This window comes from Dama dama, chromosome 20, assembly GCF_033118175.1.
Source record: "Dama dama isolate Ldn47 chromosome 20, ASM3311817v1, whole genome shotgun sequence".
NCBI lineage: Eukaryota > Metazoa > Chordata > Mammalia > Artiodactyla > Cervidae > Dama > Dama dama.
This window is the reverse complement of record NC_083700.1, coordinates 21,120,343-21,264,199: the sequence shown is the minus strand read 5'-3', so window position 1 is coordinate 21,264,199 and position 143,857 is coordinate 21,120,343. Positions and strand designations below refer to the sequence as shown.

General features: G+C 41.8%; 5 protein-coding genes and 1 non-coding gene across 9 annotated transcripts; 1 reads left to right on the top strand and 5 right to left on the bottom strand.

Moving 5' to 3' along the window:
• Positions 1-16,773: 16,773 nt before the first annotated feature.
• Positions 16,774-27,966, top strand: ADAMTSL4 (ADAMTS like 4). Of its 3 annotated transcripts, XM_061120895.1 has the most exons (19): positions 17,046-17,139; positions 17,396-17,466; positions 19,463-19,694; positions 19,912-19,969; positions 20,270-20,625; positions 20,807-21,488; positions 21,729-21,831; positions 22,570-22,706; positions 23,075-23,279; positions 23,534-23,706; positions 23,856-23,967; positions 24,061-24,246; positions 24,426-24,555; positions 25,088-25,292; positions 25,601-25,777; positions 26,073-26,279; positions 26,374-26,553; positions 26,816-26,960; positions 27,111-27,966. In XM_061120895.1, exons 3-19 carry the CDS (start codon positions 19,675-19,677, stop codon positions 27,245-27,247), a joined length of 3,213 nt encoding a protein of 1,070 aa, XP_060976878.1. In that variant the 5' UTR covers positions 17,046-17,139; positions 17,396-17,466; positions 19,463-19,674; the 3' UTR covers positions 27,248-27,966. The 3 variants fall into 3 exon arrangements, with proteins under 3 accessions (XP_060976880.1, XP_060976879.1, XP_060976878.1); XM_061120897.1 differs by lacking the exons at positions 17,046-17,139; positions 17,396-17,466 and adding an exon at positions 16,774-16,904; XM_061120896.1 differs by lacking the exon at positions 17,396-17,466 and having other exon boundaries at positions 17,035-17,139.
• Positions 27,967-38,557: 10,591 nt separating this feature from the next.
• MCL1 (MCL1 apoptosis regulator, BCL2 family member) lies at positions 38,558-43,260 on the bottom strand. Its single transcript, XM_061120898.1, has 3 exons — positions 42,467-43,260; positions 41,873-42,120; positions 38,558-41,340 (listed from the first exon to the last, which is right to left on the bottom strand). Exons 1-3 carry the CDS (start codon positions 43,152-43,154, stop codon positions 41,224-41,226), a joined length of 1,053 nt encoding a protein of 350 aa, XP_060976881.1. The 5' UTR covers positions 43,155-43,260; the 3' UTR covers positions 38,558-41,223.
• Positions 43,261-65,132: 21,872 nt separating this feature from the next.
• On the bottom strand, positions 65,133-72,059 carry ENSA (endosulfine alpha). Its single transcript, XM_061120899.1, has 4 exons — positions 71,863-72,059; positions 70,075-70,200; positions 68,588-68,754; positions 65,133-65,892 (listed from the first exon to the last, which is right to left on the bottom strand). Exons 1-4 carry the CDS (start codon positions 71,917-71,919, stop codon positions 65,877-65,879), a joined length of 366 nt encoding a protein of 121 aa, XP_060976882.1. The 5' UTR covers positions 71,920-72,059; the 3' UTR covers positions 65,133-65,876.
• A 10,169-nt stretch (positions 72,060-82,228) lies between these two features.
• On the bottom strand, positions 82,229-124,121 carry GOLPH3L (golgi phosphoprotein 3 like). Its single transcript, XM_061120894.1, has 5 exons — positions 123,967-124,121; positions 121,695-121,889; positions 103,903-104,034; positions 102,659-102,773; positions 82,229-84,640 (listed from the first exon to the last, which is right to left on the bottom strand). The coding sequence occupies exons 2-5, from the start codon at positions 121,875-121,877 to the stop codon at positions 84,213-84,215; spliced, it is 858 nt and encodes a 285-aa protein (XP_060976877.1). The 5' UTR covers positions 121,878-121,889; positions 123,967-124,121; the 3' UTR covers positions 82,229-84,212.
• TRNAG-UCC (transfer RNA glycine (anticodon UCC)) lies at positions 107,881-107,953 on the bottom strand. The gene has a single exon. It is a non-coding gene; the product is annotated as a tRNA-Gly (tRNA).
• Positions 124,122-125,196: 1,075 nt separating the features above from the next.
• On the bottom strand, positions 125,197-142,956 carry HORMAD1 (HORMA domain containing 1). Of its 2 annotated transcripts, XM_061119907.1 has the most exons (14): positions 142,878-142,956; positions 142,038-142,182; positions 140,212-140,275; positions 139,773-139,809; positions 137,609-137,629; positions 137,319-137,345; positions 135,965-136,032; positions 135,314-135,465; positions 133,790-134,049; positions 132,288-132,354; positions 132,129-132,202; positions 131,308-131,391; positions 127,389-127,460; positions 125,197-125,668 (listed from the first exon to the last, which is right to left on the bottom strand). In XM_061119907.1, exons 1-14 carry the CDS (start codon positions 142,908-142,910, stop codon positions 125,588-125,590), a joined length of 1,185 nt encoding a protein of 394 aa, XP_060975890.1. In that variant the 5' UTR covers positions 142,911-142,956; the 3' UTR covers positions 125,197-125,587. The 2 variants fall into 2 exon arrangements, with proteins under 2 accessions (XP_060975890.1, XP_060975891.1); XM_061119908.1 differs by lacking the exon at positions 142,038-142,182 and having other exon boundaries at positions 142,878-142,933.
• Between the last annotated feature and the right edge of the window lie 901 nt (positions 142,957-143,857).

Below are 143,857 nucleotides of genomic sequence, written 5' to 3'. Positions count from 1 at the left end.
TAAGAATCTGCCTTGCAATGCAGCAGACACGGGTTTAGTTCAGAACTAAAGTCCCATATGCTGCTGAGCACCAGTACCCTAACTGCTGAGCCCATCCCACAACTAGAGAGTCTGTTCACCACGATGAAAGATCTCGTGTGCCTCAACTACGACCCGACACAGACAAATAAATAAATATTAAAAAAAAAAAACCCCTCAGCTTTAAATGTCACTTCCTCAGGAGGCCTTTCTGAAACCTCCAACACATTCAATAATACTCTCTACTTTCCCTTCAGTGCCCCTCATATTTCTAATTCTCTGTTGAATGACAGTCTCTCTCTGAGCTGTAAGCACTTGAGAACAGAGACCTTAATGTGTATCCTAGAATCCAGCCCAGTGCCAAGCATAGTAGCCTCTTATAAATAATTAACTATCGAATAGACAAATATAGGCGTCAAGAGCATAAGTGGAAGAAGAAACCGGATAAAAACCCTGGAGGACGTGAATTTAAATTTGTGCATCTCCTAACAGATGAAAACTCTTAAAGCTCAGAGAATCATTACAGAAGGGTTGGATGATCATTGTGAGAACTGGGTGTGAGTGTTTATGTGGTACAAGTGAGAGTTGCCAAGTAGTGTTAAAGACCCAGCTGGGATTAGAGACTGTAAATGTGCATTGGCATAAGTCGGCAGAATTTTGAGATTTTCTGCAGCAGTGTTCAGCTGTCTGGGTGTGGGAAAGAAGTTGGGTAACTGGACTGATCCAAAGATGGGGCTCTTAGGACAGGCTGCTTTCTGCTCTACTCTCTGGTAAAGTAAGTAAAGGTAGATGTGAATTTTTATTTGCACTCTCTCAATAGATTAAACCTTGTAGAACTCAAAGGCTTGCCTTTTCACTCTGGGCTTGGAGACATCCCTTGACTGAAGCACGCACAACAGAGGTCTGCCCCTATCACCCACTTGCCACGGAAGGCTTGTGAAGGGTATCTGTGAATTTCCTAAAATGTGTGTGTGGGTGTGTGTACGCATGCTGCGGGCATGTGTGGGTGCTTGTGCACTTTTCTGGAGTGAGTGTCTATCACATCCACCAGATTCTCAAAAATGTCTGTGATCCAAAAGGCAAGAACCACTGAATTGGGGTTATAGCTCCTAACCAAGGACCACCACGTGGATCCACTCTGTCAGTCAGGGCTTGACTGATGGCTAATCACACCCCTGCTTATTAACCAGAGGTGGCCTGGGACGACGGTAGACTCGAAGGACAGAAGCCTGGGCTATGTTACTTAGTGTCTCAGTTTTCTATCGAATGGGAATGAGGATCACAGTTCCTTCTCTTAGAAGGCTGTTGCAAAGATTAAATGAGTTAGTATATGTAAGTGCTTAGGACCATGCCTGGCACTTAATAAGAGCTCATTTTTATTATACCTAGAAAGGCTTCCCCGGTGGCACAATGTTAAAGAATCTGTCTGCCAATACAGGAGACACAAGAGATGTGGGTTCGATCCCTGGGTTGGGAAGATCCCCTGGAGGAGAAAATGGCAACCTACTCCAGTATTCTTGCTTGGGAAATTCCAAGGACAGAGGAGCCTGGCGGGCTACAGACCATGGGGTCACCAAGAGTTGGACACAACTGTGCATAGCACACAATGCAGCACAGTGGTTAGCCTGACCCACATTCAGGACAAAGTCAGGAGGCATCATTTGTGGGAGCATATTTGCTACCAATCTTGTGCTAATCTAAGCATTCTCTTCTCTCTGATACTTGCTGTGTAATCCGGGGCAAGTTCCTTAACCACTCTGTACTTCAATTGTCTTATCTGTAGTATGGTGATAATAATAGTAACTACCTCATAAGATTGTTGTAGGCATTCTATGTGAGCTCAAAGCGTGATTCCAACTCACTAAATGCTGATATTATTATTATTACTGCCTGAAATATTCTGGGGAAGCAAATGGCAACCCACTCCTGTATTCTTGCCTGGAAAATGCCATGGACAGAGGAGTTTGGAGGGCTACTGTCCATGGGGTCACAAAAGAGTCAGACAGAACTTAGTGACTAAGCAACTACAACAAAAAGGTATATTCATGCTCCTCATTTTGCTGAGAGAGGCTCTTTGCAACTGGCTCCCACAGCCTTCCCTCCCACTGAAATCTTCACAACACACAAAGCACCTCACACATACCTTGTCAGACTCACAGTGGCTCATTGAGGTGAAGACTGGAGACCCAAAGAGAAAGGACTAACCCTAGGGCCTCTCTACCCGCTCCTTTCCTCATGGCATCCCTTCCCTCCCTGGTTTCCATCTACAACAATCCCACTTGAGAAGTCCCACACTGACCACAAAGCCTTTCTATTTTCCCTAATCAGAATCCCTGGTTGGAACCAATCGTGTGACGTGCACACTTCTGCAAGGGCCGCAAGGCTCACCTCCCCACCAGGCCGCAGACTCCCAGGGAACGGGCTGGCCCACCTACTCCTTCTACTGTATCCGTTACCATTCTCTGGACAGAGAGTGCCCGCTCTAGAGAGCTGCTGAGTGAAGGAAATGGAATACTTGATGACTATATTATTCCTAGGTGTTCACATGTTTAAGGGAAGAGAGAAAGAGGTCGATCTGCCCTGTAGACTAAGAGACTGTGCCCATAAACAGACAGTCGCCAGATCTATGGAAAAACAGAACTCACCCACAACCTTCTGCAGCCTGCCCAGGAAACCACCCCCTTATCTACAGTAAACCACCCAGGAAATCTATAAATCAGACTTGCAGGAAGTCAGACTATCTCTAGTATCCAGGAAGCTAAACAATAACTTCTATAACAATTGGCTCAAAAAACCCAGGACTTGATTAATCACTGTCAGTTTCTCTTATTTTGGTCCCCAGTTCCCACGTGGGATCAATCATGGAAAGTCAAATATGTACCCCTAACCAATCATATGTGTGCGTTCTAAGTGGCTTTAGCCGTGTCTGAACTCTGTGTGACCCTGTGGACTGTAGCCTGCCAAGCTTCTCTGTCCACGGGATTCTCTAATCTAGGCAAGAATACTGGAGTGGATTGCCATGCCCTCCTCCAGGGCATCTTCCCGAGCCAGGGATTGAACCTACGTCTCTTACACCTCCTGCATTGGCAGGTAGAAGTTCTTTACCACTAGCACCACCTGGGAAGCCCAACCAATCATATAGGATGCCCTATATCTAGTAAGCCTGGCTACAAGCTTCTTGCCAACAGCCTCAGTCAGGCACACCTGAAACCTTCCTTTTTTTTCCACTATTAAATTTTCCCATCCCTCTGCCTGCCTTTGAGTCCCTCCTAAGTGCAAATGACCTTGGCTGACTCTTGCTATAGCAAGGACGGAATAAATAGGCTGCCTGTGCTTTTCTCATTGGTTGGTTATTTCCACAAGACCCAAGAATGAAAGTGCAAAGAGCAGAGGCCCAGACCTCTGTCAGTTCCCTGCTTCCCCCTGGGGTGGAGCTCTGAACCCTCAAACAGCAGAGTTGCTGGCTGATCCACTGGAAATGCTGCGCAAACCTTTGGACTCCGCAGAGTGAGAGCTGGGGAGGCCAAATTGACTCAGATTAAATCCCCCAGGCATAAAATCACAAAAGAGTTTTTGTTAGATGCTGATTGGGAGGGAGACGCTCCAAAGATCTGATGAAAGGGTAGGACAGCTGGGAGTAAAGCAATGAGGAAAAGGCAGGCATCTTGCCTAGAACTGGAGTAGGGATTGCCTAGAGCTGCCTGGGTGGGATGGAGATTCGAATCAAGATTCTTATCTAACCTCCACCAAAATTCTTTATCTAATACACAGATATTTACTGAGTGTGTAGTGTGTGCAGGGCACTGTTGTGACCGGCAAAGCCACTGACCTCATGGAGCTCACACCCTAGTGGGGAAAGACAGACAATAAATGACTAAACTATACATATATAATCTCAGAAGTGGTAATGTTACAGGATGGGGGACCCCTTCCAGGACCCAAGAGTGGGCTCTTGTCTAACACTTGGAAGACGATTGTCTGAGGACACATGTGCTGGAAGGGGCACCTTGGTAGGGGGCCTTCCCTGGTGGCTCAGTGGTAAAGAATCCGCCTGCCAATGCAGGAGATGTGGGTTTGATCCCTGGGTCGGGAAGATCCTCTGGAGAAGAAATGGCAACCCACTCCAGGATCCTTGCCTGGGAAATCCCATGGACAGAGGAACCTGGTCGACTACAGTCCGTGGGGTCACAAAAGAGTTGGACACGACTTAGCGACTAAAACACAGCAACAACCAGAGTGGAGAGCAGAAGGTGAGGAAACCCAGGAGGACTGCTCTGCCGTACGGCTCGCCGCCTTGGGTTTTATGGTAAGAGGGATAGTTTCTGGGGTGTCTCTGGTGAATCACTTTGACTCAGGGTCCTTCCTGGTGGTGCGCAAACTCAGTCAAGATGGATTCCAGCCAGAAGGATTCTGGGAGGTTGGTAGGATATATGGACTGGTGCCTCCTCTCTCCTTTTGGTTGACCTTTCCTAAATTCTTCTGGTTGGTAGTAGCTTGTTTGTCCCACATTCCTTACCAGGTCCTTCGGCTATAAGATTAACTCACGCAAGTGGTTACTATCGTGTCTGGCCAGGGCAGGCGGTTTCAGTCAGTGGTTCCCCTAACAGTTCCGCTTGAGGAAAATAGGATGTTGGACAGCATCCAGTAGCATGCTGTGGGTGACAGCAGAGTATGTGGAAATGTGATTGGGGAAGGTCCCTCTGAGGAATGACATTTGAGCTGACACCAGAAGGAACCAGAAATGGCAGGGGAAGTTGTTTCCCCTTGGAAACAACAGGGAAAACAACTTAAGCAAAGACCCTGAGGTAGGACTGGCTTTGGAACAGAAAGAAGGTGGGTGTGCCTAGAGCAGCTTGAGGGGAAGGTAATGGAGATGAGACCAGGAATGAAGGGAGGGCTTTCGACATCACGCAAACAGTTTAGGTTTTATTTTATTTTAAATATAATATATATTTAAATTTGCTTCCCAGGTGGCTCAGGCGATAAAGAATCTGCCTGCAGTGCGGGAGGCCTGGATTCGATTCCTGGGTTGGGAAGATCCCCTGCAAGAGGGTATGGCAACCACTCCAGTATTCTTGCCTGGAGAATCTCCATGAACAAAGGAGCTTGACAGGCTACAGTCCATGGGGTCACAAAGAGTTGGACATGACTGAGCGACTAAGCACAGCACAGCACAGCACATATTTAAATTTAATATATATTTAAAATTTAAATATAATAGGAAGCATTAAATGATTTGCCTGCCTTGCCATTTTGTCAAAGCCCTAGGAGAGGTTCCTTTTTGGGATCTTGTCAAGATTCTGGCAGTTGGGGGATATAGATGGGGGGATGGCATTGAGGAGATAGGATGTGGCTCTGACCCAGTTGCTTTAAGTCACAACCAGAATCCCTTGTTCAAGAGGACAAACTGGGCCCCAGAGAGTGTGTAAACCCCTGATGTTGTACACTAATTTTGTACGTGTGTGTACTCTACTTTAGGGAAGAACTCAGGCTTTGTCAGATTCTCAGAGGCGTCTCTGTAACCAAAAGAAGATAGGAAAGGAAGCTATTGACTTGTATCTTGCACTTGCGAGCTACATCTTAGTAAGGACCCACAGACTCGGCCAAGGTTGAGGGAGGGGAATAGAGGGAGATGCTTTTTACTGTGCACCATGCGCTTTACCTATTTTTAAATTTTTTTGATTGAAGTGTAATCGACTTAAGACATTATATCAGTTTCAGGTGGACAACATAGTGATTCAATATTTTTGTACATCACAAATGATCACCACTGCTTTACCTAGTTTTAAAAATCCACTTCAGGGTAAAGGACTGAAGCTGGAGAAGAATGGACAATGTCGGGAGGAAGGTGCAGAAGTTTTGTTTGTGGGCCAGGCAGGACAGTGAGGTACCCACTGGACCTAACTTGCCACCCCACCCCTAACCTGTGCTCACAGCCCTCAACTCTGAAGAGCTTGTCCCAGACAGGTGGGTCTGGGCAGAAAGCCTTGGCTGCCCAGCGAGAACCCACCACGTTGCTCTGTGCCATAACAGATCCCCTGCAACTCAGGACCTGCTCGGGACCTGAAGCCACTCACGAACTGCCACTGTCCTACGCCTGAGCCACAGGCTCCTCAAGTCCTGCAACTTCACTTCTGAAATTTCCAGAAGCTGGGGCCTCTGGAGCTGGGTACACCGCAGACCCCAGCTGGAGCTCTGAACTCAGATCTGAATGCATCTCTCAACGGCTTTTATGAGGGGGTCCATCCCCAACATCTTGGTTGATCATTTTGCTTTGAGTAAAAGTTCTCTTGCTCTGCCTGGCATCCAGGCCCAGCCCTAGCCAGGCAGATGGAGGCTGAGATGGGAATGTTTTCTCTAATTATCTCCAGAATCTTGTGATTTGTCTCCCCACAAATAGGTCTGGTCCCACCTGTTGTCAGAGATCAGTGAGTGGGCTGGGACCTGCCTCCCTAGGGTGTTCAGATCCCCAGTAATCCTGGCCCACGAGTCGGAGAGCGGAATCAGCTACGGATGACAGGTCCCTGGAAGGGTGCAGAGCAGGCCACAGCCTCTCACCTCCACTCAGGGAAGGTATCGGGGTGGCTTTGTGCAGGCCAGTTAAACCACCAAGCTGCTCTCCTGCTGGGGGAAAATGCAGACCTTTCAATAGCTTCCTCCTGTGGCCACCTCTGTGGTATCTTCCCAGGCACTTATACTTGTGTAGCTGAAGAGAATTTTACCACTCAGTCCTCTGAAATTAAATAAATTAATTAGATAAAAATACCATACAATATAATGTATATATTATATATATAATGTATATATAATGTACAATATAATACCATACAAAATAAATTAAATAAAAATACCATACAATATTTACTAACTTACTATGTTCAGTTAAAGTTTGCATTCTATGTGCATCATCCCATCTAGACCTGCACAGAGCAGAGCCCTGAGGTAGTGACATAGTCACGTCCCCCTGTCACACTGCCAGTTGGTCAAGGGGCCGAGATGTGAACCCAGGCAGTCTGAGGACACTGTGCCTATATAGTTGCATCAATAAGAATAAAGTGAGTCGCAGAAGGGCCCCACAGTCTTGCATCAAATGGGCTGCAATCCAGACCTAGAGGACAAACACCCACATCCTGACTGTTGCACAGAGCCCAGAGCACGCAGTGGTGCCTGCCGCCGGCCTGGAGTCAGGGGTCCTGAGCTGCCGTTTCTTCTGTGAAATAAAGGGCCAGCCTGCACTTCTCTGGAGCTCCCTGCTCGGAAAGGTTGCACGTTTCTTCCCAGAAAAGTGTGAGCTCCTCCTGCAGGGATGCTGGCTCTAAAAACCACAACCTGGCCGCCAACCCTTCTCCTTGCGCCAGTGGCTCGGAAAGGTGCCAGGAAGGTGTTGGGCCAGGAATGGGGAGACCTGGATTCTGGCTCCAGTTCTGTCTCCCAAGTCAAGAGCTTGGCATCACCTCCTGCCTCAGTGTTTTCATCTGATAAATGGAAGGAATGTTCATCAGTCCACCTCCACTTTATAATGTTTGGGGAGAAGATCAAATGAGATGATGAATCCAAAAAGCTCTTGGGGGGGATTCCCTGATGGTCCAGTGGTTAGGACTCTGCGCTTCCCCTGCAGGGGGCATGGGTTCGATCCCTGGTGGGGGAAATAAGATCCTGCAAGCTGTGTGATGCTGCCAAAAAAAAACGAATAAATAAAAATTTTTAAATGAATTTTTTTATTATCCCCCTAGGAGACCAGAGGTTCTATGCATAGTGAAGAATTGGGGCCAAGGTAGTTCTCTTACCCAGTACATCCTGGTGTTCCTAGATGAGGACAAGACCTGAAGTGAGAGAATGGCAGGTGGTGGGTATAACCGCCTCTCCTCACCCTTCACCACAGTTGCCCTCTCTGCCAGGCTGCCGCTCCTGTGGCACCTGCCCGCCCTGTGGTGGGAGGGTCGGGGGACAGCTAGACAGAGGACTGAACCATCTTCCGAGGACTAAGGTGAGCAGAAGACACAAGGACTCAGAAACACGGATTTTCTTTCTGATACTGACCCTGGACTGACTGTCAGGGCTCCAAACGGAAAGCTCAGGGAGCCAAACCCTAAACTGATCACTCACACGTTAAACAATGTTACTGAACACCTACACTGGGAAACAATGAGGCCCCAACCGCCCAAGGTGGATGTTCTGCAGGTGAGTCTCAGAGTTCCCTGGGCACTAAGGGGGCCAGCGGAGCCGGGGGACTGTGTGGGCCTGTCCGGGAACAGGGACTGAATGGGGATAAAGTGGGAGCAGTGGCAGAAGCCAGACTGGGGAGGCTGGGGAGCCAGGCTGCAGTGCTGGACTGAACGTGAGGCCACAGAACAGGAACCAACATGCCTCTCGGCCCAGGAAGCCCTTAGAGCCCCGGACTTCCCCCTGGGGCAGTGGGACAGCCAGAGTCCAGGCTCGTCTGTGTATCTGGAGGAGGGTGACCCTGGCCCTGGTGCACGCAGCGAGCTGCTTACTTCCTCCTTCAACCTGTCCCTCCCTGTAGCAAGCCTCTGCCCTCCCACTTCTGATGTCAGGTTCTTGGTTTGTACACTCTTTCCTCTTGCCCTGGGAGAAGACGCCCGCTGCACTGATTTCTTTCCAGCACCCTCAGTCACTCTTGAGTTTGCTTACTCCAGACTTTTTTTTGGCTGTGCTATGCGACTTGTGGATCTTAGTTTCCCGACCAGGGATCAAACCTGGGCCCTCGGCAGTGAAAGTGTGGACTCCTAACCACTGAGCCACCAAGGAATCACCCCAGAAATGTTTCCTTCTCAGTTGGTGTTCCCAGTTCACTTGGGCCAGTGGCTCAAGTGTGGACTTAGAAGAGTGGACTCTTCTAAGTATTTTGCTAAGTTTCTCCTGTTAACATACACCACACAGCAGCAACGGAAATTTTATCATGTGGTCCTCAACGCCAGGCCCTGAAGGGGAAACCAAGAAGAGTAAGGCAAGCCCCTACTCTTGGGAATTTAACAAATTACATTTATAGCAGATTTATAAATACATATAAATTATCATTATAAAATTATAAACCTAGTGATACATGGATTAGATTATAAATTCCCTACATGATATAAACTAATATTGAGGTGCACCTGCCTCCCGCCTCATCTGCCATGAGTGGTTGGGGTGTGGTGCTGAATGTGGCTGTAGGAGGAAAGGACATGTCAGGCCAGCACCTGCTTTGGAAGAGGTGGCCTCTGAGTGACCTTGGAGGATGAGCTGGGTATGAGGGATGGGAATAAGCAGAGAAGGCATTCCATGGATGCCAGAAGCAAAGTGTCACACATTTGTAAGGGTCACTGTCACTGTGATCCATGCAGGAGGTGAGGAGAGCTTAGACAGGTGGTGGCCCCAGAATGGATGAGGACACATAACTGTGTGAAGGACAGGAATTCTTTGGGCTAGGAGGACAGACCTCATGGTCATGACACGATCTGGGAATCTAGTTCTGGACTTGCCAAAAATTGCTACAATCTCTTCACCTGGAAAATGAAGGGACTGGGCAAAATGACCCTCTAAAGTCCCATACTATTCTGGAATAAAGGAAAAGAGTAAAGATGTCTCTAGGATTTTGAAGATTAGTCCTAATCAGTTGTTTTTTTTTTTTTTTCCCATGTAGGATCTTAGTTCCCCAAACAAGGATCAAATCCACCCCTGCTGCAATGGAAGCCCTGAACCTTAAGTTCCAAAGATGTCAGTTTTAAATAAACAGAGTGGACCCATTCCTGACTCTCCCCTCCCACTGGATTCTAGTCACGACTGCCGTAGGCTCACCTGTTCTTAGTCTTGCCAGGCATCCACTGCTTCCCTCCTCTGGGAGAGTGTGACCCTGCTACATCAAAGCAAGAGCAAGGAAGAGGAACTGGCCTTTGCTCCTGGAGATTTGTCAGCTTCACCTCAGTGAATAAATATTTTGTCCATCATCACAATCCTGCTAGGAAGCACGTGACTGCCCAGTGCCTGCAGGTGAGGGTGTGAAGTCCCTAAACCGACAGATTAAGTTTCCATCACACCGGGGGAAGGGGGGCCTTAAAACAGAAATGAGGTTTTTACTAAGAAATGAAGGATGGTTCTTGCATACCTGGGTTGGAGGACTCAAGAGAGTACCTGGTTCACAGGCAAACTTCCCAAAGAGTGGTTCAGACTGACTGGCCTTGCCTGTGGGTGTTCGTAAAACCCCTGTGGAGCTTAGGAACGAGATCACCCAGATTGGGGATCAGACACCTGTACTTTAATATCCCCGCAGGCAATTATCAGACACAACTAAGTGTGAGACCCCCAGGCCTTGAGAGCTGCCAGGGCCAGGGCTTTGGACCAAGGAGAGAGAGGGACAGAGGTGATCCTGGGAGGTGAGAGGCTCACTCATAGGCTGAGCTGTGGCGTGGAAGGTTTCAAGCTCAGAGGAGATGGATGGGAGTGGGCATGTCAGACCTGGTTGGAGGCTTGGCCTGTTCGGGAGTGGTGAAGCTGGAGGGGCTTTGAATGCCACGCCAGGAGCTGGACTAGATCCTGAAGCTGCAGGATCAGGGAAGCTTTGAGCAGAGAAGGGAGACGCTTTTCAGCAGCAGGAGCCGATGTGGCCCCTGCTTGTCCACACAGGGCCCTCAAGGTCTCTGAGGTGGGCCTGGGCCTGTGGTCAGAGAGGCAAGCCTGCCCTCCCTCCTACCTCAACTGTGTTTCCTTCACGGCAAGTCCTGACCCTTCCATTTCTGACTTCAAGTCCTTGGTATGTACGAAATTCTTGCCTCTCCTTTGGCTGCCCTGCCTGTCTCTCTGGCCGCGGTTTTGAGTTTTGTACCCTGATTCCTACCCTTTTATGTCTGCCTTTCTTAGGCCTTCAGCACACTCTGTCAAAATTAATTTGACACCAATCTGGCTTTCTCTAGAAAGTCTGGGAAACTTCTAAGCACGAGAGCAAGATTCATGTGGGAAGAATTACCACGGCCCTTTCCTTAGGGCAGTCCTGAGATTGGAATCCTCTGTCTCCAGTGACAAGGCAGTAAAGAAAGAAGCCATTTATCAAGGCTCAGGTGGTAGAAATAACTTGCTCAAATTCTGGACAGCAGAGTCCAGCATGTCCCCTGATTTCCTGGCTCTGTTCTGTTACTTTGAAGGGACACCCTCTTCAAATCACAGACTCTCATCACCTCCAGAGCCTGCCTCTCTGTACACCTCTGCTCTGCTTGGAGAAGTTCTTCATTTACTTCTGGAATCAGGTGAGGGGTTGGACATTGGGTCCAATTATTACATGGACCTTTATTCTCTCTGTAGGAGCCTTTTTGGGGCGGGAAGATGGGTTTCTGCCACCTTTCTTACTTGGGACAAAATACACTGTTTCCTGCTCTTAATTCACATCTGCAGTTGATCTTGGAATTGGTCATAGTTCTATGTGTGGCCAGTACATTAAGTGCAATTCCAGACTCCAGAACAAAACAATCAGTTTCTCTGTTTTCTCAAAATGCTTAGAGGCCTCAACCCTCACCCCGCCTCCCCCAAGCACTGCCCTTCTTTCTGTGATACTGGGATGATGTCTTCCCAGTGCATCTTTGCCTTCAGCAGCTGCTGGATCTGTGCCAGCCCACCTCACCTTCTGGTCCAGGAACTGCAAGGCACAAGGAGCCTGCCAAGCTGGGAGGACATCACAGAACTCAGTCCTGGTCGCCCATCTGCTGCCAGATTTCTTAGTAAGGAAGATAGTTTGTGCCCAGACGGCAACATGATCTTTCCCCCAATCCCTGGCACAGAGTCTGGGCCACTGTTGTCAACCTGCTGTGAGAACACATTTAACACATGCTGTGTCACTGGTGAATCCTTGCTGAATCCTGCTGGGCTCTGAGAGAGCACAGAACGCCAGCATCGCAAAGGGGCAGGTCTAAGTCTTCACACAGTGCAATTTTGATTCACATCAACTAAAATAAAATTTAAAATGTATCATTAATCATAATGCTGGCTGACTTTTCTATATGACTCTGCAGGTTCATGCTCTTACTATTTATTGATTTATGGCTGCACTGGGTCTTCTTTGCTGCACGCGGGCTTTCTCTAGTTGCAGTGAGCAGGGGTTTACTCTTCATTGCCGGGCTTGGGCTTCTCATTGTGGTGGCCTCTCTAGTTGTGGAGCACAGGCTCTGGGGCGAGTGGACTTCAGTAGTTGCTGCACAGGCTTAGTTGTTCTGAGGCATGCGGAATCTTCCAGGGCCAGGGATCACACCCGCGTCCCCTGCATTGGCAGGCGGATTATTTTGGGGGGGGGAGGGAGATTCTTAACCACTGGACCACCAGGGAAGTCCCCACATGCTGTTATTTTTATTTTGGCTTTTATAACAATCTATGAAGAACATAAACTGAGTATTGCTGTTACTCCAATTGAGAAGCCAGAAATTTAGCATGCCCAAGGTCACCCAGTTACTAAGTGGCAAAACTTCGATGGAATCTGCATCAGAGCTGGTTCTTCTGCACTTAATCTCTTTACAACCCAGGGCTGAATCTTGCTGCAGCAGCAGCCTCAGTGGCAGCACAAACAGGGACTTCGAGACTGCCCACTGCCCTGGGCCCCCACAGGCCCTAGTAGTTGAGGGGAGTGTGGCTCTTGGGAATGTTCTCTGAGATCCTAAGAACAGGAGTAAGTGGAGGCTTGTGTCAGAGGAAGTCCTGGCTAATTGTTCCCCATCCCTGGTGGTGGGTATCATTTTATTAAATCTATAAATTGGTTAGGTTAAGACTATGACAGAGGAAGAATAATATCTGAAGATCTTCCCAATTTAGCAAAGAATGAATATTCTCAAACCTGCTGGAGGCCTAACCCAGAAACTCTAGCTTATGGCCACGTTTCCCAAACGCATGTGTGAGAAGATGTACATATGAGTTCAAACCGCTTAACATAGTTGTCAAAGTACTGATGATTTTGTAAACTTAATGGCTGCCAAGGTTATGTTTGATCAATTCATTCAATTCCATAAACATTTACTGAACACTTCCTGTGTTTGGAATGCCAATGGACAGACACATGGCTCAGGGCGGTACCAAGGCAACCTCTGTCAACAAGAACCCCAGAACCTGCCTAACAGGCCCTGAAAGATTGAACTATGGAAATCAAATTCAAAAGAATCCTAGCTTTGGAAGTTTCTGACCAAATTGAATGTTTCCGGAGCAGTGACTGGTGAACAGAATGTCCTATTCTCGTCTTGGACCTCATTTTACCAAGCGGGTCATATCCTGTTTCTTCATGATTCCATCAGCCTATTGCCAGCTCAGCCAAAATCAGTTGACATAGCATCCAGGAAGTGCTGGAATCTGGCCAGAGCTGAGGCAGAGATCACAACTTCTCGTTCACGGCTCATCCCACAAGCATTTATTAAATGCCTACTACGTGCAAGGCAAGGCGGTGGATGCAGAGGTAAACATGACCAGGCGGTCCCCATCTCCAGCTTCCTTGTAGTGAACAGGTCACAACAGTCCGTTCTCATAACTGTTGTGGGGAGTGAGCTAACTAGGCCGATGTCAGAAGAAGGGCATTAGTGAAAGAAAACAGTGCAGAACAATGTGACAGGACACTGGGAACCAATGGCTGGAGACCAGCCTGGTGTGTAGCGACTGGGACTAGAGAGGCTCTTCTGGAACAAAGGAGTTGAGCAAACCATGATTCCCAGAGGCAGAAAGGCCAACACACTAGGCTTTCTGAAAATGGGTGCTATGACCACAAAAGAGTTTCACACTAATTTCCGGACGCCACCTACGCATATTGGTATTGGCATCAGCATTGTCTTGGAGTAGGGACAACATCTCACAGGAAATAATGAGTTTAAAATGTTACTCGGTTCAACAAAAATAAAACTTCTTTAATCTACTACCAGAAAAAATTATGAAGCAAATTCAGCTATAGTTCTCAAAAATTTCACTTGTACACAACATAAACAGGTAATAGGTTCTCACTGAGAGATTACCAAATTTCTCTTTGTGTCTTTGTTTCTTTTTCTTTTTGGCTGTGCCCCAGTGCTTGTAGGATCTAGGCTTATGGGATCTCAGTTCTTCGACCAGGGCCAGGGCTGGAAACTGAGTCCCTGGAATTCTCTGTATGTTTGTTTCTAAATGCGTTACAATGAGGCCGGCACATGTAGTAAGTGCTATATGTTTTGTTGTTTAGTCACACAGTTGTGTCTGACTCTTTGTGACGCCATGGACTGTAGCCCACCAGGCCGCTCTGTCGATGGGATTTCCCTGGCAAGATATTGGAGTGGATTATCATTTCCTTCTCCAGGGGATCTTCCCAACCCAGGGATCAAACCCACATCTCCTGCATTGGCAGGTGGGATCTTTACCACTGAGTCACAAGAGGAGCCCTCAAGATACATGTTAACTATATTATTGTTATTAAGTCACTCTGTTATACTCAAAGTCAGACAAATACTTAGCCTGTCCCCTCTTTTGTCCATAGTCCTAGAGGTACTTTGGGGTGAACATCTACTTATTGCATAATCTTTTAAGAAATTTCTTTTTATCCTTGAGACAGTGTCCACAAATTTTATCTGGCACTTTGCACACTGCTGAGGCATAGGAAATTCCTTCCCTAATACAATATTTTCAGACCACCAAGTCCTGGGAGGTGACAGCTGTAATAAATCTGTGAGCTCTTTGGTCAGCAGCCACTTCTTAATGGAAAGGTCTATTTCTGACCCTCAGTTACAAATGTCAAAGGCAGACCTTTCCCTCCCCCCAGGCTCCCTTCCCATTCTGCTGTCTTTGGTCACACCTTCTGGTCCTGCAGCTTGCCCCCTGGTAGATAAGTGAGTGCTGCTGGGATGTGACCTGGGGGCACAAAAAGTCCTTGGACCTAAAATATCTTCTGCCCTGTGGGCTGGGCATCTCATCATCAGTATTGTTCTCTAAAGTCTGAGCAAAGGGGCTTCCCCTCCAAATCCAGGACTATAAATGTGCCTCTGAATTAGGACTTGTTAACAGCAGTCCCAAAATAAACCACCCAGATGGGGAGGGGGCATTAACCCATTACCTTCCCAAGCTCTGGGAGCAGGAGAACAAGACTGAAGATGTCTTCAGGAAAGGTACAAACCTGAGGCCTGCAGACCAATCTGAGCAATGATCCACATGTTTTAGGTTATACTTGTGTTGTCCTAAAGTTGTTTTTTAGTGACTTGCCAATATTTTAAAACCAGGATACTTTATAATGGTTCTTGAGAAATAAAAACTTAAAAATAGATGCTCTAGCAATATTGTCCTGCACCCCACAAAAGAACAGGAGTCTCAGGGGTTCCCTGCCAGTTTAACCACCACCCAGTGGGCCTGAGTTTAAAGTCAGAAAGCAAAAAAAAACATCAGAAAGCAGGCCTGGGCACCTGGGACTCATCTGTTTGTTCTGTTTCATTCCAAATATTTCTATTAACTCTACAAATACAAAAACCAAAACAGAAATACAAAAGATGAAAAAACAGAGATAACACAAAGTGGCCTAAATGGTTCTTGTCTTGAGAGAACTTAGGGATTTATTGAAAAAACAATAAATCATAATAAAATTATAATTTTATAAATTATATAATTTATAAATTATAATAAAATATAGATGTTAAACTTCAAATAAAGATATAATTCTTATACATAAAAACATTTTATATTATTTTCACTTCCTCATCTCTTGAGATAACATTTGCTTCTGTTGAGTCCAGTACTTACCTCCCAAGTCTGTCTCCAACTAGACCCAACTCCTTGAGGCCAGAGGCTGTTCTAACTGTGCCCTCCGCATCAAGTGTAGAAAGTGCTAGTATGTATTAGGTGGGAACACCAGAGACCCTGCTACTTTGTGGGGATGCAGGACAATGTTGCTAGAGCTTCTATTTTTAGGGTTTTGTTTTTCAAGAGAAGTTATGAAATTTCCTGGTTTTAAAATATGGACAAGTCACCTAAAAAAAACCCACAAAAAACAAACAAACCCTTTCAAATATTTGAGAGTAGACCCAACAATACATGACTGTAGTTTATTAACAAATGGCAAATAAAACTTTAAAAACAGTGGTGACAAGAAAAATAATGACTATCTACTCTGTCATTTTATGTGTGTTATTTCTTTCTTTAACATAACTAAAAACAGATAATGCCTGTGGTTAAACATTCAAAAACATATAAGCATATAGAGTAAAAAAGTGAAAGCTTATATTTTTATTTTCCTCTCCGAACCCCTCCCCCGCTGCTGCCCCCAATTCCGAATTTGGGATGTATTCTTCCAACAAGTAACTAAGCAGACATATCTCCAAGCCTATTCGTATATGTCAGATTAACCCCATTTTACAGATGAGGAAACTGCAGCACAGAAAAGTTGACGCATTCATTCAAGATCACAGAGCGGAGCTTCAAATCCAGATCCTCTGATTCCTAAATCAGCGCATTCCTTCCGCTACGCCCCGTATTTATGGATGAAGAAACCGAGGCTCAGAAGGTCCCTGGGCAGTCAGAACCACACGGTTCCCAGCCCAACTTAGGAGAGGCAGGGCTTGCTCGGGAGGCTGCGTGGTGGAGCCGGCCGTGACCAACGCGGAACCGAGGTCGGGCTTGACCACCTCGGCCCAGCAACGCCCCGACGTAGGGCGCGGGGCTCGCCCACGCCGCTCGGGTACCGGCACCACCCAACCTCTAGGCGCCCCTCGCGGCCGCCCCGCCTGGGCAGGCGCAGCGCTCGCACCGCCCAATCGGAGCCGGTCGGGAGACCCGGGTCCCGAAGACTCGAGCCCCAGCCGGGTCGGGGGACAGCCCTGGGGCGATGGCTCCCTCGGAACCCGGCTGGGATCCCCTCGGCCTCGCCCCCCTGGAGCGGTCGGCAGGTGCCGGCCGGGAGCGGCCAAGGCCCGCAGCCCAGGGTGGGTGGCCCTGGCGGGCTGGGGGTTCGGGGGCCGCCGCGGGGCTGCCGCTGGGCGCGTGGCGGGCGGGCTGGCGGGCGGGCGGGCCGGGGGCGGGGCGGGGGCGGAGCCGCGGCCGGAGGCGGCCGTGTCCCGAGCCCGGCTCAGGGGCCGCAGTGGCCGCCGCGGAGCGAGGCTGCTTGGAGGGAGCGCCCGGGCGCAGAGGGGTTAGCTGGCCGCCGGGGCGGCAGAGCAGGTACAGATCTTCCCTGGGACCCCTGGCCCCGGTCGCCCTCTCTCCCCCGTCCGGTTAGACCACCCGCCCCGCGTCCCCGCGCCGTCCCTGTTCCCTGAGCCCCGCGGTTGCGCCGCAGCCACGACCCCGGCCCCAGTTCTTATAGCCTCAGAAGATCTTCCAGTCCCTGGGATCCAATTCCTGGGGAGGGGGTTCTGATCCCTTGGAAAGCGGGCCCCATCACCCGGACGAAGAATCAGCCAAAATTCCTACACAGAATAAACTTGGAAAACATACCCAGGAGCTCCCGGAACGCGCCGGGCACCTCCTGCCTTCCCCTCTGGAAAGGTATTTCTGGATAATGCGTTTCTCTCCCCATCCCCCCAACCCTGTCATCCGCTTCCGTCCTGGGTTGGGGGACAGGGCCGCTGGGAGGGATACAAGTGGGTGCCCTGAATCCAGCTCAGCCTGACGATTAGAAAGGCAGGACACCTGTTGGGATGGGCCTCCAGGACCCAGGATGGCACAAGGAGGACCAAGGAGTTCTCGCCAAGATAGGGGCTCTGCAGCCAGCCCCAGGGCCTGCTGACCCAGACCCTGCCCCTCAGTGCCACTGTCCCCAGAGGTGGGCCTCCTGGGGGTGAAGGGGTTAGTTCTGCCCAGGTTACTCCTCCTTGGTCTCTACTGGCCAGTGTGGAGTTGTGGCAGGGAGGAGCCCAGGTTTGTCTAGACCAGTGTCAGCCTGGCCCAAGAATGACCAGTCTGTCTGACCTCTCTTTTCTTCACTCTGGACAGCGAGACTCACCAGATGAGAAACATGAAAAACATGAAGACTGGAAACCACAAATGTGTATCTGTTTCTGCAGTGTGTGTGTGTGTGTGTGTGTGTGTGTGTGTGTGTGTGTGTGCGCGCCGGCCCCCTGCCCAGCTATGCAGGGGGTGGGGTAGGACTTTTCCAGAGAGGGAGCCAGGCCTGGCCCTGGCCCCAGGAGCTCACGTCACCCCACCCCCCACCCCTCACTTCTCCAGGGAGCTGCCAAAGCCAAACCCAGCTCAGGACTGGATTATGTGTACTGGGTAGACCCATAGAGAGAGACAGCTAGACACAGGCCTGGGGTAGCAGAGAGAAGCAGAGGCAGAGGGAGTGGAGAGGGGACCCAGCAGCAAGAAGTGGCAGTGACCATCCTCCCATCTCCTGCCCTTCAACCACCAGGAAGGGAGTCAGGCAGAAAGCTGAAGGTTTGGGTGGAATGTTGGCCCTTCTCTGGAGCCCCTACCCGCCTCCTCATCAGGGCGGAGTTGCTGACCTCAGTGGTCAGCCCAGCCAAGGGAAGGAACAGCCATCAGTAACCCCCTTCCCAACACTGAGGAGATGAGGAGACCTTTCGGGCACAGGCTCCACCACTGTGATCCTTCCCTTAACTTCCCAAGCCCTGGGGTCTCAGGGAGGTGAGGGGGAATGGATTTGCTATCTCCAAGCACATTCCTGCCCTTCCCTCTGTCATTTTCCTGCCCCTGAGCTGGCCCACCTCGGCATTAGCTCCTTGGATTCCTCTCCCGGGTGCCTTTCAGATCCAACAGAAACATTTTTTTTTTTTTCCTGGAAAGCAGAGCTGAGAGCAGCAAGAAGAGTGGGGGTGGGAAGGGCTCATTGTGAAGGGACTGGAGGGCCAGGGGGAGCCATGGGAGAGCCAGGCTTAGACCAGGGGAGGGTTTCAAGCTCCACTTCTCCAGGGATCAAGCTGAGACTTCAGGATGGACTTCCTGGCTCTTCAGAAGATAGACCCATGAGTGACTGGGGAGCAACAGCATCTCTAGCTGCATCTCCCCTTCCCAGCTTCCCCCAGCCATCAGAGTCTTGCCTGAAGGAAGGTCTCATTGATCCACTGCTGGAGGCTGGCCCCTGGAGGGAAGTTAAATATCACTGGGGAAAATCACCTGCTTCTCTAGACATTAAACCATCAGCCCATTTAATTTATCCCTTGGCTGAAAAGTTTGAGACAAGCACAGTTGTGTCTGAGTGTACCAGAAGGAGCTTATTAGCTAAGAAGGCAAGAAAAGGCTGAGAGGCAGGTGGGAATGGAAAGCCCAGGGGGCTTCCAGTCAGCAGCTCAGAGAGGATGTCTGGAAAGTCCTCACTGAGCCTCCTTCCTCAACCCTCTTGAGAAAGATGCATGAGTCTGAGCTGGCCTAGAGACAGTCACTGGTTAGGATACAGGAGCTGAGAAGTTCCTGTAGCTGAGGGAGGGGACTGCGCCTGAGTTGGGAGGCTGAGGGCAGACCTCCACCCCTTCAGCTTGGGTGAATGGACAAAGGCACTGTTCCTTTTCCCTCTCACCCTTAGGATCATTAAAGGATGGGCCAATCGTCACCCCTCCATTCTCACTCTGAGATGTCCTTCTGAGAAGTCATCCCTCCCAATCCCCAGCTTTCCGGAGACTGGACCAGGCTTGGGTCCTTATAGAGCGCAACCCTCACCCGAAGCCCAGATGCCACAGTAGAGTGTTTACTTCCGGTCCCCTCCTCCCTGGGCCCAGGGCCATCAAGGGAGGAGCGATGGAGAAGTGGGCAGGCAGGTAAGCGGTAGGGGGCCAGGGTGGAAGGAATGACTGACTCTCAGTCTGTAGAAGTATGGGAAAGGACCTCTCTGGGAGGGGTCAGGGGAAGTGATGAGTAACTTCTGCTTTCTGAGAAGTTGGTATCAGGATGTGGGGAGCCTGCTGGGGGCGGGGCCTGGTGTAACACCTCCTCAGGCTCCTGTCTGATCCCTTCACTCCTGCTTTTGGTTTGCAGGCCCCGGTTGTGTCTGATGCTGCTTCTGTCCCTCCCTCAGCTGTGCCTGGATCAGGAGGTGAGCCAGGGACTAGAGGCTACAATCCTTTCATCTCTCTGTCTCCCCACTACCCACTGTCTCCAGACCACATTTGCATTTTCTGCGGCCTCTGATAAGCCCTGGCCGCTTTCTCTCACACTTGGCCCTCCAGCCTCTCCAACTCCCTAACTCCTTGCCATATCACTTTAAGTCCCACCTCTGCTACTGAATATGACCTTGGGTCAGTAACAACTGCCCCAAGCCTCAGCGTGGACTAGATATTCAGTACAGTTCCCTCGAAAATCATTCTAATTTTGTCTGAACTTTTTGTCTACCTAGGTGTTGTCTGGACAGTCTCTTCAGACACCCCCCGAGGAGGGCCAGGGCCCTGAAGGGGTCTGGGGTCCTTGGGACCAGTGGGCCTCTTGCTCCCAGCCCTGCGGGGTTGGGGTACAGCGCCGGAGCCGGACATGTCAGCTCCCGACAACTCAACTCCACCAGGGCCTGCCCCTTCCACCCAGGCCCCCAAGACATCCAGAAGCCCTGCTTCCCCGGGGTCAGGGCACCAGACCGCAGACTTCCCGAGAAACCCTTCCCCTGTACAGGCCAACACCTCGAGGAAGAGGTGGCCCCTTTCGAGGTCCTGCTTCTCAATTAGGGAGAGAGGAGGCTCCGGAGACTCAAGGAGCCAGGAGGTGAGGGGTGGGGCTTTGAGGTAGGGGCGGTGCCTTGAGGTAGGGGCGGGGCTTGGGATGAAGGAAAGGGTAGCAAAGGATCCAGGGCTTAGAAAGGCTTTTCTGGTGCTAGGAAGTAGGATGGGGAGGCCGGGTCAGAGATGGCCGGCGATGTGACTCCATGTCTGCAACACCTTCTCAGGTCCCGGGTTCGAGACCCCATCAAGCCAGGAATGTTTGGCTATGGGAGGGTGCCCTTTGCTTTGCCGCTCCATCGGAACCGCAGGCATCCCCGAAGACCACCCAGATCTGAACTCTCTCAAACCTCAGATCGTCCATCCCTGACTCCGAGAACAGAGCCATCTTCTGCAAACCACACCCAGAAAACAGAACTGTCTCCTACAGAACCTTCTGCCCACACCCTCCCCCCGCAAGCAGAACCCCCAAGCCCCGAAGCTGCTCAGACAGCAGTGCCCTCTAGAGCCAGGCCTGCCCCCACAGGGCCACACCTCAGAGCCCAGGCCTCTGGCACAGAGCCCTCTTTTCCTCCCACATCCCCGGGAGAAGGTAGCTCCTTTCACCTGTCCCTTCAGCCAAGAAGGCCAAGTTCCCAGGGTTGGGCCAGTCCCCGGCTGGCAGACAGACACCCTAATCCTTCCCTTTCTGTGCCTTGGGGCCGAGGCCAGCAGAGCCGGGAGCAGTGGAGACCTGGGGGCAATCTCCACGGGTCCCTCACGGAGTCTGCCCCTCCCCATGCAGATGGCTGGCTGCCTCTGCTGAGCTCTGGCCCCCACTCCAGCCCTCTCTGGAGCCTCTTTGCTCCCAGTAGCCCTGTCCCAAGATGTTCTGGGGAGAGTGAACAGCTGAGAGCCTGCAGCCAAGCGGTGAGTTTCTTCTTTGACCCCTCCCAGACTTCCAATTCTGCTTTCCTGACCCCGAGTCTGGGTCCTTAGCCCGTCAGATCTGGACCTGAAGGAGAAGGGCCTTGGCGTCTGACCTCTTCAGGGCAGGGGGCTTGGAGCTCTTCCCTAGACCTGACCTTCCTCTCTACCCCCCAAATCCAGCCCTGACCCACACCCCCATTTTCCTCCCCAGCTTTGACTCCTCTGTATCCCCCACCTCAGCCCTGCCCCCCTGAGCAGCCAGACCCCCGGGCCCTGCAGTGTGCAGCCTTTGACTCCCAGGAGTTCATGGGCCAACTGTACCAGTGGGAGCCCTTCACGGAAGGTGAGGTTTCTAGCCATCCCTGGGACAGGGGGGCTGAAGATTGGGGGGTGATGGGGAAGGAGTCTCAGCCCTCTCTGTCTCCTCTGTAGGCTCTTGTGTTTCTTCTGCATCATGTCTTCCTTATTTCCCAGGACTGGGGTGAAGAGACAGAACAGGCCCAGAAAGGGGTGGGGGTTTCAGACAGGGCCCCGGCTGTCAGATGTGGTGGGTGGTCAGCAGAGGAGTCGGGCTGGGAGAGGCTGCATTCAGAGGTGCTCTTCAGCGGACCTCCTCTGGGAAGAAACCCATCCAGGAGGTGGAGTGGACATGACAGAGGCCGGGCATGGGCAGAGAGATCCTGTCTGGTGGTGACAGCCGGCTGGGGGTGTGCCACTGATCTGGACCATGTTATATGACTTTCTCCCAAGTTACCATCCTTTGGATTTTAGGCCTGTGTCACCTTGATACCAAGATGAGCCCTCCTGAGCTCTGAACTCACATGATCATAGTTTCAAGTATCTCTCTCAGAGTTGCCAGCGCTTTTCCTGGTCTCAGTGATCCCAGCTGATCTGATTTGAGTTTTGTGTGACCCTCAAACTGACCTTTCAGAATTGTTGCATTGCCTTCAACCACAGGGCCCCCGGCAACCTCAGGATGCCTTATTGCCAACATCAGGGCTGTTCTCAGGGCCCTGGAGTCTTTCCCTACTGACCTCCCGCCAGGGAACCTAGCTAAGCACCCTTCTCCCCCGTCTCTTAGTTCAGGGCTCTCAGCGCTGTGAGCTGAACTGCCGTCCCCGTGGCTTCCGCTTTTATGTCCGTCACACCCAAAAGGTCCAGGACGGGACCTTGTGTCAGCCTGGAGCCCTGGACATCTGTGTGGCTGGACGCTGTCTGGTGAGGGAAGAGGGGGAACACGCATGGGGAGGGGGCAGTGTTAATAACTACTACTCACGTTCTGAGAGCGCCTTCTTGTTCATTATCACAATGACGGAACACCAGGCTGAGATGGCAGAGAGGAGGGTTCTTGCCTGCCAAGTGAGGCTGAGCAAAAGATGTGAACAGCGGGAAAGACTCCCCCAACCCCGGGCCCGTCCAAGCTTCCTGGAGGCTAGCTGGGGATGCGGGTGCTGACAAAGAAACAGTCTCACTTGTACAGCAAAGGTCAAGACCCGTGGTGAACTGAAGGCTCCAAGAAGCCCAGGCCAGGGTGTGAAGTGATGTCTGGCTTCCAGCAGCCTTTGCCTCACTCTGCTTTCCCCCAGAGCCCTGGCTGTGATGGCATCCTCGGCTCTGGCCGGCATCCAGATGGCTGTGGTGTCTGTGGGGGTGATGATTCTACCTGTCGCCTCGTCTCGGGGAACCTCACTGAGCGGGGTGGCTCTCTGGGTTATCAGAAGATCTTGTCCATTCCTGCCGGGGCCTCCCGACTCCAGATCGCCCAGCTCCGGCCCAGCTCCAACTACCTTGGTGAGTCTTAGGTCCCCACTCCATCCCTGGTCAGTGGGTTCTGCCCAGCACACCCCCATTCAGCACAGGAAACAAGCCACCAGTGAAGTCAGGGCTCCCCTCCCCTTCCTTCCCAGGTGGGGGCAATGAGGAAGCCACAGGAGCATGGGGGGGTGTGCAGGTTTGGGGGGGAGGGTATGCGGGTTCCCCGCCAGTAGGGAAGTGAGGGAGAGGAGGACCGGATGACCTCACGTGTCCTGATCTGCCACCTCCAGCACTTCGAGGTCCTGGGGGCCGGTCCATCATCAATGGAAACTGGGCTGTGGATCCCCCTGGGTCGTATACCGCCGGCGGGACTGTCTTCCGGTACAACCGTCCTCCCCGAGAGGAGGGCGCTGGGGAGAGTCTGTCCGCAGAAGGCCCCACCACCCAGCCTGTGGATGTCTACGTGAGCGAGGGGCCTGGGCCTGGGGAGGCTGCACCGCTGCGGGAGGCCTTTCCTCTGAGGGGAAGCTCTGGGTCTCAGGATGGGCAGAAGGATGGAGGATGCCCCCTGGCCATCCCCAAACATTCACTACCTTCTCTCTCTCTTCCCAGATGATCTTTCAGGAGGAAAACCCAGGTGTTTTCTATCAGTATGTCATCTCTTCACCTCCCCCAAACCTTGAGAACCCCACCCTAGAGCCCCGTGTTCCTCAACTCCAGCCTGGTAAGACTTTGACCCCCAGACTTAGAAGGAGGTGGGGTGAAGCTGAGGGTAAGGAGGCCCATCTGATTTGTCTACTCAACTCTCTCTGCACAGAGATTTTGAGGGTAGAGCCCCCTCCTGCTTCAGCGCCCCGCCCTGCCCGCACCCCAGGCACCCTCCAGCGGCAGGTGAGGATCCCCCAGATGCCTGCCCCACCCCCTCCCAGGACACCCCTGGGGTCTCCAGCCGGATACTGGAAACGAGTGGGACACTCGGAGTGCTCGGCATCCTGTGGGAAAGGTGAGACCTCACACACCAGCCCCCTTGGCCCATATTCCCAGCTCGGCGCTCCTGATCCCCTGCCCTGGGCGTGCATCACACCTTGACTCTGTGCCAACTCAGACTTCAGTGCCTGGGGCCCACTGACACTGGATGCCAAGTCATCCCACCTCCCCGGGCTTCCCTTTATCCCCCTTCAGGTGTTTGGCGCCCCATCTTCCTCTGCATTTCTCGAGAGTCAGGAGAGGAGCTGGATGAACGCAGCTGTGCCCTGGGTGCCAGGCCCCCAGCCTCCCCGGAGCCCTGCCACGGCCCCCCATGCCCACCATAGTGAGTGTGCCCATGGGAGGGCTGGGGTCCTAGGGACACAACGGTTGCCCCTGGGAGGCCCATCCTCGCACCTGTAGGATCTCACCTGGACTCTGCACTCAATACAGGGTCTCCTGGCTACATTCTCTTAGTTTCTTGTACAATTGAGGATGTGTGGGGTGTGTGTGTGTCCTGTCCAACTCTTTTTGACCCCATGGGCTGTAGCCAGTCAGTCCATGGGATTTCCCAGGCAAGAATACTGGAGTGGGTTGCCATTCCCTTCTCCCAGAGGATCTTCCCAACCTGGGGATCTTCCCGACCCTGGGATCGAACCTTTGTCTCCTGCATTGCAGGCAGATTCTTTACCATCTGAGCCACCACAAGACAACCCTGAGTCCCACAAGGGATCCCAGACTCCAAATGTTAAATAAGCCCACTCACCTCTGACAGGTCCCCACTCCCAGTCTGTTGTCCCCTTTCCCGAACACAGCAGCTGCACATATCTCTGTTTTTGCCATCTGTGTCTCTGTCCCTTCCCCGCCTCTGCCCACAGCTGGGAGGCCGGCGAGTGGACGTCCTGCAGCCGTTCATGCGGCCCTGGCACCCAGCACCGTCAGCTACGCTGCCGGCAGGAGTTTGGGGGCGGCGGCTCCTCAGTGCCCCCAGAGCGCTGCGGGCACCTGCCCCGGCCCAACATCACCCAGCCCTGCCAGCTGCGCCTCTGTGGCCACTGGGAGGTTCGCTCGCCCTGGAGCCAGGTGGGTGGCCCCGGGCAAGGAGGCTCTCGGACAGGGAGGATCCTGGAGGTGTGGGCCCCAGTGAGCTAGAGCTGCAGTTTTCCCAACTCTGTATGAATCGGCAGAAACTTTTACAAATGAGATCTCATGTGAGCCTCCAACTGTAAGGCAGCTAAGACATGCCCTGTACTCAGCCTGCTCCTCAGCCCATGAAGCCCTGTAACCTCTGAGCCAGGCGTCAGAGGCCCATCCTGGTTCAGAAACCCCAGAGAGGGAAGACGGTGAGGAAGCCAGGGAAGCCCAGGCCTGAGTGCCCCTCGTCCCCTCAGTGCTCTGTGCGATGCGGGCGCGGCCAGAGGAGCCGGCAGGTCCGCTGTGTCGGCAACAACGGGGATGAAGTGAGTGAGCAGGAGTGCGCCTCTGGGCCCCCGCGGCCCCCCAGCAGAGAGGCCTGTGACATGGGGCCCTGCACCACGGCCTGGTTCCACAGCGACTGGAGCTCCAAGGTGGGCCCCCCCTCTGCTGAGCCCCAACATCCCTAGTGCCCCCCACCACCCACGACACCCTCTCAGGTGTCGTCCCAACACAGCTGCATAAACGCTGACTGGGCAAGCACCTGCTGTGTGCCAGACACTGCCAATGTTGGGAACTTGGGGAAAAACTTACACTAACGTCCTGAACCCTGCCTGGCAAAAGTCCCCCAGGGCATTCCCTAACTCCTGGATCCAGGATGTGTCTGTCCTTGACCCCCTCCCCTCCCCACGTCACCCCGGTCTCCCTTCACACTCTGCTTCCCAACAGTGTTCAGCGGAGTGTGGGACGGGAATCCAGAGACGTTCTGTGGTCTGCCTTGGGAGCGGGGAGGCCCACGGGATAAGCCAGGAAGAAGCAGGGGCAGGAGCCGGTGAGCAGACTTGTGCACCCGGAAGCCGGCCCCCTGACATGCGTGCCTGCAGCTTGGGGCCCTGTGAGGTGAAGTGGTGCTGGTACACCGGGCCCTGGGCGGAGGTGAGCTGAGCGCCTGGGAGGGGCCCGTGGGTGGGATTCCCGGGGGCGAGGAGGTAAGAGTAATTCTGCTCTCCCTTCCTGTCTCCTCCGTCAGTGCTCCTCAGACTGCGGCTCTGGCACGCAGCGTAGAGATGTCATCTGTGTGTCCAAACTGGGGACTGAGTTCAACGTGACTTCTCCCAGCAACTGCTCCCACCTGCCCAGGCCCCCTGCCCTGCAGCCCTGTCAAGGGCAGGACTGCCAGGACCGGTGGTTTTCTACACCCTGGAGTCCGGTGAGTGCCTGGCTCCCCTGCCCTACCCAGAGTGGACTGCCAGGACAGGAGAGGCTTCTCTCTTTGTACATCCCTCTGTGCCTCCTAGCTAAGGCCGGGGGCAGTTTAATTAATGGGAGGAGAGGTGGGCCCCTCTGCGTGGGGGTTCATAATGCTCCAGGAGAGGCCCCCCCCCCAGCTCCTCTGACGAGGAGGAGGCCTGGGGTGCAGGAGGAGCCTGGAGCACAGCAGAGGTCTGATTTGATAGCTGGGGTCTCCCCAGTGTTCTCGCTCCTGTCAGGGCGGCGTGCAAACAAGGGAGGTCCAGTGCCTGACCGCCAATCAGACCCTCAGCATCCGATGCCCTCTTCACCTGCGGCCCGCCAGGAAACGATCCTGTAACAGCCAGCCCTGCAGCCAGCGCCCTGGTAAAGAGCTCCCTCTCCCCCATTCCCAGTACAGCGGAGTTAGCTGAGGCGTGGGTGGAGATTAGGAAGGACAAGCGGGAGTGGGCAGAACGCCTCCAGCGGGATGGATGTTGGTGACTTCTTGTGCCCAATGGCCTCCTCTGTCCCCAGATGATCAATGCAAGGACAACTCTCCACACTGCCCCCTGGTGGTGCAGGCCCGGCTCTGCGTCTATCCCTACTACACAGCCACCTGTTGCCGCTCTTGTGCCCATGTCCTGGAGCGGTCTCCCCCAGAGCCCGCCTGAAATGGGTCCAGGAGACCCTCTCCTTGTGGTTTTCTCATGCCACCATCAGTCACCCCTCAATCATCCCACTCTGTATCCTCTGGCTCTACAGCCTGTCCTGGTCTCACTAGAGACGTCCCCCAGGGTGATGGAAGTTGGCAAGATGACCGTGACCATCAAGAAGTGTGGCTGGGTCTGTGCCTGTGTGGTGGTGTGATGGTGTGTGTGCACACATGCACCCAAATGTGTATGGGCCCGTAAGGATGTGTGTGCGCCCATACATCTGTATTACTTCTCAAAAAGAAGTTACACAGTCCCCCGGGAGGGGATGATGCCAGTTTCCCAGAGAATTTTCTGGGCTGAGAGGAAAGCAAGTTTGCAGCTGAGAATCCGAGCTACTTAGAGTCTGGCCTCCACATTAATCCCAATTTTGTGTCCTAACCCGCATTTCTCCTGTTCAGGCCACATATCATCTAAACCATCCTTTTGTCCTCTGACCCTTTCTCCCATTACCTAGTCTCTATCCCTCCCTCTCATAGCTAATGAGGGGTGGGGGTGAGCGATCGCCCTCCAGGAAGAGAGACTGCCCTCCCAGAGCAGGGACCAGCTGGGCAGAGGATGGAAAAGAGCAAGTTTAGAATAAGACATCCTAGCCCCTGCTTCTGCTCCCCACCTCCTAAAATGGTTCCTACTCCAGAACTAATTTATTTTTATTAAAGATGATTATGACAAATGAGAAACAGGCTCTTCATTGACCTCATGGGAATCCAGCTGTACAGACCACCTAAGCAAGCTGTGTGAGATAAGAATGAAGGGTGGGAAGGCGAACAGCGCTTGGAGCCCAGATGGAGAAAGTCTGGGCGCAGAAAGCCTAATGAGGGCGCCCTAGTCACCTGAGACCTGAATGAAGCCTTGGTCAGAGGCAGAGGGTCCTGGCTGATCGCAGGCCCTGCAGGTTGGTCATCAACCACTAGAGGTCACCACTTCCCCCAGTTTAGGTACAGAGTTGGGCCCTTGGGTCCAAAATAGAAACTGCTCCGTCTACGGTGGGTTTCTTGGTAGGCTGGGTCCCTCTGTAAAGTCTCTTGGAGTCTAGTAGCACTTTTTTTTTCCATCTGGGGCTGAGCTGAATGACAGCTGCCTTTTCAGGGGTCCTTTTTCCTGTTCCCTTTCTTTGGTCCTGCCTTCCTGCCCCTCTCATCTTTTCTGCTATTACCCGTTTCCCTATTAAGCTCTTGGTTTGTTGCTTTTTATAGAGTGGGAAGAAAGGAAATGATTCTCCCCCTCCCCCCCTTCCCTCAGCAGAAAGGGCTGGAGGAGGAGCCTGGCCTGGCTCTAGGGGGTGGAGTCGAGGGTGGAGCCAAGGCAGAACTGGATGTCCAGCCAAAGACACATTCTTCAGAAATGTCTCACCCTGGTCTCCTCCCAACCCCCCAACGCCCATGTCCGCTCTCAAGGTAAATAGTTTGTTGGAGGTGGCGTGAGCGCGGACAGCATTTTCCATAACACAAATCCTCTCCCCGACCCCACCCCTACACTTCTGGGGGAGGGGTCCCCATGCCTAGGAAAGGGGGAAGTGCAACAGAATTGAGCTTCTCTCTCCATTAGGAGGATCCCGCCCCCATCCCTTCACCTCCACAAGTCTGGCCAAGTAAGATCATAAATAAAGGCCTGCAGAAACAGCTGAACGCAGTGACTAGTGTCCTGAGCATGTACACCTAGACACACCCAGACCCTGGGAAGGACCCAGAGCTACCCGAGGGGACAGGACTTCTCCTTTCTGGCAGCTCCCTCACGTCGTTCTGTTGCCTTGGGAAGCAGGCTTTCCTTGGGCTGGAAGTGGCTGAGAAGGAAGACTACAGTTACCATCTCGGGAGGACAGTGTATCAGGAAGGAGGCAGAAGAAAATGGGGAGAAAGGAAAATGAAACTGACTCCTCCCGGGTGGGAAATGAAGAACGGGGTACCGAGGAGGCCCAGTCTTGGTGTTTCTGCAGGCATCAGACGGGCTCCTCTCTTTGGTGAACCTCTAAGGGGGATCAAAGATGTGGGGGCACCAGGGGAGTGGGACCTGAGCCAGCCCTGCAGACACTGCAGGGAGGGGTGTGGTGAAGAGCTGGGGCCCTCCCAGTGATTCCTGGAAGCTGAAGGCTGGGCGGTGGCCCCAGTTCAGCTGACTTCCCCGAAGTTCCTCCTCCCTCTTAGGGCCTCTCAGGACTGTTGCCGGGCAGGTTTGGAGTTTGGCCTTAGCCTGAGAACCAATCACAGGTGGGGAATGCAGCCACAGCCCCTCTTAGGGCTCCCCCAGCTTCAACACCGCCCTTCCCTGAGAGCCCCCAGCTCCCTCATAGCCTTCAGCCTCTGGCTTCTCAGGATGTGGGCTTTCATCAGGTGGGGGGGGGGGGGGGGGGGAGGGGTTGCCCCCTTTCCCCTCTCATTTTAAAGCTAGGATTCAGTGCAGCCCCTAAGGATTCTTTCCTCTGGTCACTGAGGTCAGAATGGGAAGGGAAGTCACTGTGAAAGTTTTCAGGAAGCGGAAGCTGACCTCAAGCACCCCTTTTCCTGGCCTCTTTCAGGGGATTACTGTGGCCAGACACCTCTTTGCTGACCTCTGAAACCCTGTGGAGGGACTTGGGAGAGAGGAAGCTGTAACCCAAGTTCTGGGAGATGTGGTGCAGGGGCCCATAGTCTTGCTGCTCTGGGGGGAATTTAGGGAAGGACTCTGAGGAACTGGACCCCTGAGAGTTGAGGTGGGGGTGGGGTGATGATAGGAACAATCTTGATGAGCGCAAGAGAGATCAAGCGTGCAGGAGGCCAGCAGATTGCTGGGGCTTCTCATTTCTGAGTGTTTGCTGGGGGAAGGTGACTGTGGTTCTAATCCGTGGACTTCTGAGGTCTCTATTCAGCTGGGTCAGAATTCCCCCCTCCCCCTCCCAGCTTCCCCAGGGTAATCACCCACCCAATTACGCTTCAGCCTTCAGACTAAATTTAGCTTCTAGACTTCCCCAACTGGGGGCCTCCCTGCAAACAGGTGCTCACAGCTGCAGGGGTGGGTCTGAGACCCATACTTTTCACTGGTCCAGATTCAACCTCTGTGGTAACTAGGAGTGAAGTCGAGCACAAGGGCCCAGGTGCTGACCCACGTGACGGCATGAGTGTCTCAGAGTGTCTTAAGAAACCCCCTCTCAAGAGCCCTTGAGGGAGGATCTAGATAGACCTGGAGAGCAGAGGGATGAGAGTCAGAACAAAATGCAAGGAACTCTTCATTCCTTTCCAGACTCTCTCCAACCAGATCCTCCTTCATTTCTGCCCTCCCCTTCCCCCCAGTTTTACAAACAGAGGCTTCATTTGAACTTCACACCCTCCCCCACCAAAGTAAACTGAATCAGGAAAACCTCTCCTTAAAGCATGGAGCATCAGGCTAGAAATTATAATCTGAAGGTGGAGTGGGGGTGGAGGTCCCCACATTCCCACCCTCTCTCCTACCAGCATCCCTGAAAGCCATCACCTCTGGTTCTGGGAGTCAGCTGGGTGGGGAAGTTAGAGCAGAGGGGGGCTTATTTGTCACAGGCAGGTGATGAAGAGATGTCAGCTATAAAGGGTGGGAGGCACCTTCTACAGGAAGTAGAAAGCCTCAGGAAAGTACCTAAGACTAAGTCTGTCAACAAGAGAGATAAAGAGTTTGGGTTAACCAAACTAGACAGTACAGATCTTCAATCTGACTTCGGGCTCCTTGACCCTGGAGACTGGGGAAAACTCTATAGAGGAGGGTGTTTCAAGGCTGAGGTCAGACCCTAGGAAGGATTGGAGGGAGTAATGCACCAAGTTAGTCCAAAACAAGGTGTGCATGAGCCGTGGCAGTCAGAACCTAGGGAACCAATCAGCTACATCAGCTGAAGGGGAGATGCAGAGATGGCTAGGGACTGGAGAGACCAGAGCACTTTTTCAGTGGGCACCAGAGAGCTGTGTTTGAATGTCCTGGCAAAGAATCTCAGTATTGGAGAAATGGGTTCAATTTCAGGAAGGTTCCAGGTTGGAGTTAGGATGTGTGTCTATGTGTTGTACTCCTCTGAGCCTTGTCTGAATCTTAAAGAGACAGCTCTACAGAACTTTGAGTGAGGAGGAAAAGAAACGGGGTGATAGGCTGAGGTTACTCCTAAATGTGTGTGTTCCTGGTATCCTTAGAATAAAAGGCAACGTGGCAAAGACCTTGCCCTTGATGCGAGGGCCCTGGGATCAGACCCCTTCTTTCATCTCTTCCTCCCTTCCCCTTGCCTTGATTCTTGGTTATCTCTTTCATGACATCGTAAAGCTCCTTTTTAGCTCAAGTAGAGGAGAGGGCAACCTCTTTCTAAAGTACCAAAGATGTGACTTCCCTGGTGGTCCAGTGGTTAAGACTCCACACTTCCAGTGTAGGGGGTCTGGGTTTGATCCCTGGCTGAGGAACAAAGATTCCACATGTTGCAAGATGTATTAAAAAAATAAATAAAAGTAAAACCAGAGAGTAGAAATATTTTCAATTTTGCAGGCCATAAATCTCTGCTGCAACCCTTGACTCTGCTGTTGTAGCATAAAAGCAGCCCTACACAATTTGTAAACAAATGGTCATGACTTTGTTCCCTTCAAACTTTGTTATTGCTCAGGCGTGACTCTTTGTGACCCCACAGACTGTAGCCCACCAGGCTCCTCTGTCCATGGTATTATCCAGGCAAGAATACTTAAGTAGCCATTCCCTTCTCCAGGGGATCTTCCCAACCCAGGGATTGAATCAGCATCTCCTGTGTCTCCTGTATTGCAGGCAGTCTTTACCATCGGGAGCCACCAGGGAAGACCCCCAAACGTGACTTTACTCAATACTAAGGTCACATGTGGTGTGTTTAGTCGCTCAGTCGTGTTCGATTTTCTGTGACCCTTTGGACTGTAGCCTACCAGACTCCTCTTCCATGGGATTTTTCAGGCAAGAATACTAGAGTGGGTTGCTATTTCCTCCTCCAGGGGATCGTCTCGACCCAGGGATCCAACTTGCATCTCTGGCATTGCAGGCAGATTCTTCACTCGCTGAACCACTGCTAAGTCACTTCAGCTGTGCCCGACCCTTTGCAGCCCCATGCACTGTGGCCCACCAGGCTCCTCTGTCCATGGGGTTCCCCAGGCAAGAATACTGGAATGGGTTGCCATTTCTTCCTCCAGAGGATCTTCCCAATCCAGGGATTGAACCGACGTCTCTTATGTCTCTACATTTGCAGGCGGGATCTTTACCAAGAGGGCTGTTCCAAACTTTGAAATTTTAATTGCATGTAATTTTAAAGTCACGAATTTTTCCCAACCAGTTAAAAAGGCAAACACTGTTCTTAGCTCTTTTACAAAATTATTTACTTTTGGCTGTGCTGGGGTTTTGTTGCTGCTCTTGGGCTTTCTCTAGTTGCAGCGAGTGGGGGCTCCTCGCCAGTTGCGGTGCAGAGACTTGTCATTGCAAGGGCTTCTCTTGATGGAGAGCACAGGCTCTAGGAATGCAGGCTCAAGGGCTCCAGGGTCTGGGTTTAGTAGTTGTGGCGCACAGGCTTACTTGCCCTGAGGCATGTGGGATCTTTCCAGACCAGGGATAGAACTGGTACTCCCTGCGCTGCAAGCTGGATTCTTAACCACTGGACCACCAGGGAACAACAACAAACAACCAGGGAAGTCCCCCATGCTTAGCTTTTGAGCTATACAGAACTAGGCAATAGGGAAGATTTGGTAGGGAACTAACTTACCCTTGGGATTTCTGCCATCTGGTTGAACTCCCACAATGCCCAGGCACAGAAAATCCCGTTTGTGTCCCCTCTGCTTCAAAATACAGCTGCAGACCCTTTTAATTTGATCTCCTATTTTTTGATACCAGCTTCTTAGTGGTTTCTCCCTGGGAATTCAATGACTTGGACATGGTCAAGAGTCAGTCCTTATGGGACATTTCCCAAAATCCCTTATGTTTGTTTAGTGCGTTAAAGTAAAGCACTTGTATGTATTCTTTTTAAAAATTATTTGTTTCTGGCTATGCTCAGTCTTCATTGCTGCACAGGCTTCTCATTGCAGTGGCTCCTCTTGCTGCAGCTCCCAAGCTCTAGAACAGAGGCTCAGTAGTCGTGGTACACGGGCTTAGCTGCTCCGCAGCACATAGGATCTTCCCAGATCAGGGATCAAACTCATGTCTCCTGCATTGGCAGGTGGATTCTCGACCTTGGGACCACCAGGGAAGCCTTCTAATGTCTCTTTAAATCTTTGCAATAAGATAGGAAAGACAAAGAGTTTACAGGGGAGAAAAGCCCTGAGACCTAGTATTTTCACTTTAAATTTTAATTCCTTTGATCTGTTATTCAATTTCATTCCCACAGAGCACACTTTGTCAAAATAGTTACTGGGCTGCAGTGATCTAAACTTGGATGGGATAAACTGTTTCTGTTGTTTTCAAATGTCTTTCATGATTTTGCTGCATTTCAGGCAAATCCTGTCTTAATTTCATTGTTCAACTTAAAGTTTCGAGGAATTGATTCTTTCAAATATATTCAGTGTTTAGGCCCCCGGAAATAATTAAATATACATCATCTTTGTGTAAGATACACTGTCATGCAAACATAGGGTTACGTATTACTAATTGAGTCACATTTCACCCCCCCAGGACAAACTTTATCAAAGTTGTGTGTTGATGTGTTCTGTACTTAAAAGCAACTCAGCTGCATTGCTTTTAAAAATAACCTACTTCTGGGATTGCTGACCAAACCCTTACTTTGTGTAAGTTTTTTTCACTCAACAGCATTGAGTGAAATGGATTGATCATTATGGTTCACGAAGGGGAAAACAGGGTACAGAGCCTCTGCGCTATTTCAGATCTGACCCCAACGACCAAGCTTTGAGAGAAAGGGGCAAAGAAGCAGGTAGCCAGCCGCTCCTCTGCCATTACCAAGCTCCTCTGCAGAGCTGCTCTTCCTTAGAGCTGAAAACAAGCCACCTCATTTCAAAACACGCACACAGACAAAACCTCACGTCATTTCAACATGTTGTTTCCCTCTTTCTGTTTCTCTACTCTGCCTCATGGAGGATTTCTGAGAAACGAAAAAATGTCACCTCCCCCAGTGTCAGTCTGCAGTTTTGTTTTCAGCCTTTTAAAAAAAAAAAAAAAGAAACACACTGATGAAGAGAGAAAAGGAGTATACTGCTTGGGCATACAGTATTAACGCCAAACTTTACAAAGAGAAATACCTTTCCCATTACCCTCACCTTGCCTTAGATCTGGGCTTTCAGGGTCTAAGGAAATAAACAAGCTATCTTTTCAAGAAATTTTAACAACAAAGCAGTGAAACAGCTGCTTCTTGCAGTAGCTCAGCTGTCCCCCTGCCCCCTGCCCAGTTCCCACCAAGGACAAGAGATGTGTGGGAATCACTCCAGGTAACCTCAGGAATAGAGGTGTGAGCTGAGGATGAAAGTTCAGTAGTTTCTGAAAGCAGTGTTTCTAAGGGAAAATACCTACCTACCGCACCCCCCCCCCCACACACACATTCCCAAATCTGAACACCTGAGTCATACCAGCCTGTAGGCGTGTCTATGAAATGTACAGCACAATTTTTGAAACCAGCTTCTCCTACTAAACTGGAAAAGAGATTGTTTTTAGGGGCACAGAATTGAAGGCATTTCTTAAAAGTGGAAACTCATCTAATTCAGGTAGAAATCCAGCAAACAGTTTTCCTTGTCTGTTTCTTGGCTCTTTCCCAGCACACCTTGTTCCAGGATAACCTGAATAAACACACGCATGTGACCACAGTGGGGGTGGTGAAATTCTGAATGGAATGCAGCTTCAGCTAGCTAGGGAGCCCGGACTGAGACTTCTGGTAGTCTGTGGATTTATACAGGCAGAGAAGCCAAAGCAATGAGCTCATGGGCAAGAATGCAGCCTGTGGGGAAGTCTGGGCAGTCAGAGCAAACTGGTTTTTTGAACCAGGATGGGAATAGCTGTAATCGAGTCTCCCACGGGAACAGGATTAGGGAGAGTGGCGCTGTCATTCAGTTTCTTGGGGTCCAGTTAAATTACTTTTGGGGGCTGTTCTTTATTTTCCTTTCCCTATGTGAACCTGAGTGGGTGAAGATAGCTGGTGAGATGTGTGAGTGAACTTAGGTGGTGCTCTTAAGACAACTTTATTCAAAGCAGGTCTGCCAATGCCAACTCCTACACCAGGATCCAGTGATGGCTACGATCCTTAGGTTTTGTGTTCAAGACTGCCACTTTTTTTTTAGTTCTACCACTTTATTGCTACCAACCCATCTCCCTCCACCCTCATGCACACATGCTCAGTCATGTGACCCCATGGACTGCGGCCTGCCAGGCTCCTCTGTCCATGAACTTTTCCAGGCAAGAATATTGGAGTGGGTTGCCATTTCCTTCTCCAAGACTGCCACTTTTAACAAGATAGAGCAAACAACCAAGAGTCTGCCTTCTTTACTTCCCAGATAAACACAGTCCACTCAGTTGTATGTCATGTACACCAAATTCATACTTCTAAAACCAGAGAGACCTTTTTTTTTTCTACCAGTGTTCTCCAATACTTCTATATAAGGCCCTAAATGGAAGAAACCGAAGACTTACTGCATTCAGTGGCCATGCAGGGTGAAGGGGAAGGAAGGCAGGGAGGGAACGTGAAGTAAGAAAAAAAATTATCTACAAATCTCCTTTTCATAGCCTCCACTAGAGGTTCTTTCCCTATTCTACACTTTTGTGCACGTTTTCTATTCACTTTAAGGTCCAATTTCAAATGTCCCCTGCCTTGTCCCAACCCTTGTTTTACTATATATTTCACAATACCTTTAAGCACCATGTGCACTGTACTCTTAATTACTTTTGGCTGTTATCACTTTGACTAGATTGTGAACTTTACCATGTGCTACAGTTACTTTCTTTCCATGGATTTGTTATGCATAAATTCTTCAGATGTATGTTCTAAGAACAAGGACATTCTCTTATATAACCACAATATAATTAAAACACTCAAGAAATTTAACACTGATCAGTACTACCAAACATATTGCTTATATTAAAATTTCCCTAATTGTTCAAGTCCTTTCTTTTTTTTTTTTCCATCCAGGACCCAAAGTTCACTGTGCATTTAGCTGTGAAGTTTCCAGTGTTCCCTAGGTGTTTTATTTTTAATCCACTCTATATATAAAAGCTTACATCTACTTACTCCCAACCTCCCATTCCTTGTCAATTTTGATAGAGTTGATGGGAAGAATTAATCTTTTCCTAACTCCAGCATCCTTAAGTACATAGTGCACAGTTAGCAGTCCCCTGCCAGGTGATGGACAAATCTCAAACATCTGGCTGCCTTGAGCTCATTAAATGTCTCGGTTCAAAAAAAAAGTCCCAGTTCATTGCAGTATTGAAACATTCTTAGCAAACTAATGTAATCCCTAACCAGGGGATGAGGAGAGAAGGTAAACTGGTAAAAATACAGGAACCCAATGGGAGAAACAATTCATGGAAATAGATACTTGGAAGGGGTAAAATCCATAGTAGTAGTCTTGGCCCAAACACATTTCACAACAGTCAAGAATTATTGTTCTATACAGGTACAGAAATGAACTGCCAAAGAGCTACCAGATATCAGTTCAGTTCAGTCACTCAGTCATGTCCGACTCTTTGCGACCCCATGAATCACAGCACGCCAGGCCTCTCTGTCCATCACCAACTCCCGGAGTTTACTCAAACTCATGCCCATCGAGTCGGTGATGCCATCCAGACATCTCATCCTCTGTTGTCCCCTTCTCCTCCTGCCCTCAATCCCTCCAAGCATCAGGGTCTTTTCCAATGAGTCAACTCTTCGCATGAGGTGCTGGGAACAAAAGCCTGCCATATGTATTTTCCTTTCCCACTTCACAAGAATCACCAGTTAAAGAACATGAAATTCCAAGAGGTTTGTTACATATGCCTGGAGGCAGATTCCCAACCCCCATCTTTCCACATGCTTCACATAACTAAGATAACACTGTAACAACTTTGAAACTAAAGAAGAGAAGAGTCAAGCTTTCAAATCTTGAAACTGAGAAGCCTTTGAACAGTGTGGGAGGGTTCCAGAAGATAAAGTTCTGTAATCATTGAACAAGTAGGGCCAGAAAGAACTAGGATAAATTAAGACTGACTCAGCTGATCATCTTGAACTCCAGGAATTAATGGTCTGTGCTCTGGGCATTTGGCTGGAGCCATGCTACACACCAGTTGGCAAGTTATTACACTTTAACTTTTATAAAACCCTCCAGCTGTCACAACTGCTTTAAGAACAGTGTTCTGAAACAGTATGAACCAAGAGCTGGTACTCAAGTCACAAAACAGGAACTGAAAGAACAAGCCTAGTGGTGTTTAAATGAGGAAAGTGTTGACTGACTCCCTCAGTGACTCATATTACTGGTTACCATTTGACCCAAGTTTATAAGGTGTTAAACTAAGGAATACTGCCACAGAAATAGCTTCAGATAGCAACATAGCAATGGGAGAAACAATATTGTTCAGCAGAACTTTACACTGATCATGATTCGGGCTCTCATGTCCTTTGCTCTCTCCCTGCACACCTCTGTATGAGAGTTCAGTTGTAAAAAAGTTTTCTTCGTAAACTATCATCTATTGGCAGTTAGGCTTCAGAAAGAGGAGCTGCCAGATGTATGTAACACGAAGTGGGGGAAGCATAGAATCCGGTTTGCACGACTAGTATTTTGTGGTCAGGGCTTAAAACCAAAATGCAAACTCCATATTTGCACATTTCCATGGTGACTCCACTCTCTTTCAAGGTAACTGAAATAAAGACAGGACAGTGCTTCTGAAATTGACTTGCTAATTCACACCTCCTTTTGGGGAGGAAATGGGAAAAGTAACTGAAACATTAGTACCAACCACCTTATCAAAATTCTTAACTTTGGGTGTTAATTCTTCTAGCTCCTTCAATCACCTCAGAAGGTTGAGTGAGATAGAGTGATACAATAACTGCTATTATGACCCTCCTTACTTTCAAGTTATACCAACATTTGGTGGCTAAAAGAAACCAGGACAGGGTATTGATTTTTGTATTAAAATGTACAGAAACTGCTCCAAAGTACAACAGTAATACATGTAATTAAAAGCCCAACACCTCTAATTTGAATGAAAGGAGTTATTCTAAAGGGAACTGACCTTCACTCTAAGGCAAATCAGCTTTATGGAGCTTTTGCTGGTTAATTCACCTAGACTGTACTTATTTGCTCAGCTGACTTCCCTCAGATGCTTGCCTAAGAGGGGGAAGGAAAACAAGCATTGATTAGAAAACACCCATATCACACCTTGCATTTGAATAAAATATTTATTTTCTTCTCAGGAAAAACAGGAAGTTAGGGAAACACACTACATTTTATAGCCTAGTTTGTTGGTCCTAACCCTTCTTGGCACAGCTGTCGACAGCATTAGCTGTTCTAACCAGAACCAAGGTGTTCACCCCCAACAGAATGTACACAGACAACACTAAAGGACTGCAGGATTTTCCCTGAGAGAAGCATCAGACAGAAGTTGTTGAGAGCCATCTTTCCAAGCAGCCCCTCCCTTTCCATTGTGGAGGATTTGCCTGCACTACGGCAGCTGGTCAACACTTACAACATATGCCTCTTCTCCTTACGGAAGCACTCACCTTGCCCCAAAGCACTTGGGCTCCCTAAACCCTTATCACCAGCTGCTGACCAAAATATCAATTTTAGATACTCCTTTACATTTCAGCACTTATACCTAGTAAAGTGGAAATGGGACCCCTAAATTCCATCAATTTACATCTCTGTGCTTATTTTCACAACTGGCTATGGGGAGACAGGCCTTTCAGTCACCTTAACTAGATCTTAAGATTAATTAACTATATAAAGTGCTTTTAGGTCCTTAGAGATAGACGTGATATAAATAAGTGATTTCTGATCAACAATGATAAATACACAGATTAAAAAAATAGCTCTAGCTAGATGACCTTAAGGCTTAGAGATGGGCAGGCAGGGCAATTGTTCCCTTATTACATTCTTAGTCATTTTCTTCATGTCTATTTTTGTCTGGAGTCCACAAACTAAAGGTCACATTCAGAGGTTGAAGTTTTCAAATGATCCTGGTTCCACTATAGTTTTCTTCTGTTTACTAGTAACTTTTATATAACTTTGAGGTTTAACAGAACCCATCAATTTTAAGTGAGCATATTCAAATGCAAAGGTACCTAAAGAAAAATCACCTAAGAAGTTGTCCCCTTCTCTGAAATCCCCTAAGGGGACTTTTGAAAATTTCTCCCCAGAGTTAAGCAACAACCAATAAGATACTAGTACAAGAAGGGACTCTTCTCACCTCATGACTGTTACTGTCAGCATCCACTGTACTGCCATCTCCTAAGATAAAATTCAAAAATGAGGAAGGTCGGTGGACTCCGTGGGCGGTCACTTAGGTTCCTAATGCCAAAAACTAAAAGGGCTAGTAAGAGTTCAGGAATGGCAAGGTAAATTTGTAGGGACTAATATAAATATGTGTGGAGGGAGCAGAATAAGCAGCAAATATTTTAAGGAAGAATAGGAAATAAACAGTAAGTTAGATAGAACATCAAGTCTGAAACCTATAGAGATGCCAATGTAAAAATCTGAAACAAAGTTCAAGAATCATTAATAAAAATGAAGTTAAGTATTTGTTTTATTCAGACGCTAGGCTTAGACCTGTGTTTAACAAGCAAGCCTAATAATAGCACCATGGTTAGACTATAGCTTGCTTTGCCAAGCCATTATTGTACAATTTATTAAGCAAATAGGGGTCAAGTGTCTCTCATCCATCTGATGTGATCTTTTTATACATACTCCTAAGAAGTCCCATTTGGAACAGCTGAAAATCTTTTAGCAAAAGCTTTGAAGATGAGCTCATGAACTCAGTTTAAATTGCACCAGTTAAATTAGGTCAAATGAAAGGAACTGAAAATAAGTAGTTGCCCAATCAGAGCCCATCATCTGAGAGTCATCAGCCTGTGTGTTCCACCCCCCAAAAGAAACCTTAAAACCTTGACTCGATTATTGAAAACCCAGGTCTAACAAAGTGAAAGGATTAATTTCCATTAATTTCTCAGTCCCAGGTTAAAAAAACAAAAAACCCCCAAACAGCAGTTTAAGAAATACCCAAATCAAGATAGGAAAATTAAAGCCTGCATAGTTATCAGAATTGTTGTACTACACCAGGTTGCATACAATTACATCAGCTGGTTCTGTATACAATCTAGTATTGACTAGAACAAAGATTAGAAAAGCTGTAAGAAACAAGTTAACACCAGTCTGCAAAAATATAAATTTTTACAGACCAATACAAGTTTTTCAAAACTCAACATTCCAAATTTGTAATTCTATTCCAACTTTCAGTATTCTTGGCCATGACATTAGGCAAAGAATTCCTCAAACCCAGCCAAAGCAGAACAGGTATAAACATCCTGAGCATTTGGTCTATTGAAGAATCACACCTGGGAAAGCTAACCACAGTGAACAAAGTTCCCTCCACACACTGCGTTACAGTACTGAGGCTTCTTGTCATAGTTCTATTACTTGCGGCTTAAAATCAGTTTTAGGTATCCCACTGGCGTTGTTAGTGCTTCTATTTTAACACTATAGAAGTTTATGAATTCAGTGGGTGTATCTATGACTAGTCAGTCCACTGGCCAATTTCCTGTTCTAGGTAAAGTCTCTCCACTCTAGCATCTTCACTAAAACTAAAACGTCCATCTCCATAGCTTCCCAAAGTTTGCCTGTTGCTGAAACGGAACTCAGCTTCTTTCAGAGACTGACTCTTCAAGGGAGATTACTTTGCTCATGTATTTATTCCTGTTAGCCACAATCTTCCTGTCACTTGGTTTTATCCATTGTTAGATGACGGCCAACTTCATAAATACTTGTGAGTTCACAGCGGTGATTTTGGTGGCTGTTTTGGTGGCTGGAGAGTCAATTATTGCACTTAAAAGGCTATCTTATTAGATATGCCAAACCAGCTCCTACTCCGGCAACACCTGCAAAAGCCAGCAGCACATTTCTGATGCCGCCTTCTAGGTCCTCTACATGGAAGAACTCCACAAACCCATCCTAGAAAATGAAAAAGAAAAGCACATTTTCAAGCACAGACTTCCACTGACTTAAAAATACTATTTACAGGGAAAAGATGAATTAAAATATCTAAGATTTCCCCCCAAATCTAATGACGAACCAATTATTTACCCCCAACTCTGCAGAGACATATTATGCAATTAAAAGGGAGGTGGGGCACGCTCAAGAATGTATTAACTATCATCCCCAGGGGATTCTTCTTTCATTTCTTCATAATCTGAATTAACTGGGGTGAGGAGTAACCATTTGAATAATAAAATACCCGAAGCAAAAGACTCAAACAGTAAAACAGCCTAAGAAAATCAGGATTTTTGATGCAACAGTTCAAGACACTCACACCACCATCCTTACGGACCAACTACTTAAATCAACACCATGCAACCAGAGGTCCCCAATTAGAGCCTTGAAAACTAAGCTGTGCATCTTAAAAACCTTTAGATATCCTCTCTCTTATAAAATCCTCCATCCATTTTCACTCCAAGTCCCCTATTCGACCTTAACACAAACTTACCCAGCCTCTTTGTTTGACTATCCAGTCTCGTTTTGACCTTACGAGAACATCTGTGATGCTTTCTGCTAGTGGTTCGATGCAGCTTTCTTGATTTATACTCTTCAAGTGTTTGGCCACAAAGGCACCAAAAGAAATAAGAGTCACAATCCTGCCCCAGTTTGTTACTCCGTCACTGAAAACATGAACCATCACTCGAGACAAAGATTTGACATCGTCTTCGTTTTTGATGTCCAGTTTCCGAAGCATGCCTGAGAGGAAGAAAAGCATGCAGGTTCCCACGGTCGCTTTTGTCTACACCAGGGCACGATTCGCCTGCCCACCCACGGCGGGGGAAATTGCTATTCGGGCTCTACCGCGCTCTAGGCGATCCCACTTGAAAACTGACATCCCACCCTTTCCGGGCTTTGAACAGAGCTGCCATTTCCAAAAGAATTAAGTGGGCGGAAACAATGACTCACGGCCAGAATATTCGGGTTTCACAAATAGGAGAGTCCTCTGAATACAGACTCGTTTCTGTTTCCACCCACCGCAGATGGGTGAGTCCAGAGAGCTGGGAAAAAAAGGCAGCACGACTTCCAGGACTAACCCCCTTACCTTGGAAAGCCGTCTCGTGGTTGCGCTGCACCCCATCCCCGACTCGGCGCAGGGTCTCCAACGCCTTCCGGCTGGTGGCCCCAGACCCGCCCAGGGGCTTCGCGTCCTTGGCGCCGGTTGCCTGCTCCCGGAGGTACTGAGAGATAATCTCCAGGGACTGCCGATATAACTCGTCCTCCTCCTCCTCTGCTGGGGGCGGCGTCGAGGGCAGCGAGCCGTCCGAGCCTGGACTGTTGTTACTGGCTTCTCCGACCAACAAAGGTAAAGACCGGACGGCAGGCCGCTTCCCGAGAGGGTCTGGCTCGCACCCGTCCAGCTCCTCTTCGGGCGACATGATGGCGTCGGAGATCGGGGATTCCATCTCTTCAGGCGGCGACGCGCGGCGTGTGGGCGCGAAGAACAGCAGTCTGGTGGGGGTCGCAGTGACGTCGGGGCCCTCGGCGCCAATGGGCGAGGGCCGCGCGACCCTCCGGGCGTCGGGCGCAAGAGTGGCCGGGGGGCTCGGGCCGGCGCTTCCGCCAATCACCGTGCCGGCTTCCCCTCCCCCTACCTCTCGCCGCGCCGTGGCCTCCTTCCCCGCAGCCAAAAGCCGCCCCCCGGGAGAGGAGGCGCCGCTGCCCTGTCCTAATCCGGCTCCCCCACAGTAGAGGTTCAGTCCGATTACTGCGTTTCTCTTCAGGCCGAACATCGCGAACCGATGCCGCTGCCGCCTGAGAAAAGTGGAGGCTGGGCCCAATTCCTAACTTGAAGAGAGCGGAAGTAACCTCTGAGAGAGGAGCTCCGAGATCACGGTTTTAGGGCCAGTCCTACGCAATGGCGTCAGCAATTCTTAAAAAAACATTGTATCCCTTAAATGGGGAAGGCTGCGAAAGCTTCCGGCGGTTGCGCACGGCACCTAACCGGCGGGTCAGGGCAGGGGCGGGGCCTGCGGCAGGGCGGGGTTTCCGGCTCCCCGGAGCCTCTCGCGGCGGGTTACGTAAAAACGGCAGCTCAGGCGCCTGAGCCGGTGGGCTTGCGTTCTGGCTTCGCGCCCACCTGGGCCTCCTAGTAATGGCTGTCTTTGTGCTTCCCTAAGCCGTGGTATGCGAGCACCTGCTGTTGTTTTTGTGCAAGAGGTGGTTTTTTTCCCCCATTGCCAAAGCCTAACTATCGAGTCACTCAGACTTTGAGGAAAAGGGGAGTAAATTCTGCTACAGATGGGGAACAACAGTCTTAGATAATACGGATTAAATAAGAGGGCACTGTTGGGGATCTATAGTAATTTTGCACATCCTCAGCTCCTTGAAAATGGGGAGGCTCAATGGACTGCCCTGTTGTTCCGTCGCTCAGTCGTGTCCTACTCTTTGCGACCCCATGGACTGCAGCAAGCCAGGCCTCCCTGTCCTTCACCATCTCCCTGAGCTTTCCCAATCTCATGTCCATTGAGTCGGTGATGCCATCCAACCATCTCCTCCTCTGTCATTCCCTTCTCTGCCTGCCTTCAGTCTTTCCCAGCATCAGGGTCTTTTTTATGAGTCGGCTCTTCGTCTCAGGTGGCCAAAGTATTGGAGCATCAGCATCAGTCCTTCCAATGAATATTCAGGGTTGATTTCCTTTAGGATTGACTGATTTGATCTCCTTGCAGTTCAGGGGACACCAGATTTGAACACTACAGTTCAAAAGCATCAGTTCTTCTGTGCTCAACCTTCATTATGGTTCACCTCTCACATCCATACATGACTACTGGAAAAACTATAGCCTTGACTAGATGGACCTTTGTTGGCAAAGTAATGTCTCTGCTTTTGAATACACTGTCTAGGTTTGTCATAGCTTTTCCTCCAAGGAACAAGCGTCTTTTAAATTCATGGCTGCAGTCACCATATGCAGTGATTTTGGAGCCCAAGAAAATGAAGTCTGTTACTGTTTCCATTGTTTCCCCATCTATTTGCCATGAAGTGATGGGACTGGATGCCATGATCTTAAGTTTTTTGTATTTTCAGTTTTAAGCCAGCTTTTTCACTCTCCTCTTCATCAAAAGCCTCTTTAGTTCCTCTTTAGTTCCTCTTCGCTTTCTGCAATAAGGTTGGTGTCATCTGCATATCTGAGGTTATTGATATTTCTTCCAGCAGTCTTGATTCCAGCTGGTGCTTTATCCAGCCTGGCATTTCTCTTGTGTATGATGTATTCTCATATAAGTTAAACAAGCTGGGGACTGCCCTATAGAATCACTTTATGTAAACTGACAAAACAAAATTGTTCTGCTCTGGCTAAATTTTATTTGTCTCCCTATTTGCTTTCTCCCATTCCAAATCTCTATACTCTGGTGCTATTTACCAACAAGCCTTGCTCTGTCAGCACCTCCTCTAAGACCTTTGACTCTAGGGGTAAACTCCTTGAGGACAAGGATCCTGATACATACCATATGTATGAATTAACATTTATTGAAGCAACTTCTTTTTGTTAAAAGATCTGTAAAAATAATAGCTAAAATTCAAGAGCAAAATATTTGAGGGACATAAGCAGGAAAGGTGAGCAAGTTTCCTATTTCTGAAACTATCTGTTGTTAAAAGATCTGTAAAAATAATAGCTAAAATTCAAGAGCAAAATATTTGAGGGACATAAGCAGGAAAGGTGAGCAAGTTTCCTATTTCTGAAACTATCTGTTTAGTAAGGAAATAGGGCATTCATAACACACAATTATGTATTTGGGCAAGACCTAAAACCAGGGCAATTTATAATATGTGGTAGAGAGGATGGAGAGAAACATCTTGTGGTTGTAGTGAATAAGAAATAGTTTCTCTATTTTAAGGAGCTTCCAATCTTGCACAGCAACTAACCATAATGTGAGATGGAATTTATGCTTTATAGGAGGCATCAACAGCTTAATATTGGAGTTGAGAGGTTGGAAAATTCACTTTGGGCTAGGCAACCTAGAGGAAGAAGACATTATGGAAGTCTTTTCAGCTCTGCTTTCTAGAATGCAGTTTTAGATCAAGGGGAGAGAGGTTGAGCAAATTTGTGTGCTCAATGATGTGGTGGGAGGTGGGAGGGAGGCTCAGGAGGGAGGGGACATACATATATCTGTGGGTGATTCATGTTGATACACTGCAGAAACCAACGCAATATTGTAAAGCAATCATCCTCCAATTAAAAATAAATTTTAAAAAATTGTGTGTGAAAGCTTTTTCTTCAGAGGCTAAAAAAGGAAATGCATTGCAGGTGTTACCTTAATTATAGCTAGAAATCTCAAGTGCTCAGTAATCCGATTGCATTTGCTTAGTCAATTCATTCTCCTGTGATCCAAGATGACTACTGCACATCCTCTCTTTTGTCCTTAAGCCTCCCATATTCTCTCCTCCCTTCCTCACTCTCAGCTGTTAACTTACTTCACTGAGAAAATGGAAACAATCACAAGAGAAAAACTTTATTTCTCACCACCAAGTCTACTTACTTACTCCTGTTTCCATTCTGTTTGTCATCACTATGGTTAAAATGATTGAAATTTCTCGGCTATCTCAGATCAACTGCTTGTGCACTGGATCCCATCTTCTTTGCCTCCCCAAGTACTTGCAGTTATCCCCTGCATCAATTCTCTCTATATATTGAATAATTCCATAACCAAACAAACAAACTTGATGGTCTCTCTCACATCTTTAGAAAGACTTCCCAGAACCTAAATTCTTTTTTTTTTTTCTGGTTGCACTGCATAGCATGCAAGATCTTAGTTCCCTGACCAGGGATTGAACCTGTGCCCCCTGCAGTGGAAGCTTGAATTCTTAACCACTGGACCACCAAGGAAGTCCCTAGAATCTAAATTCTTAATGTTCCCCTGTGTAGCAAAAACCTTCAACTTCCTTAATTTTCTCTCTTGAACCCACCCCAACCAAGCTTTCATTCCAACTACTCCACCGAAACTATTCTTGTCAATGTCAGCAATGACCTTCACATGGCCAAACTCCAATTGTTGATTTAGAGTCCTCATTTTACTTGGCTTAGCAGTATTTAATATGTATTTAATCATTCCATTCTTGAAACATTTTCTTCATGTGATTTTTTGGGCACCATAGTCTCCTGGTTTTTCTTCTTCCATACTAGTTACTCTTCAGTTTCTGTCATCTTTTCCACCAGCAATCCGCTTGGATACCTTGTTTTCTTTTGTAACTCTAGCTATGTCTGACCCATGGCAAACACCCAATTGTTGAATGGATAAATATGAATGTTTATTAATACGGGTTATACAAAGGCTAGAAAAGCAGGATGGGGTCATATTATTGAGGACTTTGAAAACCAGTTGAAAAGCTTAGAACTTTTCTAGGCAGTTGGGGACCTCTAAGAACTAGAGTGGGCTCCCCTGGTGGTTCAGTGGTAAAGAACCTGCCTGCCAACACAGAAGTGGATTCGATCCCTGGGTCCCGAAGATCCCGTGGAGAAGGAAATGGTAACTCACTTCAGTATTCTTGCCTGGAAAATCCATGGACAGAGGCGCCTAGTGGGCTACAGTCCATGTGGTCACAAAGAGTTGGATATGACTTTACAACTAAATAACAGCAACAAGAACTACAGTACCATGATATATGCTCTAGTTTAGGTTCATTCCTCAAATTGTTGGTTTTAGAATGGATGGAGAGAGAAAGGATTGGAAGTAACTAAATTAGGCTACTGCAATATGATAGGCATCATATTATAGAATTAATGGTGACCTGCTCAGGTGGTGGTAGTGGAAATGGAAAAAATAACATGAGATTGTGGAGGAAGGGTCCATAGGGCTTGACGACTAAGAGGATGAAACAACACAGTGTGACATTATCATAAAACAGGCATCCGTATTATACAAGAGTAACAGGCAAACCACCTTCCAGACTGCTGTGGATGGCCCTAGAGCAGCACTACTCTAACCAGTGTGGGGAAGGGTCTATACAGCTCAGAGGCAAGGAATCAGCATGTTTCCAGCATGTCCAGGAGGGCTTGTCCTCAGGGAATTTTAGTTCATTTAGAAGATCTCTGCTTCCCCAGTGACTCAGCTGGTAAAGAACCTGCCTAGCAATGCAGGAAATGCAAGAGACAGGAGTTGATCCCTGGGTAGGGAAGAGCCCCTGGAGAAGGAAATGGCAACCTGCTCCAGTATTATTGCCTGGAAAGTTCCATGGACAGAGGAGGCTGGTGGGCTACAAACCATGGGGTTGCAAAGAATCAGACATGACTGAGTGTGCATGCGCAGACACACATCAAGAATGGCTCTTGTTCTTCGGATAGCTATATTGGCCACAGTCCTTAACAGGAAAAGCATTGTTGACATCCTGACTATGCCATTCTTTCTTGTAGGCACGTATTGAATCCTTTGAAACGTCCCCAAACTGTGAGCACATTTCCTCCTTAAAATGAGGCTTTGTTTCAGAGAATTCATTTACATCATTTCTTTCAAAATAGAAAAAAAAAAAAAGTCTTAGTATAATATCTAAGATGTACCCTATTAGCTTTGTTCTCCAGTCCTTGCGGTCCGAAATTGGGCATACTTAGCATCTCATGTTGCCTTATGCTTGTGCTCAGACTGCTGTGTCTGACTCTTTGCAACCCCATGGACTATAGCCCGCCAGGTTCCTCTGTCCATGGAATTCTCCCAGCAAGAATACTGGAGTGGGGTGCCACTTCTTCCTCCAGGGGATCTTCCTGGCTCAGGGATGGAACCCACGTCTCTTATGTTTCCTGCATTGGCAGGCAGATTCTTTACCACTAGTACCACTTGGGAAGCCCCCCATGTTGCCTTCTCCCTTTCTAATTAGAAAACCCTTGCTCTTATTCTTACTGTCTCTCTTAATTACTCAACTCTTTTATTCCTCAGCCTAGTAAAGCAACATTTTGTCTTTGTTTTGAGGCCCTATATATAACTCAAGTTTGGGAAGACTCTCTACTTGGCTGTTAGAAATTTCTAGAACTCCTAGAGCATCTTGTTCTCTTTCTCTAAATCGAGTCTAATCTTTTGTTTTTAAGCTATTTCTAAGGCTTCTTCCTATCATACATTATCACACGACCCTCTAATTTTTGAAGGTTGAAAAACTGGGTGCTAACCAAACAGAATTACATCCCCCAAGACAATCTCATAACTCTGGTGGACTTATCTGAAAATGCTCTAACATGATATTAAAAGATCATATAGTCATTTTTTGCCTTATTTCTAAAAGGTACATAATTTTCCCTAAACCTTCCCCCATAAATAATCTCTAAAGATCATTGTTTATCACACACTTAAAAAGGTTGATCTCATGTTTTTAATGTCAAAATCATTAATTGAACTTCTTTGACATTTTCTACACTTCTTACTAAATATCGTATTCTTTCATACTGTGCCTTTAGTATCTTCCAAGCTTGCCATCGTAACACTTAATCCACCATCTTTGCCTGTAAAATCATCATTTCAGGCCCTAGTCTCCACAGGTGACACTAGCATAGAATTAGGGTTCAGTAGAAGGAAATGGCAACCCACTCCAGCGTTCTTACTTGGAGAATCCCAGGGATGGGGTCGCACAGAGTCGGACACGACTGAAGTGACTTAGCAGCAGCCCTTCAGAATGGAGAAGGAAATGGCAACCCACTCCAGTATTCTTGCCTGGAGAATCCCATGGACGGAGGAGCCTGCTGGGCTGTGACAGACATTGCTATTTGCCTTATCCAATATTCATTCTTATTCCTTTTGAACAAACCCAGAGTTGGCATGGTGGTTCCATAATGATCAGGAACTTATATTCCTTCTATTATGTTGTTCTGCTATCTTCAAACATACTTTTCTACTTCATGGTCCAAGATGGCTAGCTTTATCCATGTTATTTGCATTCTAACCATCAGGAAGTAGAAAAGGGTAGGCAAAGGGTATCTAGCTTTCTTTAATGACACTTCCCTGAAGTTGTATATCTTTTTTGTTAACATCCTGTTAGCTCAAAATTATTGCTTCCCTGATGGCTCAGTGGTAAAGAATGCGTCTGCAATGCAAGAGATGCAGGAGACATGGGTTCGATTCCTGGGTCGGGAAGATACTCTGCAGAAGGAAAAATACCCACTGTGGTATTCTTGTCTGAAAGATCCCATGGACAGAGGAGCCTGGAGGGCTACACTCCAAAGGGTCTCAAAGAGTCAGATATGACTTAGCGACAGCACAGGCACACATCACTAGAAATTAATTACATGGTCTCCTACCTGCAAGAGAGTCTTTATTCTAAGAATACAGCCTTTATTCTGAGTGTCTGTGTACCCAGCTAAAAACTCTGAATTCTGTTGTTATAGAAGAAAGGAAGCATAACTAGCAGTCTCTTTCACTCTGTGTAAGACTATAGGGAGAAAATTATAAAATTCTATTGAAATACATTAAAACCCAATAGAGACACAAATCATGTTCACATATAGGAAGACTCAAAATTGTAAAAACGTCAGTTCTCCTTCAAACTGATGCATAGGTTGAATGTAGTTCCAAATAAGGAAATGGATAAATTGATGCCAAAACTTACTTGGAAGACCAAAGGGCCAAGCCTAGCTGAGATGCTCTGGAGAAAAACAAACAAAAACAACAATGAGGAGTAGTAAACTTGAAAGGGGCTTAAACTTGAAAGGGGCAGTAAACTTGGTTTACATTTCAATTTTAATGTTTCTCATTCTGGCCTGAGATACGGAACTCAGGCTCCTCCTTGGTGAAGTCTGACAATGGAGCCTACTACTGTTCAGTTTTCTGTGAAAAAACAATCTATGTCCCAACAACAGAATGGTTAAACTGTTACACATTCATATTATGGGATCCTTACTATAGCAGCTACACAAAGTGAGATAGCTTTATATGTGCATATATGACAAAGTGTCTGAACTACAGTGAAAAAAGATGTAGAATAACACAAACCATCTGGTACTGTGTATGTTTGAAAAATCCTATACAACTACATATTTCTAAATGTATATAAATAGGCAGAAAAAAATCTGGAAAGATGTATAACTAAAGGACCAGGTTTTGAGAAATAATCAAGGAAGACTGCCTTTGTAGTTTTTTTAAATGAAGATTTTAATCTCTATTATTTACAAGTTTTATAAAGCAAATGTATTCATATATTATTCATAAAATAATAATAAAACAACTCTATTTCATCCCCAACATTACACCTCTAGGTTTTAATTAGTTTTAATGAGTCATGGGTGTGATAGGGTTCACACTGAAGAAAATCTGAGAGGACCTAAGGCTCTCTCACAGTCCAAGTCTACAACCAGGAGGTGATGATTTCTTTCTTCTTGCCTCAGTCAGGTCACATCTGAACTAAACTTAGAGACACATATTGACACCATTGGAACTCATCCAGAAAGTAGTCAGGGAGATGCCAGAAGTCCACACCAGGTCAAGGAGCAATAACTGAAGGAAGGGAGAATGTTTAGACTAGTGAAATGAGATATATAGAGAGGTTGTCCTCACATACTTGAAGAGTTTTAAGAGGGCGAAGATAGTAGTAAATTCTAAGACACTGGAGTTATTCAAGAAAAAAACTAAATGATCTCTTGGCAGGGTGCTGTGGAAAAGGTTAATTCAGGAGGAATTAGAACTAGTTGATCCTCAAGGTCCCAAATGACTTTGAGTCTATTTTAAATTCCCTTGGTCTCAGCCCGATTTATCAAACCCCAAGTCCCTAAAACTCCCTTCTTTTGAGTAGCTTTATTGTGGACAGGATCTTAGCCTTTCAAAAGTACTTCAGACTACAAACTGGAAGGAATAATCTCATTCCATGAGTGCCAATTAAATGCCTCATAGAATAACTACAAATATGATAGTTGGAATGTTTAACAACTGCCAAGTACCAATTTTCTGGAACTTCCCTGGTGGTCCAGTGGCTAAGACTCTGTGCTGCCAATGCAGGAGGCCCAGGTTCCAACCCCTGGTCAGGGAAGTAGATCCCACTTGCCCCAGCTAAGACTCAGCATAGCCAAATAAATAAATAGTATTTTTTTTAAACTGGAATTTTCTAATATCAATATGAGAGCAGGTACTTCCACCCCTGAAAATAGGTAAGATTTCTCTTCTTCAGCTTGAATTTAGTATGGAACTATGTTCTTACAGGAAGTCTGAGTTCTTCCCAACACAAGTTTAACAAGTACCAATTGAAGGGATGTAATAAAAATTAAAGTTCAATTCTGTAGTAGCAGAACATACTCATGATTCAGAAATATTTGAACAAACACATCAGTCTTCATTATAGGTGAGAGCGTTTCCACCCCCCGCCCCCCGCACCCCCTGCCACAGTTAGGACCAATACAGCTGGCAAGCTGGCTTTGTGGAAGGGCAGTAGTTGGCTTCTCCTCTGCTTCCTAGATGCTGACACTGACGCCTCCTGGAAAGGAGCAGAGGGAAGTGGGAGGAAAGTTCTTGGTGGCTTCATGCTCTCATGCTGATGTTGAAAGCTGACTGTCCCCTGGGCATTTGTGTGGATCCATCAGAGGATTCCCTTGCTGGGCCCTCCAAAGGTAACATCAGCTTCCCTGAAGTTAAGCGACATGACACAATGTATTTCTTTGGCTGCACTCCCTCTCTTATCCTTTTGTTTTCCAGAGGTCCATTCTACACAGAAGCTTTTGTTAAGAGTCCCACTATGTTTCCAGGAGTTCTGCTGAGCAGGATTGAAACTGGCTCCATACTGGGTTCCCAGGATTCATGTATATTTGACCCTTTGTCAGAAGGGGGTGCAGTTACTTCCAAGATGTAGCTCTGTTACCTCAGACTCCCTTGTTAGCCAACTTCTGCCTTGAAATTCCTCTCCTGTGAGTCATACACAGTCTAATGACTACCTCTTACCTAAGGACAAACATCAGATGCTTCAGTGAAAAGAGGGGAGTACTGCCTACACCTTCTCCCCCAGATTGGATGTGACTCAAAACAGGGTCCTAGCTCTCTCCAAAGAAATCTCCCTTGTAAACCCTATCTCCACTTTTTATACTCTTAAAATGGATAAGAGGGTTTAAGAACTGTGGAGCGGGTCCTTGGTAATTTCCTTTAAACCTCTGCACTTCTGTCTGGTGTCACCCTTTGGAATTCCATATCTATTATATCTTGGTACCCCAGCTGAAACATCCAATTAAAATCTTAAGTGCAAAACATAATCTCCTTTATCAATCCTGCTTTACATCCTTCCCTATTCCCTTTGAGTCTATGTGATTTAGTCATACTTCTCAAAGTCATAGGGTTGTCATCAACTTGGTCTGACATGGTGTGATTACACTTCCCTTTAGTGATATAAAAAATAAAAAAGCAAGCTAAGATCTAGGGCCCACTACAATGACCCCACTGCCCATCAGAGGGAAAGCTCAGGACTCCCTCTTGGCTCCAAACCTAGTTCTCCATGAGGGTATGCATAGGACATGTGCTCTGGGTTGGGATGGGGGTGGTAGGCAGCCATGGACTCTGGAGTCTGTAATTATCAAATGACCTTAGATAAATAACCTTTTCTGAGCTTCATTAAAAGTTTGTCAAATAGTCTTACTATTTAAAATAGTCTTACTATTGAAAATTTAATTTTAATCACATAGTTAATACATAAATACTCTTTGTAAACAAAAGCAAAACATCATAGATGAGACTAAATTTCCTTTATCACCTCCAATTCCATTTCTCTAATTCCCTTCCAGATGTAACCACAATTCTCAGTTTAGAATTTATCTTTCTTTTTTCAATCAAAGAAAAAAAATTTTTTTTAACCTGTAAAAATAGAACAGCAATGTCTATTTTGTGACATAGGACAGAGGGGAAAATGCAAGGTACATAATGTTTTCTTCTATTTTCCTCAGTGTGTTGGGAAGAACTCAGACTTCCTGTAAGAACATAGTTCCATACTAAATTCAAGCTGAAGAGAAATCTTACCTATTTTCAGGGGTGGAAGTACCTGCTCTCATATTGATATTAGAAAATTCCAGTTAAAAAAAAAAAACTATTTATTTATTTGGCTGTGCTGAGTCTTAGCTGGGGCAAGTGGGATCTACTTCCCTGATCAGGGGTTGGAACCTGGGCCTCCTGCATTGGCAGCACAGAGTCTTAGTCACTGGACCACCAGGGAAGTTCCAGAAAATTCCAGGTTTTTCTTTTTTTCTCCCCCCAAAATCAACAGACACCATGCACAGAATCTACAGTAGGAATAAGCCCCAGCCTGTTACTCCGACATAGGCAGGCTCCTCGTGGAGAGGGGTCTGCTGGAGAAGAGTAGACAGAGCCCAAGACCCAGAGAACACTCTGTCTCCTTTACGTGCTTCCATTTCAGCCAGGCAGTGGTTTCACGTCTTGTGTCTTTTCTTTCCCATGGCCTTCATTTCATGCAGAGAGGAAGAGATCATATATGTAGACTTTCCTTCCCCAAACAGCTTTCCAACTGAGTATGACAAAGGCAAAAAACAAGGCAATCTCCGCCTCCCCCCCCGCCCCCCCCAATTCTGCTCTTCTATAATTCTACAGGACAAAGGACACTCCCTCAATAGCTTCCTTCTTCCATCAAAGAGAAAGCATGAGCCAAGATTTCCAAAGGCACCTGTGGCTGGTTCCCAGGTGCCCCAGACCAGGCTTTATTTTAGCACAGGAACAAATTCCATTCATTGAGAATATACTTTGTCAGTCACAAGTTTCTTTATATATATCTAATTTAATTCTAGCAAAAGCCATCTAAGGTTTGTATTATAACTTTCCTCATATTACAGATTAAGGGGTGGAAGTTAAGTAATTCTGTTCTTAAACTCTGATTTCTTGAGGCAAAGGAGATGTTGAAGAACAGTACTGGTCAGTAGGAAGTGTTATCTGGGAGCAGGAAGAAGCAGCATGGAAACATGGGGAGAACAGAAGAGGTGATGGGGTAACAGCAAATTAAGAGAAAGAAAAACACATCCCAGGAAGAACTGCCACTCATTGCCACTGCTGTCTGGGCCATGCCCTAGGGTGTGTGTGTGTGTGTGTGTGTGTGTGTGTGCGTGTGTGTGTGTGTGTGTGTGTGTGTAAACACATCTTCATAGCAACCGTCTGGTTTCTGTCTTTCTATGACAACACAGGCTTGCAGTGCGAAATATGGGCGTTGGTGAGGATGAGTGTGGGCTGGGGAGGGGAAGTAGGACAGCTGAGTCAAGGGGAAATTGTGCAGAAAGGGCAGATTCCTTTCGTATGCCCTTATCTCCCCTTCCCAGCCCACTGTCAAGATAGGAAAGGGGCTTAAAGTTCTGCTCTCTCCTTGATTCACAGCAGTTACAGTTGAGTTAGGCCTTGCATAGGTTTTGTCTTATTTTAACCAATTATGTAAATTCCTATCCAACCAGGGGGATCCCCTTGGTGCAAGAGGGGAAGGGTAGAAACTTTTGCTTCCCATTTTCACCACAGGTGCCACTTTCAGGGCACCCATCTGAGGATCCCATCTGATGAAGGCCTAGAGGCCCCAGGGGGAAAGGTGAGAGAGAATCTAGGCACAAGGGTGCAGGAATAACAGGCACTGCTGAGAGGATTCAATAGCCCCAGGCGTGAGTTACAAGAACCTCTTCCTTTAGTCAGCACAGTGGCTCCCAACCAGGGGATCCCAGGGGACACATGGCAATGTCTGGGGACTTTTTTGATTGTCCTCACTGAGCATCTAGTACGTAGAGGATGAGGAGGCTGTTAATATCCTAAAATACACACCACAGTTCCCATAACAAAGTATCTGGTCCAAAATGTTAATAGTCCCAAGGTGGAAAGTTATAACATGCTGGTCCTATGTAAGTCCTCTCCTTGGTCCACTGTGGAAGCACCAGTGACAGGTCAGATTACTTGAAGGGAACACCATGCGACACCAGCTTGTCTCCCTGGACCCTGAATTCCTCTCAAACTTCCAACTTGAGTATTTTGTTTGTTTACTTCTAAAAACAACAACAAAAAATTTCAGCTGGAGTCCCAAATCTGCTGTGAGATCAGCTTCTAGAGAAGAGGGCCTTGAGCTGTCTGATACAGCCTGTGCAACTGGGCAAAAGGCACGATCTCTTGGCCACAGTTTCACTGAACTCAATGATCTCAAATGTCCTTGTGGTTCCAAAACTCTGTACTTTTGGATAGTTCCTGCACGTACCCAGTTTGGGTCAGTAGAAAAGGAAATTACTCAGAAATGTAATAGAGGGAAGTCTGCGGGTGATTCAGACTTTCCTTATCATAATAGATGCTTCAGACACGGACTTTAATGTCAAACCAGGACTCATGACCATTGAGTGATGCCAGGACTTCCCTTTGTATATTTGCATGCACACATGCTAAGGCGATTCAGTCTGACTCTCTGTGACCTATGCTGTGGATTGTAGCTCACCAGGCTCCTCTGTCCATGGGATTTTCCAGGCGAGAGTACTGGAGTGGGTTGCCATTTCCTCCTCCAGAGGATATTCCTGACCCAAGTCTCTTATGTCTCCTGCGTTGGCAGGCAGGTTCTTTACCACTAGCACCACCTGGGAAACCCTTGTATATTTTGAGTAGGTGGTGTCTACGTGGGGTGATTAAAGTGAAAAGTGAAAGACAGTTCAAGGAATCCACCTGATTCAGACTGTGTATGAAGGTAGATTAAGTTATCTCTATCCCCCACCCCCAAATTTCCCTCATAGGTCTACTTATGTTTGAATTTCTACCATGAGAGTTTTATATGCAGTTAAAAATATAAATAGCACAAGTATCAGTTTGATGTTACCAATTGGGTTTGGGACTGTAAGGTAGGTAGCTGGTACTGGATCAAGAACAATACTTGTTGCTCTAGCAGTTAACATGAATAATTTAAGAAAAGTTTTTGTACTGTGTAAATTCTACTCAGTTCAGTTTTAGTCATGAACTAAGAGTTCATGTTTTGTATTACTCTCTAGTATCTACCCATGATAAATATTATCAGAAGAAGGTTCAAAAAAAGTCCATCTATTATAAAAACACTAAGTGCTTCTGTCACTAAAACTTCCGTTTATACCAAAACTTTTCTGTTACCTGAAGGGGCCACTTTACCACAATGTGGCTGTCAGTGTTGAGTGCTCTCTTCCTGTCAGAAGTTAATGTTTCACAGAAAAAGCAATCCTTGGTTGACATTCTGAGCACTTGACCTTTACCTGTTCTTAGTCATGTGGCTCATCTAAAGGTTTTCCAAGAGAGAGACCCAGCTTTGTGTGCGGAGTAACCTTCCAACATGGTTCTCTCTGACGTTTCATTTCCTGGCTTATCCACTACTGCTGCCATTCAGAGACTGATGAAAGACGTCAAACTCTTTACTTTTTTTCCAAATACTCACAGACTAATCTGAACATAAGTTAGCCAACAATTTATTCCTCCAACAAATATTTATTGAACACATATGTGCCAAACGCTTGATACTGGGGATGCAGCACTGAACATGACAAAGTCCTGGTAGGAGGTCAATAAACCCTTGATAAAGGTGTGAATGAAGGCCTCTCCCCTAGTTGTTCCTTTAATCTAGCTTACTTGTTCCTCTTTGTGATCACTGTTCAAACTACTATTCCATTCCCTTTTCCCCAGAATGTCTTTTCAGAGATGGAATGCTTAATCTTCTCCTCAGAACTTTGAGGGGCAGGCCTGAGGACACTGAACTCCATAGCCCTGTGAGGCCTTCAGTCAAGACTGGTACCAAACAACTTTTGAACCAAGTTGGGAGCCTTAAGGCTGATTCATTGCACAAGTGGTTGCCATCTCTATGATCTTTGGACTCTGCCCCAAATGCAGAACTCTCCTACTTTCAACCTTGGTCCTGTCATTTCTCCGATACCTCACACAGAAACTCCTCTTTAGAGAATTTCCCTCAACCCACTCATTTAAATTACACTGAAGCTACCCTCAAACATGGCTGTATTTGCAGACCTACAGGGTTTTCCCCTCCTATATCAGGAAGTGGGGGAACTGAGACACTCCTAGCTCCCTAGTGCCATCCTGAGGCTCTTATTTTTCCAAGACATTTGCATGCAATCCCTCCTACTTTGGAGTTCATTCTGTCAAGCTAAATTCTCTTTCATATTCTCTGCTATTCTTGGTCACTCCTATACCAGGACTGGAAGTTGGCTTCATCTTCTCCTCCCCAGTCTTACATAATTCTAGATTCATTTAAACACCTTGATTTACTGACCCAACACTCGAAGCCCATAATTCTTTGATTGTTGCTTTGTTGCTTTCTAAGTTAAGACACTTCAATTTTCCTTTTATAAAAAGAATGTGGTTAGGCTTAATAAGATAGAACAAAAGCTGAAACACATGAGCCACCTACCCTGGCAGCTTGATATGAAAACTCCCTTAGTTCTTTAATACCCCAATGAGCTTTACCTTTACTCCACTTGAAACACCTGTTCCTATTGCCCTTGTCATGACACGGAAGAGTTCCAACTCTGAAATCTTAAACTCCAACATCATTCTGACAGTGTGTCCTGAGCTTCCAGCTTTATCACTTCTAAATCATCTGCTCTTTGACCTTATTAAGACTTCTCTTGACCTGAGTTTATCATAATTTCCTTAGCCTACCTTCTTACCCAGTCTGAATCAAGTATTCCTTCTTTCACCAACACCTTCTATCCCCTTGTTCCTCTGTCAATCCTCTTCATCTGTCTACAAATCATGATCCAGGATCTACACAATAATAATCGTCTCTGCTCTTGTACCCAGGCAGCTAGGTGTTGCTAGAGAAAACAGCAGAAATAAATGAACTGATACCATTCCAACGGTGTCATTGAGAGTTGGACCATAAAAAAGGCTGAGGGCCGAAGAACTGATGCTTTCGGACTGTGGTGCCGGAGAAGACTCTCAAGAGTCCCTTGGACTGCAGGGAGATCAAACCAGTCAATCCTAAAGGAAATCAACTCTGAATATACATTGGAAGGACTGATGCTAAAGGTGAAGCTCCAATACTCTGGCCACCTGATGTGAAGAACCAACTCATTGGAAAAGACCCTGATGCTGGGAAAGATTGAAGGCAAAAGGAGAAGAGGGCGGCAGAGGATGAGATGGTAAGATAGCATCACCGACTCCATGCACATGAACCTGAGCAAACTCTGGGAGATGGTAGAGGACAGGGAAACCTGGTGTGCTGTAGTCCATGGGGTTGCAAAGAGTCTGACATGACTTTGTGATTGAACAACAATCACCATTCCAATGGGTTACGCATCCCAAGGATTATACATCCATGGTTTCTGTTAGATCCTCAACACTGTTTCCTAATTCTCTTACTTAATAACAGTATTTTTTGTCATCTTTTTTTTTTTTTTTTTTTTATTGTCATCTCTCTTTCATCCTCCTCCCTTTCATCCTCTCAACACTATGGCCACTGTTCTTAAGTCCCCTAACTCCCGCCTTCCTAACTCTCAAGTAGTAACTTCACATCCTATTTCACAAAGAACAAGCAAGCCGTCAGACAAGGACTCCTAGAGATTACTGACCCCTATTCACAAACAGCTGTGAGTTTACCCATGTTATATACCCATGTGAGTTTACCAAGTTATATCTTCATCTTTTTTTCAAAAGATTATTTTTTACTGCTTTACAATGTTGTGTTAGTTTCTGCCATACAGCAAAGTGAATCAGCTATGTGTGCTCAGAATCACCTACACACACACACATACAGACATACATCTCTCTCTCCCCTCTTTTCTGGATTTCCTTCCCACTGAGGTCACCACAGAGCACTGAGTGGCCTTCCCCGTGCTACACAGTAGGTTCTCATTAGTTATTTTATACATAGTGGTGCGTATGTGTCAATTCCGGTCTCCCAATTCTTCTCACTACCCCTTCCTGCTGTGGGATCCATAAATGTGTTCTTTACGTCTGTGTCTCTATTTCTACTTTGCAAACAAAGTTCTGTATCTTCACCTTGAGTCTCAAGCAGGATGAGGCATCTGTCCTTCTGCTTGAGACCAATTTCTTACTCAGCTGGCTTGCTAACTAGATTAACCTCAGTACCTCGCCTTGTACAGAGGTTGGCACATATGTCCTCAATAAATGTTTGCTGAACTATTGTTTAATTAACCACATCTACCTGAGTTGTTTCCACACCCCACCCTTTTTGGAGCCCTGCTTTTTGGTTATCATTCTCTATGATCCCTCTACTTTTACTTGTTCCTTTTACTTAGTAAATATACATGCCTATCATTCCCATCCTAAAACAACAGACAACAAAACCTTCACACACCACTCAGGTTTACAAGCAAGATTCTACCTCTACTAATACACTGCAACTGGTCCCAAAAGATTACTAAATGGTAAACCAAAGTGACACCCTTTCATCCATCAAAAAGAAAAAAAACAATTCTGTGATTTTATTCTTGTTTTTAGAATTAAAAGTACCTCTAATCATCAAATAGATGCTCATTGTCAAAATCTTGAAAAGTACAGAAAGTAGAAACATACACTCCTTAAACCATAATGCTGACAGTTCTTCACAATTTTGGCATTCTGCTTTCCTGAAATTTGGGGGTGCTCTGGTGGCTCAGATGGTAAAGAATCTACCTGAAATGCAGGAGACTCGGGTTCAATCCCTGGGTTGGGAAGATCCCCTGGAGAAGGGAATGGCAACCCACCCCAGTATTCTTGCCAAGAAAATCCCATAGACAGAGGAGGCTGGCAGGCTACAGACTACTAGGTTGCAAAGAGTTGGATGCAACTGAGCGACTAACACTTAATCACACAGTGAGATTTAAATGTAACTTGTAACAGTACTTTACACCACTGACCGATTCAGTTTCTCCATTAACTCTGTCCTTGGGCACCACATCATCCTGACTATTCTGGTGAGCCTGTTTGTGTTTCCTTCAGGTGTCAGCCTTCATCGGGTCAGTGTGTCAGTCTTTCTGCTCTCTGTACTTACATGTCCATGGCTTTACTAGTGTATCCTGAGGTCTACAGAATTTGTATCTCCTATTCTGAAATTTTCTCCAACCTCTAGGTACATAAATCCAGTAACTTAACATAAATCTAGTAACCTATTCTTGGATGTCCTACAGGCACCTCACATCAACTCTACTGCAAAATGAACTCATTGTCTTCCATGCCAAACTTGCTCTTCCAGCTGTATTCTCTTTCTGGATTACAGCATCACAGTTTACCTCAGGATTTTTTAATAGAGTCCTGTCTCTTCCCGAGTCCCACTCCTCACATCAGATTCTGTTGATTGTACTTCTCATCTATCTCTTGAGTCTGTTCAGTCTTCATCCCCACTATCATTACCTTATTTCCTCATCATATCTAACCTATAGTACTGTAGCTACATACAGGCTGTTATTGTACCTCAACTAACCCACGGTTAACAGTTTACAAGTACAGAATTCTCCACTTAGATGTTTGTTAAACTTATGTCTCAAATTGAATTCATCATCTTCCTTTTCACAGTAGCCTTTCCCTTTCCCAATTTTTCCATCCCATTAGTAGTATCTTTAATAAACCCATTTTACCATCTCTAGTCTCCTACTGACACTACAATCAGAAAGATTATTCTAAGGGGCCAATCTGATCATGTCACTGCCTTGCTCAAAATCTTTATTCAGCAGCTTCACACTGACTCTAGGATGAAGCCTAATGGGCCCTTTGTGACCTAACCCTTGGTTACCTCCACCCAGCTCCAGCCTCATTCCTTGCATACTATGCTAGTTACTCAATTATTTCAAGTTTTCAGAATGTAATACCTCTGCATCTTTTCAGACTGTTCCTTCTACCTGGAAGGCCCCCTTTCCCTAAGTCCTACTACTCTATCATATTTCGGCTCAGAAGCTACTCTCTGTGTAAGGATTTTCCTGGCTGTTCTCCCATTTACTCAAATTAGGTGCCCAGACTCTGTACTTCCAGAGCATTTTATGCTCTTCCCTATCTTAGCTCTGAATCCTTGTACTCTTAATTATTGTCACTCTACCTATCTTCAGTATATCCCTCAATAGTCTATAAGCTCCCTGGGCAGGAACCATATCTTAGGCACTGCTGCAATCCCTGAAGTAAGGGCTTTACATGTTCTATCTTGTTTAATCATCACAGCAATCCAGTACAGTGGGTACTACATCATTCCTATTTTATGAAACAAGTAAACTGAAGCAAAGACAGTTTAAGAAACTTGTCTCAAGTCATTCAAATGTATAAAAGTCAGGATTCAAAACCAGGAAACTTGATGCTAGAACCCGTCCATCCCTAAATCTATCACTTCTAAATCTCATTGGAAAAGATCCTGATGGTGGGAAAGATTAAGGGCAGAAGGGGATGACAGAGGACGAGATGGTTGGATGGCATCATTGACTCAGTGGACGTGAGTTTGAGCAAGCTCTGGGAGATGGTGAAGGACAGGGAATCCTGGCATGCTGCAGTCCATAGGGTCACAAAGAGTTGGACACGACTGAGTGACTAAACAACTAAATTTCATCTCCACACGATTTGGCAGTGACCTATTTAAAACACAGAACCAACTAGATTTCTTCTTTGCAGTCACCTCTGTGGTTCCTATGCCTGCCTGCAAATCATATCCTTCTGTCTGCCTTTGTGGCCTGGTCTCCAGTCCCTCCCCAGGACTCACTTGATACTGTACTGCAAAATCAGCAGATTCCACATTGCCTCATCCTTCTCTTAGTGTTGGTCCTTCTACCAAAATGCCCTTTCACGTCTTTCTAGAAAAATCTTGTTTCTCCTTCAGAATTTGCTCCATGAAACTTTTCCTGATTACTTTCTTTTGGGGTGTGCCGTGTGGCTTGTGAGATCTTAATTTCCTAACCAGGGATTGAACCAGGCCAGGTAGTAGAAGTGTTTCCAGATCACTCTTTTCGCCATCCCATTGCAGGCACTGGGATTCTGCCTCCACTCTCAGAAGCTGTGTGATTTGGCCAAGTTACTGATTTAGTTTTCTCACTTGTATAATGGCAATACTATCTACTTTGTAGAACTGTTGTGAGGATTAAATGAGATGATGTAAATTAAGGACTTAGCAATGGGCTAGATGTAACTACTATTAAATACTTGTCCCTATTCCTCTATGTAGCTAAGCTTCTACGGCTGCAAGTTTAACACGGTAGCATGATTTCCTCATGTGTAGTTTCCCCACGAGAGTGGAATCTCCTTGAAAGTTGTTTGTTTAGTCACTAAGTGGTGTCTGACTCTTTTGCGACCCCATGGACTGTGGCCTACCAGGGTCTTCTGTCCATAGAATTTCCCAGGCAAGAATACTGGAGTGGGTTTTCATTTCCTACTCCAGGGCCATATTATAGGCACTTATCAATAACTGAACTAGATTCTTTAATACTACCCATCTTTTAAAGCCCAGTTCAATTCCCATTTCTTCCACTAATATTTACCTCATGATTCCAGCCCTTTGAATTTTCCATTCTCAGAATTCCTTTACCACTATCTTGCATTATGTGTAAAAGTGCTGTCTCAGTGAGGCTTCAAGTTCTTCCAGGGCAGACACCATCTCTAACACTGCTCATTTGCCCAATAACTGCTAGTATTCTTCCAATTGCAAAGAGTCAAAAACTGCTAGTATTTCCCCAGAGATCAACAGTTACTTGTGAATTAAAATATCACTGCCCAAGCATGGGGGGCCTTTTTAAATCAGTCACCCATCTCTAAGGAAATTCAGCCAACAACTCATCTCCTGACCCTCCTCTTAGTTCACAGGAATTCTGCTTAGAACTACGGTAATCTGGACACCTTCCTGGTGGCCCAGTGGTTAAGACTGCGTGCTTGCACCGCAGGCGGCCTGGGCTTGATCCCTGGTTGGGGAGTTAAGATCCCGTGTGCTCTGTGGGGTCTTATTACATTGTTTATTTGCATGCCACTGTCATACCTCAGCTTCCGGGGGAGAGACCTCGCCTTTCCCTGGTGACCTCCCTCCAGGTCCAGCAAAGGGCACTGCACATATGAGGGCTGCGTGTGGGTGTGGCCGGCAGACCAACAGGAGCGATCGTCAATGGCAACTCTCCCGGCTTTTTCTTTCGCTTGTGCTTTCCACGCTCAGGCCACATCAGATTAAAATAAATGTGGCTGGACAACAATAATAGTGACTTCATGCCTGCCACCCTGCATATCAGACGGCTCAACTGAGAGACATGTCAACACAATTATCACTCCACCATGCTGGAGGAGTGGCAGAACACTTGAATCCACTCTTTGGATTAAAGATAAAACACTAAGCTAAAACAATGGGCAAGAACAGCTTTTGGAAGCACTGCAGAATCGGGCTTCCTGACTGCCTAGCCCTGTCGTATGGGAGTAAAGAAAAAGGAATGGCAGGTTTTAAGCTGGAACAGAAATAGCAATGACCATTTCTGGGCACCCCAGGATTCCTAAGGCTACAGCTTAAACTTAAGGACCAGGAAAGCCAAGAGTAATGGAAAAAGCATGTAAAAGCCTAAACGTTAAGAGATGCTAACTCAAGGTCTTCAGTAAACTAGCACTGCTACCTTATAAATAACTTATTTCTATGTCAACGTCCCTTCTCTTTATATTAAATGGAACTTAACTAGATGCTTCCACATTTGGAGCCTTGTTGACCTTATTGCCCAGCTGTTGCCACTTGGCAAACACAAAACTAGGGACAATGTGCTCATAAAGAGGTCATGGGACTGGTTTAAGGGGAATAAGACTCAGAAACCCCATCATAATGAACACTCATACATCTCCTAGCTTTAAGATCTAAGTTTATGCTACTGAGGTGTATGAACTTTTTCATGTATTTTCTTCCAGTTAGATAAGAAACCCCATTAAAGGTGGGGCTTGCCTTTCTCTAATGTATCTCCAAACCACCTAGTTCAGTGTCTAGCATGCTGTTCAGAAAGGCTGATGGTTAGGAGGCATTGCAGTCCCCTGACTAAATTAGGAGAGAGCAAGTCAGCTTCCTGAGAAGCTGAAAACTTATTTGGAAAGTTTCTGATTAAGAAGAGAGAATGAATCACACGCTGAGAACAACATTCCTTCTCTAGTTTAAAAATACTCCACCCTCTCAATGTGATAGAAATTTCTCTAGAATATCTATTGTCTCCAGGATCCTGTCTTCCTTGATGCATGCTCATTTGAGAAGATAACTATGGTAAAATCTCCTAATCATAAAATCTCCTTTATGCCTAAAATCTCCTTGGGCAAATGGACAAGTTTCCATCTTCAAACATAGTAGATTGGTGTGAGTGTGACAGAAGAAAAGTGTGAGTCTGTTTCTCCTTTGGCAACACTTCTTTTGTATATTACACCCACAGATAGTTTTAAACCCCTTTCAGTGACAGGATTCCAGCAATGGTTAGCACATCATGAAGAAAGAAGTGACTCTGCCTCCTGCTGGCGGCTAGCAGAAAGGCTGATCACTAGTGGTTACAATTCTCCAGAGACACAGGAACTTGAGAAGGAGAGCAAGACTGAAAGGGAAAACAAAGTGGCTTCCTTTCATGCTTAGCCTGGAGTAGTCTTCAGGTGTCAATAAACCCTTCAGATCAAACACCGCAAACCCCTCATTTTGTGAGTCAGAACCTGAGGAAGAGTCATCTTTGCATTAGCTATAGAAGTCCTGGTCTATATGCCAATGTCCCTGCACCCTCTCCCTAAATGATGGAAAGGGGGAACCCAGACACATCCCATCTGAAGGGCCCCTGTTCCTTAGGGGCTCAGAACCCCACACCAGCTTCTCCTGAATGCTGTCTTCAGTCTTATTTTCTTCCCTTTCACCAAACCCCAATAAAACACACCAACTGCTGCATGGAATTTCTAGGTTGGTTTGTTTTTTTTTCCCGTGGATCTTCTTGTTTTTTATTTCAAATACTGAGAAAGTCCCCTGGGCTCTGCGGTGCTCCCCACGCTCATCCCCTTTCTCCCACACTCAGTGCCCTTCTTCCCGCAGCAAATCTACTTCAAGGACAGCACTTTTTCCCCACCCAAACAATAAACATTCAGCTCTTAGCCTGTTCTGCAGAACCAGAGGAGTCATCTGCATCTTTCATATTTAGACAGTTTCTTTTATCTGACATCAGGTCCCCAGTCATATCCAAGCTAGCAAGGCACTCTTCTACACAGCTCAATTAGAACCCCTCACCTTTAGTCCGCTTCACTCCCCCACCCCACCCCCACTCCACCCCAGCCACAAGGCTAAGGAGGAGGATAGTTAGGAATGTTTTTGTTATCAATTCTAAGTCCTAATTCATAACCCCTCACATCTCCCACTCCACCCTCTCAACCCCCCACCCCACCCCACCCCACCCCCAGGATTTCACTGAGATGTCTCCCAACAATTACTTGGAAAAAAAAGGAAAAACAAAAAAGAGTCAAGATCTTGGTGCTCGGCCCAAGGGGCTCCATGCGCTGGGACACCGACGGGCAGGGGCTTCTGCCTCTCCAGCCCGCACCCGAGCCACCTCCTGACCCCTGGCTGCAAAAGCAGGGAGGGGCAGGAGCCAGCACAGGACCCAGGGGGCAGCGTCTCAGGATCTGGCGGAGCCCCGGGCAGCATCATTCGACTTGGCCACTGCGGACGAACACAGAAGAAGAGAAAGAAAACACTGTCAAGTAGTAAGGGAAAAAAGCCTAAGTTCCACCCCGGTCTCTACCCCATCATTCTTCCACACTTATCAATCATCGGGGATACATGGCACATGTCTTAGTCCTATCCAGAGAGTCTTTTTTTTTTTCTTTTTTTAAGAAAAGGAAAATTTCGGTCTTTGCCTAGTTACAAAACTGTTCTCTGTCTTTTTGGAGATACCCAAGAAAACAAAGAAAGAAATTCTTTAGACAAGATCAAAATAACGAGGTTTTCAGAGCAGGCTCAGTTTTAGGGGCATGGCCAGAGCCACTTGCCACAGTGGAGATGGACGGATTAGGGTTGGGGGGCGCAGAGTGATGAGGTGGCAGCTGCATGGAGGCCAGGGCCAGACAACACATGTGTTGTTTTGAATGTACTTAATACTCTAGGTTTAATCAAAGCAAACTGAATTTCAAAATGACCCTTTTTTGCCATGGAAGCTATGCACTTCATGCTGTGGAAGGAGGTGGCATCTACAAAAAGTAGCTTGTTTCTTTGTTTCCTTAGCTTTGAAGATGACCGGGTGGAAAGAGAGACCAATAGTCTTTCTGATTTCCCTATTTCTTCTATTCCTTCCTAAAACTGAGACTCACTGTGATTTCAGTCTTGAGGATTCACACTGACTGATAGAGAGAGCAGCTCAGACAGAAAAGAGTACAAAATTCGAGAAGATCGGAGATGAAGAAAACGTACAAAATTATATATATATTTATATATATAATAACATGACATATCTATGTACAACATGTCTGGGACAGTTGAGGAAACTATACAAAGATATTCAGCATTTTCCCCTTCCCACATGGACTTTAGACTAAGGAAGACAGCATGAGGAAATGAAGCAAGAAACACAAAAATTATATACAATTACAAGTGACAGTCAAGGAGTTGCCCTAGGGGCCAGGGAATCACGGCATCCTGCTCTCTCCATTCCTTCCTCACCAACTTTTTCCTACCCAATCTGAATGATGGCCTGAAAAGTGAATGGCTGGTCAGGAAAGAAGTGCAGACACACCCCAATGCCCCACGTGTGCATCAGCAAGTTCATCAGTTGTCCTCACTGGGCCAGATGTGTGGCATATCAGAACTTGTGGGCTGAGAGGTCAAGAGAGGACCAAAGACAGACTCTTCCTCTCTTGAATTGCTAGCTCTCACTTGGCCCTCTCTGTCCTAACTAGCAGATTGCATTCAGTATGGTTCAGGCCGAGCTAGTGATAATCAGACGATGCTGGCCACCCGCAGCCCCTCTTTCCTCTACCTAGTTCATGATCAGCGTTGCTACCTCTCAGAGCACAGGAGCTGAGCTCCAGGAAGGCAGAGATTTCTCAGTGCTCCTTCTATTTCTCCCTAACCACCTTCCCCAGCTTTCTCCAAGGTGAATCATCTCCTGAGAACCTGCTGCTCCAGCCCCACAGCAGCACTAAGCCCCGGAGCGACCGTTCTTCCCTTTTCTTCCTGTCTCCCTAACGATACACCTGGCAGCTGAGAACACCTGAAATGTGGGACTCCACACGAGCATGACTGAGCATGCTTCTTCAGGCCCACAGCCTGGCTCCCAGAGCAGCCTGTTAGCAGCCAAGGCCTAGATTGTAGGAAAGAAGGGAGAGCAGAGGCAAGCGCTTTCATGGCTAGCTTCTTAGAATTTTTTTTTTTCTTGACCCTCAAGACCATGACACTTATGAGGTCCTCCTGCCTGAATTTACAATCCCTAAATCTCAACTTCTCTCCTCATGTGGCCTCCAATGAGTTCTCTGTACTCTCATCTATGGTCCTTCCTCACTTTTGGTTTTACAATGAATAGCACAGGGTTCTTCGGGATGTTAGAATCAATCTGATCTACATTTGGATCTATATTACAGATGGGGAAGCAGAAATCCAGAGAGGTGAAGTGACTCAACCAAGGCTACAGGTCAGTTCTGTCTAGAACTGAATGGAAACAGAACCCAGATATCCTGACTGCTAACCCTGTGTTCTTTCCACTTTCCCATGATACTTTCAAAAAGCAACATGCTGGAAGAGAGAGAGAAGGTGCCCATTTTACATGAATAATATCCTCCAAGGCAAATTGTAAAAGACACTGAGTAAAGGTTAGGTGGGCATTATAGTTTTAGGCAAGCACATCAGTTGTTTTTTTTTTTGAGGATTTGCTAAACCTGCCATAATGAAAACATGAAAGCAATAGCAGCCCAAAGGACAAAACACTTAAAGCACAGAAAACAGATCTCATTCAATCTATCTTTCCCAATCATATCAGGTTAGCCTCAGGGTGTTAAACCTGTCATATTATTCCCAAGGCTTAGCCTCACCTATTTTGGGACACATTTTCTTCCAAAAGGAGAAATGACATCTCCCCAGTTTCTCATACAAATGAAAAAGAAAGTCTGCGCATTATCCAATCCTAGGCTCCTATTTCTGAGCCCCTACTTGGGCCACATGAGGGTGTGGAAATCTCAGTTTAACCAAAGCAGTGAACTCAGAGCCTCTCTTTAGCCCATCTTATATTCTCAGCAGCCCCCAGAAGCAGCATAGTCATTTCTGGTGAGCAAGCTGAGAAGAGAAAACTTTAGGTGCCCACTCTATCCCTGCCTATGACATATAAAAGTCCAATGGGTGAGAAGGGGAGCAGAGGGGGCCAGGTTACCCCGCAAGCTTGCTGGTGACGAGCGAGGACTTTCTCTGGGGCAGATCCTGTGGTGTGGGGATGTGGTCACCGGTCACCAGGTTCTTGTCTGGTCCTGCACTGGGCAGCTGCTTATTCTTCATCTTGGCTTTGGCCATGTTGTAGTCTCCTGAGTCAAAGTACTTTTGCTAAGAGACAAAAGGGAGGTTTCGGTGAGTGAGGAGCTCTGGTCTTCCTCAAAAGCAAGGAGACTCAGGTCCACCATAAACCCTATAAACCTGCATCCAAACTCAGATCTTTCAAATCTTTTTTGATTAGCCTCATGTATACACAGCTTAGTATTAACTATATTTAATTATGCTTTCTTCCCAGTGTCTTCTGACTTTTTGACATTTGTAAGCAGTTTCCCAGCTAGGGTGTATATTTTTGGAGTTAAGAAATACAGCTCCTATAGCCTTTAGTAGGCTCATGAGTCCACAATGCTTCAACCATATTACTGACTTTAATCCCAAAGGTTTATAAAGGACCTATAAGCCTCCAATGGGCTTGGTGCTGCGGAAACAGAAATGAATAAGATATATAAAGGGTCAACCTGGGGCTATCAGTAGGAGATCAACCTCAAGCTAACAACCTCAAAATGAGAAATTATTCTCTCAGACTATGAATAGAAACTGGGCTTGTTCCTGAGGATAATGTACTTTCCTCTGACTCCAACCACTCCCACACATGTTCCATGGCTGTGACAGCCTGCCCACGCCTGTCTTGCTTACAGCAAGGTAAACTGCAAATCAGCATCACATCATCTGTGACTAAGACTCTAACTGGGATTCTCCACAGGGATCTGTCTCCCTCTCCATTTCATCTGCATAGAGAAATACACTCCAGGTTAATGACTGACAACTGCTCAGTCAGTTTTACGTACCTCTGAGGACTGAGGAACCCAAAGAGGAGCTAGAAGGCTATGAAGATAAGACTCTCCCTTGGGAGAAGGACCACTCTGGACTGGAAAAGTAAGTCTCTTCAGGGAGCATAGTTAATGGCTGGTGCTAACTTCAAGGGTCTGAAGAAATCATTTCAAGTTGAGGAAATCTGTAGGACAGATGGCCTTTCTTCTGAAATGATGCACCTCAAAATTTAGCTTTAATCCTGTATCTGCAGTCCTAAAACTCCCACCATCCAAATAGGCAAACGTATGGAGGTTGTCAGCCTTCCAGACTCTGACATCCTTCCCTCACTCTCCCAAGGCCATTCCTAAATGCCCCTCCATTAAGCCTTAGTATCCTGAGGGAAATCAGAAAATAAATGATACCCTTTCAGGAATTTACAGTATTTGCCTTGGGTTTTTTTTAAACAAGTTTCTAATTTTTCTTTACTACTGCCCAACAACAAAACTTTCATATCAATGTTCAACAAAACTTTCATATCAGTGTTCAGCAGAACTTTCACAGATCTCATCCCTAAGGCCCCTTTGGTTCCAAAGTAAGAGGGTAAGAGATTGTGCTCCATACCCCTTTCTGGAGTCTCTTCATGAGGAAGTCGGAGCCTCCAGGCTTTTGTCCTAGGCTTGGATATTTGGCTTTTAGCTTTGCCTCCTCAGCTCTCTCAGGGAGAATACCTTCTTTCTCTTGTGTGTCCTGGAGGAAACAAATGGGGCCAGTAAAATTAAACACTGAGAAGCAACTGCTTCTAATATCTGCTAACTTTTACACTATTACCTTTTCCTGGAGATCTACCCATTTGTAAACATGCTATTCACACTCTTAAATAAAGCCAGACCTTTGTTCAAATCCCTAAAGCTCAAGATGACTGTATTGTGAGAAAAAAAGATAAGTTGTTTGTCACACTACACCCAGGGAACCACCCCAGTGACCTGTGAGTACTGGGTTAAAGGTAATACCAAAGAACAATACTTAATCAAAGAGCAAGCAGTAGCTCACTAAGAACAGAAGCTAAGAAAGACAGAAAAGAGCTAGCAGGGATTCTGGTGATGCAAGATTAGTAGGGAAATCCCTAGCTGTCTGTAAAACACAGTACAGGTCAAATGGGAAATCAAAAGGGATAACTGCTGAGATGTTCCCTCCTAACCTAGGCTTTTGATAAATCTTGGAAGCTAGCTCTGTGGCCTTCTCCAGAAAGCTCCCCCTTAGCAATGGTCAGCACTGGACAGCAATAATGGACAACATTGTTTCCATACACATTGTAGTAGGAAGGTGACAAGTAAACAGAGATTAATCTCAGGAAAATTAAGATACAGTGGGTTCACTAGTATACCCACCAGCTCTGCCAAAAAATCAACACCTTCTCTAGTGATGGAGGTTTGGGAAACATGCCAAGAGTCCAATTAACTTGCAGGGTCTCTTACTGCTGCTGTTACTCTCTGCTTCCCTTTTTGTGGGCCCTGCCGCCCTTTTCTTTAATGACTTTTTAAAAAAGGACATGAAGCCAATTTGCGGTTCTTTTTAGTGGAATTACATTCCCTTGCCTTGAAAACCTGGCCCAAATATAACGCAGGGGTATTTTATGAACCCGAGTCCAGTACTAAATGTTATAAATCAAATACAAAACACCTAAATAAGTTGTCGTATTTTCATCACAGAATTGCGGGTGAAATAAGTCCCCACTACCTTAGAAGTCGGGGGGAAATATGGTTGCGTCTTTTTTTTCACGACTCTCTAGGGGTCTTTCTTAGGTTTAACCTCCATTATTCTGTTTGAAACTCTAGCCCTCTTCAATTTTGTAAGGTCCTCTTTGAAGGTGGGCAACAGAACATCTCCAGCGATCAAAATAGGTCTCTTTGAGAAAGTTGCCGCCTTAAATTAGCCATGATAATAATTACTCTTCTCCCTTCCCCCACTGCTGATCCCTTTTTAAACGTCTGTATCTTGATCTGTATCTTTCTGAGGATATAGAATGAAGGACCAGCCTAGCTGTTGGTTCATTTTACCCCTACTAACCAATAACATACATCTCATCCCGAGACCACCAACCCCCTTTCATTCACCCACTCTTTCCAAACACCCGCCCCACGCTCAGGTTCGGCCAATTACAGCACAGTTTCAATATGTCTAGCTGTAGGCCTATTGACCAATCAGGAAGGGTACTACACTGATTGACAATCCAGCCAACTAACCAGAGCCAAAGCAGCAGGCCATGTTGAAACTCACCCTGCATGACGCAAGACGTGGCCAACCCCTGCAGAGCCCGAGACCATGGCGACCAATCCGCACTGGTGGGAGACCGCCTCCCGCCCCATCACAATCGCCCCCAACTCGCCCACCGCACCCCCTCCATTTCACCTGCTTCTCCTCGCCGGTCTCTTCCGTAGGGTTCTCCTCTTCTTGTTTCTGGGACATGGTGGGACCGGGACTGTGGAGTGTGGGGGGCCCGGGAGGTCAACCGGAGAAGGGAAGGGGGAGGGGAAACGGGACAACCAGCGCTGCTTCTTCAGCTCCTGTCACTAGGATTGCTCAGTCAAAATGGCGGCCCTTGCCTGTGACGTTGCGACCGCCCCTTCCTATGGGAGCCAATGGGAGCGGAGTGGATAGGGCAATGACGTAACGATCTACCAATAGTTGCTGGCTAAATGTGGGTTCTATGGAGGCGACGGGCAAGCTGGAACGCCAATCTGGGAAGAGAGTGACTCACAAGGACCAATTGGAAGCACGTGGGGGAGGTTAAGGGGTGGTGCTGGTAGCTTTGGCATTTTTGCTCCTTTTGCGGGGGTCAGAATTTCTGCCGCCCTGCCTCGTCGCCCCCAGGGGAGTTTTCTGAGCTTCGAATTGGAGAGCGAAAGGATGGAAACCTTTTATTTCCAGGTGAAGAGGATTAAGTTTCGCGCAGTGTTAGCAGAAAATTATCAATCTCCAGAAAATAACATGGAGGTCAGAGTGGACTTTAAAGTGGTCCTCCTCACTTCCAGTGTGTCATTTAGGGTGTAGAATGGAGAGACTGCATGGCCTAGCAGAACATGGATGGCTTACGTTTCATCGTTTAACTCTTCATGTACAGTTTTTTTATTTGTTCAGGGCCATCCCATGGAGACTGAGCTCCTTGAAACAGCACAGGTCTAGGTACATGGTAAACACTGCGTAAATACTCGCGAACATATTGAGTGTTTGAAGGTGGTACTATTTTAGTTTTACAAGGAATATATATGTAGTAAGGCAGTCTTTGCCATAGAGGGTTTTCACAGTATGCCTGGAGTACCCTAAATCCTCAAGATTAAAACAGACTCATCTCCCTAGTGAAGTTGCTCAGTCGTGTCTGACTCTTTGCGACCCCGTGGACTGTAGCCCAGCAGGCTCCTCCGTCCATGGGATTCTCCAGGCAAGAATAGTGGAGTGGGTTGCCATTTCCTTCTCCAGGGCATCTTCCTGACCCAGAGATCGAACCCAGGTCTCCTACACTGCAGGCAGCTGCTTTAACCTCTGAGCCACCAGGGAAGCCCCATCTTCCTAGAGTGTTAGTAAAAAAAATGTCATTTTTATATTAAAGCAGTCTAATACTAATAACACTGAAAAATTGATATTAAATTTTAATTTTCCAGGGAACCTATTGTGACAGATAGCTTTAGGGCTATCTGTTCATTTTTCTGTATAATTAGGTACATTTCTAGTGGAAAAATTTGAGAATCTTAGAATACACAGATAAGACAAATCTGGTCAGCTTGAAATTAAAGTGTTAATAAAATGGTAAAGGGGTTCAAAGGAAGGTTCATATTCAGCAAATGGCAACCCACTCCAGTATTCTTGCCTGGAGAATCCCATGGATAGAGGATCCTGGCAGGTTACATACAAGCTATGGGGTTGCAAGAGTTGGACATGACTGAGTGACTAAGCACACCGCTCCCCCCCCAAAGAGAAGACTTAATAATGGAGGTGTGTATTTGAAATCAGCTTTTATTTTGCCAGGTAAAGGTGATGGAAGGGTATTCTAGGTGATGGGGTCAGCATGAAAGCTAAAAAAATAGAACTGAGTCCAGAACATGGAGGACTTTGAGTGTCAGGATAAGAAACTAGTAGATAATTTAGTTATCTAGGAGAGACATTTAAGGGTTTTAGGCCAGAGAGTGGCAGATCAGAATTGTTCTTAAGGAAGATTAATCTAGTGGTAATGAATAAAAAATCATTTAGAATTCCAAACAGAAAGATACTAGAGGGGGATAATCTAGCTAGGAGTCCTCTGCAATACTCTGGTTGGGAAGTAATTAGGATTTAATCTACAGACGAGGTAGTTTAGAATAGAAAACAGTGATTCTAATTGAGAAAGTCTGTGGCAGTGGAATCTACTAGATTAGCAGCTAACTGAATATAGGGAATGAGGAGGCGGAGGTGCCTCAAGGTGACTATTTGTAGAAACAAATTCAAGGAAAGGAATCAATTTGGAAATGAAATTGGAAGTAGATAGAAAATGAGGTGTTCAATTTTGAAAACACTGACTTTTTCAAAGCCAGTGACCCATTTGGTGGAGATATCCAGGCAATGAAGTCTTAGGATAAGTGAACTCTGAGATCTCCATACCTGAAATTTTAGCATTATAGGACATATAGATCTGGAGTTTGGGATAGATGTAGAAGCCAAATATGAATAAAATTTGGACTTCTTCACATAAATATGGATTTCCCAGGTGGTGCTAGTGGTAAAGAACCGACCTGCCAATGCAGGAGATGTAAGAGACGCAGGTTTGAGCCCTGGGTTGGGAAGATACCCTGGAGGAGGGCATGGCAACCCACTTTAGTAGTCTTGCCTGGAGAATCCCATGGACAGGGAAGCCTGGTGGGTTACAGTCCATGGGGTCACAAAGAATTGGACACGACTGAAGCGACTTAGCATACACACACAAAAATATAAGTGAAGTTGTGGGATTAGATGGAGTCATCGAAAAAAGTAGAAAAGAGGCCCCAGAACAGAAACTGAGGAAAAGCTGGCAAGGGCCACAGATACAAATGATCAGAGTGGTAAGGAGGAGAACCAAGAGAGAATCCCATGAACAGTATGAAAAGAGAGAAGGCACAGAAAGTTAAAGTTGGAGGGGACGAAAGCCAGTTGTGCTGTGCTCAGCCACATCCGACTCTTTTCAACTCTTTGTAGCCCGCCAGGCTTCTCTGTCCCTGGGATTCTCCAGGCAAGAATACTGGAGTGGGTTGCCATGCCCTCCTCCAGGGGATCTCCCCCGCCCAGGGATCAAACTCATGTCTCATTGGCAGGCAGGTTCTTTACCACTATTTTTCTAAAAATACAGGGCTGATTTCCTCAGCCCTCTTTCACCCCAATTGAATCAACATCTCTGCACTTGGGTCTGGAAGTCCATATTAAAAAAAAAAAAAAACCCTACCTAAGGAGAGATTGCAAATAAGGCTGATTTGGAACCCTCGTGGAATGGCAAGACATGAGGCCGTTCTGGTTGCTGGGGTCCCCGAAAGACTTGCAAGTCATGCTGAAGTGTTGAGGTTTCATGAAGGCAAAGAGGAAATGTTTGATTTAAGCAGGGAAATGCTATTGTTAGATTTGGGATTTGGAAAGAAGTAACTGTGGAGATTGAAGTGGAGAGGAAGACTGTAGGGCTGCAGTAATCCAGGCAACCAGGTAATCCAGCAGACTTGAGAGGCCTGATCAAAGGCAGGGCCGTGTGAATGGAGAGGAGCTGAAGAGACAAATGATATTGAATGTGGGAAGTGAAGGTGAGGAGAGAACTAAGGATGAATTCCAAATTCCTGAGTAAAGGATGGTGCCATTTACAGAGAAGCAAATACAGAGAGAAGAGCACATTGGAGGGGGGAAGTGAGGAGAGAAGAGAACCTGAATTACTTGTTTATTCCTAGTCTTTTGGTCTTTTTTCTTATTTATGTCTGAATTTTTCAAGGGAAGATCTAAATCTTTTCAGAGTATGAGAGATGAGATATACTGGAATAACACTGTAAAATTTGTCAGTGCTTAAGCAAGATTGTATGGAAGAATGGTCATTATAAAAAGTGAAACGACAGATATATCTGGGTTTAATACATATGCCATTAGCACCCTCCAATGGACCAGATTGAGAATACCAGGGAATTAATAAGCTCAATCCTTTCTTGGGTTGGCTGCCCAAGAAACCTAACAGTGATACTCTTCCCAGGCCTGCCTGCTCCTTTGCCCTGAAATGTTTGAGCAGAGATCTGAATAAGGTGGGGAGTAAGCTAAGCAGCTACCCTGGGGATAACTGGTCCAGGCACAGAGGGAACAGCAGATGCAAAGCTTCCGAAGCAGGAATGTATTTATAGTATATCTGAGAAAAAGCAAGACAGTCAGGGTAGCTAGAGCTAGAGTAAAAGAGGAGATGTAGGCAAGGAGCAGATTGCTTTTGGTGCTTTGGATTTTATTGTGTGATGGGCAGCCGGTAGATGGTGTTGAGCAGGGGTGGAAGACAAGTTGATACATGTATTAAGTGGATCACTCTGGCTGCTCTGTGGGGAACAGGAGTGGAAGCAGCAGCAGGATACCAATTAGGTTTTTATAACAGTTACAGAGGAAAGATGGCAGTGGTTTAGACTAGGACGTAGTAACTACAGAGAAGGTTGAAAATAGCTGGACATGGAATTTTGAAGGTACAACCAATAGAATTTGCTGTTATGAGAATACAGGATAACTTCAAAGCTTTTGGCCTGAGCAACTAGGTGCATGATCGCATCATTTACTAATGTGGGGACATCCGAAAGTAGGAGGTTTAGGAGAAGAAATAGAGATTTTGTTTTGGACACATTATACTCTCTAAAGACATCAACTAAGATGTGGTATTTCTTTTTTTCTAAAAGAGGTTGGTTCTTAAAAAAAATATCCACTTTTATTTATTTATTTATTGACACAGTGGTGAGGGGAACACAATTTTATTTTTTGGCCACACTGTGCAGCATGCAGGACTTACCCAACCAGGGGTGGAACCCATGTCCCCTGCAGTGGAAGCACAGAGTCTCAACCACTGGAGCACCAGGAAAGTTCTAAAATGTGGTATTTCTATACAGTGGAATATTATTTGGCAATGAAAATAAATGAAGCACTAATACATACTACAACATGGATGAACCTTAAAAACATTATGCAAAGTGAAAGCAGCAGTCACAGAAGACACATATTATGTGTTTCCACTTATATGAAATGTCTAGAATTGGCAAATCTGTAGAGACTGAAAGTACATTAGTGTTTACCTAGGACTGGCAGAAATAGGGAATAATTGCTAATGGGTATGGGTGATGATGTGTTCTAAAATTGTTGTGATAGCACAATGCTGTGAATATAGTAAAAACCCATCAAATTACTCACTTTAAATGGGCATATTGTATGTTATGTACATTTTATCAATAAAACTGTTATGTAGTTATCAAAATATGTGGTTATCAAAACATTATGAAATTATTTTAGTAAAAATTTAACCTGCTAAAAATAAAAAGAAAATTAAGTGGTCAAGGGTGCTAATCTTTCTCTGTTAACCACAGGAAACCTGGCTATTCAGACTGTCTATGACAACACACCATAACATAGGACAGTTTGCTAATTGCAGACAAATAGCTTCTTTTTTTTTTCCCCCCCCCACAAATAGCTTCTTGATTGCTGGGTTCCTATAAATCATTCTTAGTGTGTGTGTGAAGGACTGGATTATGTTTAACTTTCATCTACACTGCCACCAGTTTTCCAAAGTATAGAAAATCTGATCTTTGAGAATCTGATACAATCTGTGTTTCTCCCTCTCCAAAGTGCATGTATGCACAAGTGCTTGCATGCAAAAATGTTGTATTTTCAGGGTATAGAGACCCTCTGAAGCCTACAAAGAAGTCCAGGTTCTATTAATTAAAACATTGTCACAGGAATTAACAATGGCCTTCATTTATTTAATGCAGGAGACCTGGGTTTGATCCCTGGGTGGGGAAGATACCCTGCAGAAGGAAATGGCAATCCACTCCAGTACTTTTGCCTGGAAAATCCCATGAACGGAGGAGCCTGGTAGGCTACAGCCTATGGGGTCTCAAAGAGTTGGACATAACTGAGTGACTTCACTTTTCATTTATTCAAATTTGTGTTCAACCCAATCATGTGCCCCAAATTTATGACTTGACAATTTAAGAGCTCTGTAGTATGGCGGTGGGAGTATAAATTAGTACAACCATACTTTGGAAAACTGTTGGCACTATGTACTAAAGCTAAATGTAATTCAAACCCTATGGCCCAGCAATTCCACTCCTAGGTGATATATCCAGCTGAAATGAATCCTCATATTCACCAAAACATGGGTCCATAGCAGCTCTATTTATAATCACTCCAGATCCCCTGGAGGAGGGCATGGCAACCCATTCCAGTATTTTTGCCTGGAGAATCCCCATGGACAGGGGAGCCTCGTAGCTACAGTCCATGGGGTCACAAAGGTCAGACATGACTGAGTGACTAAGCACAGCACAGCACAGAACAACCCAAAATGTTCAAAATAGAGAACAGTCACAAAAAATACATACTGTATGATTTCATTTATATAATGTTCAAAAGCAAAAGCAGTCTATTGTATTACAAGGATTTTGGTTACCTTTAGAGAGGGATATAGTGACTGGGAGAGGGTACGAAGGGGGCTTTTTTGGGAGATGATATTGTTTCTTGACTGGGGTGCTGGTTACATGGGAATGCTCACTATTGATTATTGAGTTGTATATTTTTATTTATCTTGATTTATGTACTTTTCTCTTGTTAATTTCATAAAACATTTAAAAAGGTATCTAATGTGAAGAGTAAGATGGAGTCTATAAGCAAAAGGCTGAATTGTCATCTATTTTTTAACACAGGGTGATGTTAAAATGAAAAGTATTTGTTCAGGCTTTTTTGTTGTTGTTGTTGTTCAGGCTTTTAAATATTCATAATGTTTAGAATATGATCAATTATTGTTACCTTCTCTAGTCTTCCCCTCTTTGATCATAAACATCTCTTCCTCCCTGCTCTCAAAGGGAAAGAAATTCAATCAAATTTAAGAAATACAAATCAATTTAAGTTATCTAAGAGTTTAGATAACTAAAGTTTCTATCCTCACCTAGGAGTTCAAAAAACCTGGAGTGACACAGCTGGGAGGGGAACTTTTTTAAAAAGGATGCATGAGACAAGTGCTCAGGGCTGGTGCACTGGGAAAACCCAGAGGGATGGGATGGGAAGGGAGGTGGGAGGGGGGATCGGGATGGGGAACACATGTAAATCCATGGCTGATTTATGTCAATGTATGGCAAAAACCACTACAATCTTGTAAAGTAATTAGCCCCCAACTAATAAAAATAAATGGAAAAAAATATTATGGCTAACCCATAAGTATTTTGAGGTATTAATATCATGGCTTTAAATGTCCAGAAATCTTTGAGGAAGTACTCATCTTTCGATTGGAAGTGGGATCTCAACATCTCTGAAATGTGAGAAAAACTTTGGCTTTGAATTTCCCATCAAATCAGGAGAATGATATACATCTACTAGGCTGGCTTATGTGGTAGATGTATGGGGATTTGGTCAAGAAGCCCGTCTGAAGGGGGAGAAGCCTCTTGATTCCTAGCTGAGTTTCTAAATTAAGTTTAGATAAAATATTCTTTTATACTTGGGGAGGCTCACGTAGGTTGAGAAAAACAAAGTGGTGGGCAGATTATTGAAATTCAAGGGAAAAAATCTACACAAAAGCATGTCTGTTTGAAGAGTTCTTATGGACTACTTGCTTCCTACCTTCCACCCTAGTGGAATCTACTTTTTTACAATCTGAAACGTAAAGAAACACTAATGGCAGTGAATTGGGCTGCTAGAAAAAGATTTCTGCCAGGAAGTGACCCTTGGTTTTCTGACTTGGATTATGTGAGAATTTTATTGCTTTCTGGGAGGGATGGCTCCATTTCTCACATCAGTAAGAAGTCATGTCTCTTTCCAAATTATATACACACCTGGAACTCACTGAGGAGAAAAGGAAGACAGACCAAGGCCTTGAGAACTGGGGATACAAAACAAAGATTCATGTGCGCATGTAATAGGTAATAGAAAAATATAAAAAAATCCATTCTACTTAACTTATTTCATCATTAAAGCAATGATTATTTAAAAATTAATATTTTTATTCTTTTAGGGAGTAAAATATTTTTAGAAAGTATATGAATATATATGATACATATTTTAGCTGTATGGAAAATGGGAGGAACAAATTTTTTAAAATCTTTCAATTAAAATTCTTCATAGTTTTGTTAAAATTTGATATCAGAAAACACTCATGCAAGAAGAGTGAAATATTTGAAGTGTTGTAAAACAAAAAATAAAACCATCCATCAATCTAGAATTCTATAACCAGTAAAATTATCCTTCCAAAGTGAAGGATAAAGACTTTCTCAGACAAAAACTGGGGAATTTATGTCCAGCACACTTGACCTGTAAGAAATGTTCAGCTATTAAGGGAGAAGAATGATGTATCAGAAATTTTTACGTAAGAAATCATCACAGAAGGAATAAATGAAGGTAAACAAAAATATTTTGCTAGTTTCAAAAACCCTTCTTTAGTCTACAATTTGAATATAATCTTTTAGAATGATCTCTTTTGGAAATATATGTGAAAAGCACACAATTCATGAAATTCTAGCATATAACAAATTTTGTACATTTTTTAAGAAGTTCCTTTATTTTTGGCTGTGCAGGGTCTTTGCAGCAGGTTTTTCTCTAGTTGCAGTGCATGGGCTTCTCATTGCAGTGGCTTCTCTTGTTGCAGAGCATGGGTTCTAGGGTGTGTGGGCTTCCGTATTTGCAGTTCCCAGGTTCTAGAGCACAGGCTCATAGTTGTGGCCCATGGACTTAGTTTCTCCTTGGCATGTGGGATCTTCTGGACCAGGATTGAACCCATGTCTCCTACATTGGCAGGTGGATCTTTACCACTGAGCCACCAGGGAAGTCCTATTTTGTACATTTTGTGTTTTTTATATTTTGTTTTCCTAGCCCAGAATAGCCTCAGTTCTTCCTTCTCAACCTGAGAAGATTCTTCAAGACTAAGTTTAAACGGAGGAAGGAGAGAGCAGTGGTTAAAAGCATGCGTTTGAATTCCACCTCTGCATGGTGTCCTTAGGCAAACTTCACTACCTCTGAATTTTCTTTAAAAATAACCTTCTATGGTTTTTTAGAGTTCTGAGGAATAAATGAGAAAATATATGAAGTGGTTAACATAGTAAAAGTACTCAATACATGAAAGCCACTAGAGTAAATAAATATAACTCCTGTAAGTTTTTCCTAATGTTCCCAGGAAGAATGCTACTCTATTGTGCTTCCAGAAATTAAGTTTATACTTATACTTGAGCATTTTTCACAGAATACCTCATTTGCGCACTTAAATGTGAGCTGTTGGGAGCTGAGATTGTGTCCTATGTAACACCTGTGCACTACAGCTAGTGAAGTCTGTGCCACAATGAAGACCCTGCACAACCAAATATATTAAAAATAAAGTGTTCTCAAACTTTAACATCTAAGTTTTTAGAGACTATGTTTAAAATGCAGCTTCCTAAGCCCTCAACCCGAGTGACTGATTTACCAGGAACGATTTACCAGGAACCCATATTTTGGCAAAGTACTTATACCCACAAAAGTTACTTTGATGCACCGTATTTTGATAACCATTGTTATACTTTGTTTTTATCCTTTCTCTGAAATAAAAATAGTAAGGAAGTAAACAATCCTAGTAAATACATTTCATGTTGTCCCTTATGCTGTGTGCCCCTGTGTGCCAAGCTGCTTCAGTCATGTCCAATTCTTTGTGATCCTATGGACTGCAGCCCGCCAGAGTCCTCTGTCTATAGGACTCTCCAGGCAAGAATACTGGATTGGATTGCCATGCCCTCCTCCAGGAGATCTTCCCGACTTAGGGATCGAACCCCAGTCTCTTATGTCTCCTGCATTGGCAGGTGGGTTCTTTACCACTGGCGCCACCTGGGAAGCCCCCTTATGCTGTAGACATTATAAAAGACAGAAGAACAATAAGCCAATTACAAGGTCAATTATCCTTCTTTTCACATGTTATTAACTCTGTTATAGTTAGGTTTGTTACCTACACTTGGAACTTAAGACCTTCAGCTCTTCAGTAAGTTCAGGTGTCACTTGCAAGTAGTTATTAATAAGCTAGAATATACTCATTTTCTTCCTGGTAATAATGATGTAATTGGGTAACTTATTTTGCTTGAGATGGAGACACTATTCTTCAGACTTTACATTAGCTGGTGTTTGGGTTAGATTTAATGTGCCCTGCCCTCCAGTATGTGTGTATATGTATATTGTATATATATGTATAACTAATATTTGTGTATTCCTAATTTTCCACAAGGGAGTCCAGGTGGCTCAGTGGTAAAGAATCTGCCTGCCAATGCAGGAGACACAGGTTCAATCCCTGGATCAGGAAGATACCCTGGAGCAAGAAATGGGAACCCACTTTAGTATTCTTGCCTGGGAAATTCCATGAACAGAGGAGGCTGCGGGCTACAGTCCATGGGCTCACAAAGAGTCAGACATGACCTAGCAACTGAGCATGCATACACAGTTTTCCACACAGAATGAAACAGGCTGGTATCCTAGTGTAAGCAGGGAATCTTACTGGCCTTGTATGAAAGCTATTTCCAGTTAAAATAACTTTAGTTGTAAAACTGCACAGAGAGACCAGGGAGCCAATAATTGATCTTTATTATACAGAAATGCGAAGACCATATGCATTAAATGGTGTTTTGCAGTGAACATTATGCAGATTCAAACTGAAGACATCCTCATCTTAATGAGATACAATATAAAAATAAACACTGACCAAGAGTTGCCAGAAAGAACTCAATTTCCACTCTCCCAATCAAGCTGAAACTCTCCACAGGAAAACCTGGCTTAAATTCATGCCAAACTGTTCAAATGGAAAGAAAAACTAAGTCAGGTAGAGACACCCTTGGACTGGGTTTTATAGTTTTAGGGAGCCAGACTGAAGCTCTACTCAGCTTCACATTTTTTAGGAATTTGTTTCATTTAAACTTTTTATCTTTAGTCACCTAAGTGATAACCTAAAGTGAAAAAAAGTTAAGTGAGTTGGGGAATTTTGTGGGGCTAGACAGGTTTAGAGGAGGGAAAATTACAATCATTCATTTAATTACTTCTGATCAGGAAAATTTGATATCAGGTCTGGGTCATCTGTATTAGCCCTTTGATAGACTGTTTCTCTGTAGTGGTCAAGAGGCAAGATCCTTGAAGTATCAGTATTAACAAATGCTTGACATTAGCACAGTTTGGTGCCTGTCCTCTTTATATTCCCAAATGCTGGACTTTATATAGGATGTTTTTAACATCAAAGTGCCCTTCTGAATAAGATTTTTCTCAATAAGCTTCTCTTTGCATTTACTACTGACTTAAAAAATGTTTTAGAGAATGAGTTAGACAAAGGATTGTGTTGAGACAAGACTAATGACTAGGAGGGCATCTGTGGATTAAACATAGATAAAACTACTTCCAGGACCTTTAAACATACACAAAGTAGGTAAAGAACCCGCCTGTCAATGCAGGAGACTAAGAGACGTGGATTCCATTCCTGGGTTGGGAAGATCCCCCGGAGGAGGGCATGGCAACCCACTCCAGTATTCTTGCCTGGAGAATCCCATGGACAGAGGAGCCTGGCAGGCTACAGTCCATAGGGTCACAAAGAATTGGACACGTCTGAAGTGACTGAGCATGCACACACGTCAATTCATGTAGGACACCAAAACAGGGAACAAGGTCTAGAGTTTAGATATATTGTCTGAACTCAGGATGGTGCTATTCAGCAACTGAAATTTAAAACTCCCTAAATTCAATCAGAGTAGAGACATTTAAAGTAGCCTGGAGGAATCCAGATAGTCATGTGCTAAAGAGTGGAAATTCTGATGCCACTTTCCTTCTTTGCAAATTGTATTGGTGACTGCATAAAAGAGGTGGTTGAGAGATACATTTTTTTTTTAATTTAGATTTCTGCTGTAATGAATGATGGAGTAGGACAATGCTGAGAGAGAGAGTAGAGAATATATTTATGGTTCTAGGACTATGAGAACCAGGTAATCACATTTGGAATATTCTCATTAATTTAGAAAAGGAAAGATGACAAAATCACTAGTGGAACATACATTTATATCTCAGAGACCATCTGCTCCAAAAATCAGTTTTATTTCCCCTTATTCAAAGAGATGGTTACTTCAATAAGCTACATTACTTAGCAGAGCCTGGGAGATAGGCTGAAAACATATATTTAAGACAGAAAACAAACTTTAAAAAATGAGATAAATGGTTTGCTCTATATCTCATTCACATTCTATGGCTAGAGAAATCCAAATCTCACTGAAATATTCCTGATAGTCCAAAAGCACACTGGATGGAAGTGAACCAAGAAACGAGAGAAAATGTTTACTGGATGAGTGCTGGTTCACCCAATTTATTCACCTCTGGAGTGGAAGTATAAGGAGATATAAAGCCTGCTTATAAGAGACAAGGTCTACAGAGAAGCCCTGAATTGCTCTCCCCAAATAACAAATTTGATTCAAGAGGAAAAAAAAATGATGGAAAACATCTCATGACACAAAACTTGGTGATGGTGTCTCTGACAGTCACTGGCCAGCAATGGAAAAGGAGAAACCCAACAGCTGGCTTTACGATTTATTGAAGGCTGCCAGCACAGCCCAGATCATCTCTGTGGCGCTGTGCTTTGTCCCCTCTACCTCAGGGTCCAGTTCTACTAGGTCCTTGGCTCGATTCATTGCCATATCGTACTTGTCGTCTGTCAGAGAGGAGAAGACATTCTCCAGCACATCGGAGGAGTGGGCCAGCACCAGTAGTGCTAGTGTTCGCTTGTCCATACGCTGAGGGTCATTTACCCACCGCTCTAGGACACTATCTTGAAGTTTTTTCACTAGTCGTTGCTTCTCTGTTGTATTGGTCACTGGGTGAGTAGTCATGTCAAATAGGAGGAAATTCTGCTTCTCAGTGGTTAGAATACCCTTCTCTACTAGGTTCTTTGCAATTCTCTCTCTTACATTTCTCAGCTGGTACTGTAATTTGAAAGGGTTCCAGGTCTCACCTATGGGAAAAATAAATAGAATGCTTGAACAAGACTATAAACCAACTAGACTTCAGAAGACATCTACAGAATATTCTACCCTATAACAGTAGAATGCCCATACTTCTCATTTCCATGATACACCATATGTTAGGCCATAAAACAAGCCTTAATAAATTTAAAAGAATGGAAAACATACAAAGTATGCTATCAGTCACAATGGAATTATAAATTGATAACAGAAGGACATTTGGGAAATTAAAAAGATATGTGGAAATTTAAAGACACACTCTGAAATAACCAATGCGTCAAAAAAGAAATCACAAGAAAAAATTCAAAAATACTTTTGAGTTGAATGAACATACCAAAACTTATGGGATGCAGCTTAAAGCAGTGCAAAGAGGGAAATTTATGATCCAAATGCTATATTAGAAAAGTGAAAGTCACTCAGTCCTGTCCAACTCTTTGCAACCCCATGGACTGTAGCCCGCCAGGCTCCTCTGTCCATGGAATTCTCCAGGCAAGAGTATTGGAGTGGGAAGCCGTTCCCTTCTCCAGGATCTTCCCAACCCAGGTCTTCCGCATTGCAGGCGGATACTTTACCATCTGAACCACCAGGGAAGTCCTGTATTAGAAAAGGAGATGTCAAATCAATAACCTAACCTTCTAACTTTAAAAAACTAGAAATAGAAGATAATACTAAACCCAAAGCAAGCAGGATAAAGGAAACAATAGAATAGAGAGGAAATAGAAAAAATGAAAACAACAGAGAAAAATTAATAAAATAAAACTCTGGTTCAATGAAAAGATGAAAAAAACTGACAAACCCAGAGTGACCAAGGAAAAGAGAAGACTCAGAATTACTAAAATTAGGAATGAAAGAGGAGACATTAATACTAAACTTACAAAAATTAACAGGGTTATAAGGAATACTATGGAAAACAGTATGACAACAATTTAGACAACCTAGAAGAATGGACAAATTCCTTGAACTACAATTACCTAAACTGACTCAACAAGAAAGAGGGAATTTCAGTAGAACTATAACAAATAATGCCCTGGTGGCTCAGACAGTAAAGAATCTGCCTTTAATGCAGGAGACGTGGGTTCTATCTCTGGGATGGGAAGATCCCCTGGGGAGAAGGAAATGGCATCCCCTCCCCAAATGCCCCAGTATTCTTGCCTAGAGAATTCCATGGACAGAGAAGCTTGGTGGGCTACCGTCCAAGGGGTCGCAAAGAGTCAAACATGACTGAGCAACTAATACCACACACATATAACAAGTAAAAGGCTTTCTAGGTGATGCTAGTGGTAAAGAACCAACCTGCCAATGCAGATATAAGAGACGCAAATTTGATCCCTGGGTTGGGAAGATCCCCTGGAGGAGGGCATGGCAACCCATTCTAGTATTCTTTCCTGGAGAATCCTATGGACAGAGGAGCCTGGTGGGGTACAGTCCACTGGACTGCACAGAATTGGACACGACTGGAGCAACTTAGCACACATAACAAGTAAATAGATTGAATAGTAACTTTAAAACTTCCCACAAAGAAAAGTGTGGTCAAGACGGCTTTTCTGGTAATTCTACCAAACATTAATGGAGAATTAATGCCAATCCTTCACAAACAGTTAAAAAAAAAAAAAGAAGAGGCAGAGGAGGGAACACTTCCTCAGTCTAAACAGTAAGTATTCCTCTGATACTAAAATGAGACAAAACTTCACAAGATAACTATAGACCAGCATCTCTTATGTATATAGGTACAAAAATACTGAATAAAATATGCACAAACAAATCTAGTAATATAATAAAGACATAGGGAACTCTTTGATGGTCTGGTGTGCTAGGACTCTGCACTTTCATTGCCAAGGGCATAGGTTCAATCCCTGGTCAGGGAACGAACATCCTACAAGCAGTATGGCTCAGCTGAAGGAAAAAACAAACAACCCCATCCCTAAACTACGTAATATGATAAAGGGGGACTTAAAACAGAAATGTAAGTTTGATTAAAAGTACAAAAATCAATAAAATGAAAAGCAAAAACCAAATGATCACTTCCATAGACAAAAGAAAAGCATTTGATAAAATCCAACACTCTTACATCATAAAAACACTCCATAAGCTATGAATAGACAGAAACTTTCTGAACTTGATAGAAGAATTTATGAAAACCTCACAGCTAGCATAATGCTTAATAGGAAAGAACTGAATGTTGTCATCTTAGATCAAGGATAAGACAAGGAAGTCCATTCTCATCATTCCTATTCAGCACCATACTGAAAGTTCTAGGCAGGGTAATTAGGTAAGAAAAATAAATAGAAGGATCTGGATTAGACAAGTTAAACTATTTTTATTTTCAACTGAAATTTTTATTTCAATTTTAATTACAGCAAAATTACAAGTAACAAGAAAAAAGATTAGGTGAAATGGATCAAAATACAAAACCTATACTTCAAAGGATACCATTAAGAAACTGAAAAGACAACCCATAAAATTGGAGAAAAATTTTGCAAATCATGTATCTGAAAAGATTTGTATTTAGAACATATTTTAAAAGTACAACTCAATAGTAGAAAGCAAACCCAATTTAAAAATGGGCAAAGGATTTGAACAGACAATTCTCCAAAGAAGTATACAAACGGCCAATAAGCACATATAAAGATGCTCAACATTATTAGTCATTCAGTTCAGTTCAGTTCAGTCGCTCAGTAGTGTCCGACTCTTTGCGACCCCATGAATCGCATGCAGCATGCCAAGCCTCCCTGTCCATCACCAACTCCCGGAGTTTACTCAAATTCATGTCCATCGAGTCGGTGATGCCATCCAGCCATCTCATCCTCTGTCGTCCCCTTCCTGCCCCCAGTCCCTCCCAGCATCAGGGTCTTTTCCAATGAGTCAACTCTTCGCATGAGGTGGCCAAGTATTGGAGTTTCAGCTTCAGCATCAGGTCCTTCCAATGAACACCCAGGACTGATATCCTTTAGGATGGACTGGCTGGATCTCCTTGCAGTCCAAGGGACTCTCAAGAGTCTTCTCCAACACCACAGTTCAAAAGCATCACTTCTTTGGCGCTCAGCTTTCTTTATAGTCCAACTCTCACATCCATACATGACTACTGGAAAAACCATAGCTTTGAAGAGACAGATCTTTGTTGGCAAAGTCTCTGCTTTTTAATATGCTGTCTAGGGTGGTCATAGCTTTTCTTCCAAGGAGCAAGCATCTTTTAATTTCATGGCTGCAATCACCATCTGCAGTGATTTTGCAGCCCCCCAAAATAAACTCTGACACTGTTTCCATTGTTTCCCCATCTATTTGCCATGAAGTGATGGGACCCGATGCCATGATCTTAGTTTTCTGAATGTTGAGTTTTAAGCCAACTTTTTCACTCTCCTCTTTCACTTTCATCAAGAGGCTCTTTAGTCCTTCTTCACTTTCTGCCGTAAGGGTGGTGTCATCTGCATGTCTGAGGTTACTGATATTTCTCCTGGCAATCTTGATTCCAGTTTGTGCTTCATCCAGCCCAGGGTTTCTCATGATGTACTCTGAATACAAGTTATTAAGTAGGGTGACAATATACAGCCTTGATATACTCCTTTCTTGATTTGGAACCAGTCTGTTGTTCTATGTCCAGTTCTAACTGTTGCTTCTTGATCTGCATACAGATTTCTCAGGAAGCACATGGGTCTGGTATTCCCATCTCTTTAAGAATTTTTCACAGTTTGTTGTGATCCACACAGTTAAAGGCTTTGGCATTGTCGATAAAGCAGAAATAGATGTTTTTCTGGAATTCTCTTGCTTTTTTTGATGATCCAATGGATGTTAGCAATTTTATCTTTGGTTCCTCTGTCTTTTCTAAATCCAGCTTGAACATCTGGAAGTTCACAGTTCATGTACTACTGAAGCCTGGCTTGGAGAATTTTGAGCATTACTTTGCTAGCATGTGAGATGAGTGCAACTGTGCAGTAGTTTGAACATTCTTTGGCATTGCCTTTCTTTGGAATTGGAATGAAAATTGACCTTTTCCACTCCTGTGGCCACTGCTGAGTTTTCCAAAATTGAGTGCAGCACTTTAACAGCATCGTCTTTTAGCATTTGAAATAGCACAACCGGAATTCCGTCACCTCCACGAGCTTTGTTTGTAGTGATGCTTCCTAAGGCCCACTTGACTTAGCATTCCAGGATGTCTCGCTCTAGATGAGTGATCACACCATCGTCGTTATTTGGGTCATGAAGATCTTTTTTGTATAGTTCTTCTGTGTATTCTTGCCACCTCTTCTTAATATCTTCTGCTTCTGTTAGGTACATACCATTTCTGTCCTTTATTGTGCTCATCTTTGCATGAAATGTTCCCTTGGTATCTCTAATTTTCTTGAAGAGATCTCTAGTCTTTCCCATTCTACTGTCTTCCTCTATTTCTTTGCACTGATCACTGAGGAAGGCTTTCTTATCTCTCCTTGCTATTCTTTGGAACTCTGAATTCAAATAGGTATATCTTTCCTTTTCTCCTTTGCCTTTCACGTCTTTTCAGCTATTTGTAAGGCCTTCTTGGACAACTATTGTGCCTTTTTGCATTTCTTTTTCTTGGGGATGGTCTTGATCACTACCTCCTATACAATGTCACAAACCGTCCATAGTTCTTCAGGCACTGTATCAGATCTAATCCTTTGAATCTATTTGTCACTTCCACAGTATAATCGTAACAGATTTGATTTAGGTCATACCTGAATGGTCTAGTGGTTTTTCCTACTTTCTTCAATTTAAGTCTGAATTTGGCAATGAGGAGTTCATGATTTGAGCTACAGTCAGCTCCCAGTCTTATTTTTGCTGACTGTATAGAGTTTCTCCATCTTTGGCTGCAAAGAATATAATCAATCTGATTTTGGTATTGACCATCTGGTGATGTCCATGTGTAGTCTTCTCTTGTTTTGTTGGAAGAAGGTGTTTGCTATGACCAGTGCATTCTCTTGGCAAAACTCTGTTAGCCTCTGATCTGCTTTGTTTTGTAGTTCAAGGCCAAATCTGCCTGTTACTCCAGGTATCTCTTGACTTCCTACTTTCGCATTTCAGTTCCCTATAGTGAAAAGGACATCTTTTTTGGGTGTTATTCTAGAAGGTCTTGTAGGTCTTCATAGAACTGTTCAACTTCAGCTTCTTCAGCACACTGCTCGGGGCATAGACTTGGATTACTGTGATATTGAATGGTTTGCCTTGGAAACAATCAGAGATCATTCTGTCATTTTTGAGATTGCGTCCAAGTACTGCATTTCAGACTCTTTTGTTGACTATGATGGCTACTCCATGTCTTCTAAGGGATTCTTGCCTACAGTAGTAGATATAATGGTCATCTGAGTTAAATTCACCCATTCCAGTCCATTTTAGTTTGCTGATTCCTAAAATGTCAATGTTCACTCTTGCCATTTCCTGATTGACCACTTCCAATTTGCCTTGATTCATGGACCTAACATTCCAGGTTCCTATGCAATATTGCTCTTTACAACATAGGAATTTTTTACTTCCATCACCAGTCACATCCACAACTGGGTGTTGTTTTTGCTTTGGCTCCGTCTCTTCATTCTTTCTGGAGTCTCCACTGATGTCTGGTAGCATACTGGGCACCTACCAACCTGGGGAGTTCATCTTTCAGTGTCCTATCTTTTTGCCTTTTCATACTGTTCATGGGGTTCTCAAGGCAAGAATACTGAAGTGGTTTGCCATTCCCTTTTCCAGTGGACCACATTTAGTCAGAACTCTCCACCATGACCCATCCGTCTTTGGTGGCCCTTCATGGCATGGCTCATAGTTTCATTGAGTTAGACAAGGCTGGGGTCCATGTGATTATAGCTGATAAGGTTCTTTAAAAGTTAATCATTAAGAGATTACATCTGGGATAATGGCAGCAACTATTAGAAATTCATCTCTCCACCGAGACAATAATTATACTAGTAGCATCTACCTGAAACAATTATTTTTGGAACTCTTGAGTTTCCACCAACACTTGTAGGTTCCAGGGGAAGCTAGGCTGGCAAACTGTGGTCAATATCAATTTCAGTCAATTTCAGCCTTCAGTGCAGCAGTGACTACTCAGCCCCCGGTCCCATGATAGGTACCTGTGGGAACAGAAATCTGTAGTTCTGGTACAGCCTGCTGGAATCAGGGTGGGCAATAAGGACTCTGTCTTTGAAATCTCAGGACCAGTGTTCTGGTTATGGATTTGTAGCTTCTGATGGCTGACATACAGCTAAAGGCTGCCACTGTTCCAATCCCCACCAGTTGAAGCAGCTTCCAGGGGATTTAAAAGAGAAGCATTTTTTACATTCAGAAACAACTGCATGTACACAGTATTTAAGAAAGCAACCATGTTTGCTTAAGAAAACATGTAATCTCTGAAATACAACCTTGGAAAAGATCCGAAGCTTTCACCTCAGTTGGATCTACAACACAGAGAAACCATAATACAATCAACAAAATAACAATAAACAACTCAGCAAAACCTGGGAAATGGGGAAAGTCTGATTTCCAGAGTTACTGTATTATAAGATTTCAATATTCAGCTTTCAACAACAAAAAAATTACAAGGCACAAAATGAAAGAAAAAGGTATGTCCCACTAAAAGGGACAAAAGAAAAGGACAAAATTTGTACTTGAGGAAGCCCAGATGTCGTTTACTAGATAAATACTTGAAAACAGCTGTTTTAAAGATGTTTCTTTATGATGCTTTCTTTAGCAAATAGCTAAAGGAAGACACGGGCAAAGACAGGAAAATAATGAACAAAATTAGAATACCAATAAAGAGATAGAAATTACAAAAAGGAACTAAAAAGAAAATCTGGCTTTAAGGGAAATGCTTTCAATTTTTCACCATTGAGGATAATGTTTGCTGTGGGTTTGTCATATATAGCTTTTATTATGTTGAGGTATGTTCCTTCTATGCCTGCTTTCTGGAGAGTTTTTATCATAAATGGATGTTGAATTTTGTCAAAGGCTTTTTCTGCATCTATTGAGATAATCATATGGTTTTTATCTTTCAATTTGTTAATGTGGTGTATTACATTGATTGATTTGTGGATATTAAAGAATCCTTGCATTCCTAGGATAAAGCCCACTTGGTCATGATGTATGATCTTTTTAATATGTTGTTGGATTCTGTTTGCTAGAATTCTGTTAAGGATTTTTGCATCTATGTTCATCAGTGATATTGGTCTGTAGTTTTCTTTTTTTGAGGCATCTTTGTCTGGTTTTGGTATAAGGGTGATGGTGGCCTCATAGAATGAGTTTGGAATTCCTCTGCAATTTTCTGGAAGAGTTTGAGTAAGATAGGTGTTAGCTCTTCTCTAAATTTCTGGTAGAATTCAGCTGTGAAGCCATCTGGTCCTGGGCTTTTGTTTGCTGGAAGATTTCTGATTACAGTTTCGATTTCCGTGCCTGTGATGGGTCTGTTAAGATCTTCTATTTCTTCCTGGTTCAGTTTTGGAAAGTTATACTTTTCTAAGAATTTGTCCATTCCTTCCAAGTTGTCCATTTTATTGGCATAGAGCTGCTGGTAGTAGTCTCTTATGATCCTTTGTATTTCAGAGTTGTCTGTTGTGATCTCTCCATTTTCATTTCTAATTTTGTTGATTTGGTTCTTCTCCCTTTGTTACTTGATGAGTCTTGTCATCATAAAATTGACGGCTTGTCAATTTTATTTACCTTTTCAAAAAACCAACTTTTAGCTTTGTTGATTTTTGCTATGGTCTCTTTTGTTTCTTTTGCATTTATTTCTGCCCTAATTTTTAAGATTTCTTTCCTTCTACTAACCCTGGGGTTCTTCATTTCCTCCAAATGACCCAATCAAAAAAAGGGCCAAAGAACTAAACAGGTATTTCTCCAAAGAAGACATACAGATGGCTAACAAACACATGAAAACATGCTCAACATCACTCATTATCAGAGAAATGCAAATCAAAACCACAACGAGGTACCATTACACGCCAGTCAGGATGGCTGCTATCCAAAAGTCTATAAGCAATAAATGCTGGAGAGGGTGTGGAGAAAACAGAACCCTCTTACACTGTTGGTGGGAATGCAAACTAGTACAGCCACTATGGAGAACAGTATGGAGATTCCTTAAAAAACTGTAAACAGAACTGCCATATGACCCAGCAATCCCACTCTTGGGCATACACACTGAGGAAACTAGATCTGAAAGAGACACGTGTGCCCCAATGTTTATCGCAGCACTGTTTATAATTGCCAGGACATGGAAGCAACCTAGATGCCCATCAGCAGACGAATGGATAAGGAAGCTGTGGTACATATACACAATGGAATATTACTCAGCCATTAAAAAGAATTCATTTGAATCAGTTCTAATGAGATAGATGAAACTGGAGCCCATTATACAGAGTGAAGTAAGCCAGAAAGATAAAGACCAAGACAGTATACTAACACATATATATGGAATTTAAAAAGATGGTAACGATAACCCAATATGCAAAACAGAAAAAGAGACACAGATGTACAGAACAGACTTTGGGACTCTGTGGGAGAAGGCGAGGGTGGGATGTTCTGAGAGAATAGCATTGAAACAAGTATACTATCAAGGGTGAAACAGACCACCTGCCCAGGTTGGATGCATGAGACAAGTGCTCAGGACTGGTGCACTGGGAAGACCCAGAGGGATGGGATGAGGAGGGAGGCGGGAGGGGGGATTGGGATGGGGAACACATGTAAATCCATGGCTGCTTCATGTCAATGTATGGCAAAAACCACTACAATATTGTAAAGTAATTAGCCTCCAACTAATAAAAATAAATGGGGAAAAAAAAATCTGGAGCTTAAATACAACAGCTAAAATGAAGAATACACTATATGGGTTCAAAAACAGATTTAAGCAGGCAGAAGAATTAGCAAATTTGAAGATAGTACAACTGAAGTAATGAAGTTTAGGGAAAAACAACAAAAAAAGTGAATGGAGCCTAAGGAACCTCTGAGACACCATCAAATGGACTAATATTTTCATTGTAGGAATCCGAGAGGAGAAGAGAGAGAAAGGGCAGAAAAATATTTGAAAAAATAGCTGAAAATGGTCCAAATTTCACAAAAGACATGAATCTACAAATCTAAGATATTTAATGAGCTCAACGTTGACTAAAACATCCGAGATACATTATAATCTAACTATTGAAAGCCAAAGATAAACAATCTTTTAAAACCAATTTTAAACTGAAGTATAGTTAATTTACAATGTTATGTTAGTTTTAGATGTACAGTACAGTGATTGAGTTACACACACATATATTTGGGCTTCCCCAGTGGCTCAGATGGTAAAGAATACACTGCAGTGCAGGAGACCTGGGTTCGATCCCTGGGTTGGGAAGATCCCCTGGAGGAGGGATGACTTCCCACTCCAGTATTCTTGCCTGGAGAATTCCACAGACAGAGGAGCCTGGCAGGCTACAGTCCATGGGGTTGCAAAGAGTCAGACATGACTGAGTGATTTTCATACACATACACACACACACACACACACACACACACACACATATATATTTTAGATTCTTTTGCATTCTAGGTTTTTATAATTTGCTGATTGTAGTTGCCTGTGCTATATAGTAGGTCCCTATTGTCTACCTATTTTATATATCTGAGGTTAGTCACTCAGTCGTGTCCAACTCTTTGTGACCCCACGGACTGTAGCCTACCAGGCTCCTCCTCTCCATGGGCATTCTTCAGGCAAGAATACTGGTGTGGGTAGCCTATTCCTCTCCTCCAGATCTTCCTGACCCAGGAATGGAACCGGGGTCTCCTGCACTGCAGGTGGATTCTTTATCAGCTGAGCTGTTAGTCCCAAACTCCTAATTTATCTACCCACCCCACTTCTGCTATCCACTTTGCTATTTCTGTTTTATAAATAGTTTATTTGTATCATTTTTAAAGCTTCCACATATAAGTGATATCATATAGTATTTTTCTTTTTCTGTCTGAGTTACTTCACTTAATATGATAATCTCTAGGTCCATCCATATATACACACACACACATATATATGTATTATATCTTCTTTATCCTTTCAGCTGTTGACAGACATTTAGGTTCCTTCCATGTCTTGGCTATTGTAAATAGTGCTGCTATTAACTCTAGGTTGCATGTGTCTTTTTGAATTAGAATTTTCTCAGATATATATGCCTAGGAGTGTGATTAACAGATTGTACATAACTCTATTTTTAGTTTTTTAAGGAAACTCCATACTGTTCTCCATAGTGGCTGCACCAATTTACATTCCTACCACGTGTAGGAAGATTTTTTTTGCTCCACACCCTCTCCAGCATTAATTTAGTTTACAAAGATAAAGAATCTTAAAAGCAGGAAGAGAGAAGTGAGTTGTCATACACAAAGTATCTTCAACAAGATTATCACCAGACTTCTCATCAGAAACTTTGGAGGCTAGAAGACAGTGGGTTGACATACTCAAAGGGCTCAAAGAAAAAAATCTGTCACCTAAGAATTCTATATCCAGAAAAAGTGTCCTTGAACAATGAAATTAAGACTTTCCCAGGTAAATAAAAATTGAGGAAGGTTGTTACCACTAGACTTGCCCTGCAAGAAATGCTAAAAAGTACTGTAGGTTGAAATGAAGGGAAGCTAGAAGTGACTTGAAGCAGTAATGAAGAAATAAAGATACACAATAAAAGTTAAATACATGGACAACTATAAAAGTTAATTTTGGTTTGTAACTCTACTTTTTATTTTCTATATACTTTAAAAGACAGATGCATTAAAGAACAATTATTAACCTATGTTATTGGTCACACAATTTATAAAGGTATAATCTGTGACATCAAAACAGAGAGTGGAATGGAGCTGTATAGGAACAGAATTTTTGTGTTACTGAAGTTAAGTTGGTATAAATTCAAATTAAGTTGTCACAACTTTAAGATATAAAATGTAATCCCCATGGTGCAACAGAGAAAACGTTTAGAGAATATACACTAAAGAAAATGAGAAGAGAATCAAAACGTTTCACTATAAAAAAATCAACCAAACATAACAGGAGATAGTAATGCAGGAAATGAGGGACCGAAGTCTACAGGCCATATAGAAAACAAATAGCAAAATGGTGGAAGTGTCTCCTTATCAGTAATTATTTTAAATGTAAACACATTAAATTGTTTAATCAGTAAGAAAAAATTGGCAGAATGGGTTAAAAAACATGATCCAACTAAATGCTGTTTATGAGAGACTCAATTTTTTTTTTTTTTTGAGAGACTCACTTTAGATCAAAGGACACAGACAGGTTGAAAGTGAATGGATGGAAAAAGATATTCCATTCAAATAGTAACCAAAAAAGAGAAGGGATGGCTATACTAATTTTGGACAAAATAGACTTTAAATCATACAAGACAAAAGAGACACAGAGACATTATATATTAATAAAAGGTTCAGTACAACAAGAAGATAAAACAATTATAAATATTTACACTCCTAATAACAGACTCAAAATATATGAAGCAAAATGGATAGAACAGACAGAAGTAGACAGTTTTATATCACCCTACTTGCAGAATACATGTTCTTCTCAGATTTACAAGGCACATTCTCTAGGAGACACCATGTGTTAGGCCATAAAATACATCTCAGTATATTTCAAAAGACAGATATCATGCAAAGTATCTTCTCTGACCACAGTGGGATGAAATTAGACATCAATAAAAGAAGGTAAATGAAAATTTGCCTATATGTGTAAATTAAACAAGCTTAAACACCAATGTGTCAAAGAAGAAATCACAAAGGAAATTAGAAAATACTTAGAAATGGATGAAAACACAACATATGAAAGCATATGGGACACAGTGAAAGCAGAGGGAAATTTACTGTAAATGCCTAAATTAAAAGGGTCTAAAATCAATCTCTTAACTTTATACTTTAATGGACTAGTAAAAGAAGAGCAAAATAAACCCAAAGTTAATAGAAGGAAGGAAATAGAGATATCCAAAAAGGGAGATCAGAAAAACAACAAACAAAATTAAAGAAACTAAAAGTTGTTTCTTTGAAATGATCAACAAAATTCACAAACATTTGGCTAGACTGCCAAAGGAAAAAAGATAGAAACAACTAAAAATCAGAAATGAGAGTGGAGGCATTACCATTGACCTTGCAGGGATTAAAAAAAGAATTATGAAATAATATTATGAATAACGTTAAACCAACAAATTAGACAACCCAGAAAAAATGGACAAATGCCTTGAAATATTCAAATTATCCAAACTGATGAAGAAACAGAAAATTTCAACAGATTTATAGCAAATAAAAATATGAAATCAGTAATCAAAAATCAAAACCTCCCTACAAAGAAAAGTTCAGGGCCAGGTGACTTCATCAGTGAATTCTACCTTACATTTAAACAAGAATTAACACCAATCCTTCTAAAGTCTTCCAAAAATCTAAAGAAGGAACATGTTAACTCATTCTGTGAGGCAAGATTATCCTGATACTAAAGCCAAATAAAGACATCACAAGAAAAGAAAGTTACAGACCAATAAGTCTTATGAATGTAGATTCAAAATCCTTAGTAAAATATTAGCAAACTTAATCCAAAAGCATGATAAAAGGATTATTCACTATGATCAAGTAAAATTTATCCCAGGAATGTAACAGAAACTCAAATAGACTAAGGATCTAAATAGATGTTTTTCAAAAGAAGACATACAAATGGCCAAAAGACACATGAAAATGTGCTCAACATCAGTAATTATCAACGAACTGCAAATCAAAACTATAGTGAGATTATCACTTCACAATTGTTAGGATGGTTATTATTAAAAAGATAAAAAATAACAAGTGTTCAGGGAACTCTGCTCAATGTTATGCGGCAGCCTGGATGGAAGGGGAGATTGAGAGAGAAGAGATACATGTATATGTTTGGCTGAGTCCCACTGGCCACCTGAAACTATCACAACATTATTAATCGGCTATACTCCAATATATAATAAAAAGTATTTTAAAAAGATAGGGACTTCCCAGGTGGTCCAGCAGCTAAGACTCCACCCTCCCAATGCAGGGGACCCAAGTTCGATCCCTGGTTGGGGAACTAGAATGCCACATGCCGCGGTTAAGATCCTGCATGCTTCAACTAAGACCCAGTGCAGCCAAATTAGTAAATAAATAAAAATAAATATCTAAATATTTTTAAAAATTAAAAAAAAACAAACACAAATGTTGGCAAGGACATAAAGAAAAGGGAACCCTCATGCACTGTTGGTGAGAATGTAAATTGGTGCAGTCACTATAGAAAACCGTATAGAAATTTCTCAAAAAATTAAAATAACTACCATATAATTTAGTAATTCTACTTCTGAGAATTTTTCCAAAGGAAATGAAAACACTAACTTGAAAAGATACATGTACCCCATGTTCACGGCAACATTATTTACAGTAGCTAAGACACGGAAGCAATTTAAATATCAATTATGGATGAACAGATAAAGAAAATGGATACACACACACAAACATACACATACACACATACACATATACATACATTGGAATACTAATCAGCCATAAAAAGAGGAAATCTTGCCATTCATAACAACATGGATGGGCCTTGAGGGCATTATGCTAAGTGAAATAAGTCAGACAGAGAAAGACAAATACTGTTATGATCTCACTTATATCCAGAATCTAAAACAAAACCAAAAAATTCCAAAATTTTAGATATAGAGAACAGATTAGTATTTGCTAGGGATGGGAAGGGGAAGAATGCCACAATGTGTGAAGATCAAAAGACACAAAACTTCAGTTATAAAATAAATAAATCCTGGGGGTGTAATATATAGCATGGTAACTATAGTTACTAACATTGTATTATATATTTTAAAGTTGCTAAGAAAACAGACTTTCAAATGGGCTTCCCAGGTGGCACGAGCGGTAAAGAACCTGCCGGCCAATGCAGGAGACATGAGCAACGTGGGTTTGATCCTTGGGTTGGGAGGATCCCCTGGAGCAGGGCATGGCAATCCACTCCAGCATTCTTGCCTGGAAAATCCCACTGACAGAGGAGCCTGGTGGGCTACATACAGTCCACAGGGTCGCACAGAGTTGGACACAACTGAAGCCACAAAGCACTCAAAGCACTCAAGAAAATAGATCTTAAAAGTTCTCATCACAAGGAAAAAACTATGTGTGATGATGGATGCTAACTAGACTTATTGTGGTGATTATTTCTCAACATACATAAATACTGAATCGACACGATGTACACCTGAAACTAATATAACATTTATGCCTATTTCAATAAAAATCAAAGTATCAATAATACATCATTTAATATAATTAAGAAAAACCCCACATTACCATGTTACTTGATTCAGAAATGCAACTTAGAAACCAACAAAATTCTGTAAAGCAGTTATCCTTCAATTAAAAAAAAAAAAGTAACTTGACGAAAACGAACACCCTTTCATTATACAAACTTCCAGGAAACTAGGAATAAGAGAAAACTCCCTCAATATGATAAAGAGTATTCATGAAAGCCTTACAGTTAATATCATAATCAATGGTAAAAGACTGAAAGATCCCCAAAAAGTCAAGGAACAAGAAAGACAAGGATGCCTGCTTTCACCACTGCTATTCAACAATTTAAGGAAGTTCTATCCAGAGCTAGTAGATAAGAAAGAAAAATGAAAGGCATGGCAACCCACTCCAGTATTCTTGTCTGGAGAATCCCATGGACGGAGGAGCCTGGTGGGCTATAGTCCACGGGGTTGCAAAGAGTCGGACACGACTGAGTGACTTCACTTCACTTCACTTCAAGTTGGGAAGGAAAAACTACAACTATCTCTGTCTGCAGATGACATGATCCTATACATAGAAAATCCCCCCAAATACACAAAAAGCAACTAGAGCTAATAGACTCGACTAAGTTGCTGGGTACAAGATAAAAACACAAAAATCAGTTGTTTCTGTATATCAGAAGTGAATAATCTGAAAATGAAATTAAGAAAGCAGTCCCATTTGTAACAGTGTGTAAGAAAATTAAATATTTAGGAATAAGTCTAACCAGAGAGGCGAAAGATTTTTACACTGAAAACTATAAAACTGATGAAAGAAAATTAAAGAAGACCTAGATAATGGAAAGACAGCCTAAGTCTCTTTTAATGGACAGGAAAATTTAACACTGTTAAAATGGCAATAACCAACCAAAAGATCTACAGGTTCAACCCAATCCCTATAAAATTCTAACAGCCTTTTCCATAGAAGTGGAAAAGCTGATTCTCAAATTCATATAGAATTGCACAAGGTCCAGAACAGCCAAAACAACTTTGAAAAAGAAGGATAAAATTAGTGGATTCATACTTTTCCAACTTCAGAACTTACTACAAAGCTACAGTAAGTAAAACAGTAGGGACAAACATACAGGTTAATACAACAGAATAGAGTCCAGAAATAAAGCTTTGCAGATATGGTCAACTGATTTTCAACAAGACTTCCAAGGCCATTCAAGGGGGAAAGAATAGTATTTTTAACAAATGGTTCTGGGAAACTGCATATCCATATGCAAAAGAATGAAGTTGAACCTTTATATCACATTAAAAAATTAAGTAAAAATGGATCAAAGAACCAATTTAAGAACTAAAACTATAAAACTCTTAGAAGAAAGCATTGGGAAAATCTTTATGACATTAGATTTGGCAAAGATTTCAGTGATATGACACCAAAAGTCAGGCAACAAATAAATTGGACTTTATCAAAATTAAGAACTTTTGTGCATCGAGTTACTCTCAATAAAGTGAACAGATAACTTATAGAATGAGAGAAAATATTTACAAATCATGTATCTGATAAGGGATTACTGTTGAGACTATAGAAAGAGCTTCTAAAACTCAACAACAACAACAACAGAAGCCAATTCAAAAAATGGGCAAAGGACCTGAACAGACATTTCTCCAAAGAAGATACATAAATCATCCATGAAAAGATGCTCAACATCATTAATCATTAGGGAAATGCAAATCAAAACCACAATGATATACCACTTCGTATCTACTAGGATGGCTATAATTAAAAACAAAACAAAATAAGTGCTAATGAGGATGTACAGAAACTGGAACCTTATCATGGCTGGTAAGACTGTCAAAGACTGCAGCCTCTGTAGAAAAGTTTGGTGGTTCCTCAAACTATTGAACTATCACATGACCCAATAATTCTACTCCAAGATATACATCCAAAGAATGGAAAGCAATGACTTTATCAGATATATGCACAAGGTTCACAGCAGCATTACCCTACAATAGCCAACAGATGGAAACACCCAAGTTTCCCCATTAACAGATGAAATTAACAAAATGTGGTATATCACATACAACAGAATATTACTCAACCATAAAAATGAATGAGATTTTGATGTAAGCTGTAAGATGAATGGACCTTGAAAACATGCTTAGCTTTCAAGTAAGTCAGGCATAGAAGGACAAATACTGTATGATTCCACTTATATGAGTTATTTAGATCAGGTAAATTCATAGAGACAGAAGGTAGATAAGAAGTTACCAGGGAATGAGGAGAGGAAGGAAGAGGGATACTAGGATGATGAGAAAGCTTTGAGTGTAGAAAGAAGTAATAGTTATACAACACTGTGTTTTTAATGTCACTGAATTGTACTCTTATGATTAAGATAATGATTATGTATAAGATAATAAATGATTAAGATAATAAATATGTATATTTTACCACAATAGAGTTAACTATATACCCCCCAAATGAAAACACGTCCACACAAAAACTTGTCTATGAATGTTCACACTAGTCAAAAAGAGGAAATAATTCAAATGTCCATCAAATGATAAATAACTGAAGTACTACAACCATTCAATGAAATATTATTTGGAAATAAAAAATCAAGTTAAAACTGGGGAAATTTGTGACTTCGCTGGCTGTTCAATGGTTAAGACTCTGTGCTTCCACTGCAGGCAGCAGGGTTTGATCCCTGGTGGGGAACTAAGATTCCACATGCCACGTGGCGCGGCCAAAAAGAACAAAAAAACAAAACAAAAAACCTAGGCAAATTCTAACAAGATTGGTGAATTATATCAATTTCAGTACTCTGATTATCATATACTAAAACTTTGAGAAATTTTACCAGTGGGGGATTCTAGACAAGGCATATAAAGGTCTCTCTCTATATTAATTCTTACAACTGCATGTCAATATACTGGGTTGGTCAAAAAGTTCCTTCAAGTTTTTCTGTAAGATGTTATGGAAGAAACGGAACGAACCTTTTGACCAACTCAATACAAATGTCTCAATAAAAACTTCAATTTAAAAAAACTGTTCCAGAAGGTGACACTGGCTGTGACCTCAAAGTGCCCTGTGCAAGATTCTCCTATAATTTTACGCCATAGGCTTAGTTATTCATATTAAAGTTTTTGAACTTGCCTTTGAGGAAAAAAGGAATGAAGTGCTGATACATGCCACAACATGGATGAACCTTGAAAATATTATCCTTGGAAGTCAGTCACAAAAAACCATAAGTTGTATGGTTTCGTTTATATGAAATATCCAGAATAGGCAAATCTACAGAGATAGAACGTAGATTAGTGGTTGTCGGAGCTGGGCAGGAGGGCTGGGAAATGTGGGGAAAACTGCTAGTGAGCATAGGGTTTATTTTGGGGATGATGAAAATGTTCTAAACTTAGGTTGTGATGATGGTTGCACAGCTGTGTGAATATACTAAAATCCATTTAATTGTATACTTTTAATGGGTCAACTGTATGATGACCCTGTGTGTGAATTACACAACCGTATGTGAATGATACATCAACACAGACATTAAAAAAATTTCTTGTGAGCTTATGAGGTGCACAGAGGTAAGGTAAAGCTTTGGAAAACTTTGTGTATTGATTAATCATGCCTTTTTGGTCCCTCATTAGTACAGTTTAACAGTGAAATATATATATATATGTCTTACTTAGCACCCTGAATTCCTATACTTCTTCTCCTAACCTTAAGAGTAGGGTAAAGATTATAAAATGTGGGATTTTTTAAATCATTCTGCATCATCTTACCAGTGAGTAGCTCTATCCATGTTTGGACAGTTTCTGTGGGTTCAGTTGCTTTGATGTGCTTGAGAGTTTCATCCAGTAAAACATCACCCGTTGGGCTGTCTGACTTTAGCAGTACCTTTCAGAAAAGAAGAAACAAGAGACTTTGCTTCATCTACTTCATTCAAATTAAAATCAGTGAATATGCTATACATATATTATTGGTTAAATGTCATAGGAAAAGCAAAGCAGCATAACATATTTTCTCTGTTTCCTCAAGAAATTTAAAACCTAGTATGGATAGATAAAAATAACATTTGAACTGGGCCCCAGTGGCAAACTGGATATAAATGATAATGGAGAAAAAAGATTCAATAATAACTCTTTGAGCCTGGAAAACCAACTTGTGAAACAATTAGTAAAGATAGGAAACTCAGGTACAGTTGATGAAGCTTGGTTTTAACTGATATGGGATAGTCAAGTTGAAATGTCTGGACAATAGTTAACTATGTTCCTGGAGGTGGAAAAAGAAGACAGGTCTAGAAATTTGAAAATATCATAAGGGTGATAGATGAAGCTGTAAAGGTAAATGATATCTCTAAAAGGATACAAAGTGATATAAATTGAGATTTAGATATTAACAGGATGTAATATAACAAAGCTCAAGAAGAGAGGAAGTTTCAAATAGGAGGTAGCCAAAAGTGTCAAACACCACATACAGGTTAAAAGAGAAAAATAAATTGAAGACTGAAAATTAGCTGGTGACACCTAAGAATGTAGTTTCACTAGAGTGTTAAGTATGACAGTGAAGTTGTCAGAGGAAAAAATGAGTAATACGAAAATGGAGAGAGTGTATAACTCATGCTAGAGAGGACTTGCAAAATAATTGGAAGGAGGGAAACTGAATGGTTATCTGAGGTTGACCAGGGTTAAGACTGCATCTGACTCACATGTTTACCTCCTCATCATATAATACTCTGTTTCATAATATTACAGCTATAGATAAATACAGAAAAATAATCAACACCATCCTAGATGTGACTTTTCTGCATAAAAAGGAAAGACAAAACCGTGAACTTCTTATAACTCTTTAGACCTTGAATACTTAGATTTCTTTCTCTGCTACAGGATAATTAAACCTGTTAGACAATGGGACAAATGAATAAGTGGTATTTTTATTGTCTCACGTCTCAAATCTTCCTATTCTTCCAAAATGGACTGTTGGTATCTGCCCTTTCTTAAGAGGATATTCATGGAGGATGCTCTACCTTTCTGTCTAGTAGTCGCTTCTTACGCATGGTGGGGGGTTCTAGATAGATTCGACCTCGCATGGCCAGCTCTATCAGGATGCCACCTCGCAGGCCAGATGATATGCAGTCATTCCAAAAAGATGTGTAACCCTAGGAAACGGGAAAAGAGAAAAGAAAGAACGTTCTGAAAGGGATATGGACTTGCAGCAAGCACCCAAAGAATGTTCCATTTTGTTCTGTGATTCATTTCATATCACATTACATGAACTCAAGGCAAAATATAGAATAAATGAAAAAAATCTAACTTCCTTAATCCACCCCTCCCCCCAAAGTATGACTTTCTAACTTCAAGTTCTTTGTGAACTCCTATGGTTGGAATGTTAAGTTAATAACTAGCATGCCAAATTTCAATTCTTGAGAAGAATTTTGGCTTCTTTGCTTTCATGACATTCTAAATTTCACAGTGGGATACAAATAAGTCAAGTAGAAAGATGTACACCATTTGAGCTTTTATACCTCCAAGGTATGTATTGGTTGCAAGCTATTTTGATGAATGGTATAGTAGAAACCCAGCTCTGCCAACTGACTAGTTAAGTGCCTTGGGTGTGTTACTTAACCTTTCTCAAGTGCAATGTCCTCATCTATAAAACGAGGGAACTAATATCTATATAAGTTTGTCAAGAATAAGTAAGATATATATTATCAATATAAGAAACCATTTAGTATAATACCTGGCATACTGTAGGCACTTACATGTTAGTTTCCCTTCCCGAGGAACTACAGGGAATACAAAGATATACAATTAATAGCCACTATCTTTTTTTTTTTTTTTTCCAAACCTTTTTTTTTTTTTTTTATTAGTTGGAGGCTAATTACTTCACAACATTTCAGTGGGTTTTGTCATACATTGATATGAATCAGCCATAGATTTACACGTATTCCCCATCCCGATCCCCCCTCCCACCTCCCTCTCCACCCGATTCCTCTGGGTCTTCCCAGTGCACCAGGCCCGAGCACTTGTCTCATGCATCCCACCTGGGCTGGTGATCTGTTTCACCATAGATAGTATACATGCTGTTCTTTTGAAATATCCCACCCTCACATTCTCCCACAGAGTTCAAAAGTCTGTTCTGTATTTCTGTGTCTCTTTTTCTGTTTTGCATATAGGGTTATCGTTACCATCTTTCTAAATTCCATATATATGTGTTAGTATGCTGTAATGTTCTTTATCTTTCTGGCTTACTTCACTCTGTATAAGGGGCTCCAGTTTCATCCATCTCATTAGGACTGGTTCAACTGAATTCTTTTTAACGGCTGAGTAATATTCCATGGTGTAGATGTACCACAGCTTCCTTATCCATTCATCTGCTGATGGGCATCTAGGTTGCTTCCATGTCCTGGCTATTTAGCCACTATCTTAAGGATCTGAAAATGTAGCTGTAAAGACCTACAAACTTGAGGGAAGCTTTCTGTGACAATATAAAATTTAAATAAAGGCTCAATTGAAAAATGGAGTAGAAGAGACAGGTATAAATTACAATAGAAAGCCTGGTTTAAATGATACTTTTCCAATTATAAATTACTTTTGGGCTAGAGTTGTCAGGAACTCTTATGGGACTTGAGCTGGGATTTGAAGAATAGATTGGACTTAGCAGAGAGTGAGGGTTTTCCAAATGAAGGAAGTCATTCAAATTCTACCTATTCTTCAAAAGGGCATTTTAAGCAAAAGCATTAAGGAAGGAGACCTCAAATATGTTTAGAGATTTAACTCAAGGATTTAAAGAGAACTTACGAGATAAAGTTGGTCAGGCTAGGCTGTAGAAAGGCTGTAGCCTTGAAGCTCTGAACTTTTTACTGAAAGGCAATATTGAATTCTAAAAGTTTTAAGCAAGGAGTTGTGATTAACGCAAGGTAACACTTTTTAGCTATCTTTGGGTGCAGCTTTCCCTCTCACTGGAGAGAGGCTGGGTGTGATGTTGGCAGATTCTAGCATGGCTTTATTTATTTCCTAGCATGGCTTTAAAGCATGACCAAGACTAAGTCACTATTCATAACAGTAATGTCTAATATATATTGAACACTTAACTATGTTGTAGATTTGTGCTAAGCTTCTTTGCATGCACTATATGATTGTATCTTCACAACAATCCTGTAAGGGAGGTTCTACTATTATCCACATTTTAAAGATGAGGAAACTAAGGCTTATGGAGGTTATGTAACATGACAGAGGTCACAAAGCTAAGTGGCAAAGCCTTGAAAAACAGCTTTTAAAAATTCCAGGGACTTTCCTGGTGGTCCACTGGTTAAGACTGCATGCTTCTAAGGCAGGAGGTGTGGACTCGATCCTTGGTAGGAAACTGAGATCCTGTATGCCAAATGATGCGGCCAAAAAAAATCCAGTTTTCCTATTTATTGATTTAGAAGTTATACATTCACTTTCCTTTAGGAAGTTATCTTTGAAATTTTAACATGCATGATAATTAATTTAAAATTAATATACTAGTTCATTTTTAAAACAAATCAATATATTAATCTATCCTAACTGGCCAATATTGAATCTTTTACTTCACAAATTAGACATCACTATTTTATACAGGTAGCACTTGTTTAGATTTACTCAGATGCTTACCAAATTCTTTGCTCACTATTCCTTCTTGCATCTCAGATCTCCTTTCTGGTACCATTTCCCTTCTTCCTAAAGTAGAATTTCCTTAAGTAAAAGTCTGTTGAAGGCAAATTCTATTTTGTTGATCTGAAATGTCTTCATTTTACCATTGTTTTAAAAATATTGTTTTTCTGGACATAAAATTCTAGATAGTTTTCTCTTTATCATATTGAAGATATTACGCCCTCCTCTTCTAGCTTCCATTGTTGCAGTAAGAAATCTATCATTCTTACTGATTGTGGGAGGTGGCTTGTCTTTTTTCTTTGGTCCTTTAAGATTTTTCTCTTTTGGTATTTTTCCGTTTGACTACAGCATAAGTGTGTGTCAATCTATGTATCCTGTTTGGTATACACTTCCCATATCTGTAGGCTCATTTATTACTTCTCAAAAAATGTTAATTCTTATTTCTAAGAATTTTGGCTTTCCTCTATTCCCTTAATTCTTTCAATTTTTCTTATTCTAACCTCCCGGCCTTTTAACCTCTCCTATATATTTTCCATTTCCATTGCCTCTGTATTGCTTTTTCAAGAGTTAGTTCATATCTGACTTCCAATTTACTCTCTATCTATATTTAATATGTTAAACTAACCCTGAGAAAGTGTTAGTCGCTCAGTCGTGTCCAACTATTTGCAACCCCATGGACTGTAGCCCACCAGGCTCCACTGTCCATGGAATTCTTCAGGCAAGAGTATTGGAGAGGGTAGCTATTCCCCTCTCTTTCCAGGGATTGAACTTGGGTCTCCTGCACTACAGGCAGATTCTTTACCATCAGAGCCACAGCTTTACACTCTTAAAGTTTATTTTTCATATTTACCTGGTCATTTGTGATCATTTCATCTTTTGTGATTCATTTTGTATTCATTTTGTGATTCTTTTCTTTAAAAACATCATAGACATTTCATATTGTTTGATCATTTTAATATCTAAGGTCCTTGAATGAACCATTGTTACTTCTGCTGATTCTTCCTCATGGGTGTATTTTTCTTTGTATGTTTGATGACATTTGATTAAGAGGCCCATATTTAAGTTTTTGTAAATCTATGAGATTTTGGAGGCCTAAATTGAGGATGTATTCCTTTACTTTTTTTTTTTTTAACCACAACATGTGGCACATGGGATCTTCCCTGATAAGGGATCAGACCTGTGCCCCCTGCATTGCAAGCCTGGAGTCTCAACTACTGGATCACCAGGGAAGACCCTGAGGATATCTTCCTTTAGAGAAGATCTGCATTTGCTTCTGCTGTGAGTAAGGCATGGTGGGAATGGAAGACTGCCAAGAATATAGTTTTGGTGGCGGTGGGGAGCACACTATATGACTTGTGAGATCTTAGTTCCCTGACCAGGGATCAAACCTGGGTCCCTGGGAAAGGAAATACCAAGTCCTAACCACTGGACTACCAGGGAATTCCCCCAACAATACATTAAAAATTAAGTCTTACCACTATACTGCAGAACTAGAGGTCTTCTAATTCCATTTTTCCTATAATCTTCAAGCTAAAATAAATTATATAACTCCCTTCCCCTCTGCTCCTCCCAGTCAAATCCAAATTTCTTAGTTAAAGTAGTAGTGAAAGTGTTAGTCACTTAGTTGTGTCCAACTCTTTTTGACCCCATGGACAGTAGCCCACCAAGCTCCTCTGTTCATGAAATTCTCCAGGCAAGAATACTGGAGTGGGTTGCCATTCCCTTCTCCAGGGAATCTTCTCTACCCAGGGATTGAACCTGGGTCTCCCTTATTGCACTTAAATCAGGAGGCTGCTTACTTGTTCCTTTCTGGCTTATTTTCCCTAGAACACTATTCTCCAGCTTTCTGGAACAATTTTAAGTACTCTTAATGCATCTTTTTTGCCTACTGGCCTTTGCACACACAGTTCTGTCTAAAGAAACAAAATTCTTCTTTACTCAGCTCTTCCTTGTTCTTTTGAGTACAAGGGTCACATCTTCCACATAACCTTCTCTAACATTATCTTTCCCTCCACTCCACCCTTTGGGTTAGGTTCCTCACCTGGGTGTGTGTGTGTGGGTCTACTTCTCCCCTACCATTTATTATTTCATATTGCAATCAACTGCTTGTCCTCAGTAGAATATAAATTTATTATATATTCTATATAAGGAGAGAATATGAAACTGAATACTGTCTCAGAATACAGAAATACTGTCGTATTTCTCAATAAATGTTTCTGGAAAGCACAAATTTATGATTTAAAGTAAATATGTTAACTTGGTAAAAGCTCAGTCTGAACTATAAGCATTCCTAGATTTATCCAAATTTTCTGAGGGTCTGATCTTAGACTCAAAGGTGGGATTAGTTCTCTTCGCTGCCTGCCTCATGGCTACAAGAGTAACCCTTGTAACTCCTCTTTAAGGAGGGAGTAAGCCTACCCACCACCCCCGACTCCTGAGTAATACTTGGTTTTATAGAAGTTAGCTGCCTAGTTAAGGTTAAACTATAACTTTACTTTAGAATATATAATTTACTTAGGTATAACTTTTAATCCTGTTGACTATGAATCTCAACAGGTGTACAAACATTTCAATCAGTAACATAGCAATTAGAGGAAAGTTTTCCTTGTTTTTTCATTTCTACCTGACCATATAACTTCTGTTTCAGTAACAATGATGTCAGATTGTCAACAGAACTATAAATGAGAAGTACCGCAAATAAAGAAATAATGGCCAGGATGTACAAACTGTGTGTTTTTCAATATTACCCTTTCCCAACATAGTATCTCACACTATATAAAACTCTTCAAATCAGTTTTTTAACTTTCTTTTTATTGAATCATGTCATAATAGTAAAAACTATAAGAATATACATGAAGACTTTTAAATACAGTTATAACTCTGAAGTCCATTTTCCTCTAAATTTATCTAGCTGTCTTGGTAAATTCTCAAGCCATATATCTTGAAGATTCTGTGTTAAAGGGTCAGTGCTTTAGTATGCAGGATGATCTAGCATGTGCATACTGAAGTTCACCATTTAATCATTACATTTAATTACCAAAGGCTGTGTACGTGAGGGAAAAGAGAAAGAGAAAAATTTTAGAATCTACTGAGAAACCAAAATTGCACACTGCTTCATGGTCAACAGAAAATACTGGAGGACTGGCAGAATGAGATCTTTGAATAGCAGACTTTGTCTTGATTATAAATGTAATATATAATTGTCAAAAAAAGAGGAGAGATTTTAGAAATGTATAATTTAGAAAGTAGAAGCCTCATAATCTTATCACTTCCACGTAACAGTTTAGTGGATATTTTCTAGATTTCATATGCATAGTCTATTGTAGTATATGTTTGCTAATATTACATATAGAAATAAGATTATACTGAGTGGCAACTTTCCACTTAGGCATTATTTTGGCTATCTTTCCACATTACTAAACACACAGCTACCTCAATCATTGTTATGGGCATAGTACTGCATTTTAAATACACTACAGTTTATCTATTCAAGTCCTTATTGATATATGTTTGGATTGCCTACAGTTTTTTGCCATTATAAAAAAATGTTGTAAAGAAATATTCATTTGTATGTGTACTTCTTACACTTAAATAAATTCTTAGAAGAATAAATTCTTAACAGAAATGTATATATTCTTAGAATAAATATAAATTTATTCTTATAAATTTCTTAGAAGAAATTTTTGAGTCAAAGATTATACATATTGAAACTTTTAATAATACTGTTTTAGTCTTGTAAAAGTTTGGGCAATTAGATTTCTATAGGGACTTCCCTGGTGGTCCAGTGGTTAAGACTTTGCCTTCCAATGCAGGGGGTGAGGGTTCGATCCCTGGCAGGGAGTTAAGATCCCACATGCCTTGGGGCCAAAAAACTAAAACATAAAACAGAAGCAATCTTGTAACAGATTCAATAAAGACTTAAAAAAAAAAAAAAGATTTCAATAAATTCTGATAGTCAACACCTTTGCACTGAATTTCCACTTAGTCAAGTGTTTGTTACTCAAACCTCTTTAAAGACACACCTTAAAACAACTCTGAAGGTTAAAGATTATAAAGTTGCCTGCTTGGGGTAAAAAGAGGAAAGAAACCAAAGAAGCGTAAAGCATCATTAAAAGGAGCTTCTAAAAATGTTAGAAAACCCTTACATTAAAGTTGAATGAAAAACAGGCAAATATATAATTGCATATTCAAGATTATCAGTTATGTGAAATACCGTCTACTTTAAAAAGTGGTTTTCTAATTTTTCCAAGTTAAAAAAATATTTTATTAGGAAAAAATCTCAGAAAAAAATCTTTCTCTCCCCCCCTAATCTGAAGATTCAACATTAAAATTGCTTCACTTTCCATTTCAGAAGGAATTTTGGTGTGTCTTCCTGAAGCCTTTTCTATATGGCCAATGCTAAAGCCCAATGTCTGCAAGATGATTTCCAGGATTATCAAAAATTATACAAGAAAAAAAGTTTTATGAGCAAAATGAATTTTATTTCATTTTTTCCCTCTAAAAATTACTTTAAAGAAGAGTTAATCTACTATTTTCCTTTAAAGTACTCTATTAGGGACTTTCCTGGTGGTCCAGTGGTTAAGATTTTGCCTTCCAATACAGGGGGTGTATGTTCAATCCCCAGTCAGGGAGCTAAGATCCCACATGCTTCTTGGCCAAAATCCAAAAACAGAAAGTAGAAGCAATATTGTAACAAATTCAGTAAAGACTTAAAAAAAAAAAAGTACTCTATTAAATGAATGGCTCCAAAATTTGATCTATTTTCCTCTTTTATAAATTAATGTGATTTATTCTAACTCCAATTAATATTTCTATGTCCACAGAGCTAAAAGAGACATTTTAGACAAGAGATTAAGCATTACTAAAAGCTCACTTTGCTTAATCACAATGGGGAATAAGGAACTGTGACCTGGATGTTATTCTAATTTTTTAACAGATTTCAGCATGATTGGGAAGAATGGATTATAAACCTAGACAAATGGATATAATTTCTCAATAAACTACATGAAGACTATATCCTTTTAGAATTATTCAGAACACTGGGTGGGAAGATGTAAAGCTGTTCATAATAATCAGTTTATTAGTTTTCTCAGGGCTGCCAATTGAGGTTTTGTGTGTATGTATGTGAAAGCCAGGAATCCTAACCACTAGGCCACCCAGGAAACTCCTTTTTTTAAAAAAAATAAAAGCCACTATCAAAAGTTCAGAAAATAAAAACAAATAACACAGTGGTTGCACTAGTGGTGAAGAATCCAACTGCCAATGCAGGAGAAGCAAGAGGCATGGGTTTGATCCCTGAGTTGGGAAGATTCCCTAGAGTAAGAAAAGGCAGCACACTTCAATATTCTTGCTTGGGAAATCCCATGAACAGAGGAGCCTGGTGGGCTTCAGTCCATGAGGCCACAAAGAGTCAGACATGACTGAGCGACTAAGCAAAGTGCCTTGTCAGTGCAAAAGAAATCCAAAATAAAAGAAAACTGGTCGCCCCCTCACCCGTCCCGCAATGCATGTTCGTGGGGAGCCTGGTGCTAAACCATTCACAGACGATCTGCTTCTGGGTCAGGGTTTCGTACGTAGCAGAGCAGCTCCCTCGCTGCGATCAATTGAAAGTCAGCCCTCGACACAAGGGTTTGTTAAATTAAAAAAAGATATAAAATTAAAAAAAAAAGAAAACTGGTTATCTTTGAATATTCCTACCTTAGCTTTACACCTCATTCTGACCAGGAAAAAAGTCCTTAATTTTTATTCTAAACAATTTAAAAATGATTGTAGCATCAGAAACAGTAACTAACTTATATGCCTTTCTTTTCCCACAATCTGTTACTCAGCAGTATACATATATTTTAGAAAATACAGAAAGAAAAAAAAATCATATAAAATAAAATAAAAACTGCTCATAAATTCTGTCATCCTATTATTTGCATATATATGTGTATGTGTATATAACTAGATTTTCTTCACACATATACTACCCATATCTTTTCTAACATCCACCAATTTACGCATCTGCTTCTTCTCTCACCACAGCTTTGGGGCTTTCCTCCATAGAACGTTTGTGTAAATTATGGAACAGAATGCACAAAAGAAAGTGAAGTCGCTCAGTTGTGTCCAACTCTTTGTGACCCTATGGACTGTTGCCTGCCAGGCTCCTCTGTCCATGGGGATTCTCCAGGCAAGAATCACACACTATAAATTTTCATAAAATGCTGAGGCACAGAGGCAGAAGAAACTGTGAGAGAATTTCATAACTTTTCATAACAAGGAATCAATAGAATATAGCCTAAAAGGGAACCATGATTTAAGAAAACATGATCCCAACACCCTTTTTAAAAAACACTTTTGGGAAATTCCCTGTTGGTCCAGTGATTAGGACTTGGCGTTCACTTCCAAGGGCCTGGATTTGCCCTGGTTGGGGAACCTTTACGATCCCATGAGCTGCGTGGCCAAAAACAAACAAACAAAAAATTGCAATACTATCACACCTGAAAAATTAACAATTCCTTAATACTATCAACTATTCTGTAAGCCTCCAAATTTCATTAATTGTTTAACACATTTTTTAGGATAATTGGTTTGTTTGAATTAGGAGCCAAACAAAGTCTACACATAGTCTTACGTTTCCCACAAGCTCTTTTTTAACCTTATTTGGGTCTTTTAGTAAATGACATTTATGAAAAGTGAGTGATGAAGAAAACTGAAGGAGGAGAGTGAAAAAGTTGGCTTAAAGCTCAACATTCAGAAAACTAAGATCATGGCATCTGGTCCCATCACTTCATGGGAAATAGATGGGGAAACAGTGGAAACAGTGTCAGACTTTATTTTTTTGGGTTCCAAAATCACTGCAGATGGTGATTGCAGTCATGAAATTAAAAGACACTTACTCCTTGGAAGGAAAGTTATGACCAACCTAGATAGCATATTTAAAAGCAGAGACATTACTTTGCCAACAAAGGTCCGTCTAGTCAAGGCTATGGTTTTTCCAGTGGTCATGTATGGATGTGAGAGTGGGACCATAAAGAAAGCTGAGCACCGAAGAAATGATGTTTTTGAACTGTGGTGTTGGAGAAGACTCTTGAGAGTCCCTTGGACTGCAAGGAGATCCAACCAGTCCATCCTAAAGGAGATCAGCCCTGGGTGTTCATTGGAAGGGCTGATGTTGAAGCTGAAACTCCAATACTTGGGCCACCTCATGCGAAGAGTTGACTCATTGGAACAGACCCTAAAGCTGGGAAGGATTGGGGGCAGGAGGAGAAGGGGACGATAGAGGATGAGATGGCTGGATGGCATCACTGACTCGATGGACATGAGTTTGGGTAAACTCTGGGAGTTGGTGATGGACAGGGAGGCCTGGTGTGCTGCGATTCATGGGATCACAAAGAGTCGGACACAACTGAGCGACTGAACTGAACTGAACTGAGGGCATAAAATAGATAAAGATGTAATTTTGTAACATCAATAACTAAAAGGGGTGGGGTGGAGCTGTACAGAAGCAGTTTTTGTGTGCTATTTAAGTTGGTATAAATTCAACTTAAAATGTTATAACATTAGGATGTTAAATGTAATCCCCATGGTAACAACAAAGAAAACAGTTACAGAATATACAGAAAAGGAAGTGAGAATTGAAACATGTCAGTATATATATGCTCAATTTGAACATAAATTTCACCATTTATTGTTTCAGTTTAACTTTGACTCCCATAAAGAGAGGATAATATTTGCTGTGCAGGATCAAGCAAGAGAAAGTGCAAACTGTTTTGAAAACTCTATTGCTATACTGATAAAATATAAGGAGGGAGGCAAGAGAGATGAAAAACTCACATCAAGTTTATAGAAGCAGTGGTCAGAGCCAAAAGCCCAAATTTAAGTGGATGGTTTTTGTCTTAACATCAATACCAGAAATGTAAAAACAGCGTGCTTTTGGGTATTGGGGAGCATATACAGAGGCAGGCTCTCAATGAAACAGCTTAAATTATATTTTCCTACTGTTAAAATAGGACTTTGGTCACCCAGTTTATTACCTTTTGAACCAACAGTAAATAATCCTTTGGGATCATGTGACTATTTTTTTTAAAAAAGGGCAAGAAAAAGTTTCTTTTTTTTTTTGGTAACAGCCTATGTCAAAACCATAAAAGCTGACAAACCAGTCTTTCTGATACACTTGCCCTATTCACAACGGCAATACTAGTGACAAGAGATTTATTGTTCATTTTGTGCAATCAGGAAACTAAAAGACCAGGTTGTGACCTAAATTATAAATTACACTTTTAATCTTTTGATTGTAATAAAATGTTTTTGGACTAAGCAACTTTCAAAGAAGAGCAATTTTCTCCACCTAAATCCATTCATCCACAAGTTGTGTACTAACTTACTGCAACTGATTTTGCTTTCAACTTACAGATTGTTCACTGAGATTTTTTTAACCAGCTTAAAAAAAATCTGCACCAATCTCCCATTGCTAATAAATTATAATGAGTAAATTACAATTGATGAAGGATCATTAGTAAGTTTGAAAAGATAAGTATTAACATATTTTAGATTTATAATTTAAAATGAAAGTTTTATTCAGTTTATCATTTTTCTATAGGTATGAATGGTGACATTGCTTGAAAGAACATTATTGGTAAAAGTACAAGAATATTGTTAGCAGCACTATTCATAATGGACTCCTGAGTATTCATTTACCAGTAGAATGGCCATATATTCATATGAAATACTACACTGTAATGAACTGAATTAAATTATATTCAACAATATGGATGGATTTCAAACACAATGAACAAAAGAATACATGACAGTATTAACCCAAAAACATAAAGTTTAAAAAACAAGCAAGACTGAAATATATTGTTTAGGGATTTATACACGTTAAAACTATAGGGAGGTAAGGCAGCATATGGTAAGGGAAGGGCACAAGATGATGCCTCTAGGATGCTGACAATGTTCTATTGCTGGTAGTTACATGACTGTTTGCTTTTGGGGACTTCCCTGGTGGTTCAGTGGCTAAGACACCATGCTCCCGATACAGGGAATGCAGGTTCAATCCCTGGTCAGGGAACTAGATCCCATGTCTCAACCAAGAGTTCACATGCCGCAATTAAAGACTGTACGTGCTGCAACTAAGACAGCCACATGAGTGTTTAAAACTACTTGTTAAATTTTACATATGTGTTTTAAACAGTTTTTTGGATATGTTGTATTTTATAATTTTTAAAAGTTAAACAATAAAACACACAACTGGATGTCCAGCTCTGGCACTTCTTTAAAACATTTGAATTCATTTAAAGGAAATGGGATGCATTTAAATATCTGTGGTTATTCCAGTGAAATTATTACAAACATCCAACTGATGTTCTTTTTCCCTAGAAACTGTCTCTCTTCACTGACTCACTCTTGCTCATCTTCAGAATTCAGATTAAGACTTATCACCTCCCAGAAGTCTTCCCCAGTATCTGTTCTCTTTCCCTCTCCCAGCTATTATTTTCCACACCCATCCAAGTTAGGGATCTTCCTTCCCTGTTCCCTCAGTGCTCAGAACATGGTATGCATATTTCTCACTGTACTGCAACAGTCTGCTGACTTTTCTGATCCCTCTCCTAACTTCTCCAGCCACTCTCAGGCCATAGACTATAAATAATCTCAAAAGCTGGGACTATTGTTTTTGTTCTCTTCTAATATTCAGCACTCGACCTATACGAGATACTCAATAGATTTTTGGTGACTAAACGAATGAATGAAAATATATTTCCAGGGGACTTCCTTGGTGGTTCAGCGCAAGGCAAGGGATACCGGTTTGATCCCCCGGGCCAGGAAGATTCCACATGCCCAGGGCAACTAAGCCTGTGCATCACAACTACTGAAGCCTGCATGCCTGGAGGCCTTGTTTAGCAAGAAGAGAAGCCACCACAATAAGACTGCACACTGCAACTAGAGAGTAACCCCTTCCTCCCACCTTCAGGTCTCTGTAACCAGAGAAAGCCCATGCTCAGCAACAAAGACATAGCACAACCAAAAAGAAATAAAAATTTAAAAAAGAAAATACATTTTCATAATACCAGTGAACAACAACACTTCTTGTCAAATTTTACTCCAGTGACATGAGAAATACAGTGAAAAGCTTTTATGTCATATTGCATAGTTGTTGTTGTTCAGTCGCTGAGTCACGTCTGACTCTGCGACACCATGGGCTGCAGCATGCTAGGCCTCCCTGTCCCTCACAATCTCCCGGAGTTTGCCCAAGTTCATGTCCACTGAATCAGTGATGCCATCCAACCATCTCATCCTCTGTTGCCCTCTTCTCCCTCTGCCTTCAGTACTTCCCAGCATCAGGATCTTTTCCAGGGTCCAGTCTTCGCATCAGGTGGTCAAATTATTGGAGCTTCAGCTTCAGCATCAGTTCTTCCAATGAGTATTCAGGGTTGATTTCCTTTAGGACCAACTGGTTTGACTCCCTTGCAGTCCAAGGAACTCTCAAGAGTCTTCTCTGGCACCACAGTGTGAAAACATCAATTCTTCGGTGCTCTGCCTTCTTTATGGTTCAACTCTCACACCTATACCTGACTACTGGAAGGACTGTATAGCCTTGACTATGTGGATCTTTGTTGGCAAGGTGATATCTTTGCTTTTTAATACACTGTCTAGATTTGTCATAGCTTTCCTTCCAAGAAGCAACTGTCTTGAATTTCATGGCTGCTATCACCATCGCAGTTGATTTTAGAGTGCATATAAGTACTCAATAAAAGGCATTATTAAGATAGAGTTTTGCAAGGAAGGGAAGAGGGTTAAAAAACACTATCCAAATTTAAGATTATGACCAAAAGTCAAAAGCATTAGTAGGTTCATGCTTCTTATAGGTGACTTAGTTATAAAGATTTTCATAAAGGAGAAATTTTAAATATACTAACAATTTAATTAAAGCATTAGCTGTCCATGAGTCAATATTAGTATCTATAAAAAAACTTTTAACAAAGGTGATAATGACAAACAAGATCTTGATTTCAACAGGAAATAAACCTATTTTATTGTGGTCATGCTGGCACTCAATTTTAATTCTCAGTTAACCTTAGTGTTATTGAACTGAGGAAATATCTAATTTTAATGTATTTGAAAGGTTAGACTCTTCAACACGTATTTAAATTTCCTGATTATTTCACAAGACAATGGAGCTTAATATTTTAAACCAGTCTATGGCAGTTACTCCTCAGAAGAATCTTGAGAAAGTATGACAGTAATATTTCACAAGCAATTTGACTATAAGACCTACTATAATTTCTTTCTAGGCCTATAATTCTTGAAATATTAGTCTCATTATGTTATTTTCTTACAGCTTTTTATAAATATAATTTTAAAAAATTATAGCATTAGGTTCTACACAGAAAATTTAATGGAAGTCTTCAGCAAAAGTTAACTTTGGGATGCAAAGGTTAACATTTCAGAACTTTTTTTTTGACATGTCACAAATGATGTAAAAACATGAAATTACACATATACCAAAACACATACCAAAGAAAATAGAGCAAAAATATTCTCCAAGTAGACACAAAAATGAAATGGATGTTGCTGTTTTCATTAGGCTGATTCCCTTTTACTTAAAGGAAAGAGTCTACAAGTCTTGCCTGGCACTCAAAATCATTTCTACTCTGATCTGAGTCTAATTTGTCAATTTTGAGAAAACAATGAGATCACTGTTTTCTAAGAATACCACCTGCTTCAGTCATGCTGTTTCGGGTTGTTGTTCTAGCAGCTAAGTTGTATCTGACTGTTTCGCGACCCCATGTACTGTGGCCCGCCAGGCTCCTCTGCCCATAGAACTTTCCTGGCAAGAATACTGGAGTGGGATGCCATTTCCTTCTCCAGGGGATCTTCCCAACCCAGGGATTGAATCCATGTCTCCTGCAGTGCAGGCAAATTCTTTACCACTGAGTCACCAGGGAAGTCCATATTTTAGTCATACTGGTACTCAATTATCTCCCAAATTCATCAAGCTCAAGATACCATTGCTAACTCATCCACAAGTCGATGAGTTCCATTCTCTCCATTTATGTAAATCTATGGGCTTCCCGATAGCTTCAGTAGATAAAGAATCTGCCTGCAATGCAGGAGACTTAGGAGTCTGGGTTTGATCCTTGGGTTGGGAAGATCCCCTAGAGAAGGAAATGGCACTATTCTTGCCTAAAGAATCCCATGGACAGAGGAACCTGGCAGGTTACAGTCCAGTGGGTCTTAAAGAGTCAGACAACTAAGCATACAAGCATAACACCCATTCTTAAAGGTCCAGCTAGTTTCACTGCCTTTTGTTCTTCCCCAAATTATTCCAACCTATGATGATCCTTCCTCCCTCCAACTTCCTCTGCACTTACTGTTCTAACATGGAAAAACTTGGCGTTTTTAAATTGTTGTTTACTTTAAAAATCTTTTGGATTGTGAAATATAACGCACAAAGAACACAGTACACAAAAGTGAAATGCTCAATGATTTATCCCTAGGTGAATATGAAATTTTCTCCAAGTAGAGAAACAGAAAACTGTTAGAAAAGCCCCTTTATGCTCTTTTCTAATCACTAACACTTCCTCCTCCTCTGCTTCTCACAAAAAGGTAACCACTACCCTAACAAACATGGTAATCCCCTTTTCTGTATAATTTTACCACCTAAATTTATGCAACCCCAAACACCGTAGCTTAGTTTTTTGAAATTTACATATACATAATCATACAATATGTATTATTTTGTGTCTGGCTTCCTTTACTGAACATTATATGAAAATCATACATGTTTTGTAAGAATGTTCATTTTCATTCTTTATATAAAATATATATATTTTATTTATTTATTTACATTATATATACAATATATATGTATTTATTAATATATATTATATTATTTATTTATATTAAGTAAATGAATGATTCATTTTTATCCATTTTGCTGTTGTTGGAGCTTTGGGTAACTTAATTTTTAAAAAGATAAAGATTTTGTTTCCCCAGCTAGAATGCAAGTTTCTTGAGGACAGGGATAATATATTATATTATAATATATATATTATATTATTTTGTATTTACCTTACTATCTATATAATGCTATGCTATGCTTAATTGCTCAGTCGTGTCTGACTCTCTGTGACCCCATGGACTGTAGCCTGCCAGGTTCCTCTGTCCATGGGATTTTCCAGGCAAAATACTGGAGTGGGTCGCCATTTCCTGCTCCCAAGGATCTTCCCAACCCAGAGATCAAACCGCATCTCCTGCAGTGGCAGGCAGATTCTTTACCACTAGTGCCACCTGGGAAGCCCTGTATAATGCTAAGCACATTAAATGTTGATTAAATAAATCAACAAGTGGTTTGAGAGATAAGAAAACAAGTTGAGTTGGAAATCAATGTAATATTTTTAGAGCTAGTTATGCAACTGGCATTTTGGAACAACTATTACAACTTTAATAAATCAGAAAGTTTGACTTCTCCTATTTTTGTATGCCTGAGGATTTATCATTTTTCATTCTTTCTGAACCAACCGAAAGCTAAAAACATATCAACTATCTCCCAAAATAAAATTAGAACAATTCAAAAGGTGGATATTATCTACCCATCTTTGTACAGTGTTTTACCAGTATATCGAACACCTACTATGATCATATCTCTAAACAAGCTTCTTTATTTTTTTATCCTATTTCCTTAAGTTTATATTAACTATTATAAACTCAGAAACACAAGTTTCTGTGTCCAAAAGACAAGTCCAAAGTAAGTTTCGCTACAGAACCGAAGCAAAAATTCTAGTATCTAGGTTCAGCAGGAAATTAACCATTCCTATTCAAAACTAAACCAAACAAAACAGCTTTTCAGATCTAATATGTTCTTCTTTTATAGTCAGTGAATGTTTCTGAGGCACTATGTAAACATCTCAAAATCTTTATACCACCTAATCTTCAGACCTACTCTGGCTTTGTCTTAGAGAGTCAGTTTTGCTTTTTCCTTTATTTAACTTTTATAAAACTAGAGCCTCACAAACTTTCTCAGCAAATAGGAAAATATACTTCCAGGCAAGATTTTCTGGTATATTTGTGTCTTGACCAAGCACACATGGGCATGTCTCTAGTATTAGTTTTAACAATACACAGGTTATAATGTCTATAATGTCTTGTAATCTTGTTCAAGTTGGTAATTTGACATGACAAAAAAACAGAAGAGGGAAAAGTGATAGAGAAAAAAAATAAAATAGCATAATACAAAGTAAAACAAGTGTATTCTCAAGTTGAGGAGTCAGTGTAGTAAAGAAGAGATATTACTAGATGTATGTAGCCAATTCATTTCTATCTAAGGACAATTATTAAAGCCACATTTAGTATTTTTTAAATATAAAGTAACATTTAAATTTGATGTTTTCAAAACTGAGGGCAATAATAAATATGCCTTTTTGTATTTACCAAAGTCTTCTTGAAAAGGAAGTAGACTGTTTAAAATATTACTTATATATCTTTATAATCTCTTCATAAGGGAAGAAAGTGAAGGGAAAACACAATAAATAGTTAAATTACAAATGAAGGATAATGTATACTACTAGTAGAAAAGCCAAAAAAATATTTGATTACATCACAAGACTTGCTATCTTAAAACTAATCTCATTATAAAATAAATGTTCTATTAATAAGGGAAAAATTAGAAAAAAAGAGAAAGATGAAATTAATTTTAAAATATCTTCTAAAATAATCCTCATCAATTGTTGATCATTAACTTCTAAAGATCCACAGAATAGAAGTTATTCTTACTGTATTATAAGAAACCTACCCACTATTTATTTTTGTAAGCAGTTAGCCACACATGTTCCTTGTCTTTTCATTTAAAACTTTTCTCCCTAAATCTCAAGAAGACTTCAATGTGTGTGGGTATTCTTTCTTAGTTTAGTAAGAGGTCATTTCACCATCAATCTCATTTGGAAAACTACGAACACTTTACACTGTGTTGTATCTTCTAAAATTTTGGAGTAATTCTGTAATTACACTTCAAGTGATTATACTTCTGGATTTTACCCTCCAAGTATCAGCCATCCTTCCAGACTTCCCCATGCCCCAGATGGCTGAAGCACAATTCTAAGGCCAGTTTAGCATTAATGAAAATATTTTATCAGATACGTCTTAAAAACATTCCAATATTTAAGTCTTTGAGACAGCCAAGCAAACCGAACTGCATTACCTCTTTATCTTTTAGTCCCAGGAGCAATACTTCTTCCATAAGGGTGAGGCGGATATCCTTAGAATCTCCAGTGTCCTCATTGTCTTGATTTCGGTCTTGATTCATGTCTTCCTCACTTTCTACCTTCTTTTCGGAATTCTTCCCTACTTCAGTACGACGGGCCCGGTGAGTTAAGGTGGTCATTCTCACCTGTTTCTGGAAGGGGTGATGAAAAAATATCTATATGTATGCTTATGTAAATAAACATCTAGATATTAACGCATACATACTAAAAATGTATACAGATAAGAAATATTTACAAATGTAAATGAGAAAAGAAGGAAGGAGTAACGACAAGAAAAAATTAGGTAGATAACACAGTATCTTTTCCAAAGTATAACAAGTTGAACTGCACTGGAGGCACTGACAAGAAATCAAATCAGTAATTCTAAAGTCCAGGAGAAATGATACTGTTTTTTAAGCCTGCTGATTTCCTGTGCATAACCTATAACCTAGGAGGGAATGTCCATCATTGTGATTTCTTTCACAAAATGGATTCTCCACAAGTTAAATAATATGGAACAGCAAAAAAATGTGAGCATCCGACTCCAAAGAGCATACAGTAATTTATATATAATTTCTAAAAATATTCAATGATGCACTATAAAACACAAAAATTAGCTTTAAAAAAATTAAGAAAAACTAAATAGAAATACATGTTCTAATACTTCCTTCCCAAACCCAAATGACTCATTTCATGCAACCACTTTGGAGATCCTCAGTCTAGAGAACAACACTCAGAATATCATGTATAGCATTTCCATATGGCTAAAAACTTTCATCTCTATTCCTAGGCTAATCATCTTGCAAATACATAAACAGGTGACAACAAAAAGTACTGGTAAGAGAATGTTAAAAGATTAGCAAATTCTCAATTACAAAAAAAATCAGCCTTTTTATATCATGCTTTTTATATCAGGTTTTTGGGGTTTTTTTTAGCCTTTTCATACTGTTCATGGAGTTCATTTGGCCACCTGATGCGAAGAGCTGACTCACTGGAAAAGACTCTGATGGTGGGAAAGACTGAGGGCAAGAGAAGGGGCCACAGAAGATGAGATGGCTGGATGGCATCACTGACTCAACAGATATGAGTTTGAGCAAACTCCAGGAGATGGTGAAGGGCAGGGAAGTGTGGTGTGGTGCGGTGCGGTTCATGGGATCTCAAAGAATTGGACACGACTGAGGGACTGAACAACAGCTGTTTTAAAAATCTACAGTCAAGAAAAATTGCACTATCATGTGTGATAAAGTTTAAAGTTAGCATACTTTACATAAACCTAAATGCCAGTTCTTAACATGAAGTACCATAAGTATTTTAAATCAGCAATTATTGAAAATAATAGCTTTTTCAAGGTCAAAAGAGCACATTCAAGAGCCTCTGTGACTGGATTTCATTCTATCTTCTAGCAATATTTCCCATTACTCCAAATTATGTACTGTTAAGCCATTTCACAAACATGTCATGCCTTCCTTTGTACAGGATGGAGTTCTCTCCCCATTCCCTTCCTCTCTAAGTTCTACTCATTCTTTGAAGTCTTACTGAGGACCCACTGTAAAGCCTTCAGGGAATCTGCTTTTCCATTACCCTGTGTCCCATGGCTAGGTCTCTCCCTCAGCTGTACTTTCAAACAACTTTATACTTACTTCCTTTAAAGTATTTATTATAGTCTTTCTTTTGATATGGCTTTCTCTCAACTGTAAACTTCTTGAGGGCAGGGATATTGTCTTCTTGGGTTTTTATATTCTCCATAGCAACTAGCACAAATGTCTTTAACGTTGTAACTGCTCAACAAATATATACTGATTAAAACGAATACTCAGAAATGCATGAGAACATTTAAAACATAAATATAAACAAAGTGACTTACAAGAGATTCTTTGTTCAAGGATGTATTTCAAATAATTCTTGGTGGGAAGCAGGAGTAAGAGTGAAAAAAGAAGAGAACCATGAAATAAACGCTTATGGGCGCTAACCCTATCTGGCACTGTGAATAGGGCTTATTTTCTAATCCAATCCAAGAAACTTAGTATATTCAGGGCAAAAAAAAAAAAAAAAAGTGGGGATTTTCTTCGAAGAATTAATCATCCCTGGACCAGTTAAAAAGCCTATTAAAAAACAAACAAACAAAAAAACCGATGGCCCCAAAATTAAATATAAACCTCCTTCTCTCCATAAAGTAAAATATTTGGAAGGATTTTTTTGGACGTTAGATGTATTTCCCCCGTTGCTTACCTGACGTTACTCCTGGGTTACAGCCAAACGCAGGTTGCAGCTTGCGCTCTATTTTATGGGGACATTTGTCCCCACCCCCACCCCCACCCCCTACCCCCGTCCTGCTAGGTGAAAAACTTCTCAGCCACGCAGAGAGAACAAACTTCCTGATCCTTCGATGCAGAGAAGGAATAACACATCAGCTTCCTCAGGATCACTAGGCAACCTACCTTGGCGTTTCTTCATTGGACCAATCAGAAACCTCCAAGGTTGAGTTCAGCCAATTAGAGCTTACAAGGGGAGGCTCTCCCCCCAGCTATTGTGTTGCGCTCCAGACAAACACCACCAAAAGGAGGCAGGTTTGGGTTTAACCTGACAGCTGGTCAATCCAATGAAAGAACCTCGATAGCGAGAGGAAAAAGGGCTGCGATCCCCACCCCCATTAAACCGGCCAATCAAAGCGTTTAGTGAGCTATCACCAGCTACCGATCTACAAAGGTTTTTGTTGGGCAATCTCAGCGTAGCAGGTGTGTTCTGTAGCAGTGTATACTGGGACAATTAGGTGCGGTGAGTTGGGATCCAATAAAGCTAAGAATACATAAACATTTAAAAATTGGTTGTTTTCGGCAATTAGCTTATCCTTAGCTTTCCTCTTCCAGAAAAACCTGATCTGTGTCAATTTGTGGACGTTTATTTGGTTTACATTAAACAGGATAGGCACATTTCTACCCCAGCATTCATACTAACATTTTCCATTACTGTTTCTTACTGGCAAGTTCATGGATAATGTGTAGTTTTTAGGATATGGCTGCTGAAAATGCAAGAGGAAAACAGACTAAGTTTTAAGCCTTCCTTTTCCAGAGCACAAGAAACAGTCAAGTCTGGAACCAGGTCCCAGGTTTCTCACTAAAGGCACAATATCTTTCACACTACCACCCAAAAGTTCTAGGAAGTGTGCTCAACTCTTGAAAGAAACATCTACCAAAATGATTTCAAAATTAGTGCCTAAACATTTTCTACTATTTAAATAAAAATTAGAAGCCATGAGAGAGTCTAGACACTGAACAATATTTTATTTATGCTGCCAAAAATGCTAGATTTTAAAATCAGTCATTTTGTCTTGTAAAAATTCTTTAAAAAGGTAAAGTACCAATTTTAAATTGTACATTATATATTATCATGTTAATACACTGTATCAAAGTACTGAAGACATTGTTTTAATAACACAATTAACAAATATAGCCAGTTAAACTGTAGTTTTAACATAGGTAAAAAGTGAATTTCTAGAAAAATTTAATACAAAAATAAACATTGTTTACTTCAAAAAATGGCTTTTAGAGGGCCTTAAAAAATTAATGTGTTTAAAGGAAGTGTCTGCCAAAATGGAAGATACATCAATATCGAGAGGATAATAGAATTATGACACTGGTACTTCTGTTTTTATACAAAAGTTCTCTTGAATTTGTCTCAGATAAGATTAAGGATCATAATATGATAGTTAAGGATTCATTTTAGTGTGCTGACTGCTTAAGACTATATTTAAGTTTTCAGAGGTAGGACAAACACACCTTAAAATAGTAAAACAGCGACCTTTAGTTTAAGTGTTGTGAAGAACTTTGCAAACATGCAGAAAAAAAAAGTTTTATATATGCTCCTTCGGTTCACTAAACTTTCTTCTTTTTGGGACTGACTCCTGACTAGAAGAATCAAAGTGATGAAGGACCTGTCAAAAGAAAACAACTACTAAGAATACATTCCAGTTTAAATATCTTTAGAGTTTTTTGTGTGTCTCTGAGTTTCCTTCTTCCCTTCCTTCCTTCCTTCCTCCATTCCTTCCTTTTCTTATTTAAAAAATTTTGTTATTTATATCTCCTGATGGCTGCTGAAAACAGTCTTGCAAAGTGTAAGGTTTTCATTAGGGATATTGGAGTAGTTAGAAGATTTTATATTACGTCTTCAAAATACTAGAACTTCCCTGGTAGCTCAGTTGGTAAAAAATCTGCTCCAAATGCAGGCAACTGCCTGCAATGCAAGAGATCTGGTTTTGATCCCTGAGTTGGGAAGATTCCCTGGACAGGAAATGGCAACCCATTCCAGTATTCTTGCCTGAGAAATCCCATGGACAGAGGAGCCTGGCATGCTACAGTTCATGGGGTTGCAAAGAGTTGGAGATGAGTTAGAAACTGAACCACCATCTCAAAACAGTAAAATATTTTGAGGGGAGTGAGAAGGGGGGAAGATTAAAAAATGAGATGCAAATAGAGAAACATTTCACTTTGGCATCATGTAAGATTTAAATCATGTTTTGCTTTTTGTTTCATTGGTATTTAGCAGTGCCTGATAATTTTAGACATTCAATGTACCCTTGAATGAATGGGAGGATGAATTAGGAAAATTGCTAACAAGATTCTGAATTACAGAGTTTTTATTCCTCTGGTAAAACTCACTAATGATACAAACTGGATTATGATTTTACAGAAAAAAATCAAGGCTTAAAATATTGGGAAAAACTAAAGAAACTAATCTATTAGTGAAATGTCAGGTTATTCCATTTCCTTTTTAAGATACATAAATTGAAAACAGGATTAACCAACTATATCTTTGAGACTATCCCTTTAACATTTGATTTTCAAAAGTTGTCAAGTTTTCAGTTATCTAATTTTTATTTATTTTTTTTCAGTTATCTAATTTTTAAAAAGATTTTTACTTTTTGGCCATGCCACATGGTATGTATGTTCTTATATCCCAGACCAAGGATCAAACCCACACCTCGTGCACTGGAAACGTGGAGTCTTAACCACTGGTCTGCCAAGCAAGTCCCTAAGTTGTCTAATTTTAACCTACTAATAATACTCAAAATTCTGGTTGAAAACATATAAATATTCATCTCAGAAATGACAAATACATTATCTGATTTGCTAAAATAAGGTTCCAAATATAATACAACTTGTTACAGAATTTAGGTCAGGAAAATTTTCTAAGGTACTAAGAGGAGATGCTATATTTTTAGAGAACATGTGGATTTAGTAACTTATCTTATTTCTACTTTAGTTTTAATTTGTAGAAAGCTCAGATCAAATCTGTGGCCCAATTTTAATTCTACATAAATAAAATGGCCTGACTATTCTTGTACTCTCATTTTTTTCTTATTCTATTCATATTTTTCCTGATGTTGATTTTTACTTTATACATTCCTCCAACTATTTCAAATCATTCATGGAATAAGACAGTAAATGTTTACATGGGAAAATTAATAAAACAATGTACCACATTTTATTTTAAAATCACCCAATTTTTTAGAATCAAATATATTTAAACAAGATCTGAAAACTAGAGCTCTGAGGTATATCCAGGGATATCACATTTATCATTAACTTAATCTACAGCAATAATATTCTGATACTTGCCATTTCATTCAACCTATATATTATTATAAGACTTACTGTTTTCCCAGATTCAAGCTGAGTTCTCTTCCGATTTTCCTTAGAAGATTTTACTTGTTGATTTCCATTAGCCTCCACAAAGAAAGAATAATTACCAATTGGTTATTTCTCAAAGAACAATCAGCATGATTGTTCAACCACAGGCAACTATATGCAGTTTTTAAAAAAAACAACTTTACTGAGATATAATTAGGATACATAAAATTCATCTATTTAAAATATACAAACTTCAGTGATTTTAAGTATAGTCACAGAGTTGTACAACCATCACCGCAGTCAATTTTAGAGCACTTTCACCCTCTAAAAGGCTTCCCCAATGACACTAGTGGTAAACAATCTGCCTGACGATGCAGGAGACACATGAGACCTGAATTTGATCCCCTGGTTGGGAAGATCCGCTAGAGTAGGAAATGACAACCCACTTCAGTATTCTTGACTGGAAAACTTCATGAACAGAGGACCCTGGCGGGCTACAGTCCATGAAGCTCCAAAGAGCTGGACATGACTGAGCACACAATATATCCTCTAAAAAGAAATCCTGTACTCTTCCCTGGCGGCTTAGATGGTCAAGTGTCTGCCTACAATGAGGGAGACCCAGGTTCAATCCCTGGGTCGGGAAGAGCTCCTGGAGAAGGAAATGGCAACCCACTCCGGTATTCTCGCCTGGAAAATCCCATGGACAGAGGAGCCTGTTAGGCTACAGTCCATGGGGTGGAGCTATCACTCCACTATTCCCCCATTCTTCCACCAGCATTAAGACTGTCTCTACAGAAATCCTTATTTTGGACTTTCATATAAATGGAACCATGCAATACTTTTGCATGTGTGTGTGTATGATTGGTTTCTTTCACTGAGCATAATGTTTTCAGGGTTCATCCAAGTTGTAGCATGGACTGATACTTCATTCCTTTTTATGGCTGAATAATAATAGTCTACTGTATGGATACACCACATTTTGTTTATCCATTCATCTGTTAGGAACATTTAGGGTTTTTCCCCTATCTTTTGGCTATTGTGAATAATGCTACATATACAGCTTTTAAAATGAATATTAGATGGTGACAAGTTATTAGTTGTCATAGTATTATCCTCTAAAAGTACATATTTATTTTCTGACGTTCAAAATGTACTTTTCAATAACTGCCTTACTATATATATTAAATATTTTCACTTCCTGCCTGTTTCTAGCCATAATTCAGTCACTATTGACAAAATTAGGAGTACTTCAGTGGAGTAAAGGATAGTAAAGGATACTCGTTTAAATAGAAGCTGCCTAGAAAGAACATTTTGCTGCAAGAGGTAGTAATTTTTGGAATTCTTTTATTTCTTGCTTCCCAGTTCTAACTTTCCATCAAGAATGTGGGGGGAAAAAAGGACACCTAAAAATGGTACTATCATCAGTGGTGTTCTGGTTAATATTTAACAACCAGTTCTCTGGGAGAAATAAATCCTGAGGTTAAGGCATGGCCAACGGACTGGAAAAGGTCAGTCTTCATTCCAATTCCAAAGAAGGGCAATGCCAAAGAATGTTCAAACTGCTGTACAATGCGCTCATTTCACATGGTAGCAAGGTAATGTTCAAAATCCTTCAAACTAGGCTTCAAGAGTACACGAACCAAGAACTTTCAGATGCACAAGCTGGATTTAGAAAAGGCAGAAGAACCAGAGAGCAAATTGCCAACATCCCCTGGATCACAGAAAAAGCAAGGGAATTCCAGAAAAACATTTACTTCTGCTTCATTGACTACACCAAAGCTTTTGACTGTGTGGATCACAACAAACTATGCAGAACTCTTCAAGAGAAGGGAGAACCAGACCACCTCATGAGAAAACTGTATGCAGGTCAAGAAGCAACAGTTAAACTGGATATGAAACAACGGACTACTTCAAAATTGGGAAAGGAGTATGTTAAGGCTATATATTGTTACCTGGCTTAGTTAACTTATATGTAGAGTACATCATGTGAAATGTTGGGCTGCATGAAGCACAAGTTGGAATCAAGATTGCTGAGAGAAATATCAACAACCTCAGATATGCACATGATACCACCCTAATGGCAGAAAGCAAAGAGGAACTAGAGGGCCTCCTGATGAAGATGAAAGAGGAGAGTGAAAAGGCTGACTTAAAACTCAACATTCAAAAAACTAACATCATGGCATCCAGTCTCATCACTTCACAGCAAATAGATGGGAAAAAATGAAACAGTGACAGATTTTATTTTCTTGGACTCCAAAATCACTGCAGATGGTGACAGCAGCCATGAAATCAAAAGACACTTGCTCCTAGGAAGAAAAGCTATGCCCAAGCTAGACAGCATGTTGAAAAGCAGAGACATCACTTTACCGACAAAAGTCTGTCTAGTTAGAGCCATGGTTTTTCCAGTAGTCATGTATGGATGTGAGAGTTGGACCATAAAGAAGGCTGAGCACTGAAGACTTACATGATGCTTTCGAACTGTGGTGCTGGGGAAGATTCTTGAGAGTCCCTTGGACAGCAAGGAGATCAAACTAGTCAATCCTAAAGGAAATCAACCCTGAATATTCATTGGAAGGACTGATGCTGAAGCTAAAGCTCCAATATTTTGGCCACCTGAAATGAAGAGCCGACTCGTTGGAAAAGATCCCAATGCTGGGAATGACTGAAGGCATGAGGAGAAGGCGATGACAGAGGATGAGATGGTTGGATGGCATCAATGACTCAATGGACATGAGTTTAGCAAACTCTGGGAGATGGTGAAGGACAGGGGAGCCTGGCGTGCCGCAATCCATGGGGTTGCAAAGAGTCAGACATGACTGTGCTACTGAACAACAACAATGCTGTGAATACTTTCATTACATCCAGTTTCAAGCTAGGTAGGAAAAACATGATATCACTGAATGAAGAGGGGGAAGAAATCCTCCAGCATACCACTGTTAGAGTGTGCCATTTGTTTCCTAACATTGGATATCTTTTTTGTTGTTGAGCTGTGCAGCATGTGGGATCTTAGCTACCTGACCAGGGATTGAACCTGTGCCCCTGCAGCAAAAGCATGGAGTCATAACCACTGGACTGCCAGGGAATTCCCTGATATAATAGCTCATATATTTTATAGAATGCTTTTTATTTACCTTTGAACCTTGGAGAGTAACTTAAAAGACCTAAAATAAAATATAAACCTCTATTTGCATACATGCTAAGTTGCCTCAATTGTGTTCTACTCTTTGTGACCCTATGGACCACAGTCCGCCAGGCTCCCCTGTTCATGGGATCCTCCAGGCAAGGATACTGGAGTGGGTTGCCACTTCCCACTCCAGGGGATCTTCCTGACCCAAGGATGGAACTCATGTTCTCTTGCGTCTCCTGCATTGGCAAAAGGGTTCTTTACCACTAGTGTCACCTGGGAAGCCCAAATCTCTATTTAGTACAACTCATATAAAAAACTAAAATAAAGGAGTGGTGTTTTTTCCTTAAAATATGAGATTCACTTTATGTAAGATATGTATGTATATATATTTTAATGTATAATCATTTTTAATGGATTATTAATAACATAACCAACTCACAAGATAGAACATGGGAACACTTTAGCATTCTTGGAAATTTCGTTGGGAGTCTGGAGGATAGTGTCACTTCTCAAAGTTTCTTCTGGATTTCCCTCTCCACTGCACCTTCAGTAAAATTAACCATTCTTTCCTTTGTATCTCTATGTAGCCTATTCTGACTGCTATCATAGTGCTGTATCACTGCTTGTTTACCTCAAATTACTAAACTTTAAGTTAAGAGCATATTATATTTCCAGTACCTAGTAAAGTGACACATATTAATAGTATTTGCTTACTAAATATTGGTCCAATAAATGAAGTATTAAGCGCAAAATAAACTCAACTACAGGGAAAATTACAAGGTTAGAATGAAATCAAATCTAAAGAGATGCTTTTACCATTTTATTCTGAAAAATTTTTCCACTTCTTGTTTTGCTTTCAGACACATCAAGTTCAGATGTTTTACTGACTAACTGCTCAACCTAGAAAAGAAAATAATTACATGAAACCACTAAAATAATATGAGAAGCTTTTCATAATAATGGGGGTCAAAAATTCAATCACATAAAATTTAGGGTCTTGCTATGTTGAGTTAATGAAAGTAAGTAATTTTGTGTTGATTCTTACTTCCACAAAAAGTACAAAGGTAAAGGTACTGAAACTGACACTGTATACTGTACATTGACCATTCACTGAATCGAGAAAGATCGAAATTATCACTATATAGCACTCTTTCAAAACATAAGAACTTCAGTCCACACCCACTGGAGAAGGGCTGTGCAGAAGAAGGTAGGCAATCATCAGCCCCATTATTTTCATGTTGATTTTTTTCTAAATGTTATTTCAAGATTTTACTAAATATAGAAAACAAAATTAAACATGTTCTGCTCCAAGGCAACAAAAATGTACTATATATTCTATTTGCAAATACAAAGGGTGGTTGAGTTAAATTAATAATTACTTAAGATTCTATTTACCTCTGAAATTCTGAGATTCTTTGAACAGTATTTAGGTTTATTACTAAACAAATCAAACAATAATACACTCAAAACTTCAACATATAATTCCCAAATTTTGTTAGTAAGCATTCTTAATAACTAATTTTATTCTAAAATACCTAGAATATAAGAAAATCTGAGAAATAACCAGATAAGCATATAAGAACCTGTCTTTTGAAAAAATTCAAGTTAAAAGTGAGATAGAACTGTAAAGTTTATACCTGAGAATGAGAAATTGAAAAATCTGGACTTCCTTTAGATTTCACTTCATCGTCCTCACAAACGAAACTTGGTTCTGTTAAAAAAAATAATTAAAAGAGTTAAAATGGTATAAAGCTGAATTGAATGTGAATTAATTTACATTTTCATTAACTTCTCACCTCTATGTACAGAATAGCCAGGGTTTTTTTCCTGCTCTTCCATTTTAGTATCAGTGTCAAACTCATCCTACATAATTACATGAAGGAAAAAAATGGACACATTCCAAAAAGGAATTAAAGCAACTGGGTAGTATTTATTAACAAGCTTGTTTTACATGAAGGTTAAATATAACAACACTACAATGACCTCATGCTTTCTACAAATAAAGCGGTTCTATACTTAAAATAAGGATACTTATTTATCCAAAGTTAAAATCCTATTTTTCTTTACTTTGCAAGATTGCTTGAAAGTAGGTAGTAAAAATATACAACTTTTTGAAAAACGTATGATGATTCTAAGAACCCCAGATCTTACTACTGTTTGAGAGCATTGAATTAGACATGGTGACACAATAAGCTACAACTTCCGTAGCTCTGAAATTTCTGTATAGATACTAGTATAAACTCCGAACTCTCTTCAGCGAGTTGGGAAAGGATAAGCACAGTTATGGTATGACAGAAATAGCAAAGGTTTGATGTATACTTTATAATTATTATTCCCCTTGCGACATATGTCAAAGAGCTTTAAATATTTTAAAGAATGCTTCATAAATCCCAGCCATATTTGTTTATAAAGCAAGACTGGCATTTAGGTTTTAGGAAGACGATTCTTTCTTGACTGAACTGGTTGAAAATTGAGTTTTCTGTTTGTAAGGATTTGGCTACAGAGCCTAAAACAGAATAGTTAGTCCCTATAACAAGAACTGTGATCATAATTTAGAATAAAATGAGGCAAGAGAAAACCACAAAGGTGAGATTAAAGAACACACACAATAATGATGGAAGATTTTCTGGGAATGAGGCTATAATTTTAAAAAAAAGCTTTTTAAATACTTCAATTCATCCATTCATTCAACCAATATTGAGAATACATTCTGTAAATCTAAATGCTAGGTACAGAAGAAATACAAAGCTGAATAAGACACTTATCCTGCATTCCAGGAACTTCCAAGCTCCTTCAGGACACTGAGTTTTCAGGCCCTGAAGAAATTCAACCACAGGCTTACATGAGCACTTAATAGGGGTGATGAAGAAAAGATTCCAGCATTAGTCTGGGTGACTGGAGTCATTCAGTGGTTTTCTTTTCTTTTTTTGAACACAGACCCAGATAGTGAAAGTGCCAAGTCCTAACCACAGGACCACCCGGGGATTCCATGGTTTTCAAATTATGCTCCAGACAAAGGGGTTTTCTTAAGAGTCCACCATGATTGTAGGTGAGATGGTGAATGGCTGGGCCTCCAGGACCATTCCCTACTTCATTCACAATAGTTGTGCTTTTAAATTTCTGAGAATAATATTCTTTGCACCCACATGAAAAGTTTTGAAACCACAAGCCTAAACCTTTACAGTACCTTTCAAACTTGAGTTTATGGTGATAATAAGTATTTACAGCTATTAAAGTACTCAGAATTGAATAAAACATTCATTACTACTGTACTTTCTAACTCTTTAAATATACTTACACTTGTATAATGCTCCTGGTCATCTTCTACATCATCTTTGTCCGTAAGAATTTTTTGAAGTGGTGTTTTTAATTGTTTTGGTGATAATATACCTGAACCAATATTTTCCATTCGTTCTCTCTCAGTGGTCACTTTTACTTTGAAAGTGTGAAAAGGTGTTGGAACTTCTCCCACATTTAAGTACATAGGCTCCCCTTCAAATATCACTCCTTCACAATCACCATCCTTAAAACCAGGAGGCTGGTAATCTGGGGGTGTAACTGCAGAAAAGTAAGTATAAACTATGCTGTTCATGAAATTGAAGAAAATATATTGATTTTTATTATTATAGAATATACAGCATATTAAAGAAGTTTTAAATAGTATAGAAGGACATATAGTATTAAGTAAAATGCAGTCTCCTACTATCTCCAAGTTCCTATTTTATTCCTTAAAGGTAAACTTTTTTCCTTACACTTGATTAGCTATGTGACTTGAGGAAACTATTTGTCATTCTTGATTCGGTTTCCTCATCTGTCAAGCGGGGAAAATACTAGTACCGACCTCATAGGGTCACTGTGCTACTGAAGTCTATAAATGATCAGAACAGAACTGACACAGAAAAAGTATTCAGTAAATGTTAGTTATTGTTGATGCTTTGTGTTCTCCTAGAAGATACTATGCATGAAATATATATATATATATATATATATTCTTAAAAAGCACAAATGAAGTCATAGTCTTCTGTATCTAGCTGCTTTCAACATCACTTTTTAATCTGCTTTTAATATTTTTTGGATAACAATTTATCAGCACATTCTTTTAAATAGCTTGCACAGCATTCTATTATATAGATGCACTATAATTTACTCAATCCTCCAATAAAGAACATTCAAGGTTAAATTTCCAGTTTGTTTCCAGTTTAACAAATGCAATAATGCATAAACATATAACCTTGCATATTTGTCTACGTATATTCCCAAGATACTTTTCTAGCTACAGAATTTCTGGATTAAAGAGAATGTGGGGGAAAAAAAAAGTAAAGAGAATATGGGACGGCGGAGCCTGGTGGGCTGCCGTCTATGGAGTTGCACAGAGTGGGACACTACTGAAGCAACTTAGCAGCAGCAGCAGCAGCAGCAGCACTTAAAATTTTTACATTGCCAAATAGTCCTCTTAAAATGTTACATGGCACATTAATGGTTACATTCTCTCAAGAGTATACAAAAGTGCTTGCTTCCCCCCACACCCCTGCCAATAATGATTTTATAAGTTGTATGATCTGATAAGTGAAATCTGGTATCTCATTGCTTCATTTCTTTAGTTATGAATGAAGCTTAGCTTCCAATGGACATGTTCTTATTACTGGAGAAGTGTACATTTTTTCATATATCAACATGAAGTCGAAAATTTATAATTAAAATATTATATATATATTAAAAAAACCATTTAGGTGCCTAAAAATACTTGGGATGGAAACCAACTGTTTCATTAATAATAAAATAAACAGGTACCAACTAAAACAGGATGATCTGGAAATAGTACCTTCATCGTAGTAAAAAAGTTTCATGGTCAAACAAACATCATTCGGTAAAGGTCCCAGATTTTGCATTAGAATATAAATCTTGCGAATGAGAAGAATACTTGCTTTCTTGGTGTCAGCAGATGACATATTAGGTTCATTGCTTTGGTTTTTACTAGAAGAGAATCACAGTTTCTTTTATGACATCCACAGCTTCTAATAACGTAACTTCATGTTTTACTACCTAAGATTCTTATTCCTATTAACGTACCAAGTTGTTAAGTTAAAAGTTACGATTTCACGTGTTTAATACCACTATTATAAAACATTTAATATCATTGCTAATATTATAATTCTAAACTAATTTACATATATTAATACACATTTTATGTAAGCTGTTTTTTAAAGGAAACAAATGATGAATTTTATTGTATTTCTAATCACGTAAGCATACAATAGATTTCCTACTCTTTGGCTCTGTTTCGCAATTAAAATATATACAATTATCTGCAGAATTCTGGCTTGCAGCCACTCCAAAGATATTTTGTATCCTTGATAGTACATTAGGGATGTTCGAGAAGTTTCAGAATTATTTCTAAAGTTTAGCTATACAGTATTATTATGAATAAGTGGTAATCTGCAATATGAAGAGAAAACCATAGAATGATAATTACCTTGTAAAGTCCATGACTGGTCCATTACTGGTGTACTTGAATTTAAATTGGTAACATTCTGAAATTGTCTAAAATAGAAAATATCATAGTTATGAATCTGATACATAATACTGGTGGCTAAGTAGCTATATATGGATTTTTTTATGTCTCACCATTTAATAATTCTTTCTGCATGACAATCCATATTCATCCATTGAAACTTTCCAATCCTAAATAGTCAATTCCCAGGGTTTGGGATTTGGGACTTCATTGCCGGTAAGATACTTATTTCCCACTCACTGCAATTTATGTTTTACATACCAGAGGGCAGGAACTCCTTCACAGGCAGGTAAAGGAGGTAGCACATCTCTTCCACTAACAGAATGGTTAAGCACAGGACTTAAATTCTTATTATATGGTAAGCACAAGCATTACTACAAACAAAGTTAGTGGAGGTGATGAAATTCCAGGCGAGCTATTTCAAATCCTAAAAGATGCTGCTGCTAAAGTACTGCACTCAATATGCCAGCAAATTTGGAAAACTCAGCAGTGGCCACAGGCCTGGAAAAGATCAGTTGTCATTCCAATTCCAAAGAACGGCAATGCCAAAGAATGTTCAAACTTCTATACAGTTGCACTTATTTTACATGCTAGCAAGGTAATGTTCAAAATCCTTCAAGCTAGGCTTCAACAGTACCAGTACTGAGAACTTCCAGATGTACAAGGTGGATTTAGAAAAGGCAGAAAACAATTTAGAAAAGGCTCCAGGTGCGTGGGCTCAGTAGTTGTGCAGCACTGGCTTAGCAGTTCCAGGGCATATAGGATCCTCCTAAACCAGGGATCAAACCTGTGTCCTTTGCATTGGCATGTGGATTCCTAACCCCTGGATCAGAGCAGGGAAGTACACCCTTTTGTTTCTTGTCTTCTGGTTTTCCCTTTCATTTCTTATAACCCTTTCTTTAATTGTCAGATGAACAGGTAGATGTGACCGGATTAGGGTTTACAGTCAAAGATTAAGGATTAATATCTTATTTTTCTAAAACTCAACTCCTTTTATAATTCTATAAAAAGAATATCATTAAAAATAAGAACACTGTAAAAGATCAGAAGTCAGGAGATTTAGGTTATTTCTAATGGTTTGTATCTTTGTGACCTTGAATCAGTCACACAATCTCCCTTATAGTTAAGGGTGTTAATCTGTTTAAGGGTAACAATACAAGCCTTGTCTTAATTCAGAAGTCTTTATGAAGTTCAAATGTGAAAATATATGTGAAAATGCATTGACAAAAGCACAATTAAAGCATTAGAAACTATTATACTTTTATGTTACTTATAGATATTAGAGGCATTATGTTTCTTTACTAACTTAACATACCTGAGGGTCTTCTGGATTGGTGTACACCTATTTAAAAATAATTTAAAACTGAGTTATGTAAGTTGCATATAAGGAGAACTAAACTGGATATTTAGACTAAAATATTAAATGAATTCAGTAAAACAAAATACAGAACCCACCTCCCCACAACAAATATTACTTTTTTCTAATGAACAGATCAGTGGTTTGTATCAAATGATATAATAAATAGATTGTTTCAACATTATCTAATTAAGCAAGGCTGAATTTAACAGTCTTTTATAAGGGACATACAATTTAAAAATACTTACAGCTAGAACAACCATTCTCAGCTGAAATATAACAAAGAACAAAAATCTTATTTTTATTCTATATTTTTGCATGATGGATCATAAAAATTATTTGTCCTATTTCAACATTTATTCCTAATAAAAATAATCTCACAGAAAACAAACTTCATTGGTTGCAGGTAAAACAGTATCTCAGATATCCTTCCCTATTCCCCCAAATATCTATTTCTAGTTATCTTATTGAAGGTCGAAATTTCTATCACTGACTTAAGCAAATGAGGCATTACTGCCAGTTACAAGGAAAATATATATTGTGAAATAACTCATTAAATCTTACCCAATATGAGAACTGGTTTTGAGATGAGAAAAACAGTTCAGGGCCCTGCTCATTGAGTAAAGGGAAGAGGCTTTGGGGCCTATCGGAATAGAGAATCACAGGAAATCATTCACTCTAGTAATCTGCCAAAATCTGAGTCACCCTTAACTTGGATCTTTTCTTATACTCCAGAACCAATCTATCAATAAATCCAATCAGTTCCATCAGATATATCCTGAATCTTTTCATTTTTTTCCTTTGCCATCCTGGTCTATGTGTGTGTGTGCTCAGCTGCTTCAGCCGTGTCTGACTCTGGGCAACTGTATGGACTGTAGCCTGCCTGGCTCCTCTGTCCATGAGATTCTCCAGATAAGAATACTGGAGTGGGTTGCCACGCCCTCCTCCAGGGGATCTTCCTGACCCAAGGATCGACCCTGGGTCTCCTGCATTGAGGGAGGATTCTTTACCACTGAGCCACCAGGGAAGCCCCATCCTGGTCTAAGACACCATTATTTTTCATCAGTACTTCAGTAATGGATTAAGTGCTATTGACCTTAATTACAATCTTATTCTTCTTTGATGGCATATTCTCTAAATAGCAAAGTGATTTTTCTTTTAATTTAAAATATAAATCTAATGATGATACATTTCTACTCAAATCTTTCAAATGGCTTTTACTGTACCTAAAATAAAGTCCAAGCTCTACCTACTCAGCCCTGAATGCTCTGGCCCTGTCTATCTTCACAGGTTCATCTCCTGCCACTCTCTTGCTCTGCTCATCACACTCCAATCACTCTGGCCTTCTTTTTATTCCTTGAACTGGCCAAATTCCCCTCTAACTCTTTGCATTTGATGCTCTGTCAGGAATATTTTCCCAATATCAATGCCTAGCTGGTTTCTTCTTTTTTTTTTTCATTTATTTTTATTAGTTGGAGGCTAATTACTTTACAATATTGTAGTGGTTTTTGCCACACACTGACATGCACCTCCTCAGAGAAGTTCTTCAGACTACTCAATCTAAAGTTACACCACCTCTCCATTTGCCACATCCTTTTTCTTAAAATGTTAATGGCATTTAACACAATTGGATGTTATCTAATCTCCTGGTTTTATTGGTTGTTTTCCCATTACAGAAGAGGCCCTCTTTGTCTTGTTGACCATTTTAACTTACCAGCTCCTACCTAGAATATATGTGCCTAGCACAGAATAGGCACTCATTTTATGAATATTAAAAACATAATGTCTTAATGAAGAAGGCTGGTAACCATGGATAAAATTCTATCTTTTTCATAATTTTTTAGAGTTAGATTTGCTTTGTTGATATAAATGTAAGCTCAGTAAGTATACACAAAGCCTTATCACTGTTTAACCTAGACTACATGTAAGTTTATTTTTAAACTCTCATGAAGAATAATTTATTAAATTATTAGTATAAATATGATTTTAGAAGGCATATGAAACTAATGAAAAAACTATTTCAAAGGACTTTTTAATTCATTAAGCTTTTATAAGTTAATGTATGTTATTAATGCAAATGGGGCTTCCCAGGTGGTGCTAGCAGTAAAGAACTCACTTGCCAATACCAGGTGACATGAGAGATACAAGTTCAGTCCATGGATGGGGAAGATCTCCTGGAGAAGGGCATGGCAAATGAGTGCTAATAATCAAAACTGGCTTGTCAAAATTTGTTAAGTAATAATTCTGTTAGCTTTAAATAAGTTGAATATTAATCTTTAAAATATTCAAATTTTTAGCTTTGGGCTGGTCTATACCCAAGTTAGTTTAAATTAATCTTTTACTATATGGTAACTACTGTTACATTTGTAGAATATAAACTATGAAAAAAAGAATAAAGAGGTACTGACTTACATATTTTTTGTGTAAAGCGTCATAGCATCCTAACATCCTAAAAAATAATCAAGGATTCATTTTTAGACTGAATGCACTTCCAGAAAATAGTTCTTTTAATGTCTCATTATCTCATTACTAATACACAATTATTATTAATAATGAAGCTCCCTTATTTACTAGCTTAAACAATAAAACAAAACAATGTGGTAGAAATATAAAATGTCAGTAGGGGATGAAAAAAAGGAAGACAGAGGAACAAAATAGGAAAATTAAGCCTGCTTACATGGAGTCTGAAATAAAGAAAATTTTAATGCAAAAATCCAAAGATCTGCAGAAGTAGTATCCAGTGTTAAAGGTGGAAATCACTAAAACTGGGTTAAACACTTAAATGTATACAAGGTACCAAAAAAATATGATTTAAGAAAAATAATTTCCTTTTATTATTTATTTTACTTACCACTTCACTAACTGTGTAGATCCTGGACAATTTTTATCTTCTCTCAGAATTTTGACACAAAGATCTAAACACAAAAATAAGGATACAGAGGTACTTAAGATTAGTAAGCATCTAAAATCTTTGAGTAAACTCCGGGAGTTTGTGATGGACAGGGAGGCCTGGTGTGCTTCGATTCATGGTGTCACAAAGAGTCGGGACACGACTGAGCGACTGAACTGAACTGAAAAACTAAAATGAAGATTATTTTCTTCAGTTGTGTATTACAGGTTTATTATTAATAGCAATGAACTTCCAGATGATTGATGTTAATAAAATTAAAGAAAGAAAGGTTGCATGGAAACAAATAATCTTTTTATCCTTATTATAAAATAAAATCACAATTGCTTAGGATGCATGTTGGTGGATAGAAAAAATTTTCCATTTTAAAAGCTATAAAACACTTAGATATAATGCTTTCATGCCATTGTTATCTAAGAAACTTAGAAAATTTGCTCTGGTCCCTTATCCCAATTAAATACTTGCAAAACACCAAGAAGTTAAAAGACTATCAGACAGAGTCCAGCAAGGAAGCAATTAGTAGTACAGTGGAAAGGACTAAGATCAATCAGTCTCAGGTTTCATACTTGAAAAACAGGAATAACAGCTAACTCATAGGCCTGTAATATGAACTAACAAGATATCACACATAACATGTTGCTTAACATATTGCCAACAAAGTTGGTGAACAATATAAGGTACATATTATGTGACAGTAAGTCATTATTATAGTATAAAATATCTGTATTACTTTCACTTCTTTAAAATAACACAAGAACATATACTACCACTGTAGGACACTATAAGTAATAGGATGTCTTTACCTATTTATTTCATCATTGTAAGCATAATGTCAGGTGATATTATACTTGAGAGACTGAGGGAAAATTTTATGATTAAGTGCTTTCAAAGGTATTGAATATACTTTAAAAAATCACTTAGATGTCCACACAAATATTTGTATATAATTGTGGCATTATTAGAAAAGCCAAAAGTGGAAACAACCCAAATATTCATCAAGTGGTAGTAGATAAACAAAACATGGAATATTCATAAAATGGAATTCAGTTCAGTTCAGTTGCTCAGTCATGTCCGACTCTTTGCGACCCCATGAATCGCCAGGCCTCCCTGTCCATCACCAACTCCTGGAGTCTATCCAAACCCATGTTGGTGATGCCATCCAGCCATCTCATCCTCTGTCATCCCCTTCTCCTCCTGCCCCCAATCCCTCCCAGCAGTAGGGTCTTTTCCAATGACTCAACTCTTCACATGAGGTGGCCAAAGCATTGGAGTTTCAGCTTCAATATCAGTCCTACCTTTTTTTTTCATGGAATATTCCATGGAATATTATTCAGCAAAAAAAGGGCAGTAATCCAAGCTACAAAATGAATGAAACTTAAAAACATTATGCCAGGTGAAAGAAGCCAATTACAAAGGACCACATATTATATGATTTCATTTATTTAAAATGTCTAGAATAGGCAAATCCATAAAAGAGAGAAAGCAGATCAGTGGTTGCCTAGAACTGGAAATGGGGGAAGAAGAGAGTGACTTAATGGGTATGGGGTTTCCTTTTGTGGTGATGAAATGCTTTAAAACTGATTCTGGGTGAATACACCCAGAATCAATGAATTCTGCACTTTAAATCAGTAAATTGTTAGATATGCAAATCATCTCAATACAGCTGCTATTATAAAAACAAAACCTCTAAGTAAAAACTACCATTCTAGAGCAAGCCAAACTAAAAAATAACATGTTTAAAGAAAGTTTTTAAATAAACATTACGTTACCATCTAGATATCTTGTTCCATAAGCACATTCCGGAAATATTCCTCTCAAATATGTGATGCAGGATACTGAAACTGCTAGGAGCCTCTTCACTAACACTAAAGATTGCTGCTCAGTTGATATCTTATTAGGAAATATCAGTGCACTCTAAAATTCAAGGGAAATTAAAAACATTTTATTTAGCTTTACTAAAAATAGTCTTCTTGAACTTAAAGTAGATCTAGGTTTTTTGCATAAACAGGGTACTTCTCCAAAATTCTTAACCATGGTGGTTAGAATCCCCAGAAAATCAGGATGGCTTCTATACTGTGCGGGTGTTTCCAGGGTGGCAGTCTAAAGCTAACAGGCAAAAACTGCTTAAATATCACTAGAAATCCCCTTGTAGTTTAACTGCATAACACATGGATAGATAGCACTGATTTTTCTATCTAATTTTTTCCTTCTTTTCTCTTTAGTCACTGACTGGGTTTAACACAGACAGGTAACTGCAAAGCAAGATATGCGAAGAGAAGACAATTTTATATTTGTGGGGCATAAAAATTCATGTTCTAGGAGAGGACTGCTATTAGTGATAATTTCATCAAAGCAACATAATAGCATTCATTGATACCTAATGCAAGCTGAATTTGAGGCGGCAATTTAATGCAATGCATCAAGCATCCAATAAAATTCTCCATTAATTCAAATTAGTTTAGCAAGTATCTTCATTTCTTAAAACATGGAGTTTACTGGCATCATTAAACTCTCAAAGGTTCAACTCTTTCAAACATAAAAATAGTTGATAATTCAAGAAACAATAAAATTAGCTAAATTAAAATATATTAAAATACAAGAAACCATACCATAGAAGTTCTCTGTAATTGTGCAGTGGCCATCTTCTGATATTTTCTTTAATTCAACCTTGTGACAGAAATACAAGCTTTAAAAAAAAAAAAAGAAATACAAGCTTTAACTTCACATTTTATTTTTATCTCTAATCTGGTTCACTACATGTAAAGTCAAAAGAGTTTTATGGGGATAAATGGAAATCTTTTTTTTTTTTTTTACTTAGAATCTTTGAAAACAGAGGGTCATTTTGCTATAAAATTAAGTAAACTGTTAATTTTAAGCCACTTGACTAGCAAGCCTGACACAAAAAAGGATTATTAAGAAAGCTCTTTAAGTCTTTTTTTTTAAGGGATTACTAAGAAAGTGCTTTAAAAGAGCGCCTTTTTTTTTTTTTTTTAAAGCACAGACTATTTTCTTCACCTCACAGTATTCAAACATTGATAACACTGCACAGGTAGGTAATGAAAAACTGCCCCTGCCAAATCCTTTAAAATAATCTTTTAATTTTTGTTTTAAAGTTGTAGTTTCAAAATGACCAAATCAGGTAACTTTCCTTCCCTGAACTTGACCATGGCTCTGGATGTAACATATTGTTCTACCCTGTGGAACAACCATAAAACAGCAATAAAACATATTTTAGATTTTTTGGACTGATTCAGATTTCTCATTTCTTTGATATAAGTTTTGAGGGTTTTTTTGTTTTTTTTTTGGTCCCAATTTTATTTTTCTTAACCAGACAATTCATCTAGAAGAATTCACAGAAGAGTCTGTTTATCATAACCATTTACATTTATCCTAATAAGGCCTGGACTGGATGCCAGAGTTCACCTAATCTCAAGAACCTCTGTGAAAAATAAGCAGGTATACATTTTCCCCCCTCGCCTGAATGTTTTCACCACTAAGAGCGTAAGAAATTTAAAAATAGATGGGAGGTAACAGAGAAAGACATTATAAAGCAAAAGACGAAAAGAATGAAAACAAAAACGAAACAAAC

Bases quoted from the DNA above. Each gene is read 5' to 3' on its own strand.
- ADAMTSL4 (XM_061120897.1), top strand. From the start codon at position 19,675: ATGGAGAAGTGGGCAGGCAG. The intron at 20,626-20,806 runs GTGAGGGGTGGG...ACACCTTCTCAG, and splicing joins GAGACTCAAGGAGCCAGGAG to GTCCCGGGTTCGAGACCCCA. The intron at 23,707-23,855 runs GTGAGCGAGGGG...CTCTCTTCCCAG, and splicing joins CCCAGCCTGTGGATGTCTAC to ATGATCTTTCAGGAGGAAAA.
- MCL1 (XM_061120898.1), bottom strand. From the start codon at position 43,154: ATGTTCGGCCTGAAGAGAAACGCAGTAATCGGACTGAACCTCTACTGT. The intron at 42,121-42,466 runs GTAAGGGGGTTA...TCTTCCTCTCAG, and splicing joins CCACGAGACGGCTTTCCAAG to GCATGCTTCGGAAACTGGAC. The intron at 41,341-41,872 runs GTAAGTTTGTGT...TTCATTTTCTAG, and splicing joins TAGTCAAACAAAGAGGCTGG to GATGGGTTTGTGGAGTTCTT.
- ENSA (XM_061120899.1), bottom strand. From the start codon at position 71,919: ATGTCCCAGAAACAAGAAGAGGAGAACCCTACGGAAGAGACCGGCGAG. The intron at 70,201-71,862 runs GTGAAATGGAGG...TGTTTCCTCCAG, and splicing joins AGACCGGCGAGGAGAAGCAG to GACACACAAGAGAAAGAAGG. The intron at 68,755-70,074 runs GTATGGAGCACA...TTTGTCTCTTAG, and splicing joins TGAAGAGACTCCAGAAAGGG to CAAAAGTACTTTGACTCAGG.
- GOLPH3L (XM_061120894.1), bottom strand. From the start codon at position 121,877: ATGACCACCTTAACTCACCGGGCCCGTCGTACTGAAGTAGGGAAGAAT. The intron at 102,774-103,902 runs GTAGAGCATCCT...CTTTTCTGAAAG, and splicing joins AGCGACTACTAGACAGAAAG to GTACTGCTAAAGTCAGACAG. The intron at 84,641-102,658 runs GTAAGATGATGC...TTTTTCCCATAG, and splicing joins ATGGATAGAGCTACTCACTG to GTGAGACCTGGAACCCTTTC.
- HORMAD1 (XM_061119907.1), bottom strand. From the start codon at position 142,910: ATGGCCACTGCACAATTACAGAGAACTTCTATG. The intron at 137,630-139,772 runs GTAAGTCAGTAC...GTTATATTTCAG, and splicing joins ACGCTTTACACAAAAAATAT to CTGAGAATGGTTGTTCTAGC. The intron at 135,466-135,964 runs GTAATTATCATT...ATTCTCTTCTAG, and splicing joins CCAGTCATGGACTTTACAAG to TAAAAACCAAAGCAATGAAC.